The 105,053-nt window shown below is 47.0% G+C and overlaps 1 protein-coding gene across 2 annotated transcripts; it reads left to right on the top strand.

Moving 5' to 3' along the window:
* Nucleotides 1-22,831: 22,831 nt before the first annotated feature.
* On the top strand, nucleotides 22,832-100,627 carry Ccdc93 (coiled-coil domain containing 93). Of its 2 annotated transcripts, none has more exons than XM_038349018.1 (24): nucleotides 22,832-23,011; nucleotides 26,339-26,452; nucleotides 28,815-28,909; nucleotides 33,115-33,226; nucleotides 38,022-38,120; nucleotides 40,419-40,475; nucleotides 49,688-49,788; nucleotides 54,330-54,366; nucleotides 54,747-54,839; nucleotides 55,095-55,133; nucleotides 56,017-56,103; nucleotides 68,274-68,390; nucleotides 70,598-70,660; nucleotides 73,104-73,177; nucleotides 74,242-74,323; nucleotides 74,916-74,981; nucleotides 78,191-78,244; nucleotides 79,897-79,959; nucleotides 85,085-85,193; nucleotides 86,280-86,362; nucleotides 88,658-88,695; nucleotides 90,503-90,587; nucleotides 92,567-92,680; nucleotides 94,774-100,627. In XM_038349018.1, the coding sequence occupies exons 1-24, from the start codon at nucleotides 22,970-22,972 to the stop codon at nucleotides 94,825-94,827; spliced, it is 1,878 nt and encodes a 625-aa protein (XP_038204946.1). In that variant the 5' UTR covers nucleotides 22,832-22,969; the 3' UTR covers nucleotides 94,828-100,627. The 2 variants fall into 2 exon arrangements, with proteins under 2 accessions (XP_038204946.1, XP_038204945.1); XM_038349017.1 differs by having other exon boundaries at nucleotides 55,083-55,133.
* Nucleotides 100,628-105,053: the final 4,426 nt, after the last annotated feature.

Here is a 105,053-nt window from a genome sequence, read left to right as displayed (position 1 = left end):
CTCTGGCCTCCACTTGCATTGACACATGTGACCATGGGCAGCCACAGGGACATTGCTATCAATGTAGATGGAGTGGCGGGGCTGTGTCCCACCACCCGGCTAGCTTTACACCCGAAATCACAACACACAAATTGTATTCATTTAAACACTGCCTGGCCCATTAGTTTCAGCCCCTTATTGGCTAATTCTCACATCCTGCTTTAACCCATATCTAATAATCTGTGTAGCACCAGGAGGTGGTCGCTTACCAGGAGAGATCTTAACCTGCATCTGTCTTGGAGAGGAGAAGCATGGCGACTGCCTGAAGTGTCTCCCTGACTCAGCTTTCTTTCTCCCACAATTCTCTTCTGTCTGCTCCACCTACCTAATTTTCTGTCCTATTAAAGGGCCAAGGCAGTTTCTTTATTAACCAATGAAAATAACACATAGACAGATGACCTTCCTCTATTATATCAAAATAATTAGTCCTGGATTATACGCTACTTATCACTACTGACCTGTAAAATGTTTTTCATATGTGAAGTCCGAAATCATGTTATTCAATGTCACTTGTTGTAGACATGTTGAGAAAAACAGACTGCAGTGTGCCTCAGGACTGTGAACTCTGCTGTGTCTGGAGAAATTTTGGTATTCAAACCAAGCTTTGCATTTTCTTTGCAATTTTCAACATGCACAGCCTTGCACCCTCTTTCAAAGGCTCTGGTATTACCCAGAAGCAATTACGAAGGGGAGAAAACCGAAATTACCTTTCGTCATCCTGTCTATTCAGGGTCCTGGAAAGTGGAGTGACAAGGGACTGCCAATTATTTGCAATCCACTTTCAGTTAATTTCAGCATAAATTGAGCTCGAGGACTGCTGACAAATAAAATATATTATTCATCTGAAAACACTCTCTTTAAAGCTCCAGATCTCCAATCTATTTCATTAGTGATTGCCATCAAGCTAAGTTGGAAATTGATTTATGCAATAGTTTTCCCTCTATAATAATTAATTGGGAAAATAATACTTTGGTGGAGCTTTGAAAAGGAGCAGTTTCTATGGTCCTTTGATAAAATGGAAAACTTTAAAAATAATTATGAGCCTGTTTTCCTAGGGGAATTGGTATGCATTACTTAGCCTTTTCCTATTTTTGAAAGACACCAGACTTCACTGTGACTAGGCATAGCCCCTTGAATCTCAATTCTGTTCATCTAACAGTGTTTCCCCCTTTGCTCTCTGTCTCTGTCTCTCTGTCTCTCTGTCTCTCTGTCTCTCTCTGTATCTCTGTCTCTCTCTCTCTCAGCGTGTGTGTATGTGTGTGTGTGTAATTGTGGGTGCATGGGTGTGGTTTATGTATATGGAATATGTATACATCTCTGCACATATCCATGTAAAGACCAGAGGAAGATATCAGGTGTCCTGCCATATCACTCGGCCTTGAGGCAGGGTCTCTCACTGAACCTAGAACAAGACTGGCATCCAGAAAACCTCGCAATCCTCCTGTCTTTGGCCCCCATAACACTGGGGTAACAGGTGCACTTGGCCATACCAAACTTTTTAAAATTGTTGTTCTATATCTGAACTACTTGAATAGAGAATGATTTTTTAAACATTTTACTTACTCTTCAAGAATTTCATTCATTAAATTTTGATCCTATTTATCTCCCATTCCTTCTCCCCTACCAGCTCCTCTAAGATCCACTCCCCACACTTCATGTTTTTTTATTAAATAATCCACTAAGTCCAGTGTGTGCTATTCACACACACACACACACACACACACACACACACACACACACACACGTGTCTGGAGCCATGCACTGGAACATGCCACACTTTTAAAACCTGACTCTCACTTTCCTAGTAGGCATCAGTTGTCAATAGCTTCTCAGCCAGGTGTGGAAGTTCGTGAGCCTTTTCTCCCCTCCAATCATGCTGGTTTTTATGCAGGTGCTGGAGAATCCAGACTTTGCTCTGCATGCTTGTGTAGCAAGAGCTCTTACCCACCAAGCCATCTCCAGCCCCTCATCTGACAATGTTTGTAGTACTACATGTCCAAGCACTGCGTGCCACATCTGTGAGGGTTACAGAGCTGAAGCATTCTTCATGTACCTGGGAAGGAAGATATATTAACTCTCATATTTCATGTACCCAGGCAGGAGGTTGGGTGTTGTATTAACTGTCGTAATAAACGCTATAATTGATATATAGCTGATGCACGTCTTTGTAGTCATAGTGACTTTGGGGATTCATTCTGCTAAAGTTATTCAGAAATGCCTCACAGGTAAAGGTGGTAGGAGGACTGGTTCAGAGATGATGGGCTCAGCATCAGTTGGCTGAGATGAAGGTCTATGGGCTAGACAGAATGTGGGTATTCTAGGCAGAGGAAAGAATATAAACTGTTTCACATAGCTTGGGAATATAAGTGAATTTGAGAAGTTGTAAGAAGTCTATAGTGGCTGGATGGGAGACAGGCACATGGGGCTCCCCAGTAGTGAAGAAGATATTAATATTTAGGGGCTATTGAGAGAGGGAGGGAAGAGCCATTTTCTTCAGTTGTGTATCCTCTGAAATGTCCGTGATTCAGTAAATAACCTCACACTCATACACACTCAAGCAATCCTTGTAGATGGAACGGCGGGGCTGTGTCCCCGGCTAGCTTTACCCAAAATAATTACACGGAAACTGTATTCTTTTAAATACTGCCTGGCCCCTGGCCCATTATCTGTAGCTTCTTAGTGGTTGATTCTCGTATCTTGCTTTAACCCATATTTAGTAATTTATATAGCACCACGAGGGGTGGCTTACCAGGAGAGATCTTAACCTGCGTCCATCTCAGAGAGGAGAATCATGGCGACTGCATATGGCGACTGCCTGAAGCGTCTCCCCACTGCCTGCTACCCAGCATTCTCATCTGTCTACTCCACCTACCTAATTTTCTGTTCTCTTAAAGTGCCAAGGCAGTATCTTTATTAATAATGAAAGTAACTCATAGACACTCCTCCATCATTTCCCCTTTTTCTGTTTAAACAAAAAAGAAAGGCTTTAACTTTAACATAGCAAAATTACATGTAACAAAAGAGTTATCAAGCAAGAATTACAGTTACAATATTTAAATCTATTTTATCTCTTATCATAACTAAGGACAACTATAACTATTGAACCATTTTTCAACTCCATCAAAGACTCCAGAAGGATATAATACTACCTAAGTAAACAAGATATATGCAACTTTCAAACTCTAGAAATGACAGAGACAACTCGCTGCCTGGACAGTCACCCAAAGTTCCTCTGTATCGTTGGGGCATCCATCTTTGGCCTACAGGCCCATAGTTTCCAGCAGACTTTTCCATGAAGCAGGAAATTTCAAAGACAGTTCAGTCAGTATCTGCTGTGTCCTGTAGAATGTCTCACAGACTCTTTCATGAGTCAGGAACCCCAAAGAATCATCTCACATTTAGGCAAGTTCAGCAGTCCTCTCTCTGTGGGTTCTTTGTGTCCAGTTTCTGCAACAGTCCAGGCAAGAGCAGTTTCTTGCACAAATTGCTATCAAACTCCATAAGGATCCCCTTCGATGCCCATCATCTTCTTGAAGTAGATTGGTGCTGCCAGGAGCAGACGTGTCTCATTGTCATGAAAAGCTCTAAGTTATTAAAACATTTAAGTGGAATATTCTGTAGTCTTTGAAAGATATTAGGAATGCCTATCTAACTGAAATATATCTCTATATATCTAGAAAATCTAACTAACGTGACTACTAGCTTTACTATTATTGATGACTATCCATTAACAACCTATATACATTACATTTTTAAAATGAACTACACAATCACAATACCTTAATCAGTATCAGAAATACATATACATATAACAAAATTAACCTTAATTTTAAATCACTAAAGCAAAATCCATATCAATGCAAATTATTCATATCTATATCATATCCCCCTTTAAATGTAAAAGAACATTTATAAACAATATTTGGGAATATGGGTGCAGTTATTTCTCTCCAAACTGCTTCCTGCTGAATGGGGACGCTGTTAATCAGATCTTTCATGGTGTAACCTGTGTGCCAGGTTCATCTCAGTCATCAGTTGGGTGAAGTAATTTTCTGAAGGTGTTCACAGCAACTTTTCAGGAGGGCGTGGTCTATCATACCATATTGGGATAGAAACAATCCACAAGGTTTCATTTTCTGTAAAAACAAAAGAAACTCCTTTCCAAAGCATCATGTCCTTAGATCCAAATTTTAAAGTCAAGGTATTTTCAAGATATCTTTCTTGGATTAGTTCAGCAGCATTTATAAACAAATATCTTTTAGCAGCTGTTGCTTCTTCCTCAGCATTCAAACAATTCAAAGAGAGCATAATAGTATACAGTATCAAGATTCTCTGTATTTTCCATCTTACATGACTTTATTTTAACCTCTATTTCTTTTATTTTTACTTTTATTTTTTGAGACAGGTTCTCTGTATATCTTTGTCCTGGAATAACTCTTTGGACCAGGCTGTCCTTGAACTCACAGAGATCCACTGTCTCTGCTTCCCAAGTGCTGGGATTAAAGGTGTGTGCTACAACACCTTGTACTCACAGAGATCTGTCTGTCTCTGCCTCCCACGCATTGGGATTAAAGGTGTGTCCTGCCACACCTTGAAGTCACAGAGGTCAATCTACCTTTGCTTCTCAAGTGTTAGGATTAAAGGTGTGTACTATCACACCCAACTACTTTCTTTCTTCCTTTTTTACCCTAAGAACTTTAACCTTTAGCATGCATATATTTTTAACACACTGTAAATAATTTAGAGGTCTTCTTTATTTTTAAATCTCTCTTTACTGTATCTCTCTCTTTTTCTGACCACATGAGCCTTTAAATTACTGAGCAATATGGGTAGGATTCAAGCCGCGGCTTTGCCAGCTAGATCCATCCCATTCCTTATCTTTCCAGCCTCGTGGCAGAGGTGCTGGCTGTAGCCATGTTTATCACCACAACTCTGTGGCTATTCAAGGTCCCTGCCAGAAAGCAAGCTGCAACAGTGTTAAACAACAATCAAAAGCTCCATAGTCAGGACCGCCTGCTTGAAAGAGAGTTTGCCCTGGCCGGATGGCCCAGAAAGCCAGCATTTTAAAACAGCACAACTTTTTTCCTGCTACAGCTGAAAACTGAAAAGCTTTTCATCAACACCGTTTAAGTGTTTCGTGGCAGGACCTCTTAAAAGGGCTGCAGGGTTTTGCAGCTAAAGCTGAGTCAGGAAGCCTCTCTTAGATGAGAGCGCTTGCTCTAGCAAGCAAAGCCAAACCTGAGAAATTGCTGCTACTGAGAAAACATGCTTTACTCTATTCTTTCCCAAGCTTTCTCAAGCTTTCTGTGGATCCAGTCATCCATGTGGGCGCCATTCTGTAGATGGAACGGCGGGGCTGTGTCCCGCCACCCGGCTAGCTTTACCCAAAATAATTACACGGAAACTGTATTCTTTTAAATACTGCCTGGCCCCTGGCCCATTATCTGTAGCTTCTTAGTGGTTGATTCTCGTATCTTGCTTTAACCCATATTTAGTAATTTATATAGCACCACGAGGGGTGGCTTATCAGGAGAGATCTTAACCTGCGTCCATCTCAGAGAGGAGAATCATGGCGACTGCATATGGCGACTGCCTGAAGCGTCTCCCCACTGCCTGCTACCCACCAGCATTCTGTTCTGTCTACTCCACCTACCTAATTTTCTGTTCTCTTAAAGGGCCAAGGCAGTATCTTTATTAATAATGAAAGTAACTCATAGACACTCCTCCATCAAATCCTAATCAACTCGGTGGGTTATATTTTTTAAAATGGAAGTAGAAAGATGTATTGGGAAGAAGGTTCTAGAGGGAGTGAGAGAGGAATAAGAAACGGGAATGAGGTGTGATTCTGTTCAAAATATATTCACATGTGAAACTGTCAAATGTAGTGATACATTGTTATGAGAATGCCTCTTCCATTCAGAAACAGAACTTTAGCTGGCTTTCACAACTGAATTAATAATACACCTGAATACACTTAAAACTTAACCTGGTCTCCTACTGTGTAATCGGTCTGTTTAAGTTTAACCTACCTTTAGAGAATAATGTAGCAGTCAACCTTACTTGCCTTGGGTTTCCATATAACCAGCTGTCTTTAGTTAGGGTTTTTTATTGCTGTGAAGAGACACCATGACCACAGAAACTCTTTTTTTTTTTTTTTTTTTTTTTTTTTGGTTTTTCAAGACAGGGTTTCCCTGTAGTTTCTAGAGCCTGTCCTGGAACTAGCTCTTGTAGACCAGGCTGGCCTCGAACTCAGAGATCCACCTGCCTCTGCCTCCCAAGTGCTGGGATTAAAGGCGTGCGCCACCACCGCCCGGCTAGAAACTCTTATAAATAAAAACACTTAATTGAGATGGCTGTCTTACAGTTTCAGAGGTTCAGTTCATTATCATCAAGAAAGGGAGCAATGGCAGTGTGCAGGTGTGCAGGTGTGCGTGGTACTGGAGCTCACAGTGCTACAGCTTGAGTCAGAGTCAACAGGAAGTCGAATGTCACACTGAGAGACGCTTGAGCAAAAGAGACCTCAAAACCCACCCCCACGGTGAAACACGTTCTCCAACAAGGCCACACCTCCTAATAGTGCCACTCCCTTTCAAACCACCACGTCGGCTTTTACAGCGTAGGCTAATGCACGATTTTAATGTTAAGTTATATACTTGTTTATGCATCTGATTCAGAGTAATGCATGTGTGTATGTGTGTGTTGTGGCAATCCTTTGCTGAAAAGAGCCAATGGGGCGGAAGCAACGTTATACAACATACATCTGCCCTGTAAGTTGGAAGTAACATGCAGATCCACTTTGTTGGTAGTACTGTGTGTGGAGGTCATTTGGGGTCAGTAACTTAATCCCCTCTGAAACTCTGTTAAAGATTTCTGTAAAGTTTCTTCCACGGTGTGCTTTCTGAGCTGTTCAATAAATATAGAGCAAAGCCCTTTGATAGCGACAGAGGAACAGACAGCATCTACACAGAGCAGACACGTAGAACTGATTACAGATAGGTCAATAATCACAAACGACAGATGAATGGAAGACGCAGTGACATAGAGAGAAGAGGAGATTTCAAATTTAGATTTGCTCTTGGTCAAATTAATCCAAGAAGAAACCTCTGGAATTCCTCAATGTGACATGGACACATTTTGGTGTCTCTGAGGTCATCTTTCATGCATTTAACTGACACAATCAAAGAATAAAATAAAGAAATTAAAACCTATGGTGAATTTTAGAGGTTAGGCGAGAAAGACATGCTTGCACTAGACCACGAAGGGAAAACTTGAAGCCCAAAGATAATGATAAATAAAATAATAAATAAAAGGTGTGGTGCTCAGATGATAAATCTCATAGCAGGGTATTGTGAGGTGAGGTAACAGTGGGACAGCATTGTAAACATTCTGGTGAAAATCAATACAGATAGCTGTAGGAGAAGAAAACAGGGATGTAAGAAGGAACAGAACCTGAGGTTGCTGTTTGGCCCTCAAGAGAAGTCAGCATGTTTTAACATGAAGAAGCTGGAAGGATCTCATGAGTGTTAAAGTCATGGAAGTTGTAAGCAAGAATGGTCAAACGTTCTGAAAGAAGGTAGAGGTGTCTTAGAAGGTCATAGATAATTTGCTTCCTCTTTGGCTTGAGGATGTACCTCAATTGCTAGAGTACTTGCTTATCAAGCACAAGATCCTGGGTTCCATCCCTGGTAGCAGATAAATCAAGAGTGAGGGTATACACCAGTTATGTGTTTTGAATTACAATACCCCCCATAAATTCCTCAGTTGATGTTTGGGAGGGATTAGGAGGTATGGCCTTGTTGGAGGAGGTGTGTCATTGAGAGCAGGCTTGAGGTTTCAAAAGACTCATGTCATCCCCAGTTCTCTCTCTCTCTCTCTCTCTCTCTCTCTCTCTCTCTCTCTCTCTCTCTCTCGGTTGTGGATCAAGTTATAACTGATGCTCTTTTGTTCCATCACTCTGAAAACATAAACCAAATCAAACACTTTTTCTTTAAGTTTCCTTGGCCATGGTGTTTTAGCCCAGCAAGAGAAAGGTAACTAAGACACCTGTGATCTCACCAGTGACTCAGGAGTAGAAGGTACAGCAGAAGTTCAAGGTCACCCTCAACTATATGGTGAATTCAAGGTCAGCATGGGATTCCTGAAATCTTACCTCACTGGGTCAGGAACATGGTTCCACTAGAAAAAGTAATTATCACCCAAGTGGAATAATTGAGGTTCTAAATCTGGAAATCACTGTAAAAGGAGAAAACATTTTGTGAAATTTGCCCCTTGACCTCTGTATGTGTATTATGGCTCAAACACATATACACATGACTGCCACCACTACCACCACCACCAACAACCACAGATTTTAAAAAAATTAAAAGATACATTGAGTTAGTACTTTGATCAAAGGAAGAATGAATATACTGCTTTGTGCAGGAAGTTTTTCAAGGGTAGTTAAAAAAGGAGAAGGGGAACCGGGTGTTGGTGGCACATGCCTTTCACCCCAGTACTCAGGGAGGCAGAGGATCTCTGTGAGTTTGAGGCCAGCCTGGTCTACAGAGTGAGTTCCAGGACAGCCAGAGAGAGATACACAGAGAAACCCTGTCTCAAAATAAAAACAAACAAACAAACAAATAAGTAAATAAATAGGTAGAAGAGGAAAAATATGGAGTTTAGGGTGTCCTGGTTAGATTTTTATCATGTTAACACAGCTAGCGTTATCGCAGAAAGAGAAACCTAAACTGAGAAGATGCTTGCATCAGACTGACTCTAGACAAGTCTGTAGGGTATTTTCTTGATTAACGATTGATGTGAGAGGACCCAGCTTACTGCTGGGCAGGTGGTCCTAGGTTGTATAACAAAGCACACTGAGTGAGCAGTGTTCCTCCACGTTGCTTCAGCTCCTGACTCCAGGTTCCTGCCCTACCTGAGTTCCTACCTTGGCTTCCCTCACTGACAGACCATGGTTGGGACGCGTAAGCTAAATATATCCTTTCCTCCCCAAGTTGCCTCTGGTCGTGGTGTTTATCACAGCAATATAAAAGCAAACTAGAACATAGGGTAATGTATACAGATCTATAAGAGCTTGTGAAGAAATGAGAAAAAAGATTTTCTAAGTTGAGCTTTGTGACCAGGAAAAAAGGACGCCAGCAAACTGTATTCACATGGAACCTTTGAAGGATTCTATCCTGGAAGTCATACATTTACAGTATCCACACGGAACCTTTGTATCCACATGGAACCTTCGTCCTGGAAGTCATGCATTTTCAGTCAGTTGCTCAGAAGTTGGCCACGTGTCAACTGATCAGCATATAGAGTTCAAGGACATTGTCACTTAGTAAGTTGTGCTGCAAATGTGACAAGGACGAAAGGTCACTGCGCAGACAACCAACAACCTCCATACTTCAATATGCCTTTCCTTTATTCGTTGGCTAACTAAAATCTTTCTGGATTATAGGAATCTTGGTTTAAAATAACTTTTTTTTTTTGGTTTTTCAAGACAGGGTTTCCCTGTAGTTTCTAGAGCCTGTCCTGGAACTAGCTCTTGTAGACCAGGCTGGTCTCGAACTCACAGAGATCCGCCTGCCTCTGCCTCCCGAGTGCTGGGATTAAAGGCGTGCGCCACCACCGCCCGGCTTATAATAACTTTTCTTTAGACCTCCCTCCCTCCCTCCCTCCCTCCCTCCCTCCCTCCCTCCCCTCCCTCCCTCTCCCTCCCTCCCTCCCTCCCTCCCTCTCTCTCTCTCTCTCTCTCTCTCTCTCTCTCTCTCTCTCTCTCTCTTTCTCTCTCTCTGTGTGTGTCTAATGTATACATGAATACATGTGCAGGTGCACACACTTGTGCTGAGGCCCGAGGAGGACATCAGGTGTCCTATGCTATCACTCTCTGTCTGATTCCCTTGAGATAACATCTCTCCTTGAACCTGGAGCTAGATTGGCAGTCAGCAAGGCCCAGTGACCCCCATCTCCACCCCTCACCGTGTGAGGGTGGGGGTTGTTACAGGAAGGCTATAGGCCACACCAGCCTTTTACATAGGTACTTGGGAGTTGAAGTCGGGTTTTCATGCTAGCACAGGAAGTACTCTTACTCGCCGAGCCATCTCCTCAGCACCCCCTGACATGTGTAGATATGTTACTCCACAGAGTTTCATGTTCATGCGTTACTTTTGAGAGAACATTCCCTCCTGGTTGCCATTATTGCTTTGCCATGTGACTACTTGTTGCTACAAAAATATCAGCATAGTTTGATCTTCATACAAGTATGCCTTGTATGTTAAGCATGTTTTCCCACCACTCCATCACACATCCTTTCCATGTTCATCCCAGCCTCAAACTCCATGTGTAATGAAGGCTTACCTTAAACTCGAAATCCTCCTGCCTCCACCTCCTAAGTGTTGGGATTTTAGGCCTGTGCACAAAGCATCTTAGCATCTTAGCATCTTTTAAAATGTCATAACACTATGCTTTGAAGTAGGTTTTTTTTTTCATCCTTTTACATGGCATTTGAAGCAACTTTTCATCAAGTACCCCCCCTTTTTAATCTCCCCTCCTATCTTCTCTAAGAATGTCTGACCTCCTGGACATTTCCATGGCCTTATTTCCCAGCTCATCCATTTAATTAAAAAATATCAGATATTTCATTAATTTCTGAGTCCCTTTATATTATTTAATTAGTAATATATCTATAATTGATGGCTATCTGCAATTATATAATTATAGCATAATAAATAAGCTTTGAAGTAGGTTTTTTTTCTGTTTTAAGACAGATTCTCACTAGCCCTGGGTTTGTGGTACTCCTGGCTCTGCCTTCCAGTCTCTGGAATGACAGATATGTGGCACCACATGAGGTGTAAACGAAGTTTTAAAAACCTTGGAATCTGGGTTGAGGTTCAGCATCTAGAAAGTCATAGCCCTACAATCCAAAAGAAGGTACTACAAATACACATAGAATTTGCATACCATGTGTTCATAGCAAAAGAAGACCTTTATTTTACTCTGTTGCCCTCCTCTAGCCTATATAGTAAGAAAAATAAATCAGTTAAAAGCCTAGAGACTCAGAGTGAGTCAGGATGCTTTTTCATTTAAAAGTCTATTATACTATAATTATCTAATTATAGACATTCTAATTATAGATACATCACCAGGTAAGAACTTAAAAGGGGGTCAGAAATTAATAAATGATAGCTGAAATTGGATGTACGTGTTCTTGTGTGTGGATATGTGTGTGCAGATGTGTGCAGGACATACCCGGCTGCTTATGCCCATGGTATACATGTGTGCGGAAGCCATCGGCTGATGTTGAGTGTCTTCATCAATCACTTTCCACCTTACTTTTTGAGACAGGATCTCTTACTAAACCTGGAGCTCACTGATGGGGCTGGACAGCCAGAAATTCCTAAGACTCTCCCTGCCTGCCTGCCTCAGTGGCCACGATCACAGACATGCACCACATCCCTGGCTTTAACGTGGATTCTGGGCATCCAAACTCAGGCTCATTCTCTTTGTCTAAGTACTGACTGAGCCATCTGCCCAGGCCATGCTTTTAAATTCACTAGAAAGGATGGAAAATAGACCCACTGAATCATCCAGGTGTTACATATGGGAGCGTGAATTTTAAAATAGATGCTTTGTGTGTTTAAGCAAGGTTAAGCTTCCTGTCACCACTCAGGACACGTAGATCTCTGGCAAGGGCAGAGACCGACATCTCAGTCCCCGGCCCCTGCTTTGCCGTGACTCTGGGCAGCATGGAGACAAGGTGCTCGGGGAAGACTAGATCTCTGCCCTTCAGAGTTTGGGAGTCAGTTGGAGCAGAGAGATTAGGTCCTTCTGTGGGAAATAAAGTCTGATGGCTCATTTTCAGAGGTATCTGGAGCTGGCTTAGGTCCAGACATGAGCAGAAAGCACAGTTAGAGCCCCCCATCCAGCTATTCCCCTACCCACCCAAGATTGGCCAAGCCACACCCCCAAAAAATGTACAGTAGAAAATTACTAACAGGCAAGATTGCCTACCAACCTGAAGACGTGACAAAGTCATACGTTCGATAAGCTTTAAAATAAACGGAATGTAAGATGCAGAGATGAACCCACATGTGGTTTTTGTTGAGAAAAGGACAAGTGTAAGCAGCAAGGGAAGGAGAAGCCCGAGCTGCTGTGTTAGATGGTGTTGATTCCTCGGCCCCAGAGGACAGGGAGGAGGGTGCTGCTCTGTGACTGTTCTGTTCTCTGCACTTAACAAGCGCACCTGCCACGCTAGCCACAAGCCCGGATTTTCAGGATCTTAAAATACACTGTCTTAAAAAAAAAAATACACTGTCTTACCCTGGCTGCTCCGAGACTCCAGTGCTTATTATTATTATGAAGTGAGGGTCTTTATTTCTGACACTTCCCATCGCCCAAGGCTCCCTAGGGATGATGGTGTAGGACCAAGAAAGGATTGAAGTGGGAACGGTCTCAGCTGACGTCATAGGGCTGGTCAGAGAGCCCGCGTTTGCCAAGAACTGAGTGAGAAACCCGCGGAGTGAGAGGAACTGAAGGAGAACCCTGCCTAAGCATCCTGCTTTAACCAAGTATTCTGGCATTGCAAACAAAGCACTTGGGAGAAGAAGGACAGGAACATCATGAGGCAGCTGCATGGTGGGTCATGAGAGAATGGGTACAAAGCTGTAATGCCTGCATCAGAAGGGGTTGACTGCTGCAAAACCTGCTACACAGAAGCACCAACATGCAGCTGTGGATCAGATAATAGAGAGTCCTCCCCTCCCCTCTCCTCCCTTCCTCTCCCCTCCCCTCTCCTCCCTTCCTCTCCCCTCCCCTCTCCTCAAGTCTGGGCCAGGTGTTTCTAGGTTCTTGAACTCTTGCACAAAGAACTGAAAATCATGTCTCATACAGATTTGCAAAAGCAGCAAGATAATTTCATTTGGAGCTAATTAAAGAGGAATACACCGTCAAGACTGACAGTGGGCCACATTAGTGAGGATACTCAAGGGCCCCAATTATCCAGGACTTCCTTTTATGGGAATCAAGAGCAGGAGGCGTTGACTGCTAAGGGTCTATTGAATTGTTCTCTATTTTTATTGGGAGATATTTTATTGATAGATTCCATAATATAATTATGTCTCTACTGCACATATCCCTTCCTATAATTTATTTGATTTAATCATATTCTCACAACATTATGCATAGGCATAAGATGGTAAATAGAAGATTATCCCTAAAAGACTAGGAGAAGACATAGTTTTCCTTACTAAGCATATAAACCCAAAACCAGTTAAGGCTAGATTGGTTATTCTCCATACCCAGATATATTGGGAATATTCTTGAATAGAATATTCAATAAATATTAATAAATAAATAAATAGCAGGTCTAAATTTGATTGTTTACAGAGAATCTGGGAAGGTAAACCATTGTTCAAAGAAGGGAGTGCATATATAGGTTGGGAGCGAAGAGGGGTCTGGGTTTTCTGGGTGCATTGTTTGGAGAGGGGTGTATGTGCACAGTGTGTGCAGGTGACAGAAGTAGGTGCCAAACGTCATAGACAAAAGGAGGTGTGCCTCATTCCAAACAAATGGGGTTGAGTTTGTTGGGGTTTCCATGCTATGATACAAGACAATGGCCATAAGTGACTTGGGGAGAAAGGGGTTTATTTAGCTTAGAGTTCCCCATCACAGTCTATTACTGAGGGAATTCGAGACAAGATCTAAAAGTAGAGAAGTCACAGAAGAGCACCCCTTACGGGGCTTGCTCTTTGTGTCTTGGTCAACCTGATTTATTGTATGCCAGCCCAGGGTTGGCGCCATACCTGTGTAATGGGTCTGTCCACACCAGTCATCAGTCCCAAAAATGCCCAATCTGGTGGGGGCATTTTCTAAGTTGAGATTCTCTCTTCCCCAGTGACTTAGCCTGTCTCAAGTTGTGTCAATCTAGCCAGAACAAGGATGCAAAGCTAAACTCTATTCTATGCTTAGCTGTATCTCTTTCCTGTCCCCTCGCCTCATCTTCCCTTCTTTTTCCTTTTTTCTCTCCATCTCTCCCTTCTTCCCTTTCTCCCTCCCCCCTCTTTTCTCCCTTGTTCTCTTTGTTCTTTTGTTTTGAGGAAGGGTCACAGGTAGCCAAGGATCATCCAGAGCTTCTGATCCTCCTTCCTCTGTTCCTTGAGGACAGCATCACAGGTATGTACCTAGTTTTACTCGGTGCTGGCAATGGCACACAGGGCTTCCTCTTTGCTAGACCAGCACTCTTCTAACTAATCTGTATGCCCAACCTAGGGATTCGTAGCTTTAAGGGTTCTAGTCCATGCAGTAGGTTAACTTCCACTGCTTCTGGGCCTGTGAAAAAACAGCGCATCATGGCAGGAGCATGTGGTGGAGGATGCCATTTATCTCAAAGTCAAAACACAAAAGATATAGAGACCAGTGTCTCCTGATCCTTCAAGAAAACAATTCCAGTGATCTAAAACCTCCCATGAGGACCCACATTTTTGTTTGTCTTGTTTTGTTGTTTTGTTTTGTTTTGAAGACAGGGTCTCACTGTGTAGCCCTGGCTGGCCTAGAACTCTTTATTTAGACCAGGATAGCCTTGAACTCACAGAGATCCACCTCTTTCTGCCTCCTAAGTGCTGGGTCATAGGTGTGTGCCACCACATATGGGGTTAGGCACCACTTCCTAATAGTTAACACCACTCTGCAATAACATAATGCTAGGGACCAGACCTTCAATATATGGGCCTGTGTGGGAACATTCCAGATCCAAACTATATCAAATTCTGTTTTAAATAACAAGTTCCTGCAACTGCCTGGCTTTTTGCTTATTTTATTTTATTTTTTGTTTTGTTTTTTTTTTGGTTTGGTTGTTTTTTTTTTTTTTTTTTTTTTTTTTTTTTATTGTTGGTTTTGCAGCAGGGCTTCCATTCCCAAGAAAAGATCAAACTGACCTAATGATGTTTGAGACACAAGATCACAGTTCTAGGATAGTTGTAACTTTCCAGTTTAATATTGGGGCAATTCCACTGACATAAAACTAAAGAAATTATGTCTGTCTTCTGCTAACTTCTTAGGATTTCTCTGAGGGACTTAACTGTCTGTCTGCCACCTGGTGGCCACTCTGATACACACATTATGCTAATGAGGCCACCTTTTGTTGCTTTTCTACCACCTTTTTAATCCATGGTGACTTCTAGGAAGACTAGATCTGTGGCTAACTAAGACATACAAGACTCTTTTCCTTCCTTGAGAAGCTAACAAATTCACAGGTGTGTGTGGGGGGGGTGCTTTGTGTTTGGGGGAGATTTGTAACTGTTAAAGCTTTGTACTAGTTACTTCTTTCCTGTTTCTTTGGGGGAAAAAATTGAGAAAAGCAACTTAGGAGGGGAGAAGATTTATTCTGACCTGCAGTTTCTGGTGGGGGAGTCGTGGTGGCAGCCATGTGGGGCAGCTGTCACATCGTGTCTGCAGTCAGGAAGCAGAGAGAGGTAATGAATGATGGTCCTCAGTCTCTCTCTTCCTTATTCCATCTGGGAGCCCAGCCCATGAACTGTGCCACCTTCAATCGATTCAGTCCATCCGCTGTCTCTCAGACAGTCAGACAGTTCTTCCCCCAATGAGGGTTAGTTGTCATTAACCCTCTGGTCTTTTTTGAAAACTTTTATTTATTGAGTGTGTGGGTGTGTTGTTGCACATGCTACAGTGAGTGTCCATATGTGGAGGTCAGGGGACAAGCTGCACTCGCCCGTTCTCTTCTTCTACTGCGTGTGTCCTGGAGAGGTAACTCAGGCTGTAGGTTTGATGGGAGGACCTCAGCAAAGGACTAGAAGCCAAATGAAGTCCTTCCACCCTCTGAGTGGCTTTTGTTAAGACAGTTTCATTCATCACAGCAAATAGAGAACTTAGTGAAAAACTCCAACTGCCCCTTGAGTACTGGCTGAGTCAGTGACGGAATGCTTGGTGAGCCATGACCTGTGCCAGTTCACCTCCTTGAACTCGTTAGGGAAATTCAGTGAGCAGTACCAGCCTACTTCAGCAGCGTTAAACAGTATTTCTTCCATGCAGGAAGAATACTTCATTTTGACTTTCTAAATGAAGCCGAAATTTCCTTATCTGTTTGGTGACAATTTCCTTGAGGAATTCTCTATTCAAGTCTCACACTCATGTTTCTATTCAATTTTCTTTCCTTGTTTGTAAGTCTTCTTGTCACAAGCAATGAACATCCCCTGGCCGGTTTGTCTTTTAAGTGTTTAAATGTGTTCCTCTTTTTGAAAGGCACACATTGTTAATATTTATAGAGCCTCCTGTCTCAACCTCTTCTTTCATTCCTAAGTACACACTTTCACTGACAACAGGATGCTCCACAAATGCAAAAGTTACATTTAACCAGACCTTTATTAAAGGTATTTACATGAACTCTTTTTTTTAGTCCATCATTGTTATGTGCAGAAGCCCTAAAAATGCAATAGGGACTTGGGGGGGGGTGTATCTGCCAGTAAAGCACCTGTGGGGTGAGTGAGATGACCCGAGTCCAGATTGTCGGAAAGCGGTATGTAGTTAATATTAAGTTCAGAGTGGTTATTTGGGAAGTGGAGGGTGGGAGAGGAACCTCCAGTTATATCCATGAGCTCCACCATCAATGAGAAACCCTTTCCTAAAAGCAGAAGAAAGAGAGTGACCAAGGAAGACAACTGGCTTTGACCTCTTCTGATTCCACACAAGTGTATACACCCCACATAAATACTGACATATAACACACACACACACACACACACACACACACACACACACACACACACACAATGCAAGCATCATACCCAAGGATATGGTTGAAGTTCTTGTCTATTTGGCAAGCTGCTATTGAAACCCTACCCTTAGACCCCACAACACAGGTTCCCAGTCTGTGTAGATCACTTTACCTTGGGGCCACACCAAGGATCATTACACTCCAGGCCCTGCTGATGACGCCCTTGCTGGTCAGCTTTATATAACAACAAGTAAAGAAAGTGTTCTGAGAGGGGGCCTGCTGGGCACAGAGAGTGGTGTGCTGTACACCTCAGTGCCCTGTACACCTCAGTGTCCCTTCTCTGAGATGCTTTCTTTGGGGTTTCTTATGACACCTTCCTAAGCTTCAATCCTTCCCTCAAATAGCATGAGAGAACTTCATCCTGGCATTTTCCTGTAAAAAGACTCTGTCTTGAACTGTTCCCTAGCCCATTAAGTAGGGTTTTTTCCTTAATAGCATTTATTTCTACCAGACATTATCTTATTAATTTACATGCTTAATTTCCTTTGGTAATTATCTTGTCCAGTTTGTTGGCTACAATAACTCCAGCACCAAGAAGAACTTCTGGCACAAATTCTTGTCAAATTGGATGTTCCCTGGAATCACCTGTGAAGACTTAAAAATCCATTTGCAGGCGGGGGAAATAACTGGCAGTTGGCAAAGTGCCTGCTGCACAAGCATGAGGACCTAGTTCAATCCCTATCACCCACATGAAAAGTAGGTTCATTGGCATGCGTTTAGAATCCCAGCTGTTGGGAGCTGGAGACAGCTATGCATCTCTGGGGTTCGGTGACCAGCCATGCCTAACCTAAGCAACCAGCTCCAGGCCCTGAGAGACCCTGTCTAAAGAATCATGGGGTTGCTTCCTGGGGAGTAAGTCCCGAGGTTCACTCCTGCCCTCCAAACATACATACACACTTACACATACACCTGCACACACATGCAACTGTGCACACACTTGCACCTGAACTTACACAAACTTTCGTTCAAACACACGCATACACACACACACACACACACACACACACACACACTTGCTCTGTCTTCATAGAAAATGCCAATAAAATGTTAAGTATTCTTTTTTTCAGGAGACAGAGAACTCTGAAATGTTTTCATTATGGGATATAGCAGATACTCTCCAATATGTTTTATTCATTGCTGTGGAGCTGAGTCCTTGTCAAATCATTTTAAATCATGTTAATAGAGCATGGTTGTGAAAATTAGTGGAATCTGTTAATAAAATTATCCTTTGTTTTAGAGAATTGTTAGAGGAACCTGTGTGTGTGTGTGTGTGTGTGTGTGTGTGTGTGTGTGTTGGGTTATTTTTATCTTCAGTTCAGAGGACATAGGATTTAAATCAGAGGGTCTCAACCTGTGGATCATGACCCTTTGGGGTTGCATCTCAGAAATCCTGCATACCATATATTATTTACATTATGATTAATAATGTAAATGTCTGTAGCAGAATTACAACTAGACACAGCAGTGAAATAATTTTATGGCTGGGGGGTCACTGCACCATAAAGAACAATATTAAAGGGCTACAGCATTAGAAAGGTTGAGAACCACTTGTTTCTACCATCCTGCCATGTACTATAATGTCTTTACTTTTGTGTTGTCACATGCTGTCAACCTTAGTGGCCTGGCATATAGGCTAGCTCCTCAGGTGCCTGGTGCAGGACAGTTGCAAGTTCAAAGCTATCTTGAGCTACAGAGTGAGTTCATAACTATCCTGGGCAACGTAGTGAGATACTGTCTCAAAAGAGTGAAAAGAGGGTTGGGGGAGGTGGTTCGGCGGTAGAATGCTAGTCTAGCTTATGCAGTGTCCTAGAGTCAATCCCTAGTAGAAATCAAGTCATGCTAAATATAGAGCGCATATTGCACAACTGTCCAAACTTTACCACGTAAGGATAACATACGGTTACAAAATTTCAGGAAGAAGAGACAGATTGACAGCCCAGTGGGTAAAGTGCTTGCCTTGCATGCCGAGAACTGAGTTTTAGCCCCAGAATAGACACTTTAGAAAAGAAGGAGAAGGAGAAGCAGCAGCCTGGAGAGATGATTTAGTGGTTAGGAGTACTTGATGCTCTTCCAGACCCATGTGAAAAGGCTCATAATTGCCTGTAACTCCTCTTTTGCCTCCCTGTACACTCCCCGACACATGTGGCAGACACACACACACACACATACACACACACACACACACATACGCAAGCACACACGCACACACGCGCGCACGTACACATGCACACCGTCACAGTTTACTTTCTATTTACTTTCTATTTAAAATCAACTTGGGAGGAAAGGGTTTATTTCATGAGTAGGGAACTCATGGCAGGAACTCACGACAGAAAACATGAGGAACTGAAGCAAGGCTATAGAGGAGAGGTGGATTTCTTATTCTTTTTCAAAACTACAGGCCTAGGGGTGGCAGTACCCATAGTAGGCCGGGCCCTTCCACATCAATTATCAATTAAGAAATGCCCCATAGACTTGCCTACAGACCAATCCAGGGGAAGTGCTTTTTCAACTGAGGTTCTCTCTTCCCAGATACTTTAACTTGTGTCAAGATGACTAAAAAATGTAAGAAAGAAAGGAAGGGAGGGAGGAAGGAAAGAAGAAAAAGAAAAACTAACCAACACACATAAATGACAATAAAATAAATTTTAAAAAGTTGGGCGTGGTAACACATGCTTATAACCCCAGCACTGGGGAAGGAGACAATAGTTCCTGCAGACTCTGGTTAGCCAGCCCAGCCACATGAGCTCTGGGCCAAAGAAAGAGCCTGTCTCAAAAGAGCAAGGGAAAAAGTGCCCAAGGCAAGGCACCTAAGGATCTCAACACATGCACGTACAACTGAACATATTCTCTCTCTCTCTCTCTCTCTCTCTCTCTCTCTCTCTCTCTCTCTCTCTCTCTCTCTCTCTCTCTCTCGTGTGTGTGTGTTTTATTCTGGGCAAAGATTTTTATACTACCTTCATCGTTCTTTTTTTTTTTTTAGACTTCTTCCAATCCTCCTTGACTCCCACTATAACCAACAAGCAGAATCCAGGACATATAGATATAAAGACAGACATAGCTATAGACAGATAGATCTTCAGGATTGGGAGAAATCTTTGCCTAGGAAAAGGGGTGATCATAATCTTCAAATAGCCTACTAGAAAATGTTGAGCGGGGTAGTTGGTGTCACAGGAGGTGGAGAATTTTGTATTTAACTGACAATCTTCATATATCTTTTCCCCTCTTAAGTACAGCACAACCACCTGTAACTCTAGCACCAAGGGTTTTGGTGCCCTCTGCTGGCTTCCAAGAGCTCCTGCACTCATGTGCGCAAACCCACACATAGACACATACACATTTTATATTTTATTTAAAACACCATGAAGGCATTTACAACAGGGTACTGTGTCATAGCATCGCTCCGTCCTGTTCCTGAGGCCTGTGACCTGGGTTGCTTTACAACCAGGTATGTAAGTAAGTTCACCTGTCCAGAGGCAACAGTCCATATTCGACCTTGTGTGGCTACAGTTCTCTCTCAATCCATGCCATGTCAGCGAAGGACAGTTTTAAGGTTATAAAGTTAAGATCTTTTGAAAGTATGAATGGGCACTTTACAAATGAGTTTTCACGTGTGAGAGCAATATCTGCAACCCAGGGTGTTCTCTTCTTAACACTTTACTTTGCCTGTTCAGATTTCTCCCATTATTGGAAGCATAAGAAGCATCATTTTTCTGGAGTTCACTGTAAAAGCCAAGATGGTTGGTCAGAAAGCTCCAGGCATTCGCCTGTCTTTTTGCCTCCTCAGCAGGGGAATACAAGCATGCCACCACTTCTGGCATTTCCCCCGGGGATTCTGGGGATCATTCTCAGACCATCATGCTTGCAAAGGAATCCCTTTACAGACTGGGCTCTGTCTCCAGGCAGTGCATGACGTTCTTAAGACTCTTCCTACCACTTGTGTGCCCTGGATAAACCCCAAAAGTACAAAGTGCAAAGTTCTCCAAGGACAAACATTTACTTAGTATCAATTCTGAAGACTTCAGGGATAGGAGCTGTATTAGTCAGATTCTCTGGGGTAGCAACTTATAGAATGAATCTCCGAATGACTTATGGGCTGCAGTCCAGCTACTCCAACAATGGCTGGCTATGGACCAAAAGTTCAAGAATCCAGTAGTTGCTCAGTCCACAAGGCTGGATATGTGGCTGGTCTTTAGAATATGCTGGTATCCTGAAGTAGGCTCTAATGTCAGTGTAAGAATGGGTGCGCTAGCAAGGCAAGGGCAAACAGGTAGAGAGCAAAAGCTTCCTTCTTCTGTGTCCTTCCAGCAGAAGGTATGACACATATTAAAGGCACATCTTCCCACCTCCTGATCCAGATCAAAGGCATCCTGCCTCAAAGGTCTGGACTAGAAGTGGATTCACGCACTTCACACCAAGCAAAAGGTCTCCCACAGGTGTGCTCTCTATTCTGGATTGTAGTTCATTCCAGATGTAGTCAAGCTGACCACCAAGCATAGCCTTCACAGAAACTGGAGAGATGGCTCAGAGGTTAAGAGCTCTTACTGCTCTTGCAGAGGACCTAGGTTTGATTCCCAGTGGCCACAGGGTAGCTCACAACTATCTGTAAACTCACGTTCCAGGGGACCTCATACCCCTGGACTTCTGCGAGTTCCAGTCATGCACAAGGTGTACTGGCGTACAAGCAGGCAAGACAGCCATACGCCTAAAATAAAATAAATAAACCTTAAAAGTTGAAGTATCAGAGCTATAAGGAGGAAGAGGGGAAGCAGACACAAAACCACTTTAATTGCAAGCACACGCTTTTACAGTCCTCTCTCCCTTCCAGCCCTGCCAGTACAGATCTCCTGCAGCAAAGGAGTTCATGCCACTTCTGCCTCTATCTCTTAAAAAAGGAAAATAAGCTGAGAAGCGGTTATGGAGCTGGTGGGAAAAGAGACAACTCTTCGTGTAGCTGCCACCCTCTGGGACAGACAAAGGGCACATTATAGAAGTGATGTAGCAGCCCATCTTACATGAGCTCAGGACTCTGCATTCTGCAAAGGACTTCTCCCAGGAAGACTCCGGACATAAGGACTGGATGGCATGGGGATCATTAACCCACAGGACGTTTCCCGGAAATAAAATGCAGAGGCCACAGACCTAAATCATCTCTTTTGGGGGTCTCTGTCCCTGGGCCCATGTACTGATAACTTGCGCAAGAGCATTTTAAACATGCCTGGAACTGGGCCCAAGTGCATCTGGGCAGGACTGACTCAGGAGCCCAGAGCTTCCAAAGCTAGGCTTGAAGAGAAAACTTGGAGGAAAGGGGAGTGAAGGGAGGGGAGGGGGAAGAGGGGAAGAAAGGGGAGGAACAGGGATGGGAGAAATCCCCAAGACACAGGGGGAAATAGCTTTTAAGAAGCCCCTCGGAGGCCAAGAATCTAGAAGAGTCCTTGAGAGGACAAAAGAGGCTCTGAGGGAGCCGATGGGAATGGTCACAGAACGCAGGTGATATGCCAGCTGAAAGGAGGGCTCCTGGCGGCGGAAGATTGTAAGAAGGGAAGGGTGGGGGATGAGATGGAGAAACAAGATGGGCGGTCAAGTAAAACTAAGGATTATGAAAATGCCATAAGGAAACCTGCTGCTTTGTAAACTGATTTTAAAAAAATAGAGTTGGGCATGGTGACATATACCTATAATCTCATTATGTGGGGTGTGGAAGCAGGAGGATCATAAATCCAAGGTCCTCCTTAGCTATGCAGCAAATGCTAAGCCAGGCTGACTAAGGCACTGTGTCAAGAAAATGAAAGATGGAAAGAAAAAAACTTAAAAAAAATTAGAAAGAAAATATTTTTAAGGGAAAAATTTTTTTTAAAGAAAAATAAATAAATAAAAAGAAAGAAAAAGTAGCCTGGGCGGAATCTTCACCTCAGTACCGCCCCTGAGGGGGAGGATCGGTTACTTAGGGTCCCGCCCCGCTCAGCCGCTCCTTCTGCCCTTGCGCAGGCGCAGTGGTACAGCGCTTCCGCCCTAGTGCGCATGCTCAGCGGGGCCACGGTTCTCCGACCGGCTGTGGTAGTGTCAGCTCCTGTGAAGGAAGTTTCCGCTTTGCACCCCACCCGGATCACAGTTCGGTTGTAGGACCCGCTCCCTCCCACTCCACATCAGCGCATCCGGATCATGGGGCTACCCAAGGGGCCGGAGGGCCAGGGGCTCCCCGAGGTGAGGACCTCTGTCCCTGACACCCTGGGGTTGCTGGGGAGAGAGGGCCGAGCCCCGGGCGGCGGGCAGGGACCGGCTTGGGAAGCGGTGGGGACACTATGCCGTTGTTCAGTGGTGTCTGCCCCAAGGCGGGCCCTAGATACCCTGGAGGGACAACTGACTGGTCCCCCGGCGTGCAAGGGTGCAGCGTGTTGCTGGGTTCAAACTTAAAAGATTCCTGGGTCCTCTGGGGACGGGGAACATCTAGATCCCTGCCCAGATGCAGCCTAACACATCACGAGGTCCCCGGGAGTCCCAGTCTCGGGCTGTCTAGAAGCCCCTCACGTTGCGAGACTGGCTTCCCGAGGCCAAGACTGCTGCGCTCAGGAGTCTCAACAGTCACGAGACAGACATTCAGTGGGACTGTCCTGGCCCCTGGTGACCAATGGCGGTGACCTTGAGACGCACGGTCTCCTTCTGCGGGGGTCCAGGTGGCCAGCCTCTCAGACCCTTTCGTTGGGAAGGAATGCCCCCTCCCAGCTTGTAGAGCCCCCCGCTCTCCGGGCCCGGGAGGATGGAGGAAGTTTGAGAGCCTTGCGCTCATCGGGGTGGTGGCAGAGTTGAGAACACCCTCTCCTGTGGTGCCCTGTGCCTGGACAGGATTGCTGCTTGTACTAAAGAGGGACCACCTTTCACATGCGGTGTGGTTGTACTACAGTACTTGGTCAGTACTCGTTCCATCCTAGGGACAGGATTTCAGCTATCCTCTTTGGGCCACCGTTAGAGCTGGGCTACCAGATTTCCAGTTATTCTTCCAGTTGCTTTACTCAAAGCCCAGAGCTCAGTGAAGAGTCCCAGTTTCCAGAGAGAAATAGGGAACACCCCTGCTGTGCCTGGACCCCTTTCTAAGGTTGGCTTTGGCAGAGATGCGCCTGGTTCTTTGACACTGTGCCTAGTACCCTTTGATATTCTGTACCGATCTTGCCTCCCTGCGCCCCTCACAAATCCGTCTGTTACTTCTTCATTCTACTCATTACACAGTCGCAGTGTTCTGTGCTCCGGTGAGTATATAGTAGCCGAAGGGCTGACAGTTCTCACAGCCCCTGCATCGGATAAAATTTCATGTATGTGTTGTTCTGATTTTACCTGGGGTTGTGCGAAGTGGGGTCTGCACTGTAATGCGTCAACTTTTCTTTGCTACTTAGTCTCTCTCTCTCTCTCTCTCTCTCTCTCTCTCTCTCTCTCTGTGTGTGTGTGTGTGTGTGTGTGTGTTGACGTGCATATGTGAACACGTGTGTGGTGGCCAGAATATGGCCTCCCTTGTCCTCAAGAACACTGAAAGCCTCCTTTGAAACAGTGCCTTTGGCCTGGAGCTCACCAGATGGGCTGGATTGTTCGGCCAGTGAGTCCCAGGGATCCTTCTGTCCCGGGGATTACAAGTCACACCACCATGCCTGGCATGTTTATGTGGGATCTGGGGATTGAACTTGGACCCTCATGTGGGTGAGGCAAGCACTGTACTGCCTGAGCTATTGTTCCAGGGCCAAGGCTTGGGCCTTCTGCTATAGAGTCCTGTCTAGATTCCAGTTCTACCTTAAATCCTTCACATTAGTGGGTGTCCACTCTTCTGAGTTTGCTCGACTCTCCATGGACTGTAGGAGCTTGGCTCTAGTTTGTTTCTCTCTTCTAGCCTGGTCTACATAGAGAGTTCCAGACCAACCAGGATGACACACATAAGGGGACCCTGTCTCAAAAAAGAAAAAGCAAAACACAGAGGAAACAAAACAATGCCTATATTATATAGTATTGCATAGGTATACATTTAAAGAAAAAATTTGGCCTTGTATCCTAAAACTATAGCACAAGGATAAAATTTAAAAGATCCTAATAACGAGGGTTCGTGGAGAGTGCTTGCTTAGCATGCTTGAGCCCTGGGTTCTGTCCCCAGCACAGCAAAAATTGGGTGTGGTGCACGCTCCTGATCTCAGAACTGAGGAGGCAGGAGAATCAGAAATTCAAGGTCATTGTCCTTAACTGCACAGCAAGTTTAAGGCCAACCTAAGGTACCTGAGACCCTGTCTTAAAAGACAAAACAGCATTCCTGTCACCTGGCTCTCACTAATCCAGTTATTCATGCCATTCAGCTTTTAAGCCCCTTTGTGTCTAAATTAAAGAAAGAAAGATAGCTAGACCCTTCTAGCTTCTGGGAGCTACAGTTGAGAGTTTATTTGGCCTGGCTTAAGGGCTCATGGTGATTCTTCTTCATCGGTGTCCTGGTTACAGACTTATTTTTACTTATGTATATGTCTGTGTGTCTTTATGTGTGAGTGACTTTGGGTCCACGTGAAGTCCAGAGGAAGGTGTCAGATACCCTGGAGATGAATTCAAGTGGTTATGAGCTGCCCGGTGTGGGCTAGGGGAACTGAACTTGGGTCCTCTAGAAGAACGATCTCTTCACTCAACCACTGAACTATCTCTCTCTTACCCTTAGTGTTCCGGGCTTAGTAACTGGACGTATTAACAAGTGTGGGTTTCTTTTTATGGCTTCAAGAAATGCTGGTTTTTGTTCTCTGTGCATCAGCCCGTGGCCCCTTCCCATTTTGTTGCAGTGCAGATGGCTAAAGTGAGTTTGGAATCAAACATCCTCACTCAGTGTCTTGTGCCAAAACTTATCTTCCTTGTTCTCTTGTAAAAGTATAGTTAGTTCTACGTTCTGGGGTGAGTGAACGAGAGGCCTCAGCTGTACACTTGCATAGTAGCCTACGGGAATGCTGTGAACGTGAGTTGAGGTGGTCCTTCTGGGATGTAGTGTCCTCCTCTTGGCAGTATCTTCAAGATACACGATGGCTTCAAGGATTCCTATTTTATTTATGTGTGTGTGGTGTCTACACATGTCTATGCATGTATGGATGGATGTTCCCATGTGTGTAAGTACATGTGTATGTTCGGATACACAAGTGCATGCGGAGGCCTGAGGCTGACATCAGGTTTCTTCCTCAGTCTGTCTCTGTCTTATTTACTGAGGCAAGACCTTTTAGCTGAACCCAGAGCTTACCAGTTGGGCTAGTCTAGCTACTGATAGTTTGTGGTCTTTGCCTTCCAAGTGTGGGACCACAGGTGGTCATCATGCCTGCCCAGCATTTACATGGCTTCTGAGGATCTGAACTCTGGTCCTCATGCCAATGCAATAAGTGCTCTGTCCACTGAGCCATCTTAGGAGATTTGAGAAAATAGCGCAGCTGAAGTCACCAGACTCTTGGCAGTGTGGCCATGGCACCAGAAGGATGTATTTCGTTTCCATTTTGTCAAGATGGCCTTTATCAGTTATACACATCCATTTTCTTCTAGGTGGAAACGAGAGAAGATGAAGAACAAAATGTCAAGCTGACTGAAATTCTGGAGCTCTTGGTTGCAGCTGGATATTTCAGAGCAAGAATTAAAGGCTTGTCTCCTTTTGACAAGGTAAGAGAAAGCCTTGCTAACCACTAGGCATTCGCTGTTCTTCAAAGGGTAGCATGGTTAGTGTAAGGGGAGTGGAGGATGAAGTGATTGTGTTTTTACTTCCTCTATGCCGTTCCTTCCAAGCGAGATTCGTCATGGATATACTCAGACTTTCTATTCAAAGAGAACTATAAGTCAATAGATGCAATTGGATTCCTTTTCTGTACAGTGTTTTAGGAAATGTGAATAAGCCAAAGAACTATTTCCTCAGGCTGGGGAGATGGGGAGATGGCTCAGTCAGTCGGTAAAATGCTTACTGGGAAAGCATGGGGACCTGACTTGGATTCCTAGAACCCATGTTTAAAAAAAAAAAAAAGCAAGGTATGATGGCACGCCTATAATTCCAGTACTGGGAAAGTGGAGACAGGCAAATCCCTGGTGCTCCCAGACTGGCCAACCCAGCCAAATTGGTAAGTTCTAGGACAGTGAGAGACCCTGTGTCAACTAGTGGGCCCCGTGGCCTCTACATGTATGCACGTATGTGGATGTACACATGCATACACGTGAACAGTACTCACACACATGAAACTGTTTCTCTTTTAAGGTGCATACAGTTTGGATAGAAATAATAAAGTATATGTAGAAAATAACCTGAGTTCATAGGTATACTGAACCACATACTTAGAAACAGTGGCAGATATTCGGTAGATGGCAGCTGCTGTGTTTAGAGGTGGGAGCTTCACCATGGGATGGGATCCTAAGATTTTTAATTAAGTGTATAAGTGTGTCCGTGTGTACATGTGCCCATGGAGGCTGGCGCAGGGCATTGGATCTCTTGGGGCTGGCGTTGCAGTGTGGGTGTGGGGAACCAAACTCAAGTTCTCTGCAGGAGCTGCAGGCACTCTTAACACCGAGCCATCTCTCCAGCCCCGGGATAGCATCTTTTAAATTGAGAGAACTGTGAACAGTTACTGTGCATAGGACAGAGGAAGAGGACACAGAGGTAAACAGCAGCCCTTTGCCCAGAGATGTCCCCTGTTACAGAGAAGAGTGACAGAGTGAACCATCAGGCAGGGAGTAAGTTATATGACACCTAATAGACTGTGCTTCTCCAGCGTCTGGGACCAATGACAAGGAAGGCCAGGGGACCCTTTGGAGCTGAGCTCTGTGCTCTGGAGTGTCGCCCTCCTCCCGTTTGCACCAGAGGGATGCTTGTAAGAAGCATGTCCAGACCTTCTCCATCGAACTTCCGCTTAGGCAGGTCTGGGCTCGGGACCTGGGATGTGCATTTTATTGTACATCTCAGCTTTTAAATAAGGAGCCAGCGAATGTCAGCTTTGCTACCCACATGGCCGGTTGGTCAAACTCATAATGCCTCTCAATCTGGCACTCGGAAGCTGGGTTAAGAAATCTCTCATAAGTGTGCAAGCATGAGGATCTGAGTTCAGTCTCCAGAACACATGTGAAAAGCTAGCCGTGGTGGTGGTAAGTTGTGCTCCCAGTGCTGGGGAGATAGAGGAACCCCGGGATGCCCCGGCTGTGGTGAGCTCCAAGTTTAGCAAGAAACCCTGTCTCAAAAACTTCAGGCACAGAACAAAAGAGGACACCTGATGTCTTTCTGGCCTCCAAATCCCCACAAACAGGTGAACACACACGCGCATGAGCACACACCTATCACAAACACACATACGAAAGAAATCTCTGAACACATAGTGTCTGACCCTCCCTTGGAAGAGGACCTATGAGTGATGAGACCTTTTCATGGTCACAGTCAGCTTCTCAGTGACACCCGCAGCACTTTGGTGCTCAGTAACCACACAGGGCCAGGAGCTGCTGCAGCTCATAGTGTCACAGTGTAGGCTTGGCCATTGCCATCACTGCAGGGGGACTTACAGCAGTGCTGGCTGATGAATGGTGGGTAAGGAAGACACACTCCTTCTAAAGATACATCATTTGGGGGAACTGTGGAGACAGCTGTCAGTAAAGTGTTATATATGTGCAATGACCCAAGTTCAAGCCCCAGAATCTGTGTAAAAAGCTGGGTGCTGTGGTGGGCACTTGTCATCCCAGCAGTGGGAACATGGAGACAGGAAAATCTGCGGGGCTCCGGGGCCAGCCTGCACAATCAAATCGGCAAGGTCCAGGCCCGTGAGAGACTCTGTCTCAATAAACAAGGTCTACAGCATCTGAGCATCAATACCAGAGTTTGGTATCTGGCCTCCACGTGCATGTGCACACACATGAACACACATCCATCCACACTAGACAGTTGTAGTTCTGTGTACTTCTGAGCCTCTGTGAAGTGTGTAGGAGTTCGTGCCCTCCTCCTGCCCCGTTTCCCTTCCTGAGGGTCCATGAGAAGCAGCACTCTCCCTTCTTGCAGGTAGTGGGAGGGATGACGTGGTGCATCAGCACCTGCAACTTCGACGTGGACGTGGATCTGCTTTTTCAGGAAAACTCTACCATCGGGCAAAAAATGTAAGTTTCCAGTGTTTGCCATAGAAGGGTCTGAGGGGGAGGGTCTTTATGGTGGAGATGGTGCTTACATGTTTACATCCACATTCTTTTCATTTCTCATGGTGTGAAGCTGTGCTTAACGTGTGTGTGTGTGTGTGTGTGTGTGTGTGTGTGTGTGTGTGTGTGTTGTGTGAGCAAGCCTGGGGATGAGCTCTTGTTCCTCAGCACTGTCTACCTTTTGAAAGACAGGGTCTCTCACTGGCCTAGAACTTGCCAAGTAGGCTAGGTTGACAGGCCAGTGTGTCTACACCTTTCAAGGGCTGGGATTCCAGTGATGTATGCCCATGCCTTGACTCCCCCATGGGTTTTAGGATTACAGCTCAGGTCCTTGGGCTTGCAAGACATTCTTTTTACTCACTGAGCCATCTCCCCAGCCCATGCTTCTTAACCCACTAACATCATGTGATTTCTCCTGGTTTCTGAGTATTTTTTTAAATATTTATTATGTATACAATATTCTGTATATGTGTGTATGCCCGCACGCCAGAAGAGGGCACCAGACCTCATTACAGATGGTTGTGAGCCACCATGTGGTTGCTGGGAATTGAAGTCAGGACCTTTGGTAGAGCAGGCAATGCTCTTAACCTCTGAGCCATCTCTCCAGCCCCGGTTTCTGAGTATTCTGAGTAGACATTTTAGCATCTCTGTTTGGCCTTCCACCTCCAACTACCATCCTAACATTACCTTCGAAATGATAAGAGCAGGCACAATGTTTATGCTAACGGCTAATTTTCTATGATTTATCTGCAGGTAGATTCTTAAATGTATAATCATTTTATGGTAATTACTAAATACAGGAATGGGCTCAGAAGAAAGAGGAAATACAATTTTCCTCACCTAATGGCACTTAAAAGTGTGTGTGTGTGTGTGTGTGTGTGTGTGTGTGTGTCTGTGGGCGCGCGCGCGCATGTGTGTAGATCAGGAGATAGTTTGAGGGAATCAATTTCTCCTTCCATCATTTAGGTCCCAGGGATTGAACTCAGGTTGTCAGGCCTAGTGGCAAGTTTCTTAACCCACTGAGCCATCTTGCCAGTGTAAAGGAGAAAGCTGAAAAGAGTCTCTTTGTTATTCCTTTCAATAAACCTTCATCGAGACCATATAAATACTGCGGTATTCATTGTTCTGGGCTCTTTGGGAACACTCAGGAGACGTGCCCTGCTTAGCAAAGCTTATACTTAATATGGCTCAGACTACATAAGGATAAACTGCGGGGCTGAAGAAATGGCTTCATGGTTAAGAATGCACAATGCTCTTGCAGGGGGTCAGAGTTCTGAGCTCAGCACCAGGGTTGGGCAGCTCACAGCTCTCTGTGTTGCACCTTAGTGATTAACGCAGCTTGGGAGGAAAGGGATAATTTCACTCACAGTTTCACCTCACAGTCTGTCTTAGAAGGACGCCAAGGCAGGGACCCTAAGGCAGGAACTAGAGAGGTGCTACTTACTGGCTTCTCACCAAGGCTTGCTCAGCCTGCTTTCTTACACAGCCCAGAACCACCTGCCTGGGTGGCACCATACACAGTGGGCTTGGCCCTCCCCCCATCAATAGGCCCTTCCCCCTCCCCCCACCAATAGGCCCTCCCCCATCAATATCTAATTAAATAAAATGCACCACCGACTTACCTACAGGTCATTCTTGTGGCTGTATTTTCTCAGCTGGTGGTCCCTCTTTCCAAATGACACTAGCTTGTGTCAAGGTGACTTAAAACTAGCCAGCACAGTCTAAGTCTAGTTTCAGAGAATCCGACGCCTTTTTCTGGGCATGCATATACATGATTAAAAAGTAAAAAGTCAATCTTGGAAGAGTAAAATTATATGGAAGCTGCATAAGCACTGGGAACAGCTCCAACTGGGGGAAGAGTGTAGGGAGGAGCACAGTGGGAACACTGGGAGCAGTTGCAGCTAGAGAGTGTAGGGAGAAGCACAGTGAGAGCATTGAGAACAGTTGCAGCTGGGGAGAGTGGGGAGGAGCTCGGTGGGAGCCCTATGAGCAGTTGAAGCTGGGGAGAGTGGGGAGGAGCACAGTGGGAGCACTACAAGCAGTTGCAGCTGGGGAGAGTAGGGAGGAGCTCGGTGTGAGCACTGTGAGCAGTTGAAGCTGGGGAGAGTGTAGGGAGGAGCTCGGTGGGAGCACTCTGAGCAGTTGAAGCTGGGTAGAGTGGGGAGGAGCACAGTGGGAGCATTGAAAGCAGTTGCAGCTGGGGAGAGTGTGGAGAGGAGCAAGGTGGGAACCGTGTGCAGGTGTGAGTGCCATGAGCAAGGGGTGCTATGGGACTGAGACTTGAGGGGACAGGGTTCTAGGTGAAGGGAACCTCTTCCCAGTGCTGTGCGTGTGATTTGCCATTTGTCCTGCCTTTGGACATGTGAGATGAGGATTATTTCCCCTCCCATATTTTAAGTGTTTTACTCTGTGTGCGTATGTGTATGTGTTCTGTGGTTTGCATGTGGAATTGAACACATGTGAAAGTTGGCTCTCTCCTTCCACCATGTGGGTCCTGGAGACTGATCTCAGGTTGTCAGGTTTGCCTTTACCCTCTGAGTCATCTTCTGTCCCAGTTGTTTCTCCCTGGGTTGTTCCTCATCCAGTTGTCTTCTTGTGGGTCTGTCAGCCCGAGCTGGTGACTAGCCAGAAGTCCTGGGGGTGGTGATAGGGCTGGGGTTTAGATCCAGGACAAGTCGACTAAGGTGGAGGAGGAAATAGTGTGTCTATGGCTGGGTGTGTGATGCACACCTGTCATCCAAGCATTCAGGAAGCTGAGGCAGGAGGATTACAATTTTGAGGCTATCCTGGGCTATGACAAGATCCTGTCTAAAAAGAAAATACCCTTAAAGTCAGATTTGTAATCTGTAATGGCAGTGGTCATACTAAAATCTTAAGCTAGGAAGCTTGCCTGGTGACCTATACTTGTCCCTTGTTTTATTAATTTTGCTCAGTTGCTGTGATAGACACCATGATCAAAAGCAGCTTAGGAGAGAAAAGAGATTATTTGGAGTACAGGTCACAGTCCATCTTTGAAGAAGTCAGGGCAGCATCTCGAGCAGGAACGGGAGTAGTATCCGTGGCAGAATCCTGCGGGCTCACTCACCCCCAGGCTCATGCTTAGCTAACTTTCTTGTACACCCCAGAGCAACCTGCGTAGGGATGGTGCTGCCCACTGTGGACTGTGCACTCCTATAGCAGCTAACAAGACAACCCCAGGCTACACACAAGCCAGTCTGATCTGGGCTCTCCACTCAGATGATCCAGGCTGTCAGGTTGACAAGTTCACCAGTACACCCCTTCTGAGTTTTTCGGGAAGCCCGAGTTCCCCTGGCAAAGCAGAGGGTGACTGGTGACAGTCTCTAAAAAGTCTTCCTTACTTCCTTCCCCTGCCCTGTGCCCCTGCCCTTTGTGCTTCCTTCCCTGTCTCTCCTGCCATCAGGGTTAGTGCCGGCAGCCACTTCCACTTGTCGCTGGGACTGTCTAGACTTGGCAGTAGTTTCTGGGAGGCAGTTTTAAGAGACTCATAAAACCCACAATGACTTGCTATATCCTTCCCTCCGGGCGTTTATGAATTGCCTGATTAAGCTGGCTATGAGGAGTGGTCAGGGAGAACCCTCTCCAAAGGCATAAGTCTGGCTGTGTGTTGTTGAAGTCTCAGCCTCTGGATTTGAAGCTGAATTTTAAGGTTCATTGTATAGCTATGAGCTATAGCTCTGTGGCCCACTAGAGGGAGCAACCCTCCCGTTGAAGAAGATGGCACTAAAGAACAGCATGATGCTGTGCTGATCATAGAGACCAACCCTGAGCCAGGAACCTGAACCAGCAGAGTGTAGAGTCTGGGTGGATGATCCCCAGCACCACGTGTCATAGGGCATGGCAGCACACGCCTGTAACACCAGCACCAGCACCAGCACCAGCACCGAGGTGGAGACAGAAGATTTTCTACTTAGCAAGTTTGAGGCCAGCCTGGGCTGCATTAGACCTTGCCAAAAGAAAGAAAGAGGGGGAGGCAGTAAAGGGTGAGAAGACTCAGTTTTGTGACCGTACATGCACACAGCTAAATTATGCTTCCCGGGTGCCAAGATTTCTCCTCAGGACTACTTGAACATTAGAGATGTCTTCAGAGCATCTCAGCATGTCCTTACTCTGCTTGTTTTTTTTTTCGTTTTTGTTTTTTTTCTGGACAGAGCTCTTTCGGAAAAGATCGTCTCAGTTCTCCCAAGGATGAAGTGTCCCCACCAGCTGGAGCCCCACCAAATCCAGGGCATGGATTTTATTCACATATTCCCTGTTGTGCAGGTGAGGGCTTCTGTGTGGATTCTTGTCTCTGAATTAAGAGTTCCTGGAACACATCTGGCTCTCAGACAGCCCAGTGTGGACCTTGGGTTTAGTATGTGCAGGATGGATTTGGTACAGCATACTTGACAGGTATCCTGGCCATCATTCTTAGAAAGGTAGCTGATAATTCCATGTGCCATACATAGTCTCACACTGGCCTCTGCTATGATCTTTGAATGTTCCCATCAGATGCTGTTTTTTTTTTTCGTGTGTGTGTGTTGTCAGTGTGTATGTGTTTGTTAGTACACACATGTGGGGGGGCCTACAAGTGTGTGTAGGTGTCCATGTGTATGTGCATACATGTGAGTGCATGCATATGAAAGACAGAGGGCAGTGTTGGACATTGATCATTTGGTGTCTGCTTGCCAAGTAGACTAGAGTAGCTGACTAAGACACGCCTCCCTTTTCCTCCCATACTGGATCTGAGTCTATGAAAGTAGATGCTCTTTTCGGGTGCTAGGGGAGTCACAGTAGAAAGTGGTTGTCCGTTAGGAGGTTCCCTCCATTAGCTTTGACAGTGGGGACTCTTGAACAGGTTCTCTGAGGGGCTCCTGGGATGCAGCCTTCTTTACCTTCTCTGCAGGATCACACTCTCTGTGACCCAAAGAGCATCTCCTCACATGGAATAGAAACAGACACGAAAGGTCAGAACCAGGCTCACGAGGAGGTAGAGATGAACTGAGATGAACGCTGCCGCTGCGTGGTTAGTTTGGTTTTTCATGTTGTTGTTGTTTTTATTTTTTGGGACAGGGTTTCTCTGTGTATCTCTGGCTGTCCTGAAACTCACTCTGTAGACCTGACTGGCCTCGAACTCACAGAGATCCACCCGCCTCTGCCTCCAGAGTGCTGGGATTAACAGCATGTGCCACCATACCTGGCTACATGGTTAGTTCTTGTGTTCTTATCTTCAGTGTGTCACAACCTAGAACCACACTGGGAGGGGGTCGTGCTGGGTTTGTAGGTCAGCTTGGCCTGTGGGTGTGTCTGTGATCACTGTAAGGGATGCGGGAAGACCCCGCCTAGAGTGAGCACCATTCCTGGTTTGGTCCCCTGGACTCTGTAAGAGTAGAGAAAGTTAGCTGAGGCTAGGCCTGCATGCATCCTTTCTCTCTGCCCTTGGCTGGGCGTGGCCTGTAACTGTGGGATGAAATAAACGTTTCCTCTCCTGCTTTGCTTTATGTTGGGATTTTTTTAAATATGACAACAGAAAGGAAACTAGGGCAGACACCACGTGATCCAAGCCATGGTTCCTGGTGGGAACAGAGGAGGCTCCAATACAGCCTGATTCTCTCCCTTCCTGCCCTGCTCATGGTTTCAGGTGGTGTCCACTGGGGTGGGGCTGGTGCTCTAGTGAAATAAGCAGACGAGGTGCTAATTAACAACAGAAGAACGTTCTTCTTAGGGTGTTCACAGCACAGGAACGTGTCCTATGGTATATGTGCTGTGTAGCATATTATTTTCATGAAGCTAACCTATTTGGGCCCTTTACATGTGCTGGCTGCAGAACATGCAGAATTTGAGTCATTGAGATGACTGTAGGTAAAGCACTGTGAAACCCTGGAGGCCTAAGTGTGATTCCCAGAGCTCGCATAAAGATAGACGAGGAGAAGTGACTCCACAAGGTTGTTCTCCCACCACCACATCTGAGCTATGGCATACTCACCTATGCACCCTGCCTGCATACATGTAGTTAAAAAAATAAACTATAGAACTTACCTATTCCTACAGGAGTGCCCTGCTATGAGCCGTATATCTCAGTGTCTAGGCAACTTGACCTGGTCAAGCATGCCCTGAGTTGGTAAGCCCTCTGTCCCCAAATGGCTTTGAGGGTGTAGGAGTGCTCTTTGAGGAGAGACTGTCAACTCTGACAAGTGGTTCTCTCTTCCAGTGTGCTCTTGAATGATGGAAAGAATGAATGAAGAGCAGGAACAAGTAGAGGCTCAATCAGTGCTTGTATTGTTCACAGGGTGTGTGTGTGTGTTGCGCATATTTGTGTTTGTGCATATGTTGTGTGACAGAGCTGTTCCTGGGGGGACATACACTTATGTCTACTCACCTCAGGCAGGGAGCCTACAACAGATCAAAGTGTGGATACCACCATAGTCCAACCTGGTGAACCAGTGGGTTTTATAAGACTTATAGGAATATGGGTAAGGAATTAGTTACAGGAGCAAAAATGACTCAATTATAGCTGCATCGCCAAGGCCCACCCAAGCATGGGTGACAGCTCACAAAGCTGGGCACCTGGAGCACCCTGCACAGCCTGCAGGCAGCTCAACAGGGTGGAGAGTGTCCTTTCCAGGTCTCAACCTCTTCCAGGGAGCTGCCCTGGTTTCTGCTGCTTCTAGGCTGCTGCTCTGATCTCAGAGTCCTCTGCAGCTTTGGTTGTCTGAGAGTCTTCTTTACAGCTTGCCTTCCTTCTGTCTGGAGAGTTTCTCAGTCTTTGTTGCTTACTCTGGCAAGGAGGGGCCTAGTGAATCTGGTCAATTTCGGGGAATTCCTGACGTTATTTTGAAATGTTTGCCATCTTGCTGGGAACCGTAATAGTCCATCTGGCGTATTTTTTTTCTGCCTGAAGTCATGTTAATGTCTGTGGCCCTTGCTGCAGCCAGAAACCAGGTAGAAGTCCATAGTCTGTGCTCCCACTGACTGCAAAAGGCAAGGAAGCTTCTTTTCCAGGGCTCTCTGACTACAGACTTATGAAGGGGCGAGGTTGATCAATAATTAACCAGACCAGCTCGATACAAAAGATTTAGTTTTTAATAATTGGGGGAAAAGGGAAAACTTACACGACCAAAGATCCCAGGAACACCAGGAGAGCAGGGAAGGAAGAGAGGAGGGGGCAAGCGTACCTGGATCTTTTATTTGTTTTCTGTGGCCCCAGGGGGACACACCCTAAACAGAATGTGATTGGCTGGTTCCCCATCAGACTCACAGTTGAGAATGAGAGTGGCTGAAGGCTTCTGTGACAGCCCCGCCCAAAAGAAAGAGTCTAGACTTAAAGCCCTTGAAGAGAACACTTAGAAATTGTGGTGGGCATGCTGACGTGTAGCTCTTCACAGTTGATGGCTTCTGGGGACAGGGGTGGGAAGGGCTCAGTTTTCTTTAAGGGACTGGCTACTAGGAGTTTGACCATGCTCCAGTGAGTATATGGGCAACACAAATTAGACTTAGCATTTTTTCTTCTTTTGTTTTAGGGGAGGTCACAAGGGTGGGGGATATTCCTGGGAAGATTGGGAAGTAAATATGATTTGGGGGCATTATGTGAAATTTTCAATTAATCAATAAAAAAACGCTGTGTTAATAATAGCAATAACAATAATAAAACCATCCGCTCAGTCAGTCACCTGATGTGGAAGCCTCCCAGGTGTGACTCCCAGCTTTAGGTCTTTGTAGCTGTAGATCACTGAGCAAAGGAATGTACGAGATTCTATGAACTCAGTTCCATCTACCTTAAATGTCACAAGGCTTTGGAAAATGTCCCAATGATCCCAATGCCTGAGGCTCTGTCCTCAGTACGTAATCTCCTACCACCTAAGGATTTCTTTCATCTAACGGAAGGAAGAGGGGTTGCACCAAGAGTCCCCAGTTGTACTCCTTTCCACCTCGTGGCAAGCAAACAGAAAAGAAATAGTGGCATTAAGACTGGCCACTGAAGCTGGGCACATATTTTAATCGCAGCACTCGGGGAGCAGAGGCAGGCAAATCTCTGTGAGTTCAGCTGCCCTGAGCTCCCAGGGTTCACTGAGAGCTCTAACATTGGGTGTTGCTTTATTCAGGTTGTAGGGCTTTGCTCTAGAATATCTGTGCTGGGGCTGGGCAGCTGGCTCAGCTCTTAAGAGCATTCACTGCTCTTGCAGAGAAGCAGAGTCCAGTTCCAGCACACGTCACCAGTTCCCGGCCACGGTGTCTCCGGGTAGCGGAGATCCTGCGCTCTCTTCAGGCTTCCACAGGCTCCCTCACTTATGTGCGTGTCCCCCTGTGCACACATACACTCGTAAATAGAATAAAGTAAATCTTTAAAAACAAAAGACCATTGAGGGGTTAGGGAAATGTCTCAGCAGTTAGGAGCACTGGCTGTTCTCCCAGAGGATCCAGTCAATTCCCAGCACCCGCATGGCAGCTAACAGCCATCTGCAACTGTGGATGCAGGGGAGTCTGGTTTATCTAGGCAGTGCATGCACATGGTGTACAGACATGCATGTGGGCAAGGTACCCATACATGTAAAATACAAGTAGAGAGAGAGAGAGAGAGAGAGAGAGAGAGAGAGAGAGAGAGAGAGAGAGAGAGAGAGAGAGAATGAATATCAAGGAACTGAGAGTGGGGATGGAGTTTGGTTGGTAGAGTTCTTACTTAGCACGAATAAGCCCTGGGTTCCATCCCCAGTAAGGCATAAGCGTTGTGGTACTACATGCCAGTCGTCCCAGCACTTGGGTTCATCCTCAACTACATAGTGAGTCTGAGGTCAGCCTGGGCTACATGAGACTCTGTCTCAAGAAACATGCCCTTCCCACCATGCCTGTCTGGTGATGTGGCTGTAGATTTCAAGCCCTGCAGTTACTTCCGGCTGATCACACAAGGTCACCAGGGCTTAGCTTCTCAGATGCTCAGCACTTTGTTCTTCCAGTGGAGCAGTATGTGCTCGTGATTTCTCCCCACCGGGTCAGTTCAGTCATGCCAGTTTGAGTTCACAGGCCCGCAGTTTCACTGCGGTGGGAGCCCGTTCCTGTCATCTCACACTTCTTTCTTCCCCAGTGGCTGGTGAAGCGAGCTATAGAAACAAAGGAAGAAATGGGCGACTACATCCGCTCCTATTCTATCTCCCAGTTCCAGAAGACCTACAGCCTCCCAGAGGTCAGTACCTGCACACTTTCTTCTCATCTATTACATGTCTTCAGTCCTAATTTCTCTCTTTTTTCTTTCCTTCTTTCTGATTTATCTTATTTGTAGTGTGTGTGTGTGTGTGTGTGTGTGTGTGTGTGTGTGTGTGTACATGAGTGCAAGTGCCCGAGGAAGCTAAAGAAGTCATGTTCCTGCATCTAGAGTACTACAAAGTTGTGAACCACATGACACATATACTAGGAAGCTGATTCGTGTCCCCTGACAGCAGTGAGAGCTCATAACCCACTGAGCCATCGTTGCAGCTTGCTGGGGTTTCCCCTTCTAATCTTTAATTTTATACATGTATAAGGTATCTTGATCCTGTCTACTTCCAGCTCCTTCCAGCCCACCCTGGACAGAGTCTTAACACCTGCCCATCCCACGCCCTCATCCTCCTCCCTTACTTTCTGTTACCCATCTGGTTAGTTAGTGCTGCTTGCCTCCCAGGATATTGACTGCACTTGTGCAGGTGGTCACAGATGCAGTGACTTCGTGGGTGCAGCAGCTGTGTGACATATTCTGCAGCTCTCCTCCCCATCCTCCAGCTCTTGCATTATTTCTGCATTCTCTCCTGTGTTGTCCCCTGCGCCGTGCAGCAGTTGACGTACAATGTCTCCCTTAGGGCGGAACACGCAGCAAGCGTCTATTTTCAGCAGTTTGGCCAGTCAGAATTCTCGGTATTAACTGCCCACTGCAGAAGAAACATCCCTGACTAAGCTTGTGTGTGTTCTTCCCTCCTTACTGGTGTGAGTGTGCCCTGAGAGAGTGCTGGGGTGCAGTGCGGGTAGGTTCTTCTGCACCCCACCCTCCACTTGGCACCCCAGAACAGCCTTGTGCTTCATTAGAACTGCTCTCTGGATGGCATTGAGGATTAATCTCAACAGCTCTGTTGTTCTTAAGTTTAGTATTTGACTCAAAACTTTTACTAAATTGCAAAAGCTTGCATGTGTTATACGCATGGTCATGTTCGTGTACATGTGTAGAGACAGCAGATTGACATCAGGTACCCCCCTCAGTCACTCCCTACCTCTCCTTTTTTCTGTTTTCTTTTCTCTCTTATTTTTGAGGCAGGTCTCCCCTGAGCCTAGAGGTTATAGACTCATCTAGACTGGCTGATCCTCCTAGTGCTGTGCTTATAAATAGTGCCACCTCGCCTGGCCTTTTTACGTGGGTGCTGGGGTGTAGCCAGTACAGGGCTTTATGCCTCTGGGGCGGGTACTTTACTGCCTGAACCACCTCCTTGGCCCACAATTCTGTTTTTGTAAAAAGCTTTTTAGGAGACTGCTTGTGTAGCACATTTCCTGTAGGCACAATTTATAGTGTTTGCGGCAGTAAGATCACTAAGCACCGTCAAATACTCCAGCACATTGCTGTCTTTCTTCTTCATCCCGACCACTGCTCCATCATGAAGGTGCTGATGCTGTTCTTTTGCAGATGGAAGAACTGAGGTTTAGAGTTTAGGTTTTTGCTGGAACGTTCAGTGCTTTCAAGGACTGGGCATGCGGGTGTTTGTCTGAGTCACTGCGCTCCATGGCCTCTCTCTCTTACTTACTGTAAGGCTCTGTGGGTGTTATTTGCAGAGGCCCTAGCTTTTTCCCAGGGGAGATATATTCCCATGTATAAGAAAATTGAGGGCTTGGGAGATAGCTCCTTGGAAGCAGGAGGTACTGAATTTAATTCCTGAATAGACATTTTAAAAGGTAGGTTGAGCCGGGCGGTGGTGGCGCACGCCTTTAATCCCAGCACTCGGGAGGCAGAGGCAGGCGTTTCTCTGTGAGTTCGAGACCAGCCTGGTCTACAAGAGCTAGATCCAGGACAGGCTCCAAAGCCGCAGAGAAACCCTGTCTCGAAAAACCAAAAATAAATAAATAAATAAATAAATAAAAAATAAATAAATAAAAGGTAGGTTGTAATACCAGCCCTGGGGACGTCGAGGCAGGCAGGTCCCTAGGGCTCCCAGGCTACCCAGTACCCAGTTAGGTTCCTTGGTCAGCTTCAGGACAGTGAGAGACTCTGTCCAAACAAATGAAGGGTGGACAGCACCTGAGGAAGAGCAGCTTTGGCTTCTTCTCCCCTCCCTCCCCAGCATGCATGCACCTGTGCACTTGCTCGTGCATGGACACACACAGACGTAGGCACACACTGTGAAAAACGATTTTGTGCTAATTCATCCCCAGCAGTGACGGGCAGTTGTTTGATAAGGGAGATTTGTATGTCCAGTGTGTCTAGTCCTCAGTAGAACTGGTTGAATTCCTGTGTTCTGTCTTGCAGGATGATGACTTCGTGAAGAGAAAAGACAAGGCCATCAAGACCGTTGTTGACCTCTCAGTAAGTCCCCTTGCCCGTGCGCCTCTGTCCCAGCACTGCATGGCCTCCAAATATCCCCTGTTGAAGTCACACGTCACCTAGGAGCCGACAGCTAAGGATGTGTGTTAGTATCCCTGCCTGCTTTACACACTCACACCGGGACACAGGCACCCACTGGCATGCTCCAAGTCCTTAGTTCTGATTTTAAGGGAGAACAGCTGGAGTGCACAGCCCCCTTCTTACACCAGTGGCAGAAGTAACAATAGCTCTAGAGGACAGATGATGAGCTGGAAGTGGTGAGGGGACCTCCCTGCCCCACCCCTTCCCACGATGGCTTTGGGAAGACAAAGTAGCTTTGAGCTTACGCAGGAAAGTCGCCATACGCGGTGCATTTTGATCCCTGGAGTCTCACACATGACCTACTTCCAGTGGGGGTGGGAGCTTTATGAAGATGCTCCGAGCCAGAGTGGGAGACTAAAGCCTCTGGCCTCGTGGTGGAGCGAATAGAGCCTCTATGCCCGGTGCGCAAGTCTCTCTTCTAGAAGCAGCGTCCAGTGCACTGCACATCTGGTTTGTGACTTTATTGTGTCATAGCACGTCCAGCATTCTTCTCGATCTCATTTGAAAGGATTTGACTGTCGGTCAGAGGATGAGCATGGGTGTTAGTTCCCACCTCTCGCCTTGCTTAAGACAGGATATTTTTCTTGGTTTTTGGCTGTGTACAGCAGGCCCGAGAGTTTCTGATGATTCTCCTGTTGCCACTGTCTATCTCGCTGTAGAAGAGCTAAGGTTAAACATTTTCAAGTTAATCTGGGTGGTGGTGGCACACACCTTTAATCCCAGAGGCAGAGGCAGAGGCAGAGGCAGGTAGATCTCAGTGATTTCAAGGCCACCTGGTCTACAGAGTGACTTCCAGGACAGGCAGGGCTATTAAACAGAGAAACCCAGTCTCAAAAATAATAATAATAGTAATAATATAATAATAATAATAATAATTCATCTAGCTTAAATTCAAATGTGTGTTTAGTGAAGATGACAGAGGGTTGCATTGTAAATTTAGAAGTTGAGTTTGGCGTATTCGGCTTTGTGAGCTCACTAGGGAGTCTTTTCAGAAAAATAATTCTGGACTTAAACTTGTGTGGCCCAGAGTTACGGCGCTGAAAAGAGCACGCCACGTTCTGTTTCTGAGTCAAGGTTTTACCATGGACCCCATGATTCCTTTGACATTGCGGTGGTCCTCCTGCTTCAGCTTTCCAAGTGCCAGGATTACAGGTGTGCACCACCATACCCAACTTAGTTAGACAATGTGGTGCAGTCTCACGGAGCCTGGAGGTGTTCTGGATCCATGAGAAGGAGGTATAGTCCGTGGGAGAGCTCTGCTCGTGGAGAAGATGGACATGGAATGAGGTTGGGGCTGTGTCTGGAAAAGCATGTACAAATGAGTACTGTCTGTCTGTCCGTCTGTCTCAGCACTCCATCAGTTAGTATCCAGGGACTTTGATCTGCCTGTCTGTCTCAGCGTCTTCATCACTTAGTATCTAGAGACTTTGATCTGTCTGTCTGTCTGTCTGTCTGTCTTAGCATCTCTGTCAGTTAGTATCCAGAGGCTTTGATCTATCTGTCTCAGCGTCTCCATCACTTAGTATTCAGGGACTTTGATCTGTTTGTTTGTCTGTCTGTCCATCTGTTTCAGCATCTCTGTCACTTAGTATCCAGGGGCTTTGATTTATTTGCTGTTTTAATGTGAAAAACTAGAAGGACAGTGGTCGTCAGCTACAGCTGTTTGCTTGAGGGGTAGGTTGTGAGCAGCTATGGTGCCCCAAAGGCTGGGAAATGGTTTGCCCACAGCTCCTAGACTGTCTGTTAGAGATGCTGTTATGGTCAGCTTGACCCAGTCTAGAATCGCCTAGGAAGACAGTCTTGATGAAGGTTTGTCTAGAACAGTTGGCCTATGGGGAAGTTGTCTTCATTGCTAATTGCTGTGGGAAGACCTAGCCCGCTGTGAGCAACGCCATTCTGTAGGTGGGTTTCTGAACTATGGAAGCATGGAGAAATCGAGCTGAGGACCAGCAAGCAAGCGAGGAGCAGCATGCATTTCTCTCTGACAGTGGATGTGGTGTGGCCAGCTGTCCCACACCTGCCTTGACTTCCCTGCTGTGGTGGACCGTAACCTAGAATTATGAGCTATAAGTCCTCCCTCGCCTAAGCGCTTCTCGTCAGCGTGTTCTGTCCCAGCAACAGGAAGGGACTAGAACAGTTGTTGGCTGTGGGGATGAGTGATTTAAGGTCAGCGGAGGCAGCTTCCCTCGGGCTGGGTGTGTTGTCACTCACTGGAGCCTTGGAATGCAGAACCCAGGATTGCTAGTGGTGCTTTATGTCTCTGGATTCCAATAAAGAAGTTGTCCCTGGCAATTGCAAGGGCAGCGCTCACAGGTTTGACACTTCAGTGGTGATCTCCCTGCCCTGCCATTTCAGATGTGGGCTCAAGGGTGTCTCTGTGACAGATGGAAGCAGCCGTAACCATCCCTGCGAGGAAAGCTGCCATCCGACACACAGGCATTCTTGTTTCAAGGGTCACCTTAACTTTTCTTACCTGTCCTTATCACTTGCCAAGGCAAAATGTCAGAGCCTGCAAGAAGAGATGATCAGAGTGAGGGGGAGAAGTACCTGAAGAGTCCCATTTGGTGTCATTTCGTCTCTATCTCTTAATGCCTTGTTAGCCATGGGCAGGTTGTTTAAACTCAGGACCAGTGAGGTGGCTCTGTGATAAGGACACTAGCTAACCACCCAGACTTGAGTCCTATACCCTGAATCCGTGGTGAAAGAAGAGAACTGACCCCCACAGTTTGTCCTCTGACCTCTTTGTGTGCACCCTCCCCCAGCCATGCACATAAGATAAACAGTGTAATAAAAGTGTAGACTCTGCAGGGTTTGTCTCTAACAGAAACCTAGAATGGTGGGCAGAGCTTATGGAGAAGCCAGTGCTGGCCTGGCAGGTGTTTATAGCAAAACAGTCTGGCAGGAGAGATGACTCAGTGGGAAATGCTCCCTAGAGCCCACGTGGAAAGACGGGCATGGTTGCATGAGCTTGACATCCAGTTGTCAGGGGCGAGGACAGGAGGACCCTGGAGCTGCTGCTGGAAGACAGCCTTGCTGTGCGTTTTGGTAAAAGTTCGAGACCGTGTCTCATAAAACCCCCACCAGTTGTCTTTGACTTCCACCTCCAAACTGTGGCATGTGCCTGCCTCTGGGTACATCCGGGCATATGCACACATGCTAAATAAGCAAACAGATCAATAAAATGTCATTTAAAACAACAAACAAACAAGGTAGGAAGCGACAGAGGGGAACTCCCAGGACTGCCCTGGAGCCTCCACAGTCATGTGCACCTCAAACACACATGTACAAACAGGAAAAAGAGTAAGTTGATTTTGTGTACTCTTTAAAAAATGTTTTGTTTTCTTTATGGTATATGTATACATGTGTGGGTACCCACATGCGGTGGGGTGCTTTTTCCACCATGTGGGTCCCAGGAATTAGACCACAGTCTTAAGGCTCAGCAGTAAGGACTTTAACCCACTGAACCCCGTGGCTGGCTCTGTGTAACATTTTAAAAGTGAACATAGTTATATGTCAAACAGTATTGTTTGTTGCTGTCAGACTCGAGATTGACACAGTCTTGTTAACAGTGAATGAGACACGGCATATCCTATACAGTCTTCTAGTTCACCCCCACTCTAGAGCTGGAGACTCTCTGAGGCCTGTTGAAGGGAACTGCCGCTCTTGCCTTCACAGAGGCGGTTAGTGGCAGAGACGGGAGATGACTTTCTCTCTGAAGATGGATTTAGCAGTAGCTCTTTACAGTAGGCATGTAATAATTGGTGTTGGGTCTTTATTGCTCAAGCAAACCGTATCTCAGCTACAGATTGTACACCGAGTCTTGTGAGAGGATCATCTGGGGAGGCGGCCTGTGGGTGTTCGAGTGACTAGCACATGCCAGTTGGTAGAAAAGTCTTGAGATTAGAAACCCCAATGTCTGGGGCCTAGTGCCGTCCTAGGCTAATGCTGTACTAACCCTAACGTTATTGTAGGCTAATTCTGTCTTAGGCTAATGCCAAACCAAGCCCAATGCTAGCCTAGGTTAATGTTATCCTAATGGTGTCCTGGAGAATCTATCCTAGGCCCAATACTATCCTAGAATCTTAAACAAATTATTTCATTTATTGGGGTTTGTTTTGTTCTGTTTTTTCACTGAGACAGTGTCTCATGTACCCCCGCCCCCAAACTGCCCTTGTCATCACTGTGTAACTGAGGATGACACTGAACTTCTTTTATTATTATTATTATATTATTATTATTATTATTGATTTTATTGAGCTCTACATTTTTCTCTGTTCCCTCCCTGCCTCTCCCCTCCCCCTTCAACCCTCCCCCAAGGTCTCCATGCTCCCAATTTACTCAGGAAATCTTGTCTTTTTCTACTTCCCATGTAGATTAGATCTATGTAAGTCTCTCTTAGTGTCCTCATTGTTGTCTAAGTTCTCTGGGATTGTGGTTTGTAGGCTGGCTTTCTTTGCTTTATGTTTAAAAATCACCTATGAGTGAGTACATGTGATAATTGTCTTTCTGTGTCTGGGTTACCTCACTCAAAATGATATTTTCTAGATCCATCCATTTTCCTGCAAAATTCAAGATGTTATTTTTTTTTCTGCTGTGTAGTACTCTGTTGTGTAAATGTACCACATTTTCCTTACCTACTCTTTGGTCGAGGGGCAATTAGGTTGTTTCCAGGTTCTGGCTATGACAAACAATGCTTCTATGAACATAATTGAGCACATGTTGTTTCCTAATTTTCTGAGAAAACACCACACTGACATCCAAAGGGGTTGTACCAGCTTGCATTCCCAACAGTAATACAGGAGTGTTGCCTTTTCCCCACAGCCTCTCCAGTATAAGTTGTCATCTGTGTTTTTGATCTTGGCCATTCTTACAGGTATAAGATGGACTCTCAGAGTTGTTTTGATTTGCATTTCTCTGATGACTAAGGATGTTGAACATTTCCTTAAGTGTCTTTCAGCCATTTTAAATTCTTCTGTTGAAAGTTCTCTGTTTAGGTCTGTACTCCATTATTTTTTAAATTGGATTGCATGTTCTTTTGGTGACCAATTTCTTGAGTTCTTTATATATTTTGGAGATCAGCCCTCTGTCTGATGTGGGGTTAGTGAAGATCTTTTCCAATTCTGTAGGCTTTCGTTTTGTCTTGTAGGTTGACCGTGTCCTTTGCTTTACAGAAGCTTTTCAGTTTCAGGAGGTCCCATTTATTAATTGTTTCTCTCAGTGTCTGTGCTGCTGGGTTATATTTAGGAAGTGGTCTCCTGTGCAATGCGTTCAAGTGTACTTCCCACTTTCTCTTCTATAAGGTTCGACACTGAACTTCTGATTCACTTCCTCTGCCCTGGGCAGCTCAGTTGTAGGCATGTGCTACCACGGCCCATTCATGCAGTTCTGAGGATAGAACTCAGGGCCTCATGAATGCTAGGCAGGCACTCTAGCAGCTCAGCCCTGCTTCTTTAGTATTAAGTTGAAAGTAATATTGTATACTCTGCCTCCTAGTGGTGTCAAGGTGAGATGCATGTGAAGCCACATCAGCCTGCTGTCGCTTTACAGAGCAAGTTGTCCCTTGGCTCTGGGTTTCCCTGTGCTATTGTTTTGAAGTCTTTTCTTTAGCGGAATCCAATTTCCTGTCTTGAGTCATTGGCTTTCTCAATGGTAACTGAGGAGAATAGCAGTTAAGCTCAATTATACAGCGCTATTATAACAGGAGAACTTGGTAGAAATTTCAATTACATGCAGTCATTGTGTCGGGTTCATTCTGGTTTTCATTTCTGTATAAGTCTGGTTGGTGTTATTTATAGTTTGATATTTGTGTAGACACTGGGGCAAACTAGGGGGTATTTGTGGCAGAACCTTATGAGAACAGCCCTCAAGCATCAGGCTGGATATTTTCTGCAAAAACTGAGATGTGTCAGTGATGGCTTAGTAGGTAATGGGTCTTGCTGCCAAACTTGAGTTCCATCCCTGTAGAGAGAACTGACACCCTCAGGTTGACCTCTGACCTCTACATATGCAAGCATGAGCACACACACAGTGAATAAAAGTTGAGGTTATGTGTGTGTGACAGACACTCAGAACTTTTCATAAAGAAACATAAACTAAAGCCCTGTAAGCTAGACTATCTCAAGGGAGCAGTTCTAACTGGAGTAAAGTGCTAATCTAAAGGGGCTGTCCAAGTGCTGATCTTGGGGTTGGCTAGGGACAATCATGTACTGGCATGGTGTCCACCTGTCCACATACAGAGCCCCAGGTAGGTTTTCCTGAGTGACTGCTGACCGCCATCTCAGCAGTCAGGAAGGACATTTATTGGGGTAAAATGACAAATCAGGCCACCAGGAGGAGGAGATTAGTGGTTATTGAACATGTTCTGTTCATGTTCACGCATGTTGTCATGTTCACACACATGCACACACATCATCCCACACATTTTGTTCAAGATAGATGCCATATAGATATGCACATGTGCATATATGTGCACATTCAGCCAGAAGGTATCCCATATAAAATAGCTCTGTATTTACTATACTGTATGTTTATAACTAAGGCAGCTCGAGCCAGCATGTACCTGTAGTCCCACTGCTCTGGAGGCTGGAGCAAGAGAATTTCTTAAGACAGGGAGTTTGAGGCCAGCCTTGGTCATAAAAGAGGGGAAATTAAAAACAAAAAACAAAAAAACTAAAACTCTAGTTATTTTTAAAGTCAGCCAAAAAATTACAAGGTATTTTAGTCTTCTTCAGCTTTTTGTTACTTAAGTGTAAGAGCATCTTTGTTTATAGGTGTGGCCCTCTAGAGGGTTTGTCCCTGTGGCAAAAATCCCTCAACAGAAAGAAACTTCCACATAAAAGGGTTTATTTTGGTTTACAGTTACAGAGGGATGGAGTCCATCATGGTGGGGAAGTCACGGCAGCCAGGAAGCAGATCAGTCACATTTCATCCACACACAAAGCAGAGAGAGAACAGGAAGTAGGGCCACGCTCAAATGCACCCCGTCACATACTTCTTCCATCAAGGCTGTGCCTCCTGAAGGCCCCGTAATCTTCCCAAACAGCTCAGCTGGGCTCAAGTGTTCAGACCCTCACCCCTGTGGTGGGGGGGACAGTTTACATTCAAACCACAACAACCATTTTACATTTCCAGTGCTAGATTCTGAAAGAATTGAAGTTTCCTTCAGTGTAGAGACCTTTAGGACGTTTGGTGTGTACGCAGGTCTGATAGTGTTCTGGTTTGTGGCTGGCACTAGCCATTCAGTGCCTGTTCCCTTGGAAAGCCGTGTTAGGAAGTACAGAGGAGACATAAGCCCTTTATTTCACAACAAGGCAGCATCATAAAGACACCGTTCTTTTTTATTCTTACTTTTTGTGCGTTGGTGTTTTACTGCATGCGTGTCTGTGTGAGGGTGTCGGATCCCCTGGAGCTGGAGTACAGTTATGAACTGCCATGTGGGTGCTGGGAATCGAACTCGGGTCCTCTAGAAGAGCAGCCAGTGCTCCTAACTGTTGAGCCATCGCTTCAGCCTTAAGATATTGCTCTTCTAAAGTCATCTAGAAATTTAGTATGATTGTAAAAAAAACAAAGAGTTTGCATACGAATCTTAACAGGCTGGTGCTAGAATAAAAATAAGAATAGGCAGGAATTTGGATAAAACAAACGGTGAAGGCAGGAAGCATGATCACCAAACAAGAAGACTGAAGAGATGCGTTCTGTGGGGTCCAGTGCCCGTGGGTGTGCATGGCGGGGGGGGGGGGGGGCTCCATAGTTCAGAAGTCTAGACTTTCCAGTGAATAGTGCTGGGATTCTTTGTTTTCTAGTCATAATAATATGGCTTTTTCCCTTTCACTGCACCAAAAAAAAATTTAAGGCTAAACATAAGCTGTAATATTAATATGCTTGGCAAAGACAACAGAATGAGGTGTTTTGTTTCTGTGTTTGCTTGTTTTTGTTGTTCCTTGCTTAAGAAGTAAGCTGCATGCTGTAGCGTTCTTCCTGTTGTCACAATAGAGCACCCTACCAGAAGGCGAGGGGGAGTTAGTTTATTTGAGGGCGCCACTCCAGGTTGCAGTCCATTGTTACGGGGGTCAAGGCAGGACCTTAAAGGCCACAGCCACAGACAGACCAGAGATTGAGATCATGTGCGCTTGGTCCTCAGCAGTCTTTTCTGCTCATGCAATGGTGCTCAGCTAGAGTGAGATTTCAAAGGACATTCCTCATGGCCGTGACCACAGGCTGACCTGATCTAGACAGTTCTTTATGAGAGTCTCTTTTCAGGCGACTCTAGATTGTGTGGCATTGGCAATTAAAACTAACAGTCACAGTATAAAGTGTGGAGTTAAGGAAACACTGCTAAAATGACCTGAGCTCGGTCCTTCAGCACCCAAGTACAAAAGCCAGATGTGGCAGGCAGTACGTGAGTTCATAACTGTTCTGCAGCTGGAGGCGGGAGGATCAGAAGTTCCAGGCCATCCTCAGCTACAAAAGGAAGGAGAGAAAGAAAGAAAGGAAGAACACAAATAGTGCAAAGGCTGGTCTCGTCAGAGAACTTCCACCCTGGCATGGGACCTTTCTTTTTGTCAGCACAGGAGGCTTGTGGTCAGCTCACAGGGGTGGAGGCAGCTCCAGCTTAGCTTCTCACCTGAGGTTTCCTAAGCGTTGTGCTCTAGTTCCTTTTCTGTTGCTGTGATAAAAACACCCCGACCTCCCCCCCCCAAAAAAATAGGAGAGAAAGGGTTTCTTTGGCTTGAACTTCCAGGTGACAGTCCATTATTGTGGGGCACGCAAAGCAGGAACTGAAGGCAGCCAGTCATGGCACATTCAAGAGCAGAGAGCATGAATGCCCAGACGCACGGTGCTCAGCCTGCTTTCTCTCTCTTATGCAGTCCAAGGTTCCACACAGGGAATGGTGATGCCCACCTTGAGGCGTAGTCTACCCACATGGATTAAAGCAAGCCAGACAGTCCCCCACAGACGGGCTCGCAGGCCAGCCTGACCTAGAGTCTCTGTGTCTGTGGCCCCGATGTGAGCCAATTCTATATTAAAGGTCTACTTCCTGAGTGACTGGAGGCACCAGCCACAGTCCTGGGGAGCCTCTCACGCTCCATGCCTTGCCTTTGTCGTCTCCTCAGGACACCTACAAGCCCCGTCGCAAGTACAGACGGCAGCAGGGAGCAGAGGAGCTGCTGGACGAGGAGTCGCGAGTCCACTCCACGCTTTTGGAGTACGGCAGGTACGGAGAGAGTGCTGTTCCGCACCCTTTCATGACACTGTTTCCAAGTCAAGCTGGGGCCGGCCGGTGTGGTCACTTCGTCAAAAGTGCTTGCCTTGCATCAGGAGGAACTGAGTCCAGTCCCCAGAACCACAAAGGAAAAGCCCCGAGTGGAGGCACACACTTGTTACCCCAGTGCTGAGGAGGTAGAGACAGGAAGAGCCTGGGGCTCCCTGGCCACCCAGCCTTAACTAAGACTACTGGGTGAGCTCCAAGCCAATGGGAGACCCTGCCTTGAAAGCCAGGGTGGACCATGTCCTGAGGAACGAGGTTGTTCTCTAGCATCTCCTTCCCTGGACTTACAAACAAAGCAAACATAAAGGCTTTCTGAGTTTCTGTGCCAGCTCAATAGTTCTCTCCATTCCCGGGGCACCTTTGCTTTCTTAACAAAGTCTCTCCATCTCAGGAAGGGAGAAGGGACAGAGAGAGGAAGGGAAGGAGAATCTGACTAAGGGAGGAAGGAAGAGTGGGAGGGAGGAAGGGAAAGCCATCAAGCTACGAATTCCTTTCTTAGTTAAAATTGGAGAGCTGCTGAAATGGTGAGGCATGCTGATAGTCTGAGCACTCGGGAGGCCGAGGCAGGCGGGTCTCAGTGAGTTTGAGGCCAGCCTGGTCTACAGAGTGGGTTTCAGACTATCCGAGGCTATGTAGTGAGACCCTGTACACACACACTTATACACACACACACACACACACACACACACACACACACATACACACAACTAGCTGCTGCCTGATTGAGTTTACGGTTTGCAGCTATGACTTCCAGGTTGAAGTTTGTGTTCTGTGCCCAGCCTTTCTAGTTCTCTGAAAATGTGGGTGTTGTTGCTCATGGGCTCTGGCCTCCTTGGGGAATTGGTGGTGCTGAGACAGGGCTCACATGCGTTTCCTGGCTCTGCTTTTAAATACAGTCCACAGAGCACCTGCACCAGTCCCCTTGGGCCCTACAGAAATCCTCCTGGTTTGGGGCAAAGATTGCTCTGACTAGAAAAATGAAAACTTTAATAATAAGCTTTATTACTTCTTAAAATTATTTTGTTCTTAAGAAAGGGTTTTACTTTTACATCCTCACTTTTAAAAACACGCAAGGACAGGCTTCCCTTTGAATGTCCAATACTGGATATTAACCTTCCCTTGTGACCTACGTTCTCTACCCAGGGTGACCAATCTCTTGATGTGAGTATGTGCCCTGTGCTTCCTGCCTGTGTGTGGCAGAGTGTGCCTGCCTTGTTGTGTGGCTGACACTAACTCTTTCTCACTGGCATCTCCCCGAGTGTCTCATGGCACCTTCCACTGGGAAACAGTGGTAACAAGAGGAAATGAGGCTTACTGTTCTAGGTTTTCAAGGAAAGGCAGTGTTTATTGTTACTATTATTATGGGGGGCAGGTGACAGCTTACAGGAGTCAGTTCTCGCCTTCCACCTTTATGTGGACTCTAGAAATTGAACTCAGGTCTTCAGGCTTGCACGACAAGCACCTTTACCCACTGAGCTGTCTCACCTGCCTCTTAGGCTGTGTTGTTTGGCTTTGTTTATTTGCTTGTTTTGAGGTGATAGTCTGAGGTCAAGTCTCTTTCCTTCCCACTCGTGTGCTTCAAAAACCACTGAGTTCATTCTGGTCCCAGTCCTGTGTGGTGGCCATCCTCCCAACTCATCATTTGCTGCTGAGAATTGGATGTGTTTTTCAGTTCAGGGACCATTCAGACCGGGGACATAATTTTGAGAGGGGGCAGGAACTGTACAGAATTAAACTCCACGGCCCCTTGTTAAAAATGATCAGTGAAAGCCTGGAGAGATGGCTCGTTAGGGAAAGCGCTCACTTTACCGTCATGAGGACTGCACTTCAGTCCCCAGGACCACAGTAAAGAGCTGCACATGGTAGCATCCCTTGTCCTTTCAGAGCTAGACAGGCAGAAGTAGAAACATCCCCGGCTCACTATGGCCAGCCTAGTCTAATAGATGCGTCCAGACCAATGAAAGAGCCTGTTGTAAAAGGAAGGTGGACAGACAGACAGACACACATGCACGCACTCTCAAACAATAAAGGAGTGTAGTGAAACCCTGATGTAGCCCGTCTGTATGTGGAGTAGATGGGAGCTTCCCAGAGCTGGACTGTTGAACTGAGTCACCCAGATTCACTTGTTGACACAGAAAACTAGCTTTCACCCCTCAGGGAATAAAAGATAGTTCTTTTCTGGAGCCAAATGGGAGTGACCTTGGCTTGAATCACAGATTTAAGTTACCCCAAATTCCCTGTTACAATATGAAAGAAGCCTCATGAAGCTTTTATAGTGACAAAACAAAGAAAGTCATGAATCAAGGCGCGCGTGCGCGCGCACACACACACACACACACACACACGTACACACACATACGTGGAGACATTAGGTGGCACAGGGGTTATAGACACATGAAGAACTCATGACTATAGGCCTTGGATGTTATCTGATGACTCAGCCTTTGGTTGGTGAATTTTTTTTCTTTTTTCTTTTTTTTTTTAAGTAGTTTATCCTTGAATCAACTGTTAGTTACTGAACCCAGGAATGGATCGGATTGCCCAAATTTGCAAATTCCTACATGAAACTACAGGACTAAAGACATTTTTTTTCAACTGCATGAGCAGACGTGTGCTATCGGGCAAAGGTGCTGTCTGGTGGCATCCTTAGCTGTGGGGTTAGTGGAAACTGGAGGCATGCTAAAGTCATCCCAGTGGTTGTATCAGATTAGAGGTGGGCGGTGGATGGCTACTGGGAGGGTTAGGGCTAGCCCCAGGATAGTGTGGCTCTATCTATAGCATTCCAACTCTCCGCAAGCCTGAAACTGTAGTCCTTCTACCTTATTTAACTCCGAGGTAGCCTTTTCCTGTTGACTTGGCAATACTGATTAGGCTGCAGAGGTTGACATAATGTTCTTTACAGACTGGTGTGCAGACCCAAAGTTCAGCCTTAGATTAAATCTGCTATACTTTGGGCCACTGCCCCACAATGTTTCCAGTTCTGTGACAACCTATAGCAAAGTTAGGCAATGTTATCACATTGTACTTTCTGCATTTTCTTTCGTTTGTACTTTTTCATTCAACCAACGTTAAAACTTCAAACCGTAAAAGCAGCAGCATCCGCCAGGGGAAGGGTACAAGCTTGCGCTCAGGTGATTGGTCATGGTTGCTATAGTAGTTGCCTGTGTAGTCCTTGATGGACAGGTCTTGGCGCTGTATACATGCACTGCACACACGGAAACTTTGCAGACATACTTTAGAGCAGAGAGCAGGTGGGGGAGAGATGTTGTCGCGCTGTGTAACGTTCTGTGTGGACAGTAGATGGAGCAAGAGCTGCTTGCATGAGGCTGAGCCCCCTTGGAGGAGGAAGGCAGATGTGAGGAAGCAATGGGGAGGCAGCATGGGAGACCTGCATCGTGCTAAAGTGAGCTGGGGTAGGGGCGGTAGACAGCAGCAGAGGTGAGGCTGCAGACACTAACCAGCGAGTGGCGAGGGCTGCCCACTGACCCCAGACCCCAGACCAGGTGTGTCCCGAGCAGGGGCAGAGGAAAGCCTTCATCTGTTTTTTTCTTAAATGCTTGCACGCGATTTTATTCCTTTCCAAACTAAAACCTGAACCTCGATGTTTGCACTATGCCTTCTGTTTTGGGGTGAGTTGTTTTTGTGTTGTGTTTGCTTTTTTAAAAAAAAAATCATAGTTTTTGTTTTTATGCCAAAAAAATAAACTAATTTAAGCTGGAATGTGTCTGTGCGCCTTTTAAATTTAAAGTTTTGAGAAGAGAGTACACGTTGCTGACGTTATGTTTGGGTTGTGTTTGAAAGTAAAGCACGGGTGCAGTTTCAAGTCATTAAAGTAATGTTAGAATCTGATTTGGACTTAGGAAATACATTGTTTGCAGGGATGTTTTAAGGTTTTCAGCTCGCAGTGTGGTTCCGGGATGTAGTTCTTGATACGAAGGTCAGTGAGTGCCCTTAAAGGTTTCCCTGTACTTACTATCCTAGCTTTCTGTTTATAGCATTTGTACAGCAGATAACATGAGCGGCCATATACAGAGCCTGGTGGGTTATGTTTCTGGGTAAGGCGTTTGAAATATTTTCTCCCAGCCCTCAGTAGCCTAAATCCTCATTGGCGTTTTTCACAGAAGAATCCAACCAAGCACTGGAGAGAACGCTCAGTTGATAAAATGCTTACCACATAGTCATGAGGGCCTGTGCACAGTCCCCAGCACCCGTGTTGGTTGAAAGCCAGGTGTCAGGTTATGTTCCTGTAAACCCAGTGCTGGGCAGGCAGAGGCAGGAGAGCCCAGGGTCTCACCAGCCAACCGTTCGAGCTACACTGGTAAGCTCCAAGTTCCTTGAGAGATACTGTCTCCAAAAGAGTTAGAAAGGACTAAGGGAAGAGACATCCAGTGTTGCTTACCCAGCCTCTACATGCACATATGTCAAAAAATACACTTGTTAGAATTTACTCTGATTTCTGAATAGTAATTCTTTCTCACGACTTACAGGAGATACGGATTTAGTCGCCAGAGCAAAACGGAGAAGGTAAGGAAGACCTAGAGTGGGGGTGGGAGGTGGCAGCAGTTGTAGGCTGGGTAGCACAGGTGCTGCTGACCAAGCACCAGGCTGTAGATAGGCAGGGGCCCTGGGAATGCACTGGCCACCTCTGTCCCCTGCTTGTCCATCTTGGTATTTCTAGCCTGTCAGCAGAAGTATCCCAGAGCTACAGATCAGGGACTAGTCCAGCAGACAGCTCACCAGCCCATGCCTGCCTAGCCCACTCTGAAGCCACTAGATTACCTGTTGTTCTCTTTTGGCTGGGTCCCAGCTGGTTTTCTTCCATAGACTATGCCTCTGTGCACTTGTCTTATTTCTGCTGAGTCTCCACCTCTGGCGCTCTGCTCTTTCCTCATCTTCCCTTCTAGGCTGAGGACAAGAAAACCACGCTTGCTGCAGGGCTGTCGGCCACAGAGAAAACAGATGCTCATGAAGAAGATGAGCTTCAAGCAGCTGAGGAGGTGTGTGCCAGGTGGTGGCCCTCTGAGGTCCCGGTGTGGGTCATTGGCGGGAGATGGGCTCCCACCCATAGCTCTCTCTCCAGCAGCCTTCCTCTCCTCACAGTTCCCTTTTCTGAGCTGTTATGAGGCTCACCAGTAGCCCACATTAAAGCATCAGCTGGGGTTCCACCACAAAGTCCCGGGCGGGCACCTGCTTCTGTCTGCACAGTCAGACCGCTCACCACTGTTCTCTTCCTCCTTCAGCGGCGCATTCAGACACTGATGACCAAGATGACCGCCATGGCGAGTGAGGAGGTGAGGCTGGGAGGGGTGGAGGCCGGGCCAGGGCCACCGTCTTCAGAGCCCTCTGCCTTCACAGTCCTGAGCCCTGCTGCTTTTGCAGGAAGATTTTTATGATGCCTAGCCTTGTCCTTGGGGCTATCTAAGAGGGAGAGTTTAAAGCAACCCTTGGGGCGATATATCCCTGCAGGGGTGGCTAGCTGGCCTCTAAGGAAGAGCAAGGGTCAGTCCTGCTTCTCCGTAACCATGGGAAACCATCTTTTTCTGAAACCAGCTATGTAGGAGATGAAATCCTGAGTTGCCAGAGAACCCTCTCACAGGTCAAGGCCTTTCTGAGAGAATGATTAACTATGCCCTTAGATGGGATCGTTTATTTGAAGATCAGGAGAGACCTGTGGGAATAAAGAGATACTTTCGGACCCATGGTTTCTTTTCTATTTCTCATCTATGAGTCCCAGGCCTCAACATGGGGATGGAAAAGAAGATGGAATTCTAGGGTACCCAGGGCATGCAGGGAAGCTAGTCCAGGTGACCAGTATCTTAAGGGAAGTTAGAAAGGGTACCTGGGGGAGGAGGAAGTTAGGAGGGATACCCAGGGTCCGAGAGAAAGTTTGGTAAGGGTATTCAAGACACAAGTAAGGGGATGTTAGCATAGCCACTCTGTGACTCAGGAGATGGAGGGGTGGCTCCAGGGGTCCCCAGGGGCCAAGGAAACTAATGCAGCCATCTGAATGACTCAGGAGATGGAGCAATGGCTCTGACTTCTGTTCTGAGTCTTGTGGATGAGTCAGTGGTCAAAGCACAAGTCACTTTTCTGGGTCAATGCTGTGTATTTTGTAACTATACTCAATTTTGTGGTGGGCAAGCGTCCCTGAGAATAAACCTCCTTTGATTGCAGAGCCGCCTCACCGCAAGCTCCGTGGGCCAGATCGTGGGTCTCTGCTCTGCTGAGATCAAGCAGATTGTGTCTGAGTATGCAGGAAAGGTAGGTTGCTGCCTGCCAGAGCCTGGGGCTCAGGTCACACCCACAGCCTTACCCTCCTGCATCCTAGCTCCTTCCCTTTGTAACCGTGGAGTCTGGCTGAATTCATGAACCACATTCATCTCATCAGAAGCACCAGCACCAGGCTTGACCATGCACAGCTGCCAGCGTTTGCCCATGAGCTAAATTCATTTTGTTTGGAGGGGTCCATTTTTTTCTATAAACATTAAGGAAAAAAATGTGTCTTGAATAGCAATCACATCTAGTATGTCAAATCTGCGGACCAGGCAGTCATCCTTCCTTCCCTGCCAGGCTGCTGGTAACACGGGCTTGTCTTGGCAAGTGGGCAGACAGATAGTGCTTTTGGCCATTTAGGAGATGAACTCTATAACCCAGCCAAGCCCACGGCAAAAGTTTTTCTCAACTTTATTAAAAAGTACGTATAAAGAACAAAACCTCAGTTGTATTTCAATGTTACTTTTTTACTCCCATTCTAAGAAGAGGCAGAGGGACCTTAAATATTTCAGCCATATAGAATTGAATCATTTTAAAATAGTTTTAATTTGTATTTACTAATGTGTTTGTATGGGGAAGAAGATTCTCACAGCATACATGTCAGGCTCAGAGGACAACTCTATGGGATAGGTTTTCTCTTTCTCCTTTTATGGGGTTCCAGGGGTGAACTCAGGAGGTCTGGCTCCTGCAGCAGGCAAGCACCTTTACCTGTTGAGCCAACTGGCCAGCCCAGTGGAGTCATTTTGCACATGCTTGAGTTTGGTGTGGCTGAGCCATGACCTGGGTGAGGTCCCCCTTGTTTCCTGATGCGGTGATGACATCCCGCACAACAGCAGCTCCCAGGAGAAGAGACTCACAGTTCTGGGTTATGGTCCACATTGCAGGGAGCGGTGTGAAGCAACTGGTCACACCACAGTCAAGAGCAGACAGCAGTCAACTACTGCGTGAATGTATTCAGCTCTCTCCTTTTTCTTCTGCCCAGCCGCTAGCCCCTGCTGCCTGCATACTTTCCCCTCTAGATTAACCCCACTAAGGAATTCCCTCACCATCGTGCCCACAGGAGCAGCAAATCTAGCCGGTTCCTCACTGAGACACTCTTCCTAGGGGAGTCTAGATCACATCTAGTTTGCATTATAATCAAGCACCAGATGGGTGGGGGCTCATCCCTCCCTGGGCTGCGCTCTGAGTGTCTGTTTCTCTTGTCTCAGATGCTTTGGTAATGGAATAGTTCCACTCTGCCCGCTGCACTTTAGCCTTCGGTAGTGATTGTGAAGATGGTGTGCTTGAGGAAAAGGCCTCCCTAGTCCCTGATGGGGTCTCCAAGCAATGGTGCTTCCAAGCAGGACAGTAAATAGTAGCATGTCTAAGGTGGGCTGTCTTGTTTCCCCGTCATCCATCCACATGTGTGCTTCTGAATGTGGATTTTCTTGTCCAGCTCCCAAGAACTCAAAGGTCCTGTCTGATCAGATTGTCATCAGAGATTGAGCCAGGAAACATTCCACTTACTGTAATGCTTCTATAAACTCAACAGACTGCAATGCATAGTTGTAGAAAGAGGAATGAAGTCAGCGCCCTAGAAGTGGCCTGGGTCTCCTGTCTCGGTTCTCCTGAGTGGCAAGGCTGAGTCTGTTGCAGTCCTAGATTGCCGTGATGATCCTTATCAGCCTTTAACAGGGAGGGCAACTAGATGTGTTTCTGCTCTGTGTGTGTCTGTGTTTGTGTGTGTGTTTCTGTGTCTATGTCTGTGTGAATGTGTGTTTGTTAGTGTAGGACATGCATGTGCAGGCCAGAGGTTGAAAATTGCTTGTGGGAATTGGTCCTTTCCTCCTACGCTGTGTGTCCCAGGGATTGACATCAGGTTGTCAGACTTGGCTGCAGGCATCTTTACCTCCTGAACCAGCTCACTGGCCTTTAACTAATCTCTCTCTCTCTCTCTCTCTCTCTCTCTCTCTCTCTCTCTCTCTCTCTCTCTCTCTCTCTCTCTCTCTCTCTCTCTCTCTCTCTCTCGGTGGTGGGGAGGTTTCAAGACAGGGATTCTCTGTAGCTTTGGGACCTGTCCTTTAACTAGCTCTTGTAGACCAGGCTGGCCTCGAACTCAACAGAGATCTGCCTGCTGCCTCTTCCTCCCAAGTATTGATCAACTAATCTCTTATTGGAATTACTACTTCATTGATTTCAGTGATTCTGATGTATAAGTCTGTCCTGGTTTTCCATTTGTATTCACTTACCTTAATACTATGTCAAATATCTTTGTTTTGCTGTGACACAAATTAAGCTGCACTCTGCTTTCGTCTTTTCTATCTAATTTAAAATACAAACCTCCCTGTGTTTTATTAGACTTCTCTTTGGTTCAGGTTTCATCATGAAACCTTGCAGTTGCTGAGTTTGCTTGCTTCTTATTGCTCTGTCAGTGCCTCCAGCCAAAGACTGGTTGCCTTCAAGTTGGCCCCCAGTCGTGGTAAGATGTGTTGTGTTTATTGCTGCTAGTGGTGAGGAAGGTCACACCTCAGACCTTGTGGTACACAGGAGACAGACAGGAACATGGGAAGCATGAGGCTAGCCCTTAAGTTAGGCCATTTAAGGATGGAAGGAAAGAAGGCAAGTGAGGGGAGGGGAGAATAAAGAGGGAAGGGGGAGAAGAATGGAAAAGGAAGGGGGGAAGGACTCGTCATGCTCGGGTTTGTGTTGGGCGCTTTGGGGAAGAGTCTGAGTGTGTGGGTCTTTGCTCTGTGTTCGGTGCTACAAGGAAGGGCCTGCAAACACAGCTCAAGTCCACTGCTTCCTTGTCCCCTGTCTCAGCACCATGGGTTGGCTTGAAATTGGACTCTGGTGTTTCCTCTCTGATTGGCGCTGCCAGTATTGGTTATTTCAGGAGTAACACTGCTGTTTCTAGAGATGAGTTTGCAGTGCTCCAGGGAGACCCTGTTAGTGCCACTTGAGTAAAAGCCCAAGCTGAACTGTTACCTGTGTGTACTCTTCTTTAGTGTGGAGAAAGAACCAAACTGCTTTCAGGGGGTAAAGTGTAAGCAAGATTTTTGTGAGTAGAGACCAAATTGAAGAGCCTGCCCCAAGCAAGTACTTGAAAGGTGCTAGGCTTGGGGATGTCAAGATGAGGAGGAAATGAAGGAATGAGTGAGTGAATGAATGAATGAATGAATGAATGAATGAATGCCAGGCTCATCTTCCATTCGTAAGGTCCACAGGGTCTTCTAACAGCATAGTATGGTAAGTAACCCATATGTTTAAAAGCTGTCTGTGAGATATGTAACTCAATTTAACGAGATCCTTGGAAGGCAGCAGGGTGAGGGGTGTGACAAGGCTTTGGAGTATAATTCATGAGCATCTGGAAGCTCATCTCCCAATTTCATCACCCAACACTCTCAGAATGTTCCAGAAGGCCTCCCCGAACCTTTTAGTGTCGATGTTTAACTTTCGCAGTATGTCTGTCTCTGTTTTAACAGAGGAATCTTACTATGGTTTGCAGACAACATAACAGCTTGCCTGTCCAAAAACTATTCTGAGTCTACTAACCACAAGAGCCAATTTAGAAGTCAAGAAAGAAATAAAGAAGCCAAGCCAGGGCATGCACAAGGGGCAGCCTTAATGCTGCTGCTCACCCACCACCTTCCATCTTGACCCCCTGTGCTTGCCAACTAAGTCAGCCTTAACTGGTATCTCTGTGGGATTCTGATAGGGTCCTCGAGGGTTCTGTAGGTCTGACTGTGTAGGTAGATCTGTCTTCTGGAAACACAGTCTGATGCCCTCTTTTGTAGGTGGTTTGTTACCTGTTAGTTCACAACTTTCCCTTTATGCATGTGTATATGATGTGTGCACATATGTGCACAGCACACATGAGGAGATCAAATGACAACCTCAGGAGTCAACATTCACAGTCTACGTTGTTTGCAGTACGTTTCTCTTGTTTTGCTCTGTGTTGGGGTGGACAGGGTTGCTGGCCCCTGAGTGCTGAACCACCCCCGAGCCCAACATTTGTTTTCACTCCAAAAGATCATCTAATTCTTTCTCTTTTACGCTTCATTGATTTGTGTGCTTGTGTGTGCTTGAGGGGCGGGGGTGCATGCCTCGGCTTACTTGTGGAGACCAAAGGCAACTTTCCCTACCTGGATCTCACCTCCCCTCAAGTCAGGCCTGGTGACAAGGGCCTTTACGCAATGAGCATCTCACTGGCCCAAGATGATTTGATTCTTCCAAGCTGTCTTCTTGCTTATGGCCTTCCTCCATCGCTGTACCTACTTAGTACTGTCTGTGGATGTGTGCATGGACTACACTCCATTGTGGAGCTGAACAAGTCACTGAATACTACAGGTGTTGGTAAAGAAGTGTACATTAGATCCCTTTTTCAGATGAAGAAAGTGTGTCAGTCATTTCTGCATTTCTGTGCAGCTCTAGAACATTCCTGGTTCAAATGTCTGGCCATCTGCCTTAAGAGCAGTGGTTCTTGGCTTTCCTATGTTGTGACCTTTAATACAGTTCCTCATGTTGTGTGATCCCAGTCATAAAATTATTTTCATTGCTACTTCATAACTGTAATTTTGTACTGTTCTGAATCATAATGTAACTATTTTTAGAGACAGAATTTTGCCAAAGGGGTGATGATCCACGGGTTGAGAGCCATTGCTTTAAAACCTGTCTCCTTAGCCAGATGGAAGGTCACTGGGGGGAAGTGGAACCGTGTGTGCCGTCCATGGTTCTGACTCTCGAGTCTGCAGTGACACATACTTTCTCAGGCAAGCTCACCATGCCTCCAGCTGCCTTGGGTGCTGTTTTGGGAAAGGGTGAGTATGCTGGGAATGGACCACAGAAGTAAGGGAACCTGTTGCAGCCTGGGCTCACACAGCATCTCAACAAGGCTGCTGGGCGCTGAGGTTTCTTGCTTTTTCTATTATTATTATTATTATTATTATTGTTATTATTGTTATTATTGTTATTGTTATTACTATTACTAGTGTGTGTGTATGAGAGAGAGATGGGGCCACGTGTACATGTTCTCCGTGTAAAGCCAGAGGACAACTTTGTGGAGTTGGTTTTCTTTTTCCACTTTTAACTGGGCTGTGGGGATCAAACCCAGCTCATTGGGTTTGTATGGCAAGGGCGTTTTTACCTCTGAGCCATCTTCTTGGCCCACGGAAGCTATAGAAGGGGTAGCTAATGGTTTTTCATGTCACAACAGAACATTTTATAACATTCTCATGTAGCTATTTTTAAAATGTAGTAACTCAGTGCCAGAAAGATGGCTTATCCAATAAATACACATGCCACCAAGTCTGATAATCATGGTGGAAGGAGAAAACTGGCTCCCACAAGTTGTCTTCTGATCTCCATCCATGTGCACACATGCACAGCATCCCAGCCTGGGTGCCGTCCCCAGCGTCATCTCATTGCTGTGTAGAAATGTGTTTTTAGGTCCTCGAGGTGTATTTATAGAAGGTGTTCTTTCCCTAATCGTTCTTGGAAGGCCCGCTACTCTTGACCTTTTGATTCTGAGGACTGTGTTCTGGCAGCTGGTTAGAAACTTGCCTGTGTCTTGAGAGCACCTTTGCCTCAGCAGATGATTAGACCTGGGGTTGGTCCAAGGGTACTTATGCAAAAATACAAAGGAAAGAATCCGTCCTCATTGCTGTAGTAGTAAGCACGGGTTTGCAGATGCGAGTCACACATATACACAATGATTTTTATATTAGAAATTAATAAAATACATTATACTTACATTTTTGACAAAACCATACATGTATATAATGTATCTTGCTAGTTCGTACCCCTCTCCCACTGAACCCTTCTTCCCAACAAGCCCTCCTGTTTTGTTTTGTGTTTTGCTGTTGTGTAAGTGTGTTCCCTCCTGCTGAGTTTAACTAAGGCTGCCTGGGTAAGGACACTGAGGAGCATGGGCTGAACGTTCCTGTGGCTGCACAACTGAAGAAAGTGGTCCTCCCCTCCCCCCCGCAGCTGTCAGCTGCCAGCAGCTCCCTGGGTCTCCAGGTGAAGCCCCATGAAGTCCTCCCCACCCCAGGATGGAGAGTTGACTGGCTTGCTCTTATGAGGGTCTTGTGCCGGTAGCCACAGCCATCCGAGTTGGTCTGGGAGGCAGTTTCACGGCACTCCTTGGTGTCTTTCTGTTCCTGTACACTCGCCTCTGTGCTCTCAGGGAGTGATGTCGATGTCCCATGTAAGGCTGAGCACTCAGCAGTCACTCACGTTCAGTATTTTGTCTAGGTCACGTGGCAGTGTGAACTGGCTGGAATAGAATGCCTTTGGAGTTCTGTCGTTCACTTGCCTGTCCAGAGTGTGAGTGACTGCAACCCTGCTGCTGGAGCATGCAAGAGAGAGCCTTGTGTTACCTGGCTCCCTTCTGGGGTCCTGGGGACTCGGCACTTGTCATGGCCTTTGCCTGTGCTTGCCATTTTCTTTCTCAAGGTCTCGCCAGGGAGCCAGGCCACAGACTGTTTCAGTCATACCACGTCTCCCCTATCTTTGTATCAAATCCTGAGCTATTCATCTCTGCTTGACAGGCTCAGGCCCTTTATTTTCCCCTCAGGCCGTTTGTTGTATTCTGTGGTTGGCAGTGCACTGGGGATGGTGATTTCCCACAGGAGCTTGGTCACACAAGCGTAAGGATCTGAGTCCGCATGAAAAAGATGGGTGTGGTGGGTGGACACATTTGTAATCTCAACCCTGGAGAGGAAAAACTGGGGGGAACCCTGGGGCTTCCTAGCCAGACAGACAGCCTACACTGATCAGTGACTCCAGGTTCCAGTGGGAGACCCTGATTCAAAGAGAAAACAGTGAAGAGCTCCTGAATGATGCTCAGTTAACCTGTGGCCTCCACACACAGCCATACGTGTCCACTCCTGTGCACACACGCATGCATGCACGCACACACAATGTTAAAAAGAAGCAGAATATGGACCAAGGAGAGTGGATGGTCACATTCCATGGGAACACCTCAGAAGATCATTTCCACACTGTTGTGTGCCCAGAAGACTGCAGGCAAGGCAGTGAGAGACACTGACATCCTGACATTTGGTATAGAATTGTAGGTGCTCCTACATAAGTTGAACTGTCGTGTGTGTGTGTGTGTGTGTGTGTGTGTGTGTGTGTTTCAGCGTTAGCAGACCTGGTCTTGTCTGTTCCTGCTGGCTTAGGGTCACAGTGCTCTGACTGCTCACAGTGCTTGTGAGGAGTTTTCAAATAAATGTACAAGTTAGGGGTGGGTGTACATGCCATGGTGAACACACGTGAATGTATGCACTCACGTGGAGCTCAATAAGATAACTTGCAGGAGTCTGTTCTCTCCTTGTGCTGTGTGGGTCCCGGGGATTGAAGTCGTGTTGTCAGGCTTGGTGACAGGTACCCTTACCCACTCAGCCCTCTCTCCAGCCTGCTTGTGAGTTTTGACTGCAGAGTCACCAAATTTCACCGAAAGTTTTCTAGGGAAATTCTTGGAGGCTGAGGGTTGCAGCTCTGTTCTTCTGGGGAGGATCTAGTTTTGCTTCTCAGGCACTGGGCAGCACCTCTGCACTGGTCCATTGTAGGGTCCTAACTAGTGGAAAACTCTGGTTTTGTTTGAGAAGGGTCTCGTGGAGCATTGGATGGCATCAACTCGCTGTGTCTGAGAATGATTTTGAACTCCTGTTCTTCCCGCCTCCATCTCCTGAGTGCTGGGGTTGCAGGTGTGCACCACCACACTCGGCTCCTGGCTTGCAGTTTTGTAGGCATGCAGGGAGCGTTGTGGATTTAGATGGCGGAACTCCAGGAAGCTGATCGTCTGTCTTTACATTTCATTGCATACATTTTCCTCTTACACTAATCCAAGACTAACGTGGCCTTTGTTAACTTACTGTAAAATCAATGCTAGACATTACAAGGTTTTGGGAAAATACCTCAGGGAAGTAAGCCACCTTCAGTGAAGGCGTGTGCCTTCTAGATTACCACATTCACTTATATTTTTAGCTTCCCAGAATTCCATAGTGTTCTTCCTCACTCAGTTTTGTGTCAGGAGGGGAACTGAGCTATACTTTGACATCTGTTTCCTTGATTTAACTGGAGGAGGCTTACAAGATGCCACAGACTGAAGTTCCCTAGATCACTATGGAGAACTGAGATCCCCATGTAAGGTGGTGTGCAGGGGTCCCCTTTCTCATCGTAGAGTCTATTGTGGTAGGAAGAAGGCACTAATACTTCCTGAACCAGAAGGAAGTTAGAGCTGGGGATGTAGCTCTGTGGTAGAGCGCCTCCCTAGCACGTGTAGTGTCCTGGGTTTGATCTCTAGCCCCGAAAAAAGAGAAAGCAGGGGTTAATACATAGGTAACCTTCGGGGGCTCATTCAATTCTGAAAGGATAGCATTTTAGGTAAAGTAATCATTTCTTATTTCTCTTGGGTATTTAACATTTTGAACTAGGCTAATGCCATCAAGTGACATTTAAAGCCATCTCCCCTAAGAATGGCTGTCGTTTCTGTCTGTCACATTAGAAAACATGAGATCTGCAGCAGACTGTCCTAATCCACACTGTGGTTTTCCCGGCACGTTCTTCATCTGCAGTTGCTGAACAAAATGAGATCCACACGTCAGCCCGTGCTCCTCGGTGGCACAGGGGTGTGTTTGTCGATGGCTGGCCTTTTGGGCAGATGCTGTATTTTGTAAATAGACTGTTAAGATGCCTGGGACTTAAACTTTTTCCTATGGAGGGTTGGTTGTAAAGCCCCGGTTTGTCTTCTGAATCTGACCAATGTGGTCCTCGTCCCCTGTTCTCCCGCTGTAACTGTCCGTCGGCCACGACAGATGGGCTGCGCTGGTCCAGAGGCCTGTTTCTGCCTTCAGTCTGGGTTTTCCTGGCTGTTAGGAAGATAATTTGGAAGAAATAAAAGTTTTAGATTGTGTAATGAAAAGTATGTTTGAAAAGCAATCAGACTTCCATTGGCTCCTTGAGAACTATCTTCACTAGAATAAACTGCTTTGTTTAAGAGCTTCCCAGCTGGACAAACAGCTTCCTGAAGCGCCCGTCTAGACTCACAGGCTAGGATGGTAGGTCTGCACATACGTGTATTTGTCACTGCACGTGGACTAGAGAACTGTGTCAACATGAGCTGGCCCTCAGAGTTAATTAATATGAATTAATACTTCATACGAAATGTAAGAAACTGCAGGGACTAGACAGATGGCTCAGTGGGTAAGGTGCTTACCATACAAGCGTGAGGACCTGAGTTCAGATCCCCACCATCCATTTAAAAAGTGAGATGCAGCTACACACATCCATAATTCCCTCATAGGAAGAGGAGACTCTGGGGCTACCAGTTATCCCAGCCAGCTGAGTCAATGACCCCCAGGTTCAGTGAGAAACCCTGTCTCCAAAGAGAAGGTGGGAAATAATTAAAGATTCCCAAAGCCAGCCCCTGGCTTCCATGTACATACATTCACACACATGTGTATGACCCTCATGCACAGGTGCACATATCAACACAAACATGAGCACATGAGAAAGAGAGAGTCCCCAGAAAGTATATTTTTATTTAGCACTAACAGATTTGAAAGCCCTTGTTTCGTGGAGCATATTCTAGTAAATATATAACAAGGTTTTAAAAAGACTTCGGGGCTCTTCCTGTATGCATGCATTTTCTCTCTGTTTATGTGATTCTCAGTGGGTTGGAGAGAGAACTTTTCCTTTCTTCCTTGACATCCTGGTGGGCTCCCTCCATGTTCTTTCCAAACAGTGGGTCAGTTGTTGCGTTCCAGTCACTGAGTAGATTACCAAGTGGATTAGTTGAAGTTCTCTAGAGAAAGAGCGTGTGTGTGTGTGTGTGTGTGTGTGTGTGTGTGTGTGTGTGTGTGATATCTCTATGGCCTATGCAGTTTCCTTAATTTTTATTTATAAAGTATTAATTCATATTAATTAATTCAGGGTTCTGAGGACCAGATCCATGTTGACATAGTTCTCTAGTCTAAGTGCAATGACAAATGCATGTATGTGCAGATCCACCTTACTAACCGTTGAGTCATGTGCTTCAGGAAGCTGTCCAGCTGGGAAGCTTTATGTGTGTGTGTGTGTGTGTGTGTGTGTGTGTGTGTACATATATATATATGCGTATATATATATATATACATATATATATATAATCAGAGTGACTTACAGGCTGGGGTCTGGCTAGTTCAACAATGGCTATCTTCCAGTGGAAAGTCTAAGAATCCAATGTTGTTCAGTCTGTTGGGCTGGATGTCAGCTGGTCTTCAACATACATCAGAATTCCCAAAAAGTAGGCTTTAATACCAGTGAAGGAATACTGTCTCTCCAGCCCCAAGTGTTCTCTTTTTCCTTCTGGACTGTGAGCCCACAGTATACAGAATGTTACTCCTGGCTCTTCACTGCACTCATACCCAGCCCACTGTTCCCAAGTTCCAGAATCATTAAACAGCAAAACAAACCCACAGAAAAACCTTCATGGTCTGTCAATGGTGTAAATCATTCAGGGAAAGCCCTAGCCAAGATACATAGTACTTACGCCTGTGCGGGTTCTCCTCCTCCTTTTGGCAGTCTTTGTCCCAGTGCTGCACTTCCCAAACTTCCAGACCCATGAGCACTGATGAAACATGCAGGGACAGTAAGTTACCTGACAGGTTTGCTACATTTTGGCTGGAAATCCATGATTAGCTTAGGCATCTGACTATTCAATAAAGCTATCTTTTGTAATGATCACTATTATGTCAGGGTGACCTTTCTGTTTCTTTTCCCTGGGACTTCCCCCAAGGTGTTTTTTTTTTAAAGAAAGATTGATGAGTGTCCATGTATGTGTGTGTGTGTGTGTGTGTGTGTGTATGTGTGTGTGTGTGTGTGTGTATGTGTATATATATGTATATACACGGATGTATGTATGTATGTATGTATACCGCATATTGTATGTGCCTGGTAACCATAGAGGCCAGAAAAGGGCATCAGATCCCCTGGAACAGGCATTACGAACAGTTATGAGCCACCATTTAGATGCTAAGAACTGAGCCAGGGTCCTGTGCAGTAGCAGTATGTGCTTAATGGTTGAGCCGTCTCTTCAGGCTCCTCCACTCCCTACCAGGCTTTTTGAGACAAAAGTTTCTATTAACTTTATATACCAAGTTGCTTCCTTCCTTTAAAAAATTACATTTATTCATTTGTGGGACCGGTAGGGGTGGTGGATCGGGGCGCATACGTGTAACTCGGAGGGCAACTGCTGGGCGTAGGTTCTCCTGCTACCCATGATGAGCCTGAGGAGTCGGTGGCCCACCATGCCTTTACCACCGAACCATCTCTCCAGCCCTTGCTTCCTTCTTTGACATTTCTTAGTAATTGTCATTAACCCTTCTGGAAAATGGCAGCCACTCACCCTGTGACGCTACCCAGACATCTCTCCTTTACCTGCCTCCAGTTCTTACAGTCCTGTGTCTGTTGGCCTTCTCTGTCCCCTCCTTACTTGTCCATTTCCAGAGGTTTACTCCATGGCCTCTCTCGGCAACTTTCTCCTTCTTGTGCGTCTCTAAAGTCAGAAGAACAGACGTAGGAAGTAGTTGAGTGCTCTGTGGAGGGAGAGCAGGCGGCCCTGCTGCTTGTTGTTACACATGCTCGGAAATGACTAGACTTTGCAACTGTGTATTTATAAAATTTTAATGAACGTGGATCAGTGTATAGCTTTTTTCATTTTTATTACATGATTTATTTATTGTGTGTGTTTACACATTCGCCACTGCACACATGTGGAGATTAGAGGACAGCCTGTACCTGTGGAAGTCTCCAGCCGAAGTTCTGGGGGATCTAACTCATCAGGTGTGGTGGCAAATGCTTTTACCCACTTAGCCGTCTCCAGTTTGTAACTCTTGCTGTTTCCAGATGGTCTCATAAATAAGACCTCCTGTATCCCCGCTAAGAACCCCCAACAGATGCTGTTGCCTGGATGATTTCAGCATAACTGTAGCTGGGCAGCCTATACCCATGCTGTCCCCTGCTCCCAAGCAGACTTTGATGACGTCAGACTTTCCCTGTCTGGATTTTGGTTCTGGGCAGGACATTGTGGATACCCTGGCTGGGTGAGACTGCCCGGAACTGCCTTGCTCATACTGAGTACGGATGGACAACCTGAACAGAGCTGAGTTCATTATCTGCCTTGGGTTTTCCCACAGCAATCTGAGCTGTCTGCTGAAGAAAGTCCAGAAAAGTTAGGAACCTCCCAACTGCATCAGCGGAAAGTCATTTCCTTGAATAAACAGATTCTGCAGAAGACCAAACATCTAGAAGAGGTGAGTGTTTTTAGAATTCCACTCGAGTTAATGAAACTTCTTCCAAGGGGGAAAATCAGAAGATGAATGAAGAGCCTTGTGGTAGACTGACCAAAGGGGACACTGCCTCAGGCACGCTACAGCCTTCAGTACTGTCTAGCTCCATGAGTTTTTGTAAAGTTATGTGGATGATGTGTACATGTGTGGGTGTTTGCGAGTATGTGGGGGTACTTAGTGTACATGCCTGTGCCTGATGGGCATGCAGGAGCTAGAGACTGTTGCTGGGTGCCTTTCTTAATCACTGTCCACTTAATTTACTAAGGCAAGGTCTCTCTGAACCAGCTTGGCTTGTCTCGCTAGCTAAATTGCCAGGGATATCCCTTGTCTCTGCCTCCTAAGCGCTGGAATCGGAGGCACATTTCCATGCCCACCTAGCTTTTCACATTGACCCTGGGGACCCAGTTTTCAGTTTTCAGGCCTGCATGATAGGCACTTTGTCCACTAGCCCTCTTCCCATCTCCATGAGTTAAGTTTCACTGGAACAAATAAATGCTCGTTTGCTCTCCTATTTTTCTGTGACTGCTTTCAAGCTACTATAACAGAGTTGAGTAGTTGTGGTAGAGACCAAACAACACACAAAGCCTAAACTGTGTACTGCCTGGTCCCTTGTAGGCAAAGTTTATCAACCCCTGTCACAGGAAATGCAGGGCACGGCAGGAGAGATGGCAGTTATCAAGAGCTCTCATTGCTCTTGCAGAGGACATGAGTTCTGGTTCCTAGCACCCACATTTGCAGCTCACAGATGGCTGTAACTACAGATTCAGGGGGTCTTACCCCTCTTCTGGTTTTTGCAGAAGCCTGCATGCATGCAGAACCGTGCATGTGTATGTACACTGCACACATCATGTGTGCATGTGTGTTTGTGTGTGTAAATATACAGGACCAGAATGCATTCATGTGCGGTGTGTGTAATGTAGAAACGTTCAGGACCAGAATGGTGTTTCTTCACAAATGCAGAGTGCTGTGTGCGCAACGTGATGAGTTCAGCTGTAAGAATGATGAAGAACAGGTGAGGGCCGTGCCCGCAAGGACCCTAAGGTGCAATGGAGACCTGCAGTAAATGAAGCTTGCATCACACTCACCGTGTTACAGTTGAGATGAGGCTTGAGTGGGGAAGTCTGGGGAGCTGACTGAGTCTGGGAAGATGAATGGGCACTGACTGAATGCGAGGTCTGCGTGGAGATGTTGAGGAACCAGATGGAAGCTTAGGAAACAGCATAAGCAAAGATGAAGGGAGGAAAAGTTGGCCAGCTCCTTCCTGTCTGATGGTTGAGGAGTCTTGGGTGGGGTGTGCAGTGGGCAGACCGATGACAGAGCACCTTCCAAGTCCGCGTTAGGACTGTGGAAGCCACGGAAGACTGCAGCAGGGTCGTGGCATGCCACTGCCTGTTGGTGTGTATGATGTGGGATATGGGCTGCAGGCTCAGGGAGTCCCAGACCTTCGGAAGAAGGTGCAGTAGGTGAGCTGCTGATGGCAGGAGTGGGAGAAACAAACCATTGTTTCCTGTTTATTTCTGAGGGCAGTGTACATATGTCATGGAAGTCAGTAGACAGTTGGCTGGCTTCAATTCCTCCCATCTACCAAAATGGGTCCTGAGGACTAAACTTGGGTCATCAGACTTGGTGGCCAGCAGCTTACAGCCTGAGCTGTCCCACCAGTCCCAAATGCTCTTTTTAAGAGAGCTATTGGTTATTTATAGGTCTTGGTGACAGATAGGACTGTTTTGGAAGACCTTCATATATTCTCCCAGGAAAGCAGACCATAAAGAAGGCAGAGAGTGACTCGGGGACAGTCTCTGGATGATAAAAGTCTGCATGCCTGCTGGGGACATGGCTCAGTTGGTAGAGGGCTGTGGTGCAAGCATGATACCCCAAACTCAACTCCCCAAGACCCATTTGGAAAGCCTGGCATTCAGTATATAATCCTAGGAATGGGGAGGTGCCCCCCATTGGTCTGTGGGTGGAACTCAGTGGAAGACTCCATGTTATTACGCATGGAAACCTAGGTTAACATAGAACTGTTTAAAAAAAAATAAAATGAAAGTCCTGCAGTTTAAATGTTTCAGCCTTTCTGGTTTTTACCTCCTCATTGTAAAAGGAGGATCCCGTCGCTATCTGGACCGAGAAAGAGATCCCATTCAAGCAAATGTCCTTTCTCTCACTCACAGCTGCAAACGAATCACACCAGCCTCCAGGCCAAGTACAGTGACATGAAGAAGACACTGACAGAGGTAAGCATTTGTCCCCTCCTCCCTTACTGTGACCTCGGGGCCCAGAGCCACCTCTCCCGGGTCAGACCACAGCGGAGTGGATGAACTGATGGTGTGGGTCAAGCACCACCATGAAACTCCCCTCCCTGCTGGGGACCAGACTCCCGGGCTTCCTGCCACAGCAGCTGATGAGAGCAGCGTTCTTCCGGCCGCCCTGGACAGACATGACCACGAGACATGCTCGTGACGCAGACCTAATCTGCATTTCTCCAAAGCCTGCCCTTCCAGGAAAACTAATGTGATGAATGCAGGCTGCTTTTGCCACTTCAGTGAAGCCAGGCGTGGAAGGTGGCAAGCAGGTGGTGACAGCAGTGACACCCTTGGAGACAGGCACACAGCCACCCCAGGAAAGCCAGAACCTAACTGGCTGCCGCATCAGTGGCATGGGCTACCAGCTGTAATCTCTCTGGTTCGCAATCAGTTTCCTAGATGGAAGCTCAGTTCCTTTTTAGATGAATACTGTCTTCCTAGGTCCCTGGAGTACTCAATGAATTTAAAGTGTATATTTCTTTATAGTTGTTTTTTTAGTTGGGTTCACTTGTACGTTGATACACCATGTTTTTCTGTCTTCGGGTGTTTGAGGACTCTTGGTTACATATTCATCTGGTTTAAATTTTCTCTCACCAATACTATGTACAGGCTACAGCTACTTGGCTTGTTACTGTGACAGAATCCATGACAAGAAGTAGTTTAGGGAGGGAAGGCTTTAGTCTGACCCGCAGCTGAAGTATGCAGTCCTTCATGGTGGAGAAGGCAAAGCAGCAGGAACCTGAAGCGGCTGGCCCCAGCACACACAGTCAGGAAGATGAATGTCAGGGCTCAGCTCATGTTCTCCTTTTCTGCAGTTTAGACACCAGCCCAGGAGGTGGCGCCTCCCTCTTGTAGGGTGGACTTTCCTAGAGGCTGGACTGCCCTGGCTGATCTGTCATGGGTGTGCCCAGAGCCTGTCTCAGGGGTGGCTCTAGATCCTGTCAAGCTGACAGTATTAACTCACAGCAGCTCGCTTCCACTGTTTCCCTGGATGGGCTGCCTTCTCTGTGGTAAATCAGCTCATGGCAACAGACACTCAGAGCTGGGAAGCTTCCCGTTGGCTTTGCTTTTGCCAGCCGTCTGGGGACCTCAGATGCTCTCCTGTGTAACTGAGTCAGGCTTCATTGCTTTGCCAACCTCGCTCTTCTGATCCAGGCCTCAGCCCTAAAAGCTATTCTTCTCACCCACGCCGGTTAGTTCTCCATAGCTGTCTTCTGTCTGTTCCCATCTGCCAACCCTCTGTCTGTCCAATGAGTTAACCTACTTCCATGTTGCAGCATCATAGCCTGGATTATTTTGAGACTTGAGGTGAGAAGGGTTTGATGTAACACCTGGCTGTACTGCCATTTTCAGCTAGGAACTTTTGAAACTTTTTTTGTTTTGTTTTGAATACATCACATGTTCACATGGTTCAGAAATTTGCAAAACACAAAATGTGAACTCCTGTAGCCTGCCATCTCTCCACCCACTCCGGAGTGGTGAGTACAGCCAGGATCTTCTGAGTCTAAAGACTCTTTTAATGATTTCATAACAATTATATTCTACATACTTGTGCATTCTATATATTTAGTGTATGTATGGGGCTGGTCTGGTAAGCATGCCACAGTGCATGTGTGGAGGTCAGAGGACAACTTGTGGAAGTTGGTTCTCTTCTACCATGCAGAGTCCAGGAACTGAACTCTGATTTTGAGGAGTGGCAGCAAGTGCCACTTGTGAGCCATGCCATCAGCCTATGTGTATATATTTCTTTAGGTGCTTGGGAGTTCACTGAGTTCATGACTTTATTTATTTATTTTCTAGATCATTGTAAAAGATATACTTAAAAAATAACAGTAGTCTATCTTTAGTGAGCTGGTGTTATGTCCCTTCCTTCCTCCATCTCTTATTCTCTCTCTCTCTCTCATCTCTCTCTCTCCTCCTTCCCTCCTCCCTCCCCTCCTCCCCCTCCCTCCCTCCCTCCCTCCCTCCCTCCCTCCCTCCCTCTCTCTCTCTCTCTCTCTACTCTCTCTCTCTCTCCTCTCTCTCTCCTCTCTCCTCTCTCTCTCTCTCTTCCTCTCTGTCACTTTTTATCCCTGCCCACATTCCTAATCGCTCTCTGCACAACCTTGGGCTTTCCCACCTCCTCCTCCTGCACTGTGAAGTCTTCCTCAGTGTTTCCATAGCCAGTGCAACATTTAGCAGATTATGGTTCTGATCTCGCTCCTTCATCTCTCCCTCCATCCCATCTGTCTGACTCACCTATTTTTCTCAGTGCACAACCAAAGCCAGTGGTTCAGTCATCTATCCCAAGTGAGCCAGGGGTGGGCCTGGGTCATGGAGCACACCTTTTTTTTTAAGTCTCTGTAGCCAATGATGCCTCTGTTCTTTCTTGTAGCTGAAGAATCATGGTGAGAAACTAGACAAAGAACAGGCAGCCCTGGAGAAATTAGAAGCCAAAGCTGACCCAAGGTAAGGGGTTTCGGCAGGTGCTATTAGCCCTTTGATGAAACTGACTTCAGGGTCTGATGCTTGATTTATCTGATTAAGGGACAGAATAGCCAGAGGTCATGGGATGGAGCTCCACTTCCATTCAGATAATGTCACATGACCATCCAGAAGGGACCAGCAGTCACCCTGATGCTCACCGAGATTCTTGGACTGCACTGAGTCACCCACCTTCCCTTCAGCTCTCCTTGTGATCTAAGCAGTGGTGTTCTGGTATTAAAAACAGTAAAACAGAACTGTGGGCTTAGTGGCTAAAGTGCTTGCTTTTTAAGCATGCAAACCTAAGTTTGATGTCCCAGATCCAACCTGAAAAGGCTGGGTATAGTGGTACTTGCTTGTTATCCTCGAGCCAGGCAGGTAGAAACAGGTCCCTGGCACTTGCTGGCCAGCCAGTCCAAACTACCTGGGCAGTCTCAGGCCAGTGAGAGACCCTGTCTCGAAACACAGAGGAAAAGCTGCTGAGATAACTCTGTGGGATAAAGTGCTTACTGTACAGCCTGACGACCTGAGTTCAGTTCCTGGAGCCACGTGGTAGAAGGAGACTCCCATGCCCGCTGCACAAGCGCACTCCTCACACGTACTAAATAAACATAATACAATAGGTTTTAATTAAAAGAAACCAGGGGATAACCCCTGAAGAACAGCAATTGAGACTGTCTTCTGGCCTCCACATGAATGTGTGCACAGATGCACGCATACATGTGCACGCACACACATACACACACACACACACACACACTTTACCCTGAGCACAACTGAATAAATGGTGAGTACCACTGAAGCTCGTTGACGTTCGCATTCTGTCTAGAATACTGTCCTAGTTGTTTTTTTGTCTTCTCCTGGGTTTGAGGGTCCAAATGCATAGTCAGAAATGGAAATCACGACAGTTTGTGGCTCTCCCATTACAACCTTGGGGAAAACAAAGGAACTTAAGAAGGAGCTCCTTGTAGTCCTGATGTGGCTGTATTCTCGGTTTGTGACAGCAGATGGTAATGGCCCGCCCTGTGCCCTTGTTCTTTCCTCCCCAGCCTTCTCCAGAGCCTGAGAGCCCTTGTAGCCATGAATGAGGATCTGAAAAGCCAGGAGCAGGAGTTTAAGGCGCACTGCCGGGTAAGTGCTGCGTGGCCTTGGTGGACAGGCAGAGCTCGGCTGAGACTCTTGGCTTCCCTCCCCTGTGCTCTGGGGCCTGCTAGCCAGGGCACTGCAGTGTAAGCTGCCTCAGGCTGAGGAGGTCACTCTATGGGGAAGGCGCTTTCTGCTCTTGCAAGCCTGGGAGAGCTCTTTCCCAGAAAGGGATGAGCTTGCCAGTGGGAGCAGAGTACCTGGTTCCCTGTTGGCTTTTGCCCTGGCATACACTAGTGAAAGTAAAGATGAACCGTCTCCATTGAATACTTAAACTGGGCAGGTAAGATGGCTCAGCAGATAATGGTACGTGCCACCAAGCCTGACAACCTGACTCAGTCCCTGGGATGCACATTGTGGAAGAAAAAAAAATTACCCTGTAGGTTGTCTTCTGACCTCTACACATATGCTGTGGTGCACATATGAGCATGAGTGCGTACTTCCAAATACACACCAGATGCATACATGTGTCCACACACATGCACACAAACATAAAAACAAACCAGGTATGATGAAGTTAACGGTTATCTCCGGTCAATAGCTTATCTGAGCTTTGTAAAGGTTCACCTTGCTTTTCCAGGAGGAGATGGCTCGTCTGCAGCAGGAAATTGAGACCCTGAAAGCTGAGAGAACACCGGGCGACAAGGTAAAGGCTTCAGTTAGCTCTCAGTGCCGTCAGCTGCTTTCTGGCTGGGAAGATTGCAGCAGTTTGGTGCCAAGACTCTCCCTGGGGGGTGTAGAAGGAGCTGTGGGCAGGCCTGTTTTTCGTCCCGCCTGGCTCCCAGCCGCCTGGCTATGCCCCGAAGTAACAGCACACAAATTGTATTCATTTAAAACACTGCCTGGTCCATTAGTTTTAGCCTCTTATTGGCTAATTTTCACATCTTGCTTTAACCCATATTTAGTAATCTGTGTAGCACCACGAGGTGGTGGCTTACCAGGAAGGTTCCTAACCTGCGTCTGTCTCAGAGAGGAAAGTCATGGCGACTGCCTGAGGCATCTGCCTGACTCGGCTTTCTGTCTCTCACAATTCTGTTCTGTCTATTCCGCGTACCTAATTTTCTGTCCTATTAAAGGGCCAAGGCAGTTTCGTTATTAACCAATGAAAGTAACACATAGACAGATGACCCTCCTCCATCAGGGGAGACATGAAGACAGCCATTCACTCCAGCCAGAAATGGCACTGCCAGGCTGAAGGAGGGCTTCTGTCTAAATCCAGTTTGGTGAACCAAAAGTGTATTTATTGGGGTTAGTTAGAGGGGCTTGGGTGTCACAGGCCTGCACAAAGGCCTGCAGCGGTGCCAAGAGACCCACTTTAGTCAGTAGCTCACCTCTCACACGGCTTGAGGAGGGGAGGCTCTCATGAGCCTCTCTCTTCCTACATGACGGGCTGTTAAAAGGTCTGATCATGCGAGGGTCTTATGCTGCCCAGCCCTGCTACTCTGTTTAAAGATGGCAACAGCTACATCAAGCCCAGAGTAGACGGCCATGCTCTTAGCACCAACTATTAATCATGTTCCCAAAGGACTGCCAACTTCCTTGAGCTGGGTCTATGAATGTACAGTCCATAGGGTTAGTGAGAGCACCTGCTGCTCTTGCAGGGCCACGCATTCCCTTCCCAGTATGCACACGGTGACTCAGCCTTCTCTAACTCCAGTTCTGGTGTCTGATGATCTAGGTGGTGCGCAGCATACGATGCAGGTGAAACCACTCATACACATAAAATAAAAATAAATATTTCTTGTGTTAAAAAAGGCCACACATGGCTGAAAGAGCCGATAACCCCATCACTGTAGTGGATGGTGTTAGGAAAAAATCCTAACTTGGCCGGTGCAAAGAAATCCAATTAGGTCAGATTAAACCAAATTAAATGCCCATGTTTTATTAAGTAGTGGTGCTCACCGATGGCCGAGAGCATGGCAGGGGAGACAGAAAAGCAGGGAGCACATGCAAACCTGGAACCACATGTTCTTTCTCTGGGAGCCCACTTACATACCCTGGGGAGGGGAGGGGTCAGGACCTGGCATGCTGGGATTTGGAATCCAGAGCAATGAACTCCCAGGCCAGGGGCCTGGGATGGATGCTAGAGACCGGGGTTATGCTCCCAACTTAACAGATGGAGGGGGTGATTTCTTGTGCTTTCTGACTACCGGCCTACTTCCAGGTCTAATCTACAACTCTGTTTCAAGAGAATAAGGCAGAAAAATAGAGCAGAACACTGGACACCTTCCTCCAGCCTCTACACACTAGTATACCTTAACACACACCGCACTATTCACACAAGTATACCTTAATACACACTGCACTATTCACACGAGTATACCTTAACACACACCGCACTCAACACACGAGTATACCTTAACACACACCACACTCAACACAAATTGTATTTCTCAACTTTTTCTTAGTTTTTTTGGTTTGGTTTGGTTTGGTTTTTCTCAAGACAGGGTTTTCTCTGTGTAACAGACTTGGGACTTGTTCTGTAGAACAGGCTGGCCTTGAACTCAGAGATCTGCCTTTCTTTGCCTCCTGAGTGCTGCGATTACTGCCACCAATTTCCTTCGGTCTTATTCAAGTGATTCCTTCAGCCAAAGGTCCAAAACTCTGACCCCTCCCTTCATAAGAAATGTCTGAGCTCTATTTCCCACTTAGTCTGTCTCTTTAAATTTTCTACACTTTGCCCTGAGTAGCTGGGGTTACGGCCTGGGCCACCAGACCCTGTGGATCTCTTGGATTTTGTTTTTTCTTACCACACTTCATTCAAAGCCTGCCTTCTCCCCAGATGTGGGCTGGTCATGGCCCTGGAGCCCACTCAGTGAAGCTGCACTGCTGTTGTAGCAGGGGGAATGGGAAGGTCAGGGAAGGAAAGCTCCTGTCCCAGCCCCCAGCTCTTCCGGCTGCCCCACCACCATGCCCAGTACTCTCCAGTGGACACTAGACCATGAAGAAGTGCTGCCCCTAACCAGTGAGACCCAGGCCTTAGAGCTGTGGTGTCATTTCGGCCAGAGGTGCCCACCTCTGTGAGGGAGGGGAGGAGTGAACAGCAGCGGTAGGAATGCAGCCCAGGCTGGCCGCCTCAGGTACTTCCCCGGCGCTGAGCCTCTGGGCATTGTCAGTTCCTCTGGCCCATGAATTGGCGGAGATCACATTTTTGTCTCATCGCGTCCTATTGAAGGGATTCTTGTATGGAAAATGAACCACAGGAGACTGGGGAGCTGGCTCAGAAGATAAGCTGCTTGCTGTGCAAGCACAAAGACCCCAGTTTGGATTCCAGCACCCTTGTAGAAGCCAGGCAGTAAGGCGGTGGGTACAGAAGGACCCCCGAAGCTCACTGACCAGCTGGGTAGCCAAACTGGTTAAGTTCCAGGTTCAGTGAAGAGACTGAGGCTCAAAAAAATAAGGCAAGGTGGTTCATCAGGTGAAAGTGCTTACCCGCAAGCCTGATGACCTCAGTTTGACCCCTCGGTCCCACACAGTAGAGAGGAACAGCAAGCTGTCCTCTGACATACACACACAAACCTGTGAATATACACACATGTGATAAATAAATAAATATAATGTTTTTTCTTTAAGTAAATAAGGTAGAGAATGATCGAGGAAGGCACCAACATCCACCCCACAGTTCACACACACACTCAAAAGAGCTTCAGTGGAGCTTGTTGGGGTGTATCTGGCAAACGTCAAAGAACAGTCTAAAATCTGGGTTTCTCGAACAGTCTGGCTACTCTTCAGAAAAGCGAGGTCCATTTCAGCTCCATAGCTGCCCCTCCCGGCTCCTGTCTGAAGCCTAGACACTCAGCATCTCTCAGCTCCCCTCACTGAGCAGAGGTACTGACCCTGTTTTCATCCTTTCAGACTGTCTCCAGTGGAGAGCCACAAGGTGCCACGACCTCCACCATGACTCACAATGTAAGTATCTCCTCATCCGTGGACCAGCATTGTCCTGAAAGATGGGTCAGCCTCTTTCCTGCTCTTGCGCTGACAGCTTTCCTGGCCTCCTGTCTAGTCAATACAGCCACCTCCTCCTCTGCTGCCCTCTGGGGGCATGGTACCATTTTAGACCTTTCATTGCTTAGATGAAAGAGGCCTGCATCAGCCACATAAGCGCTGAGGGGCGAGAGAGTGGACTGAGGGGAAAGTGCCTTCTGTGCTGCTGCGTTGTAGCAGACCACCGCTCCAGCAGCCAAACTGGCTTGTGTCAGGGTATCCAACGTGCAGCTCAACACAGTTAATCTTACAATATTATAAGGGGATTTTTGGTAACTTGATTGCACGATTTCCAAGCACGAATGTTGTAAGTGATGACACTATAAATGAATGTCCATGACTGGATTCCAGCATAACTCTATTTACAGAAATAGGCAGGCATGGCTCAAACGTATAGGCTTTCTGTAGCCTGCTCTAGTCTGCTGAACCTTGTTATGAGTTAAAACAATACTTGTCACATGTAAGGAGAAAGGAAGAGGACCGGGCCAGAAGCAGGGGCCTTCTCCAAGCAGGACTGTTAGGGTGTTTCTTCTTCTTCTTTTTTTAAAAATATTTTTTATGGTTTATTTAACTTTATTTTATGTGCATTGGTGTGAAGGTGTCAGATACCCTGCAACTGGATCTTCAGACAGTTGTGAGCTGCCATGTGGGTGCTGGGAATTGAACCCAGGTCCTCTGGAAGAGCAGTCATTGCTCTTAACCACTGAGCCATCTCTCCAGCCCAGGGTGTTTCTTCATAACCTGTTAGGAGACTGGACGTGGGACTCCTACAGCGATATGTTAGATATCACCTTTAGCTGAGCCCTGTCCAAGAAACTGCATGTGCTATGTGTGTGCACATGTGCATTCGTGCCCCTTCTGTAGTTTTCTCTGGGACAACAGACTGTGCAGCTGTTTTTCTCTGTCTAGGTTCAATGTAGAGCCATAGCTGTGCGTTAACTCTGTCCCAGAGAACTCTGTGTAATGTTGAAAATGTTCGCATTAGCGTCTTCCCACACATAGTGCATGCTTATTGAACCTGGGGGACTGAGATTTTCCTCATTTTAATTGACGCAAGTTTAAATAGACATGTAGGGTTAGTGGTTCTTATATTTCGGATACCTCGGGTACAGGCAGAAACATAATCAGAAAACCAGTGTTAGCTGAAAACCCAGAGGCATAGGACAGAGACTCTTAAGGTAGTGTGTGGTCTCCCTTTTGTTGACGAGTGTTAAGAGTATCGGATTTAGGGGCTGCTGAGTACAGTACTTGCCTTGCAAGCCTAATGCCATGAGTTCAATCCCCAGAACCCACAGAAGATGGAAAGGGAGAGACAGCTCCACAGAGTTACCTTCTGACTTCCACATGTATGTTCCCCGCCCCACCCCTGGGTAATAAATAATAAGTACTTTTTTCCTTCTGAAAAGAACATTGGATTCAGCCAAGATGCTGACAGAAGAAAGGGTGTTAGGAGACAGTGTGGAAGTGTCTCATGGGTGGGAGGGTCTAAACTTGGCCATCTGAGAGAGGGAACTTGAGACTCCGTCAGGGAGTGGAAGTTCCAATCTAGATAACAGGCCTGTTGTCGCTCTTAGGAGGACCTGGACAGACGGTACAACATGGAGAAAGAGAAGCTGTACAAGATCCGCTTGCTGCAGGTGGGTGTCCAAGGACCAGCGTGCACACCTATGCCTGGCTGACAGGGGTGTCCTGTGGCTGGGTGGGAGGCGTAGGTGTGTGAGAGCTCGAGTGGCCAGGCTCTGCTCGCTGCACCCTGGTCTGAGCTGTTGCCAACCGCACCCTGGTCTGAGCTGTTGCCAACAGCGTCACGGGCGGCTTCACAGGGCTGTTGCTTTCAGCATTGCTCTCTGGAGTTTAACTTCACCTTACAGGGTAGGCATGGTTAGCCTCATATACTGTATGGAGAAAATGGGTTCAGAGAGCCAGAGAGATGGTTAAGAGGTTAAGAACACTGCTCTTGTGGAGGACCCCATATCAGTTGCCTTATAACCACCTTCAGCTCCAACTCCAGGGGATCTGCGTGCACATTCATGTGCACACACGCCACACAAACACACACAACTGCACATTATTAAAAAAAGAAAATGAGGGGGGCACTGAAGAGGTGGCTCAGCAGTTAAGAGTATTGGCTGCTCTTTCAGGTGACTCTGGTTCAATTCCCAGCACCCATGTGGCTGCTCACAATCATCTTCTGCTCCAGTTCTGAGGACCCACATGGTACATAGGCACACATACACATGCAGGCAAAACACCTATACACATAAAATGCTAAAAAACATGTAAATGCTTTAGGTAGGCTATTTCTCCAAGGGCAAGCCTCACATAGGTCCCCAAGGCAGGATTTAAGTTCAGGTCTACTTAATAACTGGGGATCTGAGAGAGTGGTGTGACGTGGGGTGGGGAGCTGGAGAGCCAGCTCCAAACCTAGCCACAACTGATGTTGCATGTCTAAGCCCTTTATATTGCCAGTGCCTGGCTCATGGGGATTCAAACCCACAGTCGACCCTTGGCCTTATGCCTCTGTTGGTTTGGACATTGTTCTTTCCTTTGGGAGGAGAAAGCCAAGCTTTGGCAGGAATGGCCAGGGAGCTTCAAGGGCTGGCGAGGGGTTATTCTCATCCTGTTCTGTGAGATGTTTGATTACATTCAGAGTAGTCGAATATGTCCTTGATGCAAGAGTACTATTCTCTCTCTCTCTCTCTCTCTCTCTCTCTCTCTCTCTCTCTCTCTCTCTCTCTCTCTCTCTCTCTCCCTCCCTCCCTCCCTCCCTCCCTCCCTCCCTCCCTCCCTCCCTCCCTTCCTCTCTCTCTATTTTAATTTTTGAGAGAGAATCTTCTAGCTCAGGCTGCCTTAAACTCTGTGTCTAGTTACAGCTGGCCTTGAACTTCTGATAATCCTGCCTCCGTCTCCCAAGTGCTGGGGTTATAGATATGCACCGCCATGCATGACTACCTTTCAAATATTTAAAGATGGTGTCTCAGCCTTCAGCAAGACCAAGTGCAAATATTTAAAGATACATAGAATTAATACAATCTGTGCCCTGATGCTGTTTGGAGACCCTGAGTGGCTACTTCCTACTTTTTCAGCCATGCATCGGATCCTAGTAACAAGAGCTGAGATGACCTGCCCTCTGGGAACTGGTTATTTGAAGACCAAGATCTACTCACATGTGCCAAAGTACAAGGCTATTTATGTGGGCAATGCCACCTAAACTACTAAGACAAGGCTGGGGCCAAACTTGAAGAGAACTTCAGGGAAGCCAGTAGCTTGCTGAGGGCTGGTCTGGGTAGAGGCGGCAGGATCTGTGAATGGAGCTGCCAGGGGAAGGTGAGGTGCACTATCTGATGGAATCTAGTGATGCCTGGATGCAAGGGGGTCAAGGCTGATGCTCGGGTGTCTGACCCAAAGGTATCGACATGCGAAACTCATTGAGAATGGGCATAAAAGAGAAGGGATTCAGGCGGCAGTCTGAAGACAAGTGTCAGTAAACTCCCAGCTGGGTGGGGAGTGGGGTTCGCTGGAAGTCAGCTCCCCGGTTTAAAAAGTACTTGCCTTACAAGTGTGTAGACCAGAGATCACATTCCTGGAAGCCACCGAAATCCCATTTGAACATAGTGGCCCACCTGTAATAACAGGTGGGAGACCGAAGTTCCCCAGAGCAAGCTGGTTAGCAAGACTCACCCTGTCTGAGCTCTGGGTGTGATTGAGACACCCTGCCTCAATGAATAGAGTAGAAGAACAACAGGATGATCCCTGCCATCGACTGTAGGTCTTTATGTGCATGTATGTACACAAGCAAAACATTCATACACCACATTGCACACCATACATGCACACATGAAAAAGTGAAGGGGCCAGGAATCCACCAGGTAGCATTGTGGGAAGAATGATCTGTATCAGCTCCAGCTCCAAAGAGTTTGGGCTAGAGAACTCGTTCCTCAGTGTGCGGTTGCTAACTAAGGCTGTGGACGTGTGGGCAAGACCCAAGACCAAACCCTTGTGAGCAAGTAAAGCAAGAACAAGAGAGGGGTGCGAGAGGAACCAGGGGCTGCTCACAAAGGCTGGGCAGACAGCTTAGGTTACCATGTTCATCTTCGGTGTGATAGCTTTTGCTTCATCTTATTATATTTTATTTAACATGTTTGGTTGTTATTCTGTTGTTTTCTAATGAGAGAAAGAAAGGGAGTAGGTCCATAGGGCAGAAAGGTGGGGAGGAATGGGGAGGAGTAGAGGGAGAGGAAGCTATAATCAGGGTCTATTGTATGAGAAAAGAATATATTTTCAATAAAAAGAATAAAGAGAAAAAAGGAAACGGTTCAGGACTGGAGGCGCTAGCAGCTCAGACTCCTCCATTCATTGTGCCCCAGAAAACTTCTGAAGTGGCACTGAAGTCGTGTGAGACTTCTAGCAAGACACAAGACACGCGCTGCTAATTCCTGCAGTTAGGGAGCCCAGGACAGATCAAAGTCTTGATCCCGCCAAAGTCCCCTTGGTGAAGCAGTGAGTTTTCATTGGGGTTACTTACAGAAGTGATGGCGAGGGGTGCCTTATAAGGAGCAGGGATGACTCCCAAAAAGCCCTGCCTAACACAAGCGACAACTCACGAAGGCTGCGGCCCTGGAACCCTGCCCCATTTGCAGACAGCTGGACAAGCGGGCATCTCCTTTACGTCTCTCCTAGGCGTCTCGGCTAGTCAGTCATGCCTGGCTGCCAGGTGATACAAAAAGAAGAAGGCAAGAGGCTGGTGTGGCTCAGGAAAAGAGTTCTTTAAAGTGAAGAGCTTGAGCAGATTTAACTGTTGAACAACCAGTGTATCCATAGGCACCCACATACATGCAGAACATTCTAGAAGTAAAGGCACAATGAAAAGGTGCCATGCATGCAGGTGTGAGGTGGCTCCTACAGTAAAGACGCTTGCCACCAAACTTGATGACGTGTATGCTTTGTCATGATGCGGGAGCGGTTTCATTTCTTCTGCCTTTTAACGAGTTAGAAAGCAGGAGACCCTGGGAGTCCAATAGAGACACCATACAGTGCTGGGGACATCGGGGGTCCTCCCGGGGAGTCCAATAGAGACACCATACAGTGCTGGGGACATCGGGGTTCCTCCCGGGGAGTCCAATAGAGACACCATACAGTGCTGGGGACATTGGGGTTTCCTCCTGGGGAGTCCAATAGAGACACTTACAGTGCTGGAGACATTGGGGTTCCTCCCGGGGAGTCCAATAGAGACATCATACAGTGCTGGGGACATCAGGGTTCCTCCTGGGGTTCTTGGTTTCATTAATAAAAGAAGTAAGAACAAACTCAAACAGAAGCTCAAGAGCAATTTATTAATTAGAGTTTAAAAGGAAAACCCCAAGGCAGGCAGGCTGTGGGTCTTAGGAGGAAGGAGAATGAAGGTAAGCCTGGAAGTCAGTCACACAGAAGGGACAGGAGCTTTAGAAAAACAAAAACCCAGTCGCATTAGTCAGCCATTTTAAAAATATGGTTAGAGCCGGGCGGTGGTGGCGCACGCCTTTAATCCCAGCACTCGGGAGGCAGAGGCAGGCGGATCTCTGTGAGTTCGAGACCAGCCTGGTCTACAAGAGCTAGTTCCAGGACAGGCTCCAAAGCCACAGAGAAACCCTGTCTCGAAAAACCAAAAAAAAAAAAAAAAAAAAAAAAAAAAAAAAAAAAAAATATGGTTAGACTCTTGCCAGCATTTGAAAGAAAAGGACAGAGCAAAGATAAAAGAATAGTTACGCCCTTCTGAGTCTGGACCCAGCCAGGCTTGATGGGGGTTCACAGGGACCGCATTAGGGAGCAGGAATTCTGGGAAGGAAAATGACCTTGTCATAGGGATAGTCTCCTGGCCTGGTCCCTGCCCTGCTGGACTAACCAACCCTTCAGGGAGGAGACAAGGACATGTCTCCACCTAGAGGTAGGTTCCATCCTTTACAACCTAAGTTCTATCACCAGGACTCACGGTGGAAGGACAGAACTTCTACAAATTGTCCTCTGAATTCCACCCCATACCATGGCACATGTATAATAAATAAATAAATAAAACAAATGTAATTTTTAAAATTTTTGAAGATTGATTGGTTGTACCCTAATATTCCTGGGGAGAAGAATACAAGTCCGCCGCAGCTCTTGCAAGGAGCATACCCTTTGTCTGCATCCTTCTGTCCAGAGATGCATACTGGACTTAAGGTTTGGTTACAAGAATAGGTTTCCTGCTTGGAGACTGTTTCCTTGGAAATTAGAAGTCTGTCCCTGCTGCCGAGACAAGCAGTCCAGAAGGCTGCTGGGGCCATGGAGAGGAGGGACGAAGGCTGGGGAGAGCAGCAGTGCTCAGCCAGGTCCTGAGAGTCAGACATTAACTAAGTGACTTGCTTCTGTGCCATGATGGTCCCCACAGCACCTTGCTGTCTCCTGTACAGCTGATAGGACAGTCTGTCTGTGACAGCGTTTGAGAAGTCAGTTGTGGACCTCCAAGTAGGCTGAGGGAGTCAGAGTGCAGCTTAGAGGGAACAGGTGGCACCTGTCATCTGGGACTCTCCTGTCACTACCTGTCCTCGGGTCAGTTGCCCTGTGGTTCTGTAGTTCTGGTCAGCAGCCTCTGCACGGGTCAGAAAATGGGAAAGCCAGTCACAATCCCACGTGAGGACCCCAAGCCCGTAGCCAAATGTGTGTCTTTGTGGCTAGCTCAGCATGTGGGGGCACAAGCAAATCCAGGAATCCTTTCACCAAGTCTTCTCCCCCTGTCTTTACCTTTAGGCCCGAAGAAATCGAGAAATAGCGATTTTGCATCGCAAGATTGACGAAGTGCCCAGTCGAGCTGAGCTGATACAGTATCAGAAGCGATTTATTGAACTCTACCGCCAGAGTAGGTGCATTGATCAAACACAGACTGTTGGGCCCCAGTAGGGATGCGAGGCAGGGGTTCTGTCAAGTCTAGTGTGGGGCAGCATTGGAGAGCACAGTCCACGAATGCCACCTTGAAAGGGACCTTGCCTCATCATCAGGCCTGTTGGACCGCCCTGGGGGCTGTCCTGATGTCTGACTGTCCACTCTGTAGATGGGTTCATGATCTTAAGAGCTGGTTTGGCCAGCTGTCTTGGTGGTTAGCTGTGTGCAGTCACCTGAGCCCCTTCCTCTTCCCAGTTTCTTAGGAGGCATCCCTACCCCAGCGTCTCCAGGTGGTGCTCAGTGGCACTGCACAGAGTCTCGCTGCAGTTGCTTTAGACCAGCATAGTCTCCTCATAATCCAGGACCAGTGTCCCTTCAGCCGACCCAGTAACTACGTCATGTCAGGCTCAAAGCCACCCTCACGGTCTTAGGGAGACGGTCCAGTTAATAAAGTGCTTGCCTTACAAGCATGAGCACTTGAGTTTGATCTCCATCCTGAGAAGTATATTGTTGTTGTTGTTGTTGTTTAAAAAAAAAAAAAAAAAGGTCTGGCGAGATGGCTGAGTGTACTTGTTTTTGCGGAGGACCTAGGCTAAATTCCTAGCACCCACATGACAGCTCACAGGTGTCCATACCTCCAGTTTCAGGAGCTCCAACGCCCTCCATGCGCACCAGGCACACACATATGTTGTGCACATACTTGCATGCAGGCAAAGGATCCACACACACACACTCTTCATAAAGTCAAGCATGGTACATACACTGGGGAGGTGGAGACAGGCGGGTCGCTGAAGCTTGCTGAGCAGCCAGCCCAGCTTAGAGAGTGGGCTCCAGGTTCAGTGAAGGAGCTTGTCTCAGAAATAAGGCGAAGAGGGGTTGAGGAAAGTACCCAGTGTTCCCCTCAGGCCTCCGCATGCACTTGTACCTGCATACAAACATGTACACACAGAGACATAGGCTGCCATGATGGTTAAGTGTGCATGAAGCCCTGGCACACCCTGCACAGGTTGGGATGCTTTGGTTGGCTGATGCTCTTACACTGGAATACTGATCTCTTGGGCAGTTTCCGCGGTGCACAAGGAAACCAAGCAATTCTTCACTTTGTATAACACTCTGGATGACAGAAAAGTGTATCTGGAAAAGGAGGTAAGAGCCTTTATTTGATTTTTTATTACATTTGAATGTTTATTGCAGAGGGGTGCATATGTGTAGTTGAGAGGACTGCTTGTAGGAGCCAGCTGTCTCCTTACCCCATGTGGGCTCCAGACTAGAACTCAGGTCTTCAGGGTTGGCAGCGGGCACCTTTGTTCTAAGCCATTGTGCTGGTCTGAGTGAGAGCCTGTATGGAAAGAAAACAACTGAGCTGAGCCACTGACAGCACACAGCTCCGGAAGATGCGGATGGACCTAGAGCCTGTGATGGGGTCGTTTAGTGTACACAGGAGCCACTGACAGCACACAGCTCCGGAAGATGCGGATGAACCTAGAGCCTGTGATGGGGTCGTTTAGTGTACACAGGAGCCACTGACAGCACACAGCTCCGGAAGATGCGGATGAACCTAGAGCCTGTGATGGGGTCGTTTAGTGTACACAGGAGCCACTGACAGCACACAGCTCCGGAAGATGCGGATGAACCTAGAGCCTGTGATGGGGTCGTTTAGTGTACACAGGAGCCACTGACAGCACACAGCTCCAAAAGATGCGGATGAACCTAGAGCCTGCGATGGGGTCGTTTAGTGTACACAGGAGCCACTGACAGCACACAGCTCCGGAAGATGCGGATGAACCTAGAGCCTGTGATGGGGTCGTTTAGTGTACACAGGAGCCACTGACAGCACACAGCTCCGGAAGATGCGGATGAACCTAGAGCCTGTGATGGGGTCGTTTAGTGTACACAGGAGCCACTGACAGCACACAGCTCCAAAAGATGCGGATGAACCTAGAGCCTGCGATGGGGTCGTTTAGTGTACACAGGAGCCACTGACAGCACACAGCTCCAAAAGATGCGGATGGACCTAGAGCCTGCGATGGGGTCGTTTAGTGTACACAGGAGCCACTGACAGCACACAGCTCCGGAAGATGCGGATGGACCTAGAGCCTGCGATGGGGTCGTTTAGTGTACACAGGAGCCACTGACAGCACACAGCTCCGGAAGATGTGGATGGACCTAGAGCCTGCGATGGGGTCGTTTAGTGTACACAGGAGCCACTGACAGCACACAGCTCCGGAAGATGTGGATGGACCTAGAGCCTGCGATGGGGTTGTTTAGTGTAAGCAGAGACACTCCCTTCCTGGGCCAGGTGCAGAGGTTTGTCACTGCAAAGTGGGAGACTGCTTGAGCGTTCCCTGCAGTGACGTGAAGCTGATGTTCACCTGTTCTGTAGTATCCTGAGAGAAACACCTTCACGAGAGGCTCAGAAGATGGCTTCTTCCATAAAGTGCTTGCCTTCCACACATGAGGTTCTGCAGTCAATCCCCAGAGCCCACATTTTAAAAAAAGCAGGCATGATAATGTGCTTATAATCCCAGCACTGGGGAGGCAGAGACAGATGGATCCCTGGGATCACTGTTCCACCCCTGTCCTGGCCTCCTTGTTAAGCTTCAGGCCAGTGAGAGACCCTGTCTTAGGAAGCAAGGTAGATAGCATCCTGCACCATAGGAATGGCAGATGAGGTTGTCGTCTGGTCCACATGCAAGTACACAGACAAACACAAAAACACATGAGGAAAAACAAACAAAAAACCCACACTCCTTCCAAAGTATTAAGGGTAAGAATATCATTCCTCTGTTGTATATTCTGAGTCTGAAGTCCAGGTGTGGTGACTGCTTAGGGATGAGCCAACAGGTTGAACAGTGCACAGCCAGGAAGACCCAGACAGAGCCCTTCCTGGCATGCCTCACAAGGGCAGGTGGAGGGTCCAGATATGAGGGCAGAGACAGTTTCCACGGAAACAGGACGTTAAAGGATATGTTTCATCAGAAGCTCTCAGGGCTACTTAGTGTCTGGCCATGTTGGGTGGGAGACGGTCAGTATCTTCTCTGTGCCGGCCCCACTGGCCCGTCCTGGGCTGATAGCCTCAAAATAAAGAGTGATATTTGGGAAGACAAAAATGATCCGTGCTGGCAGTTTGTCTGAAGAGCCCTGCCACCAGAGTCCTCTCAGCTGGTGACTGGGCTGTTCAAAGAGCTGTCCTTTCGCAGTCTCACGGTCATGCACCTAAGGAAAGTTTTCTCCATAGAAATGGGTTCCTGGCGGAAAACTGTGCAGGCAAGAACATGGTGCTCTTTCTTTTCTCCTCTCGTGTGTTACTTTGACCTCCTTGACAGCTCTTGGCTCCTTTCAGTGGCGTTAGCCCAGCCCTAGGCAAACTTCCCAGCAATGACCGAGGTGCTGTGGGAACCCTTCCGCCTCCTACTTACGTGTTTCTTTTTCACTCCCCAGATTAGCCTGCTTAACTCGATTCATGAGAACTTCTCCCAGTAAGTACCACACCCCCTCCTCCCTGGCTGCCCTCTTGATGTTGCTGTAGTGTGAGGGAGAGCTGTGTGGTGCACAAATGGCCTGGTGCTGGGGCGTGGACCCCTCTCTCTCCCTACTCCACTCAGGGCAGATGCCTTCATGGAAGGCTCCGCAAACTGGAATACTGTGGATAACGAGGACCCTAGTTCCATCCCAGAACCCTCAGATGGAAAGTCAAGTGTAGTGTTGTGATTGTAACCCCCGGAGCTGAGGGGGTGGAGACGGGAGATTCCTGGGGACGAGTGTCCAGCCAGTCTAGCCTCTTTGGTGAATTCCAGGCCGTTGAGATAGTCTGCCTCCAAAAACAAGGTGGGCGGACCCTGAAGACATATGCCTGAAGGTGTATTCTGTGAGTTAGCATACATCCTCTGAACTGGGGATTCAGCTCAGTGGAGGAATTCTTACACAGAGCACGAAGCCTGTGCCCAGTTCCCAGTACCGCATAAGCTGGGACTACTACTTAGTACACGACATGCCTGTAATCCCAGAGCTTGGAAGGGAAGACAGGAGAATCAAGGTCATTTTGACTATAAAGTGTGTTCAGGGCCAGCCTAGGCTACATGAGATTCTGTCTCAAAAAAAAAATAGAATAAAATGTGTAGCAAGGGCATCTCTGTAAATCATATAGCAAGGCTACCAGGTAACACCAGCTCTGGAGTGTACCTAGGGAGAGCTAGCTGCCCACTTTCCTGGTAGCCTAAGGCTTGCTTCCAGAATAGCATGCTTCCTTTTCCTAGTGCAAGCCTCTGTGGGCCCCTGGCAGGACACCACAAACATTTTAAGACCAAGTTCTCTCAGAACCAGGCGTTTCTACGTCTTTTCTGATTTAAGCACAGCAGAGCTAAAGCATTCTCCATGAAACCTGAACCTGAATTGGATCCTCGGGACCCACAGCATGCAAGGGAAAGAATCTTGAAGGGGAAAAAGCCAGCAGCCATAGTCCTGGGAGGTGCAGGTGTGGCACCTGCCTTTGGGTCCTGATGCTCTTCCTTTTCAGACGGTAGTGCCGTCTCCCTGATATCCACAACAGTTCTGCTCTGCCAGCCACTCTCTGGAAGAATCCCCACTCCTGTGAGCCCCATGCTCTGAGCCTCCTGGTCGCTGTCCCTCTGCAGAGCTGGCTTTGATAGGAAGGTGTAGTGGGCATAGCGGGAACTCTGCCCCACCTGTTGCCTCCAACATGGCGTAGGCTTCGCAGCTCAGATCTAGGAATACTCAGAGCATGGCCCATAGTTCTAGTTAATGTCTCCCTGTCCTCAAATTCTTAAAAACAAAACTGAATTAATTCCTTAATATGTACTTGTCATTCATGGCAAATGGCATTTTTATTATTTTTATTTATTTTATGTTGAAAAATATGGATTGCTGAAAAGTTGAAAGGAAGAAGCTGAAAAGTGCATGGAAGGGGAGCCCCCCACCCCACCCAAAGTTGCCTGTGTGCATTCTGCGGCTGAAGGGGGTACACTGCCTGTCTGTGTAGCTGAAGGACAGCATGGTCTCCTCAACTGCATGGTTTTCCTCAGAATCCATCCCCATCTAGATAGAGAGTTGTTCCTTCTGCAGTCCATCACCCCAGGAACTTAGGGAGAATGGGAAACAAGATTCTCATTCAGTTACTAGGTCAGAGGTTTGGAGTACTGCTTGCCTGTGTGCTATTCTTGGTGGCCTTCTGGATCCACTGTGCCCCTGCAAAGACCTAGGACTGTTGGGGCACAGTCTTTTAACAGTCCCATGGACTGGACCTACCTCTGCTGATTTCTCTTTCAGAGCCATGGCCTCCCCTGCTTCTCGGGACCAGTTTTTAAGGCAGATGGAACAAATCGTCGAAGGCATTAAACAAAACAGAATGAAGGTCAGCTAGCTTATTCTACAGCCTGCAGCCTCTGGGGTGGCGAAGAGGTCCTAGGCATAGGCTTTCCATCCTGACTGCATCCTTCCACATGGCCTGCACCAGACATGAGACTCTGAGGTGGAGCAGGCCTCCACAGTGCTGTGAATCACAGCGTCCAGGCAGTAAACACTCTGTATGCCAGGGACTGTGCTACCCCCCATAAACTGTCGAATGAGTGATCCTACCCCTCCCCTGCTCTACAGATAAGAATTGTCCTTTGTTAGCAGCCTGCCTCTCGCATCCAGCCCCCTCCTCCCTGCTTACTGATCTCATGACATCTCACTCCTAAACCTATCTCCTTCCGCATAAAGGAAGCAGGCGTGGTGGCATGTGCTTATGATTCTGATGCTGGGGATAGCAATGGGGAATCCCTGGGGCTCACTGACCAGCCCTCCTAGCCTACTTAACAAATCCTGGGCCAGGTAGAGACCTGTCTCAGGAAACAAGGTGAGAGCTAGCAGCCAAGTTTATCCCCTGGCCTATGCACACATAATCATGCACATAAATACCCACACGTGTGTGCACATGCACCATCACGGCTACTTGCAGGCAGCATCTGCTCTGTACACAAAGTCTTCCTGCCTTCACCTCCTGGATGGCTGATGTTCTACATTTAGCTTCAGGAAACACTGCACACACCACTCCTGGTTCTGCTGAGTTGTCCCTCCTCAGAGCAACCGCCCTCGCCCCCAGCCTTCTGCAGCACAGAGTCCACACCCTCACCGTCTCAATCCATTCCGTTTTCCTCAGCACCGATGCTGCTGAGAACTGTAGTGTGCATTCGCTTGGTTGGTTGGTTGATTGGTTGGTTTAGCTTGGCACAGTACCAGGATGTGCCTAGTGAGAACAAAGACTTTGCTTGTTCACTGATAACTTCAGCGTCTCTGTAGATGTCCCTTACTAATAAAGGACCTGAGATTAGTCCCTAGAACCCTGAGAAAATGTCAGATGCAGTGGTGTTAGTGTATACTTGTATTTGCGGAGACATCCCTGGGGCTTGATGGGGTACTTGGTGAGTTTCAGGCCAGTGATAGTCCCTGTCTCTAAAACAAGGTGGGGCCTACTAGGTGGCTCACTGGGTGTAAGCACATGATGGAAGGAGAGACAAGCTGTCCTCCAATCTCTACTCACAACCTTCCTGAGCTTTTGGCTACCTTAGAAAATCCCTTGAAGTCAGCATCTAGTGTCTGTGTATAAGAATAGAGGGAAACGGGGCTGGAGAGATGACTCAGATGTTAAGAGCATTGCCTGCTCTTCCAAAGGTCCTGAGTTCAATTCCCAACAACCACATGGTGGCTCACAACCATCTGTAATAGGGTCTGGTGCCCTCCTCTGGCCTGCAGGCTTACACACAGACAGAATATTGTATACATAATAAATAAATAAATATTTTTTAAAAAAAGAATAGAGGGAAACAACCTTTAACCTAGTCAAAGTAATTGTAAATAGTTTATCCTATGGTGCAGTTGCAATAAATGAAAGGGTAATGGGCTATTTTATTATAAATACACAATAATATACATCAGGGTTACTCACCTACAACACTGCCGACATTCTGGGCCAGATAATCCTTTTCCTTATCATAGTCCCAGACCTGTAGGGTAGTGAGCAGCTTCTCCTTGCTGGTGGTGCTGGCAAGTCCTTCCTTGCAGTTGTGACACCCAAAACGTCTTGCAGATACTCACAAATACTCTCTAAAGACAAAGTAATTCTCAGCTGAGAATCTCTCCATGCTGTTCCTCTAATGTTCCATGGCAGTTAAGCTGCCGAATGGATTATAGAGCCTGAAGATGGTATTTATCATTCAAGAAAATAGGCCAGTCAGAGAAATTATGTTTCGAAGGGAGGCTTGGAAGAAACAGATGCGAATGTTAGTCAGATGCCTGTGGTAGTCGCTGTCAGAATGACTATTCATTCATTCTCCGAAATGTTTACAACAGATGGAAAAGAAGAAGCAGGAGAACAAAATGAGAAGGGATCAGTTGAACGATCAGTACCTGGAGCTGCTGGAGAAGCAGCGGCTGTACTTCAAGACCGTGAAAGAGTTCAAAGAGGTGAGCGGGTGCGGGCGGACAGGTCATAGCCAAAATCAAGTGCTCGTTCACCTCGCCTCAAGATGCACCCTTAAAAACCAGAGCTGGGGGCTGGCAAGAACTGAGCTCTTTCAGTGAGGCGCTTGCAATGAAAGCAGGAGAACTTGAGTTTGGACCCTAGAACTCACGGGGGAGGGGAAAAAACAGGTATGGAACCCACTTATAATCCCAGTGCTGGGGAAGAGGAGGCAGGAGAACTCTGGGGCTTGTTGGCCACTCAGCCTAGCCTACCCCATGAGTTTCAGGCCAGGAAGATACCCTGTCTCAGAAAAGTAAGCTAGGGCCAGCAAGATGGCTTAGTAAGTAAAGACGTTTTCTAACAAGCTTGGCGACTTGGCTTCAATAGGCAGTGCCCACATGGTGGGAGGAGGGAACCAACCCCACAAGTTGCCCTGTGATCTCAGTGGCAGGCACACACGCACACACAAAGTAAATACATAGAAAATATCATTTTAAAAAGAAGGTAGACAATGCCTGAAGGGCAGCAACTAAGCCTGGCCTCTGACCTCCATAAACACATGTATACACGTGTGCAAGCATACACATGAACATTCCATGTTGATTGTGTTTTTGTTTATTTTTAAAGATTATGCTGTCTCTTCTTCCACCTTATTCTTCCCCACCTGGCCTACCCTCTGTTTTATGACTTAGCTTTGGTAACTGTACGCCTGTCTTCGGGCATAGCAACAAATCTCATCCTTCCAAATGTTCTCCCAGCTCTGACTGTGCCTCTGGCATAAGCCAGGTTGTAAAACAGACGTGGTGTCTGTCCCTACGGAGCTCTGCTGTGCTGAAGGAGACAGATGAGAAACTAAGAAGCAAATGAGCAGAAGCCCTAGTGAATAAGATATAATAAAGTAATAGTGTCAGCTTCACCATAGAGAGACAGTGCAGATTTGCAACCAGGGCGGACTCTGCAGGTGAGCAGGGCTCGGCTGTAGGGAAAGTGACAGCACATTAGCAAGCAGCCTAGGGTCCTGAGGCGCGGGAAGCGCCCAGTGACTGGTGTGGAGCACATATGTGATGCACGTGTGTGTGCAAGTGCATGTCCATGCATGTCTGTGCAGAGACTAGAGTGGGCTGATGGACATCTGCTCTCTCATCCGTCCACTATATTCCCTTGAGGCAGGATCTCCCACTGGGTGTAGAGCTAGACTGGCAGCCAGGAAGACCCAGCAGTCGTCTGTCCGCATGCCCACAGCACCAGGGCTACAGACGTGTGCACGGTCCTGCCCATCTTTCCAGACTCGGGTCCTCCTACTTGCTCATCAGGCATACTTGCCCACTGAGCCATCTCCCCAGCCTCTCAGCTTCCTTTTGGTTAGAGACATGAGAACGCTTTGGCAAGGACCTGGGGTTGAACTGTCAGGTGGACAACTCTAGAATTTGCTGAGGAAGGGAATACAGAAGGGTAACTGGTAACTCAGGACACTGGACACCATTGGCAGGGAATGGGGCCAGTGGCGTCCCTCAGCCATGGCACTCAAAGTGTTTAGTTCCCTTCATAAACGCCTCTCATTGTGTCTTCTGTGCACTTCTTAAGGCTGAGAATACTCTCCATCTTCGCTAGATGAACCTCTCTCTTTCACTTGCTGTGTATACCCTAAAGCTACCTTGCTCACCTCTTAGGATACAGTCTCCAAGGCCCCTTCTCCCCTCCTTTCCTCTCAAGCAGACTGGCAAATAAGCTTTCTGATTCTGTTCCCTGGGAGAGTTTAAAAAGTTCTGTCTTGACACAGGTCAGTAGGTCACCAAGCAGTGTCATGCCAGGAGACAGCATGCTAGAGTGTTTGCGTGGCAGTCCAGAACACTGGATTGGATCCCAGCGCATCTGTAATTCTAGTACTCAGGAAGTAGAGGTGGGAGGATCAGAGATTCAAGGCCATTTTTGGCTTTGTAGCCAGTTCAAGACCAACTTAGGCAATGTGAGGCTCTGTGTCAAAAAGGGGACGGGCAGTTACTAAGACTGGGTGTAAAGTTGGGGTATCTTTGGAGACCCCGTGTGAGTGCCAGTGACTAACGCTCATTGCTGTCCTCTTCCTCTGCTTTCCCAGGAGGGCCGAAAGAACGAGCTGCTACTGTCCAAGATCAAAGCCAAGGCCTCCTGAACATGCACCTCCACTTCTGTGTGTTGTTGGTACTTTTCAAATGGCATGTACAGACTACAGGATCCCGAAACAGTTCTGAAAATGGTGGAGATGCGGGAAGATTCATTTCTACTCTGGATGGATGTTTCTTTCCACTGTTTCATTTCATCTCTCCTGGCTGCAGCTGGTGGCCTCAGACAGAGTGACAGACACCGTGGCTTGGGTGGCATCCTCGGACCCTGTGAAGAAATGTGGGCAGTGCTCCTTCACTCTGTCCACTCAACTTTTTTCTCCAGTAACACTGCATTTGTGAAGGTACCCGGATTTGTACGGGCCCTGAGAATAAAGACCATTATGTTCAGCAAGTATTAATTGAGCAACTGCTGAAAAATGAGCCCTGGGGTAAATGTAGCAGACTACAGAACATCATCCCTTTCTCCTCTGGCATCTAGCAGGGGACAGAGCAGATACAACCTCTTATCCCCTAAAGCTTGTCCCTTGAAATGCTTCCGCAGGCTGCTGAGTGAGCAGCCAGCCCATTTGTGTTGCTGGTTTTGGCCATGCCCCAACCGTTGTGCCTTTTGTCCTGGCCTCTCACAGTGCGTACGGACCATAGGCTGGGCTGGCATGTTGAGCAATTAGCCCATGGGTGTAGAGACTAAAGCAGGAGAGGTTCAGGTTTACTTGCGTTCACTTGTCTATGTGGGAAGACTGATATAAAGTGACCGTGATGGGCTTTAGAGATGGGAACCCTTCATGTGGAGCCATGCTTCTCTAGTGTTTCCTTTGGCATGGCTGTAGGTCTGTCCAACCCTCAGGCTACATGTGGTCAAGGTGAGCTGTCAAGGTGTCAGTGTCGTCCTTCAGCCCTGCACATCACCAGGATCACCTGGTGGAAATGCTACAAATGCACCTTCCACTGAGGACTCTTCGGCTAGCATTGAAGCCTCCCATATCAGGATGGGTCCTTGTTTGAGGCATACCCCACGTTCCTGCACTGTAGACGTCGGGATCTAAGTAAAGACTAAGATGTGTGTGCTGTTCAGTATCATCAGCGCAGGCATGGGGAAAGATAGCAGGGGCTGAGCATGGAGGAACGCAGATTTGTACAGTGGGGCACAAGGACTCCATGCAGGAAACAACACTTGGGCTAAATCTAAAAAGAACAAAATGTTAGCTGAAATAGGAGGAAGGATCTTTTTTAATAGCCCCTGAAGGGTTGGTTTTAGGCTCTGGGAATGAGCAGTCAAAGCGATTGCTGAGTACTCCCCCAGCAATTAAGAACCTAGCGACTGGGTCATGCTCAGTAAACCCCAGTGTGGGGTCTGTGCCCCAGTCTGCATAGATTTGGCACACGTGTGATCCGAACAGCAGGTTGGACCATTTGACAGAAGCGTAACTATGGGAGGCAGGGGGAGCATCGCGCAGTCCCAGAAGCACTGTTCGTGTTTCCTAATGTGTGTAGTTAAGAGAGGCAGGAGTCATACGGACTCAGGAAGAGGTGCTGGGGGCAGTTGATAGAGTGCGTGCCTAGGTTCCATCCCTAACATCACATAAACCAGACATGGTAGGTACACTTGGGATCCTGGTTCTCAGGATGTAGAGTCAGGAGGAACAGGATGTCAAGGTTATTCTAGATTGAACAGCAAACTGGAAACCAGCCTGGGCTACAGAAGACTCTGTCTCCCATGCAGGCCTAAGAGCATCATGAGTTCCTGACCCAGGGGTCACTGAGCTGTGATGAGCTGGGTAGGAGCAGCAGCACATAAAGTATCACACCCCCCCCCATGCCAGCCCACTTCCTAGAGAGCTGTGTGCGCACCTGTACGTCCGCTGGGACCTGGTGGTCACAGGAGCACTGGGAAAGGCTCAGTTGTGGAGTGATGCTCTGAGGGAGGAGGCAGCATCTTGACTGTGTTAGAACTGTTCCGGTTCAGAGAGGAAGCTCGCCCACCCAGAACTCTGGCTGATGTCAGTGTTTGACCACAGGGAAGTGGGAACAGGTGAGGTTCAAGGTCTCTGGAGTCCACTATCTGTGTCTGGGAGAGGTATGAAATGCCTGATCTAAAGCAATCATAATTGGTTTTGGAGATGGAAACTTTACTTGGTATTGTTTCCGGGGGTTACTTTGGTATGGCCTTAGCCAGGGATAGCTATGAACGTGGTCCAATACAACATTCTAAAGTGGTTTAAAACATGGTTCTTTTCCCTCTCTGTTTCTTTACGATGTGTGTGCTCTGTGTAAACTTTGTAGATGACAGTATCACGTTATAACATCAAAAGCTTGATCACTCCTGGTAGGGAGATATTGGTAGATACCTTGTCCCATTTTTTAATTCACAAGACTTAATACAGACGGTGAGAGATACGTGTTGCTCGCTCTACAGTGCCGGGTGTGAACTCCTTTCTGAGGAGCAGGCCATAGATCTAAAGAAAATGCAGTTGGTTACCCCATAACAGCCATTCCACTGTTGCACCAATGCGCACGTCTTGCCGGCTGGTTGGTATTATAACATGCAAGTTCATAGCTGGGTAAGACTGTTAACCACACCTTCCCCCCAGCTGTCTGTGCAGCAACATCTGCCGCTGTGAAAGCTAACCAGCAGGGAGAAAGCCCCTGGCTTGCATCTACCGTGATTTTTCTGTCCTACAGAGAATGTGTCCTACATTCAAAGTATGTGGTATCTAAAGTAGTGGTGTCTTACCATCTGGTGTTCTAGTGGGAAACCATGAGCAATGGCTAACCTGCATTTTGAAGCCTTCTGGGTTGACTAGGTTGGTTGAACACTCTTTGAATTAGGCTGCAGAAACTAGCACTGAGAATCCTACATTTGCTTCCGACATCCTGAAACATAAGATAACACCTTTGTGGGTAATTCAAGCATGAAGTAGGCTGAGGAGATTCCTCAAGGGCCCTAGTCATTTCAGAATCTACCTGGAGACTGGTGAAAGGGAGGGCCTACCAGGGCAGTGTCTTCTGTGCCCAGCATGTTATAGCATTGAGTTCTGAGCTTACTGGCTCTTTACCAGAATTATAAGACAGTGGAGAAACGTCTGTAAGTGACTTTTTTTTCCAGTGTAGTCTAAAAGAAACCAGCCTCAGAGCAGTGAGATTGTTGACAGGGCTGGTGCCCAGTGCCATGCATTCTTAGGACCAGTCTGCAGGTCAGGAGCTGCTTCACTGCTCCTTGCTTCTTATGGAGTACCCAGGGGTGCTCTGATAACGATCAGGCTCAGAGCAGCTGTGAGCTTGGTTAGAATAAGGTAATAGTGAAAGGCCTGGGAGGAGGTGGGGCCATGTTCTCCCATGTTTGTGTGTAGTCGGCCAGCACCACAGGGCAGCACATAGCACCACCCAACAACTGCCAACCTGCGTCCAAAGTGGTGGTGTTTTTCCTACTGGAGCAGAGTCCTTCCTGGGCATAAGCTCCTGTTAGCCTGATCTTGCAAATGGGGTTCTGGTCTGTAGCCCTTGGTTCAAGACACAGTGAAGACACAGACTGGTAGTGGAAGCAAACCAGCGTGGGTCACCAGGCAGGGCTTTTCCTCTCCAGAGTGTTCCTGGAGATCTCTCAGAACCTTGAACAAAGCAAGGGGCAGGCCCTCCAGCAGCCCTCTTTCTACCTCACAGAGTGTCATTCCCATGGATTGTCACTTTGGCAGACTCTCTTCTTACCTATCCTGAGTAAAGTAGGCACCACCTGAAGGGGTATGTGGGACCCCAGCCTGCCCTGCAGCCTGTACATCCTGCATTCCCTCTGCTCCCCGTGTTTCTAGCCTGCCTGTTCTCCAGGTGGTGGATGCTCAGTTTAAGGGGACTGGGCATTCTGGAAGTAACTTCTAGCCGTGACTTTGACTGTGAAGGTTCAGGTGGCTATATTGAAATACGCCCTGAGGAATACTGTAGGGAAGTGTTGTATGGTGTGCTCATTGCCAGGGTTGGTCACCAAGAGGAAGAACACCTTACTTCAGGGCAGTGCAGTGATGGGTAAGATGGGTGTTATTGTCCATTCTCGGAGCTGAGCATGGCCGGAGGAAGAGCCTTATGAGATGCATCTTAGAGCCTGCCATGCTCTCCCCCTAGCAGCAGGTGGCAGTAGGCCAAAGTTGTACATAAAAAGTCAATAAAGCGCTCGCCTTGCAAGCATGAGGGCCTTGGTTAGGATCCCCAGTATCCATGTAAAAAGCCAGGCCTGGCCGATTGCTCGTGTATTCCCAGCACTAGAGAGGCAGGGACTGAAGGATCTCTGGGCCTCACTGACCAGCCGGACTAACTGAATTAGTAAGCTTCGGGTTCAGTGAGAAAACCTGTCTCCAAAAATAAGGTGGGGTGCAATCAAGAAGCTGTCTGAGTTGTCCTCTGGCCTTCACATGCACAGGCACATACGTGTACATACACACACATACGCCATGCATATATAGGAGCATACACATACAAAAAAGTAATGCATGTGTTCCATCTTCTCAGAATAAATATGATGTGTAAGATCATGAGTGGGCTTTGGGATCTCATCTGCAGTATGTTTGACATTCTGTGTCCCCGTCAGCCTGTATCTGTTTCCTCGATGGACCAAGCTCACCCTCCATGGATATTTTCCCCATGTGCCCCCTGAAGAGGACTCTGTCCTCTCCCTAATTTGGGGTAGTGGCTTTTGATCACCTGTGTGTTCCCTTTTACATTGGCCTCCTGATCATAATACAGTCCACCCACCACATCCCTGTTGTCTGTCCCAATGACACATGTCACTGCTTTCGGCCCCCAGTCCTTTGTAATGTCTGCATCTTCCCTCTCTGGAATGTGTAAGGGCAGCAGAAGCAGGGACCTTACCCGCCTCATTGTGGTTCCCCAGACAGTCAGCACATCTACGTGATGAAGTTGGCTCCCCAAATTGCATCTTAACATCCTGTAGCAGCAAGCTATAGATTTAACCTAATCCATGCTCCGGCTGAAGCAGGCTGGTGGCTCTAGAAGCAACATTAAAGTTTTCATTAGTCACCAACCTTGAAGGTCGGAATGGAAAAAGAGCTTTCCAGAAGTTTCCAGACTTTAACCAAGATCACCTTCTGAAGATGTCCAATATTGTGGCAGGGAGGGCACATCAGTGTCAGATAGGATGGTGAGTTTGTTCTTCTTTCAGATGTGGTAGATGCATCTTAGCCACGTGAATCCACAAAAATGGGTGGTACTGTCCAGCCGTGGGCAGCAGCATCCCATACAGAAATGGCAGAGCTGCAAACCTGTGGCCTCCTTGGAGGACAACTGAGTAGTACGTTTATCACAATTCCAAGTGTACCGCCTTTTGAACCAGCAGTGCCACGTCTAGGAACTTTTCTTAAGTATGGAAACTTTTATTACAGCACTGTTTGTAATAACACAAAGTTGAAAACTATCATTAATTCAGAACAGGGGTGAAAAATCATGGCCCATCTCTACAATGGGGCATTTTGCAGACATTTAAAAGAAAAGGCCTGTGATATGTAGTGATAGGAAATGATCACAGATCTTGAAGCCACATGGTTAAGTGGGAGAAGAAAACATGCATGAACATGCATGAAATGTTAGAGTTCGGAATAGAGATAAATACATGTGTTGTAGGTGTGTATGCATATGTATGTGTGCATATACTCACATAAATGCTTGTGAAACGTCTGCTTGCCTGTGCCCAGGCTGTCTCTGAAAAGTGACACAGAATGCTGGCAACCTTGGTTGTCTCTTGGAAAATGGTGGGAATGACTTTTCACTGCTTGTCTTTTGTCTTCTGGAATTTTGTACCATGTACATGCATTATCTACTCAAAAATAAATAGTTTTTGAAGTTTAATTTGGTTTCATTTTTTAAAAAATGATGGGAGAAGAGTACACTTCCATTAATCTGCTATCTGCTTCCTTCCTTCCTTTCTTTTTAGGGGAGGGGTTAGACACATGGTGTTGAGACAGGGTCTCATGTATCCCAGATTGGGCTCAAACTCTGTATAGCAAGGGTGAACCTGAGCTTCTGATCCTCTGGCCTCCCCCTCCCAGTGCTGGGATTACAGGTATGTTTCTCCACACCCAATGTATGCAGAACTGGGATTGAACCCAGGGTTTCTTGCATGATAAGCGAACATTCTACCAACTGAGCTACACCACCACCATCCCCCATCAATATGTTTGGTTTTGTTTGTTTGTTTTGTTTTTCAGGCAGGGTTTCTCAAAGTAACCCTTGCTGTCCTGGAACTCACTTTGTAGACCAGGCTGGTATCGAACTCAAAGATCCACCTGGCTCTGCCTCCTGAGTGCTGGGATTAAAGGTGCTCAGATAATTTGTTGGTTTTTTTGAACAAAAGCAAATTACTGGAGTCAAGCAGTGTGATGCTGTTCTTGGATGCCAACTTGACCAAATCTGAATTTAACTAAAACCCAAATGATTGGCACAACTGTAAGGGACTTTTTCTGAATTAAATTACTTAAAGTGAGAAGATTCACTTCTAATCCAGATTTTTAAGGTGGGAAGATCCACCTTTAATCTGGACTACATTTTCTGCAGGCAGACTATGGCAGAAGAAGGTAGCATGCCCCCTCCTTGGTCTGCTTGCTCTCACTGTCAAGTGCATTTCTTCACTGGCATTAGAGGTTACTTCTTTGGGATTTTGGTATATACTGAAGACCAGCTGAGACATCCAGCTTCATGGACTAAACAACTACTAGATTCATAGGCAGCCATTGTTGGACTAGCTAAACCACTGCCTGAAAATTATTCATGCATGGAGTCATGCTGTAAGTTCTGTTACTCTAGAGAACCCTGGCCAATACAGACAGCTACACTCATTTGCTTGGGTCTTAGGCACTGGACCACATGAAGGGCTGGCCGTGTCTGCTGGAAGAGCCTTGGGGACTGGGGAAGATGGTTCTGCTCTTGTGTGTATGTTTACCAGGGATGGGAGAGCTGAAACTGCTCTTGGGTTGCTGTATCTCATGAGAATCACATTATAACCTGCCTGTTGACACTTGCAGTACAAAAGGTAGGGACAGTACCTCTGAACAATTCCAGCAACTAGGCCTAGGTCACCTGGAACCTTCTGCGGGTGCTCTGCTTGTTGGTTTTTATTGTCCAACTGGACACAAACCTAGAGTCATCTGGAAAGAGGGAACTTCAAATGAAGAATTGTCTCAGATTGGCTTGTGCCCATATCTATAAGACATGGTCTCAATGGATCTGGAAGGGCCCCGCCAACTATGGGCAGCACCATCCTTAGGCAAGTGGCCCTCATCCATATATAAAACTAGCTGAACACGTGTCAGAGAGGAATCAGTAGGCAATGTTCCTCCTCTGTGGTTTCTACTTCAGTTCCTGCTCTGCCTCCCCTCACTAAAATTAAGCATGTTACCTGGAAGTATAAGTGGAAATAAACTCTTTGTTCTCCAAGTTGCCTTTGCTCTGCATCTTTGTCACAGCAATAGAAGGCAAACTAGAAGAACAGCTAACTGTTTTGTCCATCTCTGGGGCATTAGTTCTTTCTCTTGTAGCTGTGATTGGATAGCTGACAAAAGCAGCTTCAGGAAGGAAGCGTTTGTTTTGGCTCACAGTTCCAAGGGACACAGTCCATTGTGGTGGGGATGCATGGTAATAGGAACCTCAGAAGTGTCTCGTCACATTGTACCCACTATCAGGAAGCATAGGAATAATGCTTGTGATCAACTTGCATATTCAGTCTGAGATCCCAAGTCTATGATGCTATCCATTCTCATGGATGCCTGCCTCTGATGACCTAATCTAGAAACTGCCTCACATAAAATTCCTAGAGTTTTATTCTATGGAGATTTTGAATCCCCTCAAGCTGACAATCAACTTTAACCATCAAATCCCCAGGGAAGGAGCCACAACTCTGGTTAAGTATTATTTAAGTGCGGGTGGGTGCACACATGTGTGCATGTGCACATACATGTGAGTGCAGGTGCCTGTGATGGCCAGAAGAGGACATTAGATATCCCTAGAGCTGGAATAACAGGCATTTGTCAGCGCCTGACATGCATGCTAGAAATGGAACTCAGGTCCTCTCCAAGAGCAGCAATGACTCTTAACCTCTGACTACCTCTAGCCCAGGTACTGCTTGTTCTAAAGCAGGGAAGTCCTCTACTTGGTCAGTTTATTTTTTTTTCTTGAAAGGAAAACTTTTTAATTCAAATTAAGTATATATAAGCCGGGCGGTGGTGGTGCACGCCTTTAATCCCAGCACTCGGGAGGCAGAGGCAGGCGGATCTCTGTGAGTTCGAGACCAGCCTGGTCTACAAGAGCTAGTTCCAGGACAGGCTCCAAAGCTACAGAGAAACCCTGTCTCGAAAAACAAATATATATATTTGCCATCTTAATAAATTTTAGTTAATTAATTATTTTTACATACCAACAACAGTAAAAAGATGGAAAACCAAAATTCCCGGAGGTGTGACAAGCTTCTGAAACAAACTGGGGACCATTTGCTTCCATGTTTCTGCTCAGTGAGGATCGTCATCATTCACTGATACATTCAACCAATCAATCAGTGTCAAGCACTGATACAATCATGAAGAGAGCAGACAAGAGAACCTGTCTTCCCAGAGGGACTGGGGTTGGGAGAAAGCACACAAGAACATGACCACATCCGCTGCTTCAATGTGCTGGTTAAAACAAGGAAGATGGACCTGGGGGACTGGGTTTCATGGTGGCTGCATTGTTACACTGAAATGTTAGGGAAAGCCTCAGTCACCAAACAGGTGACAATTCCAAGAGTAAAAAGACTCTGACTAGGCACATACCCAGATGAGTTTGAGGACCTGTGTGAGGAGCCATGGGAGGGTTTTGAGAGCATCTCTAATGGAGCTCCCTTTGGAAATGATTGACTGCAGGGTCCAAATTACAAGATAACTATAACATAATGAATATGACTTAGACAAAAGTTTCTTAAGGCTTTCCCCAGACCCGTGTGTGTGTGTGTGTGTGTGTATTTGAGACAAAGTCTCATGTATCCCAGGCTTGAACTTTGTCTCAGTTAGGGTTGCAACTGCTGTGAAGAAACACCATGAACATGGTATTTCTTATAATGGAAAAAGTTTAAGGGGTGGCTTACAGTTTCAGAGGTTTAGTCCTTTATTATCATGATGCGTAATGGAAGCATGCAGGTAAACATGGTGCAGGAGCTGAGAGTCCTATATCTTGATCAGCAAGCAACAGGAAGTGAACCATCTCACTGGGTGTGGCTTGAGCATAAAAATGATCTCAAAGCCTGCTTCCACAGTGACACACTTCCTCCAACAAGGCCACACCTCTTAATAGTGCCACTCCCTTAGGGGGGCATTTTCTTTCAAACCACCACAAACTCCCTATATAATTGAGAATGGCTTGAGTTTCTGATCGGGCTGCCTCCATCTAAGTGGGATCAGCAGGCATGTTCCACTAAACTTGTTTTATGTGGTGGGGGGTATCAAACCCAGGACCTCATGTTGATAGAAAAGCACTCTCCCAACTGAGCTACATTCCTAGTCTCCCCACTCTTTCTTTATTATTCTCGGACTTATTTCCGTGTTTACATTAACATCTTCTCTTCATCTTGGTGTGTGTGTGTGTGTGTGTGTGTGTGTGTGTGTGTAATGTGTGTGAAAGAGCAGGTGAGCACTTCTCATAGAGTAGGTAGAGGTCAGAGGTCATCCTTGGGTGCTAATCTTCACCTTTGGTCTTGTTGGGGGCAAAGACTCTTGCTCACTGCCTCATAACCCAGGCTAGTTGACCTGAAAGCTTCCAGGGATTCCCATCTCTCACCCCAGTCACCATAGGAACCCTGGGATCACAGACATATACTTCCAGGGATCCCCATCTCTACCCCCAGTCACCATAGGAACCCTGGGATCACAGATGTACACTTCCAGGGATCCCCATCTCTGATCCTAGTCACCATAGGAACCCTGGAATTACAGATGCAAAATTCCAGGGATCCCCATCTCTGCCACAGTCACCACAGGAATCCTGGGATTACAGAGGCACACTTCTGTGTTCAGCTTCATCTTGGTTCTGGCAATTCAGACTCATGTCCTCCGGATTTCACAGTAAGCACTTTGCCTCATGAACCATTTTCCCAGCTCTGTTTTTCTTACCTCCTAGTATGCACTTTTCTGTCCCCACTTTGGGCTCCTGCCCATGAGGCATCAGCAGACTTAATGTGAGTTTTGGGGGCTTTGGCTTGTTCACTCTCTTGCCCTCTCTTGAGAACTCACCCTGCTCACCCCAGGGAGCCTAA

This window comes from Arvicola amphibius, chromosome 12 (genome assembly GCF_903992535.2).
Source record: "Arvicola amphibius chromosome 12, mArvAmp1.2, whole genome shotgun sequence".
NCBI lineage: Eukaryota > Metazoa > Chordata > Mammalia > Rodentia > Cricetidae > Arvicola > Arvicola amphibius.
The sequence above is the reverse complement of the archived record's forward strand: the minus strand, read 5'-3'. Positions and strand labels throughout refer to the sequence as shown.

Coding starts and splice junctions, on each gene's coding strand:
- Ccdc93 (XM_038349017.1), top strand. CDS start 22,970: ATGGGGCTACCCAAGGGGCCGGAGGGCCAGGGGCTCCCCGAG. Junction 38,121..40,418: donor AGACCTACAGCCTCCCAGAG/GTCAGTACCTGC, acceptor TCTGTCTTGCAG/GATGATGACTTCGTGAAGAG. Junction 54,840..55,082: donor AGCTTCAAGCAGCTGAGGAG/GTGTGTGCCAGG, acceptor TTCCTCCTTCAG/CGGCGCATTCAGACACTGAT.